Source organism: Lepeophtheirus salmonis, chromosome 7 (assembly GCF_016086655.4).
Source record: "Lepeophtheirus salmonis chromosome 7, UVic_Lsal_1.4, whole genome shotgun sequence".
Lineage (NCBI taxonomy): Eukaryota > Metazoa > Arthropoda > Copepoda > Siphonostomatoida > Caligidae > Lepeophtheirus > Lepeophtheirus salmonis.
Genome location: NC_052137.2, coordinates 29,563,800 through 29,677,085, shown reverse-complemented (window position 1 = coordinate 29,677,085; position 113,286 = coordinate 29,563,800). Strand labels below are relative to the sequence as shown.

At 33.1% G+C, this 113,286-nt stretch overlaps 6 protein-coding genes and 1 long non-coding RNA gene across 8 annotated transcripts; 2 read left to right on the top strand and 5 right to left on the bottom strand.

Moving 5' to 3' along the window:
- Positions 1–3,472: 3,472 nt before the first annotated feature.
- Positions 3,473–4,187, top strand: LOC121122011 (uncharacterized). The gene is made up of 2 exons (XM_040717020.2): positions 3,473–3,686; positions 3,757–4,187. Exons 1-2 carry the CDS (start codon positions 3,529–3,531, stop codon positions 4,091–4,093), a joined length of 495 nt encoding a protein of 164 aa, XP_040572954.1. The 5' UTR covers positions 3,473–3,528; the 3' UTR covers positions 4,094–4,187.
- Positions 4,188–11,423: 7,236 nt separating this feature from the next.
- Positions 11,424–12,117, bottom strand: LOC121121994 (uncharacterized). Its single transcript, XR_005865653.2, has 3 exons — positions 11,842–12,117; positions 11,697–11,780; positions 11,424–11,634 (listed from the first exon to the last, which is right to left on the bottom strand). It is a non-coding gene; the product is annotated as an uncharacterized lncRNA (long non-coding RNA).
- A 43,512-nt stretch (positions 12,118–55,629) lies between these two features.
- On the bottom strand, positions 55,630–57,465 carry LOC121121854 (uncharacterized). The gene is made up of 3 exons (XM_040716851.2): positions 56,874–57,465; positions 56,457–56,617; positions 55,630–56,394 (listed from the first exon to the last, which is right to left on the bottom strand). Exons 1-3 carry the CDS (start codon positions 57,223–57,225, stop codon positions 55,933–55,935), a joined length of 975 nt encoding a protein of 324 aa, XP_040572785.1. The 5' UTR covers positions 57,226–57,465; the 3' UTR covers positions 55,630–55,932.
- LOC121121853 (latrophilin-like protein 1) lies at positions 57,447–93,899 on the bottom strand. Of its 2 annotated transcripts, XM_040716850.2 has the most exons (14): positions 93,644–93,899; positions 93,353–93,585; positions 83,875–83,950; positions 82,963–83,102; positions 74,079–74,583; positions 72,935–73,129; positions 72,712–72,877; positions 71,373–71,467; positions 69,642–69,957; positions 69,420–69,580; positions 69,132–69,366; positions 68,411–69,072; positions 57,696–58,006; positions 57,447–57,581 (listed from the first exon to the last, which is right to left on the bottom strand). In XM_040716850.2, the coding sequence occupies exons 1-13, from the start codon at positions 93,884–93,886 to the stop codon at positions 57,698–57,700; spliced, it is 3,336 nt and encodes a 1,111-aa protein (XP_040572784.2). In that variant the 5' UTR covers positions 93,887–93,899; the 3' UTR covers positions 57,447–57,581; positions 57,696–57,697. The 2 variants fall into 2 exon arrangements, with proteins under 2 accessions (XP_040572784.2, XP_040572783.2); XM_040716849.2 differs by lacking the exon at positions 57,447–57,581 and having other exon boundaries at positions 57,621–58,006.
- An 8,288-nt stretch (positions 93,900–102,187) lies between these two features.
- Positions 102,188–105,902, bottom strand: Droj2 (DnaJ heat shock protein family (Hsp40) member A4-like). The gene is made up of 5 exons (XM_040716263.2): positions 105,622–105,902; positions 104,449–105,525; positions 104,110–104,383; positions 103,880–104,045; positions 102,188–102,609 (listed from the first exon to the last, which is right to left on the bottom strand). The coding sequence occupies exons 2-5, from the start codon at positions 105,043–105,045 to the stop codon at positions 102,471–102,473; spliced, it is 1,176 nt and encodes a 391-aa protein (XP_040572197.1). The 5' UTR covers positions 105,046–105,525; positions 105,622–105,902; the 3' UTR covers positions 102,188–102,470.
- A 4,060-nt stretch (positions 105,903–109,962) lies between these two features.
- On the bottom strand, positions 109,963–110,722 carry LOC121121308 (histone H2B-like). Its single transcript, XM_040716197.2, has one exon. The coding sequence runs from the start codon at positions 110,578–110,580 to the stop codon at positions 110,206–110,208; it is 375 nt and encodes a 124-aa protein (XP_040572131.1). The 5' UTR covers positions 110,581–110,722; the 3' UTR covers positions 109,963–110,205.
- Positions 110,723–111,250: 528 nt separating this feature from the next.
- LOC121121307 (histone H2B) lies at positions 111,251–113,040 on the top strand. Its single transcript, XM_040716196.2, has one exon. It carries the CDS (start codon positions 111,314–111,316, stop codon positions 111,686–111,688), a length of 375 nt encoding a protein of 124 aa, XP_040572130.1. The 5' UTR covers positions 111,251–111,313; the 3' UTR covers positions 111,689–113,040.
- Positions 113,041–113,286: the final 246 nt, after the last annotated feature.

Sequence of the window (113,286 nt, the reverse complement as noted above, 5' to 3'; positions counted from 1 at the left end):
AATTAATCTATGAACTTAACTTAGTCGATCTGTTTGTAAACTCCGATGTGAATGAGAAGGTTTCTTGAAGGTCGAGCAAAAATTTGCCAAGAATTGATCATGCCCTAGTCTCGAAGAATATTCTACAATACCACAAAAAACTATCTATAGATTCGAACCTTCTTCTAATCACAAATAGATAAACTTTGAATTTTATACCAATCCTCCTAACAAAAAATTAAGAATCCTTAATTGGGTTATTGACTCAGATGATTATAAATTAAAATTACAAAATATATTGAGGATTTCTCTTGACTCTACACTATCCTCCAATAAACTATACAGAATATTTACAAAATTCATTCGAGATACAAACCATGATCAATAAGAAGAGAAATGCAGAGATTCAGTTAAAGGAGGATGAAGACAGGTTCCTTGTTTATTCGAGGTATAACGGGGAACTTTTTAATCATTATAGGAATTTCTGCAGGAGAAATGAGGAAACAAGTTGTGTTAGAAGGAAAACCCAAAAAAAGATTGAAAAGTTTATTGAGGAATTAATAAAATAGTAACTGAAAAGGAAGTGCTAACTGAACCAAAGTCTATTCTCAAATATTTCCATGAGTTTTATCAAAATATTGTTGGGCGCTAGAAAGGGATTTCCTAGACCAAAGAAGGTAAGCAATTGCTCTGTATATACTGCTCAGGAAAATATAGTCTACTATATTAATCGCCATTTCAAAGATTCTAAAGCATCAGGCCATTATACACTTTATGCCATGAGGACACTATTTCAAAACTATTGAGATTTGAAACCGATATGGAGATAAACGGGAAGCTCCCTGCGTTTCCTAGACAAGGGCTTTTGATTCCTAAAAAAAGTGATGGGACAAGAATAAACCATTGGAGGCCATTAACAATTCTAAACGAATCATATAGAATATTGGCCGGGGTATTCGTTAAGCAAATCAAGGTTTTATTAAATTGGAAGATAGGTCAGCAACAAAAAGGATTTATAAAAATAGACACATTGTAGATATTTCCAGGAATATACAGACTGCTATTAACTCAACAAGATTGAGGAACAAGTTCGGAGCAATTATTGCGCTAAATTTCAGTAAAGTTTTTGATTTGATCAGTCATAAATGTATGCTACAGGCCGTAAAAAAAAGTTACCAAGACGTTTCTTCATTCCTATCTATGCAGTTTTGTTCAATGGTACTTCATCTTTCTTGTTGAATTGAATCCAGAGTGACCCCATAAAGTTGAACAAAACTGCTGACAAGGGTATCTGGTCCCCCTTCTCTTTTTTAACTGCAATGGAACATTTAAACTTTTACTTGAATCATAAATACAGGGGCTTGGGGTCTCGTTTTGGTCGATTTATACGCGGATGACATTACGCTTATGATTAAAGGAAATTAAAGTAAACAATTGTAAAAGAGAGTTGAAATTATATTTTCTGCTTTCCAAAAGTTCCCTAGGATTTTGGTAATGAAGGTGAATTTCATAAAAATTGGGGATGGGCCCGCTACTTCTAATTGGATAAAAGTTATCTGGGATGCCCGTAAGTGGCGTCTCCAGTGGACGAGATTTAATCTTCATTAGAGAATTGATTTTTATAACACCAAATTGATTCATCAGATTATATATATTGGTACTGCTGTCGTTTCCGTAGGTGAGGAGTTATTAATGCAGGAAGATAAATGGCTTGGTACATGTTCCGATAAACGTTACATCCCCGCCTTAAAGAGAACACGGTCTCAATTAGGAGGAGGACTTGTATTAGTAGCTAATGTTTCCCCTAGAATCTATATCAAAATTTTAAAGATATAATTTATTAGCCTCGCCAGGAATGGAGAAATTTTTTATACGCTTCTAATCCTTTTTGTTATTTAATGTTTGAACCTCACATTTCAAATAACTGCATTCTCTATATATCAAAGGAATGGGCAGCCGCGCAGAAAATCATATGGGAAAATGCTTCTTGTTTTGATTCAAATAACACGATCGACATCATTCGCCAAAACCTGAAGGCAAAAACTTTTTTTTTAAATCTTCGAGACCCCAGTGAGCTTGAAAAATCACTACGGACGAAAACGTCGTTATTCTCCATGACCTAAAACGTAACCCTATTTTGTAATACAAGTAAATTCTTCGTCCCCTTACAAAGAATGACTCTATATCATGTTCCACTAACTCCTTGGTCCCTAAAATTGGTCAACAGAACTTCTCTTTTCAAAGAGGCCAAGGAAATACTCGTTCATTTTATATCTGTTCTCAACCTTGATAAATCCTGGGAAAAGAAAATTGTACACTCTTTGAAATTAAATGACGGGAGAAAATTTAAGGTTCAATTCTTGATAACGGAAAAGCTGTTAAGTTTTCAAGTCCTTGGAAAGACTGTGGACGAATTTTTAATATTAATATTTGGTGACTGTCCAGTTCTTTGAATAATTAAACAGTTTATTGTACTTAATCATATATTTATCGAACACTGTAAAGAAGAGGCAATTTTAAGGATATGTTCTGTTTCGTGTTTCCTCTCGAATGACAAAATTTTCTAAAGAACAAAGGCAATACACGCGTCTCTTAGTAATTATAAGTCATTCAAAGCACAGAAAATTACTGTATACCGGTTGGTTAGTCTTAATGATATAAGATCTATACTTATAACTACTGCTCCAAGGTACGCTACATTTCCTGATAATATACTAACCTCCGATAGGGCTACGTGGAATTATGCACCCCACAGATATCTGTATGACATGAAAATAATCTTCTGTTAATTATTCGTCAATATAAAAAGCACATTAGTCGATGATGTTTTCATCTAGAGGCTGTTTCAGACTATTTTGTATTATTTTATGTTATTTATGTGAAGTTTGGCCGGTTTTTCTTTTTATTATTTCAAAGAGGATTTTCCTTCATTTTTGTTATGAATAATGAGGCTACATTTAAGGATATTAATTTTAAACTGTTTATGTAAGAAACCCCTTAAATGCCTTCTTCCAGTTATAAAATCTAAATACTTCCCTGGGATAGAACGATTATAATACGTTTATAGTATTCTATTGTCCTAAAACTTAAAGCAAAGGTTATCTACATGAAGCTAAAGAATTTAGAACATGCAATAACTAATGATTACATAATTTGCAAAAATATTTGATTTATCGAGAGAAAAAAAAGTGGTAAATTTGTTCGGTATTCCCGTGTTCTTATCATTTTTCTTTGAAAGAGAAAATCTGATCTAAATATTTTTCTTTGTTTTATAGCTAACCAAGTAGTTACAGCCCTTCAACAAGGTAAAAACTGCTTAAATATTAAATAATACCACGCCTGTATGTATAAGGGATTCCCCTTTTTACCATGAAGAAGAAAAAAATGCAAAACGTATGAAAAAGCGCGCATGTTTTTATGGCTTGGGATAAACCATATTTTTTTGGTTTTAATGCATGGATGATATAAAAGGAAAATGACTCTTAGACTCAAGCATCAATCACATTTGAAAGCATTCATAGTCAGACGAACTCACTTCATACTCTAAACATGATTTCTAAGATTTTAATTGTCTCCATTTTTGTGGCCTTTGGATCTGCTCAAGACATTACACTCAAAGCACCTTCCCTCGCAGTTAATTGTGGATGCCAATGCTCCAATTATATATTCAGAGATGGTAATGGAATAACACAAGGAAACTGCAACTCGTAAGTTGATATTCTTTGATTGGGTTAGAAAGATGATTTTTATCTAAGAATACCCTTTTTTAATATTCAGAGCGGATAGAACCGGAGCAAAATGGTGTTATGTTGAGCGAGGCCACACTTGTCAAGATACAAGACGATCCGGTCGGAGAGACAATTTTGGAAGACTCCGTCAAATTTCTTATGAAGCTTGTGCTACTCCAAGATGTGGAGGAGGTTTCTTAGGAGGATTCGGAAATAATAACAACGGATTTGGAAATAATAACAACGGATTCGGAAACAACAACGGATTTGGAAATAACAACAATGGATTTGGCAATAACGGATTCAGAAGACCTAATGGGGGTGGTGTCGGTATTTCCAACATCTTGAAACCAAGAAGGAATCAAAACTCCAAAGTTGTTTTTTAAACTTTTCTACTCTCTACCCATTATTAGTTTTGATTGAGCTTAATATAAATATAGGTATGTCCGTTAAAAAGGAAATAAAAACTGCCGAAAACGATATCAATTTTTTAACTCTGAATGTGTCCCAAGGTATTAAGGAGAGGGTTATATTATTATGACTAGGTACTAAATAAATGTCTTTTTCATCAAGTCACGTTACAATGATCGATCGAATATTATATTTTATATGTACTTATATTTTATAAGTAAAATTATTATAATTATGATATGGATTTTTATTACGATTTATATGTGTGCAATTTACAGTACATCGGAAATATCATTCATAATAGGAGGTATTCACAAACTTCGTATACGAATGTGATGTGACTAGATCTAATAAATAAAAATCGGAAACTAGGGACGTCTGGTTACCTAAACTTATGAGGGGAGGGGGATTCGACCTTAAACCACACTTACATCCTAGTTTGGGGGGTCAGCCTTAAACAGTGCAAACGGGAATATCGGACCATTATGGCATAAATGACGGCCACAATTAAAGAATGATCAATTATATATAATATTTGAAAGGTCTATATCGGGACTAATATAAGTCTCTTAAATTGAATTAATAATAAGTAGAAAAATGATGGATGTCACAAGGAACATGATATATTTTTTTCTATAAAAAATATCTTTAAATGAAATATGTTAAAAAGGAAATAAGTAGGCTGTTTCTTAAAGGTCAGTAGGGTCCATATTTTATTAAATTTAAATTTAACTTACGCTTTTATGGGGGAGGGATAACAAAAAAAAATCATTAAAAAAATATCGCTTAACTACTTTAGTATTAACAGGCCTAAATTATATTTCAGTTCCAAAGTAAGTATGTCAATAAGGAAAGCTTTTCTCTTCAGGAGCAATATTTTTTTATTATATTTATTTCTTTATGGCAATTGTTACTCTTCTCCCCCCCCCCACCCCACCTTGATTGATAGATAATGATGAAAATTGTTTATAGTTTTTGGTAAGTTAAAAAAAAAAAGAAACCAAAAGTCAACATGGCAACCCTGACAATTGAAAAATGTTTGGAAGAGAGAAGTTTAGCTGCCTAACGTTTCATTAGATCAGCTAAAACAGCTGTGACAAGGGAAGAGGGGAATAACAAAATAAACAAGTAAATTTTATTAGACAAGATTATTGGCAAGAGCTACTCCGATTTTGATCTTCAATTCTAATCCGAGTCCAACATGGGCCTTCAATTATATCTTCACAACAAATACTCAGGGTTTCTCTCCGTCTTTTATGAGTAAATACAAATGTTCAATCAGATTTTTAATATAATTGAATGCATAGTGGCGTCTGCAGGAATTTATCGATGGGGGGCAGTCCCTCCAACCCACCCCCTGCGTGCACCCCTTGAATGGAAGTTCACTACCCAGTAGTTGAATAAATTATAATGACTACTCCTAAGGAAAAGAAAAATCATTCTCCAAATTACCAATTTTAAACAAACCGAGTACCTAAAAAAATATACATTATTTACATCACTATTGATGGGTGTGTCTTTGGACAGCATATTCATCAACGTTTCTGCATTATAAGACGTCTTCTCTGCTGTTTGAATCTGCATGAAATTTCCACCCAACCATTGTCCAAATAGGAAATATTGTCAAGTACAAAGAGAATTTTCCCCGGAATTCAGGGGTGTATGATCACCCTAAGTTGGGAATCACTGATTCATAGAAGTTAATGATTCTTTTTCTTCATTACTTTCTCTCTCTTTCAATCTAAACTTGTTAACTTATGAAAACATCATATGAAAAAGAAAATGATAAATGAAGTGAGATGTGTAAAAAATATTTAATAATTAACAAACTTGAATATCCATAGATTCAATTAAAAAATTTTAAATATATTTTACAATATATACATATAGATGATCACTTAGAGATTATCAAATAAAAGTAAGGTTAAACCATTATATACATAATATTATATATTTCAATTAATCATTCTAACTGTATAGACAACTTAGACAGTTATCTTTTTAAATAATAAAATGCATAAATAAAAAATATTAGATATTATATGTAAATAATAATATTTTTAAAAAATCATAAATTTATGTGTAGGTTGAGTGATATTAGAAATTGTTCCGTTTATTGCATTTTACATTACAATATTATAGAATGTTTGAGTGAGGAGTATATTCGCTGTCATGACGTTTCACTTAATTAGCTGCGAGCAGCTGTTGGATGAAAGGAATAAACACAAGTCCCACTCTTTATATAGAAATTATATTGGGAGGAATTTCCAGAGATACATCAGGGGTGTCCGTAGGATTATATTTAGGAAGCAAAGCCATTCACAAAAAAATATTTTTTGGGAAAAAAATTTCAAAAATCAACAGCTGTTTACGAAAAATATAATTTTTTGGAAAAAAATTTCAAATATAAACTTTTTAGAAAAAAAATTTTAAATGTTAAATTTTTTGAAGAAAAAGTTCAAAAATCCATAGCTAATAAAGGAAAATTATTTTTTTTGAATAAAAAATATGAAATTAAAATGGATTTAAAATATTAAATTTTCTAGTAAAAAGCAAAAAATCCTTCATTTTGTAGGGACTACAGCTCATCCCTGATGAGACCCCTGTACATAATATTATCGTATGTCCCTTCGGTATGTAAAAATAAAAATAAAATTAGTATATTTACCATGACAATTTAAAAATGTTTGTTAGGAGAGCAGCTTAGCTGTTATGCTGTCTTATTAGAGTAGCTGCAAGCAGCCGTGAGTGGAATTGAAATAAACAAAAATATCACTCTGTATTTAGCAATGATATAGGCTGGAATTACACACATGTCGATCCTCAATTACACTCTGATCCAATAAGAGCTTACACTTATAACTCCCGAGCACACCTTCATTGAAGCTCTTCGTCTTTGATGAATACGCTCACTAGTTAATACTTTCTAAGTTTACAATGAGCCGTTCTATCTTCAAGAATTAAACAATGATCAGAAAACTGTTTGAAAATAAAATAGTCTGTTCAGATTAATAACTAGAAAAAGCTACTCCAGGGCATGTCCGTTGGAAAGATTCTCCATGACTCTAGGATCCAAATTTTCCCATACAGCTTTTACATGTTTGATTAACTTCTCCTTTGATATGTAAGCGGGTAGACTGTTACACTTATCCTTCAGGATTCCCCACAGATTTTGGACTGGATTCATGTCCAATCGAGTGTTCCTCCCAAAAGCCAGGTAGATGCTCAGAACGGCACTTTTGAGTAGATTTTGAAGACTGAGATGAAGCATTGTCTTGCATGAATATAGCCTCAGAAGGTAATGAAACAATTTTTCGGATTATAATTGTTCTCTTGGAGCACAAATGAGTGATGGCAGGCAGAGCAAACTTCTCAAGAATCTTGGTCTGATAGTGGACACAACAATCACAGTTTCCACTCACCTCTAGAGTTTAAATTATTATTTTGGAAGGAGCATAGCCACTAGTCATGCTAGTTCATTACTTAGTCTTGTGAATAGTCAATTTTATTGGAGTAAAGAGTCAGCTTACAGTGAGAGGTCTTTTGGATTGTTGTTCCTCGGTTACGAGTACATAAATTATGTTCAGAAACTTATAAATGTATTAGTAATCCATGGATTGTGATCCATTTCATTTGATGTCCATCTTTTTAAATATCTTATATTCCAAATAGTTTTTTGTATACCTGGTGCAAATATTTACTACATACAAATTATAAGTTATAATTTGTATTAGCTATTAGTAATAACTACCTATAGCTATAAATTAAATATATATTTATAGTCTCTTGACTCAAATGACTCAATAGAAATTATATAGGCTATAAAATATATTATTAAAAAAATGTATATTAGAGTTGGAGTCATAGTCAAGCATTATATGTGTACCTACTCATCAGCGCTGCATTTAACTTCATATGACGTTATTGTAGGTCGATGATCACCGTTTTGAGACACAACTAACGTAATCAAGAATTCATCCTCAGAAACCGTCTAGACCGAATTTTAAATGAAACCGATTTTCTTATATGAACGTTCCATAACCGAACATCCCCTTATGGACCGAATTAATTTGGTTCACTAAAAATCATAGCTATCTCTGACCCGTGTCGGTTTTTCAAATCAAACCCCAACACTAGTCAATATTTTTTGAAAAACAAAGCGATAAATGTAAAAAAATAGAATTAAAATAACATTTAAAATATGTGGGGAAATAAATCAGTTTGTTTTGACACTTTAAATTTAAGCGTTACGTCAATTCATATATTTTGCGTATATTTTGTATTAAAAAAAATTATATTAATTGGGTCATAAGAGACTTGGGCAAAGGTCATTTGTATTTATACACTACTAGCAGTGTTTTGTTTTTTTAAAGTTTAATTTATTTAAAACAAAGTAAATATAGATTACAATCAGATAAAACAATTAAACAATTTATTTTGTTTCGTCCTCGTTTTTTAAACGTCATAGAAAAAACATTGAATAATAAATTTTGTGTAGTCGAAGTTGACGAAATTAACACTGATTAGTAGTGGCTTGGTCTAAAAACAACTAAAAATTCAATATACAGTCGGGTCTTTGATAATTTTAAGAGGTATATGACCGGTCTTTATCCGTTGTTTATGGTACCTACGTCATTTCAACTATTAAAGATTATTATAACTTTAATGATATAGAGATGATATACACAACTAGCTTTTATACTCACTCTCAACCTCGACTGTCAAAAGGGAAATGGAAAAAAACAAAACAAAAAAACACTTTGTTTAACATAGTCTTCCGTATTTTTCATGTTTTCAACAGTTTATTATGATATAAAGGTTAGTTATTAATTATTATATACACTGAATTAAAAATCGTATCAATGTCGATGTATGAAATTACAAGAAATTATAATCCAAGGCCCTACATTAATATAAAAGTCCAAATACTATGTAATACCTTTTTTTGAGTTCAATCATAATACATAAAGTCAGAGCTTTAGAAAATAAAGTAATCAACTTATGAAAATGAATGAAAACAGCTGAAAAGAAAATACACTAAATATTTGTTTATTTAACGAAGACGAGCCGTTATATCTGAAGTTTAAAATAGGTGTGTGCCTTGAAAGTATAGCACAGCGTTACCTCACACATCGTTACCTTCTTTATATCACGCAACTTTTCATCCAAAAAGAAACCGGACAAAAGGCCCAAAATTACCCGGTAGTTAGCCAAATAAGTCAATCATACCAACTGCTATTTATGTCTTAATTATTCTCAGACTATCATAAGTCCTATTAATATTAAATCCTACATAGTATTTTATTCGATACTATATATAATATTGCTTCCAAGTATTTTATTAAAAGCGTAGTTATACATTTTTATTTCTATATGAAAGCCAAAATTTATTCATAGAATAATAAAATGGCCAAAATATGAATATTCAACGACGACAAAGGATCAACAAGAAATTATATTCATGTCCTTTTGGAAACAGAACATAAGTATTGCATAAATTATAATTATTACTTCGTTTAGGTATCAAAATGAATAAATTAGGAAATAGCCTTGACGTATCTAGTAAAACGAGTGAATCGACTGCTGACAACAAAATACATAGGGGTTTTTGTGTTACCGAGTTAACGCCGAGCTCACTAATAAAAATATATATATATATTGTATATTTTTTCGTGAGCTGTCGATGTTTCTGCTTCTGTTCTCTTAATCAGTATTCTGAACGTTGATTCGTTGAATTAGAATGATCTCTTTTTAGGCTGTAAACTTGAACTTAAGTTATCAATAATGATTGAATAATGATGATTCCATTGTTGGTAAGAGCTTTTTAACTACCAACTGATTTGGGATCTTTTAGTTTATTTATTTTCGGATGAAAGTTTGCCTACAACAATATATGTAGCAACGTGATAATACTCAAAAATTATACATTTCAGCTATCATTCCCCCATTTTTGGTTTTAATTGTAGCTAAGAATGTAGAAAATATAAAGATAGCTTTACTTTTGAAGTGTGTAAAAGATAGGAGACGGATTATTACTCATGAAAATTGGTTGGGACATGTTAAAATAAAAAAGTGAAGATCAAAATAAAAACCTAAACAATTTAAAGAATGTTTGGTTTACTCCGATGTCAATCTTCAACTCTACTTTAACTCCAACAAGGACTTACAATTATAACAAATCTTCAAGGTAACTCTCCGTCTTTTATGAGCACAGACGAATATTTAATCAAGTTGTTAATATAATTGAATGTAATAGGAAAATAAGTTCACTACTCAGGTGTTAAATAATAATGACAAAAGCTGAGAAAATAAAATTCAGTCTTTAGATTACCAATTCCAAGAAAACAAACCAGCTATAAAATACACACTATCTACATCAATACTGATTACTACGAATACAGTCCAAGATAAAAACTGATACAATTGAAAGGGAAGTCAACTCGAAAAATTCTCTGTTTCAACAATATCCTACATGTTTCCTAGAGAGATTTATAAATAATTAATTTAAATTCATGGAAGCCCTTGCTAAGAATGTAAAATTCTTAAATATTAAATATGCATTGATATAGCAGGAAAGAGAAGCCTTAATAGAATATATTAAAATTGAACAGATGCATCATCTGTTAAATATATGTTGGTGTAAAAGTGAAAAAGGATTAATTAATAATATTCCTCCAAGTCCTTATCATCTACAATGTCATCCACCAAAAATGAATTTGCATAGTATAATGAAATAACGACAGAAAAGTTAAAGTTATCTGATTTAAAGCATAAATAATCTCCTCAAGCTTTTTTATCCACTCAGAACCTCGACTGACAAAATGAGATTTAAAAATTTGAAGAAAATAATTGCATATGGAAATTATCCTTCTGTAATTTCCTTATTCCCCATTCTTAATTTCTATGGTCGGTTTTTATTATTTAGTAATTATCATAGATAAAGAAATATGTTTTTATCTATGTATTATATTATGCAATACATATTGAATTAAAGTCTTGATTTATATCAATTAGTATAAAAAATATAGTTATTTAATCACTTAATTACTCAAGAGTCAAACTTTTCATATGAAAATTAATCAAGACAGCCGAAAGGATAATACACGGTATCAATGAGACGCTGTTACCTTTAGCAAGGTCATATAAATATTTAAAAAACATGACGTGATTATATGAACAAGAAGCTGAGGTCACTTTAATTGACCAAAACATTCAAATTGTTGTAATAATAAATAAGCATGTAAACAAAATAGAGGGCGCTTCAAATATTATCATGCTCCATTCTCATTGTAACATATATTTGATTTTTTTTTTTTTTTTTTTTGTTTGGTTTTAATAGAAATATAGGATGATTCCGTACAAGATCTGGAGTGACTAATTTAGTATAAATAACTATATTTTCCATTGTTTTGGTGCACTAACTTTGGGCTTCAAAAATGTCCTCGCTTATACTCTGTATAAGCACCAAATGTATTTTATCTCTATGAAGTAAAACCATTAAAATTAGTCAAAACAGCTGAAAGAAAAATACACAGAACCAATGAGTTGTATCAATTGGTTAAATACCCATTTTCATACTTGCCAAATGGGGTATGGAATGGGAAGGTTCATCAATTTGTAAAAAATACAAATATTGCTGGACTCCAAATAGAGTTGATTAACCTGCAATTAAATAATGAATTGAAAAACGTGTTCAGGTCATCATTTTCTACTGAATAATTACGGTTCGGAGTGCGACCAGGATTTGAGCTTCTAAACAATTGAGTCTTTGTGTTTGTGGAATGTTCGGATCAACATGGTTGTACTAGTTTTGTTTTCTCTGTGATAAGTGTGGTGAACTCATTTATGTGCACTTAAATCAAATAATGAAAATTGTACAAACGAGTCTGGATCTAAAGTTTAAAAAGATACATCTTTTTTTACACTAAAGGTCTTGACCGCAGTGTTGTTGTTTTTTTTTGCATATCATACGGAGAATATGTATTTTGTTGTCAACTGTCGATTCCCTTGATACGTCATGGTTATTTCATAATTTATTCTTTTTCATAAATACACAAAGTAATAAGTTATTCTATAATTATGCTCCGGACATAATTATAGAACAGGAATACAATGTCTTATTGATCCCTCGTTGTTTATATAATATATATATTTTGGCCCTTTTATTATTTCTATGAAGAAATTTAGTCCATTAATTTATTGAAATAATATAATAATTAATCTTTTAATAAATATTACTAGGCAATATTATAATACAGTATCGAATACACTTCTATGTAAATTTTAATTATATATAATTTATTTTAAAATTGGTGAATAAATTATCTGACAGTGAAGGTCTGCGAGTATAAAAGATATACATAGCGGTTGGTATGATTGAATTATTTGGCTAACTACCCGTTAATTTCTTGCATCTTTTCTGGTTCTTTTCGAATGAAAAGTTGCGTAATACAATAAAGATAGGGACGTGGGGAAGTATTGTGTTAAATATATCTTCAAACTGTGTTTATGTAAAGCGTTAAGAGTTTACTACTAGTTGAGTCGTCTTCAAGTCGCTCCCAATTCGTACTTGTTTTGTCTGATTTTTAACTTCTGCTAAATAATAATTAGAAATAATTGTGAACATGTTCGAACGTGCAGTCTCCTATAGCCTTAATAATGAAACCGGGGAATGTTAATAAACGACACAAATATAGGCTTAAAACCAATAAAGTAAATGAATAAATACTCTTATCAGGAAATAATATTAAAGCTGAAGAACAAAATGAAACAACTGATTCAAGGTTAGTGTCAAATTGTATGATGTTCTGTAAACTTTTAATATTTTCTTGGGATTTTTAAGAGTGAATCTATGGGTATCATAAAATTTTAAGTGACGTCCCTGGTTTTGTCGTCTTCAAAAGTATATTAGCATTTTTATTAGTAACTTAGATTCAATTAATAAGAATATACATTTTTATCTAATGTGTGGTCATACAGACTTACAATTTAAAACTAATTATTGCCTTTCTTTAAATAAATAATTCTTTTTTAATGGGTAGATATATAATTATAGAATAAATTTCACCTATGACTTTATAAAACACTTTAGAAAATAAAATATTTGATCACTAAACAATATTTAGTGTAGGCCAAGTATTTTACATAGACATTTACTAATAAATATTTTATTTATTTAAAAACGAGATTGTAAAAAGTATCATATATTGTGTTTATAATTAAGTATTCTATTAAAACAAGAGTAATATTAAATAACCCTAAAATCTATTAAAATATGTTTTTACATGGTTATAAAATCTTATTTCCGTGCTGTAGATACAAATTAAATATTTCAATGGAAAGAATAAGATATTTTTCTCTATTTATATGTGCAATCTTCCTCGTTTTTAATCGTTACCTAAAAAAAAAAATTGTACACATCTAACCCTTTTTAGGGATTTTTAGTAGCTTTTACTTTGATATAATTCAAATATCACAGATTATAATTGGCATTAAATCGTATTCAATGTATATTTTTTTTATTATTATTCTTAAAACCATTTGATGAAGTGTCATCAAGATGTATTGGAAATTTGTATATTTTATGTAGTAAAAATATCAACTATGAGCCTCTCAGGTGGCGTCTCCTACAATTATGATGCAATTTATGATGGGAGTGAAAACGTTCTATACTTCAGTCATTCTATATTTTGAAAAATATAACCAATATTTGGTGCTTAAAGCATGTACCTTTCTTCATTTTAAAAAGTTGCACATGGATAATATGAAATTGAAAACTGGAAAATATCACGGAAGAAAGGAAAAATAAATACCGCAACCTCTCACACAAATATGACCACAATCACCATAGTAATAATATTTATTTTCGTATGTTATATAAAGTTGTTCATTCATGTTTTAAATAATCGATTCACGGGCGGTTTTCTCTCTTTTTTCAGCGTATAAAAAACATAAAAAATATTTTTTTATGTATAATAATATATAGCAATAATAAAATAAAAATAAGAACGAACCATATAGAGTAATTTTATTTGTCGAAGCAGAAGTTGATTTTTTGACAATCGTAATAATTTCATGGAAAAAAAATCGGTAATATATGAGAACATTTATGTTTAGATAAATATATACTTATTATAGACTCAAAATCCCTGGTCAGCATTTTTATTTATATAAGATGGACCATTAATGATTTGAATGTTCATGAATTGGAACTACATAACTAAATTATAATTAAAATTGTAGGCTTGTCTCGCCCATTATTTAGGACTGGGAGGCTCAGTCTAATTTAGTTCAATATGGTGTAGTCCATTTCCACTTAATAGTTCTTGAAAATAAGAAAAGTACGATCCCTTCATAACGTCATTGGGTGTTTCTTCAGGTGCCCTTTACTTTCGCCTTAATACCATTCTGCTTCAAGGATATTTCGCCTTCATATTGAAATAAATGATGTTTATATTTCGTATTGTTTATATTGGTTGAAATGGATGTTCTCATTGAATTTTTCTAAATCAAAATATACAATGTGTATCCCTATTAAACACATGAAATGCTTGTTTTCTCCTGAAAAAAGGATAACTTCATCTTGCTTCATATTATTCTTGTTTGTCAATCCATGAGTCTTTTCTAAATGACTAAAATTTTAAATATTAAACTAATTTTATTACCTATTTTGTATCTGATTCGAACTCATTGCATAGTGAGATTTCTATATTATGTATTAATATCTTTTAATTTAAAAAATTCAACGGGAAGAACAGTTTTAACCAAAAATAAGTAATACCAAACATATAACCATCATTTATTTATATATAGAGGCAAAATATCTTTGAGAGAAAATGACTTTAAGGCGAAATGGTTAAAGGCAAAATGTCCTGAGGGTAAATAGTTTAAGAAGTAAGTACCTCAGGGCGTTTCTTCCCAAAGGACCGGTCTTAGACTGTACTGGTGAAAATAAATTAGGACCGACACAACACTAATACCAGGATTAGAACGCTACGGAAAATTGGTTCTAGGCAATAATGTATCAAATATGTCCAGCCGGTATATAAAAATAAAATTAACCGTAAATATGTATAATAATCTTTATTATTTGAAGGATATTTGGGAGGAAAGTAGGCTTGCTAATATAAAGATTCATTAGAACAGCAGCAAGCAGCCGTGAGGCTAAGGTAATAAACACAAATGCCACTGCGTATTTAGCAAGGACATGTAAACTGGAATTACTCCAATGTAAATCTTCAATTCTACTCCAAGTCCAACCAAGGCGTACACTTGTAACTACCAAGGAGCAAACGCTCATTGTTACTCTCCGTCTTTTACGAGTATATACACTCCAGTGTGATATTGCTCAAAAATAACTCGATACTTTTTTTTGTGAATCCACTTTGGTTGTTAATCAAGTAATATGAAAGCTTAGATGGGGATCCCGAATCCTGTCGATGTTTCTACAAAACCAATGACTAAATGAGGGATATACATAGTTGATACAATGGAGAGGCTTGTCTATAATCCCGCCATATGAAGATAAGAGGGCCCTCTACCCATCAAATGAATTGTGTTTCATGCCTGTGGTTTGGAAGTAAAATTTGACTTATTGAATCTCTCTGAAGAAGAATCCCATCCTCATTTCAAGGTGAAACTAAGATAGAGGAAGGGACTAAGCTTTCCACTCTTCGTACGTGTAATCTTCTTCAGCATTTTTGTCTAAGAACAACAATATACGAGATTCAGAGATCCAAAAAAAAACAATTCAGTAAAATATAACTTCATAAGAACAAAACATGAAAATGTGACTGCAGTTGTCTGCTGATTTTGTTCTGTGTCTAGTCTTTTTTTTTCCAAGTAGTTTTAGTTCTAGCAAACGTCCTTGTTTATATCCTTCCTCCCTTGTCACAGCTGATTGTAGCTGATCTAATTAAATGGGATGAGGATTATTCTTCTCTCCTCCAAAACATTCGTCAAATTGTCAGGATTACCATATTGATTTTCGGGATTTTTCTTTTAACACGTTGAAAACACACTGGATTTTCATCATTATTTATAATTTTCTAACTATATCCTACTCTAAATTAAGAGTAGGTACTTATTCGGAGAAGAGTTGACCAACTTTTTTGTACCTTTCTTGTATGTATGTATTTTCTCATTATAGAGGAAAGGTTGAGAGATACAAAAGAAACTTGCCTGTCATACTTACCCTGAGGTGATTCTACCTAGGTGTAAGTTTATTTCGTAATTCAGTGAGAAGAATTAGCACTTAATTATACAAAATTAAAACTTTTTTTTTCTTTTCCTCTGAACATCATTTATTCGAAATACAATTATTAAATTAATTTTATTTTTCTTTCGAATAAAAGTTCTTTACATATTTTCTTGACGAACTAAAATGACATTCAAGTGGGTTAATGAAAAAGTCTTTCACTTTTGAGGAGTGTGATTCAATTTTGTATGTATGTCTTTACCCTTTTTCTTTTAATTACATCATTCTCAGTATTACTCCTACGTTTTCTTTGTCCGTTCATCTTTAATTAGATGTAATTTAATCAAACTTTTTATTCTTTTTTTTTTTTGCAGAATTATAATAAAAATAATATTTAACGTTTTCATTAAGAATGGTGCTGCAAGACTTTAATTGATAATTGGTCATATATATATGTATGCTGTAGGATTTATCTCCCGGGATCTTAATTTACCGGGATATTTATTATGTTTGTTAGACCAATATTACATAGTTCTATACGCTTCATATAATTTTACTCCTCCAATCAAACAGAAACAGTTATTTTCTCATTTCGATTCACAATTTTTTTTTGGAAATAAGTTGGTAGAAATGCTCACAATATACGCCATTTTGCATTGTTCGTTTGTTTTTTAGAGATAAAAAGGGTAGATTTTTTTAGTGTGTATAATGGGCACGTTAAAAATATAGAAAACAAAAAAAACATGGTTACTCTGGCAAATTTGGAGCATGTTTTGAAGGAGATAAGCTACAATCGCCTGTGACAAGGGAGGAGAATGAAATAAGGAAGGACATTGTCAAGAATCACTCCGATGTTGATCCCCAATTCTCCTTGGAGTCCAACAAGGACTTACGCTTATAACTCCTTAACAAAACTTCAAGGATACTCTCTGTCTTATGCGAGCATACAATAATGATCAATCAGATTTGGAACATAATTGAATCTATTTAGGAAAGGAAGTTCACTAAATTCATTCTCCCGATTACCAATTCCAAAAAAAAAAAAAAAACCGGGCACACTAAAAAAATATACACGATTTACATCACTCCTTATACCTCCACAATAAATCCTCAGTCTTACTCTATAGTAAAAAAAAACCTATTCAGATTGCCAACTAGACAAAAATATCGAAGGTGTTTAGGTCATATTTTATATAACTCTCAGCATAGTAGACCAAGGACTCCCAGAAAGTGTACATGAAAGTACTAAAGTAAATTGAATGTCTTCTATTTATCTGTTGCTCCTTACTTTTATTCAACTGACGCGTTGTTCTTCTAATCCTGGTTGGAGGATAAGTTTTATTTGGGTAAGGACAACTTAAAAATGGAATACTTCTTCTAAAAATATAAAATACTTAAATTTAACTGTATTTTTTATTTACTAACGGGAATCTGATATTTCCCGGAATACCGGTCAAAGACAATTTCCCGGAATACCGGTCAAAGACAATTTCCCGGAATACCGGTCAAAGACAATTTCCCAGTAAATGAGAACCCCTAGTATGTATTTATAGATAGAATAAATTTATGGGTTATTATGGTTTTTACTCAATTTATGGAGATAATTAGTTATGTCAATAAAGCTAAATGTTTAGCTTCTAACGATTTTGTCCTCCCTTGTCCTCCCTTTCTTGTCTATGTTTTTACAAACACAATGAAAAAGCAGTAAAGGGAATTCTACATTAACTCAGTTTGTTTGTACTCCATAAATAAATCACAATAATCTATTAGATCAACTTCAAAAAACAGCAATGGATAGGAGTCAATTCTTTATTTTGAACCTCTTCTTTAATCATTTCTGTATATTCTAAAATTTATATCTAAAAGTGATGATGAATATATATATATAAAGCGGAAAAGTTACCGTCCTACGAAAATTGTTTATTTCTTGAAAATCCACAGACCTACAAGGCCTAGTTCATTTAAAAGATCTTAAATAGATCTTTTAAATGGCTATGAAAGATGAGTATATAATATTAACAGATCCCAAATTCAATTGAATGCTCTGACCATAAATTAGGATCTATTCGTCTAAAAGATCATTGAGAGGGAAAACCATCACCTGCTACTAATTGAACAAGTTTGAGCTATTAATGGACTTAATTCGGCTCGGATATGGCCCCTTTCAACCATAAAATTGATCTATTTTCATTCTTTTATTTTGAAGATCTATTTTGACTACTTAAAGTACAACTTTCGAGACACCCAAAGGCTTAATAAGTATAATTTGTTGATGAAAAATTGAAAATGATTTGTGGAAGATAATAAATGTATTTCATGGTCAATCATTCAATCTTGCTTTTGTATTGACGGAGCATACATATATGTATTACTTGGAAGACTGTTTTCTTTACATATTATTCGTTCTTTATTTATCTCCATCTATAATTATGTTATGTAGAATAGTCGGGCAAACTTCCTATAAATATCCTACGTTCCTAGTATACAAAATGAAAGAGAATGGAATTAGGAGCAAATTAAGACACACAGACAAACACACATCTGTCATTATTTAACTCCCATAATAATAATCATAAATAAATGACGTTAATTGAATCGCTCTATTTGTTTTTCTTCTTCTAATTGAATCATATTTGTACTATTTATATATTATACACACATACTAGTGTTGGACTTCGGTCTGAAAATCCTAGACCGGTCCGAGAGCCTCATTCTTTTTTTTTTAGTGGACTCAACTGATTCTCAACTGTTAAAAGGGAGTTCAGTCTGGACCCGTCCCATTAAAAATTATGTTTTGACGGATTTTATAGAGTAAAAAAACGTCAGTTGTATTGCAAAATGATGAACATTGACCTACAGGGTTGATCTTATCTAGTGGAACATATTTTATTATTTTCAATTTTTCTAGGGTAAAATTTGAACGAGGGGTTGAGCGAGTACATTAATTTAACAAAAGCATCTGAAAATAACGCTCGACACAACTTTTATTCACTATGTGAGCCCTCAGCTTTAATAATTGCCTCAATAGGAGGCCTACATAGCTTCACTATGAATTCAAGCTCGAAACTTCTTGATGGAAGCCTCTAGGGAATAGACACTCCTGTGAGGAGTAACACACACCCTTTCCTCCAGACACGCCTATATAGAGTAGTCCAAGGGGGTCTTATTTGGAGAGGAGAGTGGCCACATGTTGAGGCCCCAAAAATCCGGAAAGTAGTCTGGGTCTTAGAGGTGCAATGATACGGAGCTTTGTCTTAAGTTGTCCCCGAACTTTTCTCTGGCCCAAAATAGCACTTTCTTATCCAGAAGTTATATGTAAACATCTGCATTGAGCCGCTCGTTCCTCTTCACAAAAATGGGAAGGCAGTCATGGCGGCGGTGAATAAGCCCCTTGCACAGTAAAGAGTAGTAGGGTTGAAATGGAACTCCTTGAATATTACCATGGAGGAAATACTGCGTGATAAAAGTATTTTGTAATAAGAATGATTTCTGCCTGTTCTAGATTCACAGGATTTGCTTGTTATTTGAAAGCATTCCTGGTGTAATTTTAAATTAAAGGATTTTTTTCCTGGTGTTTTTAAATACCTGTTAAATAACTACACTTTGAAATTAATAGAGGGTTTAACAATGAAATCTGGCGCTTCAGATTTCTGTATTGTATCCGGGATATGAAGAAATTGTATAATGTTTTTTTTTTTTTTTTGTGATGAAATATAAATATAAACGTTTCACTTAGTAGCCAAAACACCTCCACGGAGTCAACAACAAAAGATTTCAACCCTGTTACATTTTCAGAGACAGAGCACAAGTACAACGATCTGCATATCAGCAATGCTGTGGTCTCAAAGATGGCAGGGATCAACAGGAAAAGGGGTTTAGAGTTGAGATAAATTCTGGTGAAGACCAAGGACTCAGGACTAGCTCCAGGAGCACTATTACGATTGGGCTTCCAAGGATATTTACCCTCCTATCTCCCTCGACCTTAATCAGATGGATTATTTTGTCTGAAAATACCTTGAATCGAAGGTCAACAGAGCTCCTCACACAACCAAGAAGTCACTGATCAACTCCATTGTCCAGGAATGCAGTATCTAGGACTACTAGTTGTTCAAGATCTGAATCTATGCTGTTGTTCAGAACAATTGAGTCTAAATTGAGTGATATATATTTCCAATGACTGTATCTACGGCTCAGTTTTTTGTTTTTTGAATAAATCTTAACAAATGACCATTTAATGTTCATTTCTATAAAAGATAGATTAAAAGCGCGGAATGTCTTTGTTATGTCCTGTATAATAACTTCATTTGAAGTTTAAAATTTTAAAACGATTAAATTTCTGTCTAAGGTCTAAAATCGTGTTCTGGGATGGCTCTAAATCGGTCTAGAAAAAAATCAATTAAGCCCAAAACGAATAATATTCTGCCAAAGATGGAGTCTCGACACTATTAGGATCATATTTTCTTGTTAGATCAGTCTGAGTCTGTCACTTTTCTATAATCTACATAGGTGCGTAGGTTGGACTGGGACAGTACACTAAACCCAGGTTTTGGTATGGTATATGGTATTTGTTATTTAATCAAATTAATGTAGTTTATCAAGTTTTTTCGATATTTTATTATTTAATAACTTCTTTTCTGTACAAATAAATTATTCCTAAATATTCATAACTTTTCTAAAAAACAAAAGTTAATTTTATTGGTTCTTTGTTAATGAGGTTTAGTACTGATAGAGCGAAAGATCGGTCCCAATTACTTATAGGACCGGTCCTAAGAGGGATTGGACTAGGCGGAATAACTAAGGAATGAAATAACTCTACTTATCAGTATTCAAAGTGATATTTTTTCTTTTTACATTGATATATCTGTTTGCCTCTTTCTTTAAGAGTATCTTTTTTTTTTTTCATTTTTATCACAATCACTAATGAGTTGATTTTTTTGGATAGAGACCACAGTCCCATTTTTTAAAATTTTGTAGCACGATCCGACTCTCAAAATACTATTTAACGTTTAATTTGATTAACTATAATGATATTAAATGATAATTATACTATGAAATAATTAAAAACAGGATTTCCCCTGGTAAAAATATTTTCCCGAAATTACCCGTTTTTAAAAACCCCGTGAAAACAAAATCCAGGGGTAGATCAAAACTACTGGATACTAGGCTTTCTCATTTCCCAGGAAATTGTCATGGAGCAGTATCCAGTTCATAAATAAGGAATAGTATGAAAATTCATTTTCATCATTATCCTCAACAGTGCACAGGTTGTTTTAGAGCCTGCGGACCCCGTGTTTTGAATTCTGGAACCCAATCCTATATACTACCAACAACAACAAAAAAAGTAAACTATCAACTAGCTAATTTTTAGAAGAGATTTGCCGTTGTGTCGGTCCCTCTAGTACACAGTCTCACTAAGAGATGGCGGTAAAAAATCACAGTATTAGAAGATACAAAATTCATATAGTAATTGTTCCTAGTTTGAAAGTCCCACCTTGTTTAGTATTTAATTGGCAGCCATAATTAGATACAATTCTTAGTGAATTTGTGAAGAAAAACTGCACTAGTGGATCGTTGACTGAAAGTGCGCGAACTAGCAGACATTGTAGGCATTTCAAAAAGTGAGGTACAGAGTATATTCTCTGAAAACATAGACACGAGAAAGCTGTGTGCAAGATGTGTGCCACGTTTGCTCATACTCGACAGTGTGTCGTAAAGAAGTTTCAGATCAACAAACTGATTTTTTTAATATGGTTTATAGAGCTGAAAGTGGATTATGTGGAAAAATGAACCTTTTTTCTCCATTAGACAATTTCTTGGAAAATGAGAAATAATATAATAGTATAATATTAGAAAACTCTGAGTAAATAGTTATTGTAGTCTTTCCAAAATATATTCATTGCAATATTTTTCATTAATCCAGATTGTCAACATTGAACTAATTTGACAATTCATATGATTTATGCTTGTTCGCCTGTATAATTCCCTATTTGTTACCATGGGTCCCACATTTTTTTGAATTATGTGACTCAAAACTATTTATATAATTTGAATACCATAGAAAATTTGACAAAGACACTTAATAGATCCAAAAGACTGTGTCATGTAGAAGTTTCAATTGATTGTTTAGTGAAGCTTCACAGCAGCAATGCAATATAGGGCTGGAGAGAGATTATGCTGAAAAATAAGGATCCCAGATAGATACTTTTCTTAGGTACTATGTGCTAAAGTAATGTAAATTACATCATACTTCAAATAATGATTATTTTTTTGATTACATTTTATATAAACATTGTAAATCCATCTCCCTTAATCTAATTACGTATTTCATTGCAGATGATATGGAAGGGGAAAATGACCCTTAGGATGGAATATGTATTACGTAAGGACGTACAAACTAGGTATTGTGCCTCTGGTTATAATCAAAGGAGCATATCTATATTTGCTTGCCTCACTGCTTTCCTTTTCGGCTTTAATAATTGCATAATTCAAAATGGATCCTCTCTATTTTGATCATATAATTAGAGCTGCCAAAAGTGTGTGCTTTTTTTTACACAAAGCTGTTATCAAACGATTTTTAATTCTTTGGGAGAGAACATCTAAGCATAGATTAGGTGTGCTCATGAAAGACGGAGGTTTGTTAAGTTAAACTGTAAGTCCTTGTTGGAATCAGAGTAGAATCGAGGACAACATCGAAGCAATTCCTACCTATATATATTTTTTTTTCTTGATACAGAATGAGATTTGTGTTTATTGACATTTTTGTAAGGAAAAAAAAGAGCACAAGAAGAGAACGGGAGCGAGACATATGGTACTACTGAATTCAGACCATTCTTAATATCACCTGCTTCTTATATTCAACAAATAATCTCCAAATTTAGGAAAAATTCCAAGGACCAGTCCCAATGACTGACATTCCTAAGGAAATGTCTCAAGGACCGATAGGTCAGGTCCTAAAACTGGACTGGACCGAAGAAATAAGGACCGAGACAATATTAGCTGCAACCAATTTAACCTTGTTCTAATTTCTAAATATAGTTTTTTTCCTTACAAAAATGTCATTCTAATCGTAAGTAGCTGGTTTAGCCAATAAAATAAAACGTCATGACACCAAATCTGCTCTCTTCCAAACATTCGTCAAATTGTTAAGTCTACCATGTCATTATTCCGTTTCTTTTCTTTTTTTCAAAATGCCGGCAAGTCATGTGATTTACAACTCTAGATATAATTATCTAGAAAAGGAGTTCTCAAAGGCCTCTCAGTGGACTCTAGACCTATTCATGAGTCCTTTTTTACAAAAAAAAAAAAATCTAGAGTTTTTGAGCTTGTGTCCAAATCGAGTCATAAGTTTAATGATACCTCAGTGTTTCCTATCATTATTATTTTCTTTTTTTTAACTGTTCCTTTGATTGATCAGATGGAGTTACACTGATTAAGTATTTGTAAACCTTAAATTGCTACAATTACTCCATTTGACCCAAGAATTGTCTTTGAAGTCCATATACATTAAGTATATGGGCTTCTCCGCGGCGCAAACGTACGTAAATTGAGTTAAGGAGAATAATTTGTCCTGAGCGTGTTATGTCATTATTTTAAAGTAATCTTCCTGCTGTTCTTCTAAAGTAATTTTGGAATATTTTCAGGGGCTTGGCTCCTCGCCTAACTCTAAATATATTCATTTCACCTTTTTCATGTGTTTAATTGAGTAGAATGCTCAAATAGACTGGTCCAACGTTTATAAATTACAATTTTATTTTATTTTTTTACCATTTTTTGCACATCTAATTCTTTTAATTATGACAAACGCTACTTTAATATGCTCATGAACACCCCCTCCTTCTAACCACATATAAAAGTTAGACTTTATATATTTAAAAAAAAGTGCTGTTTCACTCATGACTAACGAAAAGTGCTTATTAATGGCTTTTCATGTAATGACGGTTTACTTCTGAATTATAATTGGTAATGAATGAATATTTCCGTATCATTTAAAGGCTCAAAAGTAGTATACTTTTGTCAAGTGTTCTCAAGTCTTTGAAGTAAGATTTTTTATAGAAAAGCCAGAAAAGATAAAGCGCTTTCTCGTAATGTCATCCGTTTGAAAATCTACCATTTTGGAAGAAAGCATATCAACCAAATTGTATACAAATATAAAGCATTGCTTGCTGTTTTTTTAAAGCCATTTATAGATAAAGTTTCCTTTCTTTAACGCTCTACAGTGAGTGCAGTGGAAATATATTCTAAAAACGACAATGCAAGTCTATGTATTTTTGAACTCTATGCTGAATTGTCCGAATTGAATCATTTTTCAGTAGTTTTGAATGCTTCCCTTCCATTCATCTCTTGTACTAGATGGGTATTGCTTTGTTTCTCAATACATAAACGTTGTCAGTCCGGGTAGTTGTCTTCTTCTTGCCTCCAGAGCCTGTTTCCGTCTTGTCGTAAATTCAGGAGAGGGAAAAACAGATTTTTTTTAGCTTAAAAAGTGATATTCGTCTGATGTTCAGTTCGATAACTAACTCTTTACTTTTACTCCTTGCTGCAATAAGATGAAAACACGAGTCTTTTCTTCAATTTTGGGATTGAGGAAAGGGCTGATAGGATGGAGTAAAAAACAGTCAAAAATTTGTGGTAACATTTTCGTTGCGTTAAAAACTATTTGTCTTTGTAAAAAAGAAAAAAAAATCACATTTATGGTGGAAGAAGGGATTTCACCTTTTTTTCTCAATAGACTACATATATTGTCTTGTATCCACTGTTAAAGAGGGCTTTTGTGTGTATTCTTCTTTTTCTTCTTGTATACCACACCCTAAGAAGAAAGAAAGAGGTGTTAGTGAGTAGTCCATAAAGAGTAAATGCCAAGATTTACTTCACAATTTGGCTCAGTAATTGTTTTCTACCCTAACATTTAATACGAACATATTGAGTGTAATTGTGACCGATGGGATGTGGCTGCCTTTTCCCCGTTTATACTAAGAACCCCATGATTATTTGATTAATAATCCGAAATCATTCGGTATTATACGTAGACAATTTCCCTCATAAAAAATGTAAATAGTAGTTAAGGAAATTAATTATGTATAGCTTTTTAGTTTCCAACCCCTTTTTATATTATATTATATTATGGATATTTATAAACACAATGAACAAAGTCTCCCCTCATCTTTTTTTTTCCTTTGGGTTCATCTGATTACGTATGCATTTATGTATGTATGTTCAATATGATGATAGCAAACACCCAAATGGGATTATATTTTATGTATTTGGATTTACTCATGTTTTCCACTAATCCATTTCATCATTTTCTCCTATCTTATCGGGTGTATTAGGTAATTAGGATGATTAACTCTAATCGCAATTATATGAATACTTTACTTATCGCAGTGGATTAATATGTCATTAGTGCCCTTGCTTTGACATCATGCTATGTCATTACAAAACCTCAGAGATTCAGTAAATAACCTAGAAACGTCATAGTTAATTAAGACCAAAGAGTCGTAGACTATATTTTCGTTTGCACGCGAATAAAAATACGCAGTTAAAGGGGTTTTTAAATTTTCTCCGAACGTTTTCCCCCAAAAGTAAAAAAAAAAAGGCCCAAAATCAGTTGGTTACTTGAATCAATTCTTACCCAAATGTTGTGTAGTACGATTAAGTTATTTTCCTTCCTCCCAATCTTTTGATTATTGAAAGCCGTTTTGTACTTTGTATTCATCTATAAATATCCTAGCAGGCGAGTAACTGTAATATAGTACGATCATGTAAATAGATCGGTATACATACGAGGGTTGTCCGAAAAGTTTCCGACCTCAACGTAGAGCTGACAACACTCGTAAATAAAAGCTAGTCACATCTATCTAGCATCTGTTGACAGTCCTTTAACAAAGTTTCAGCTATTTTGGTCGTGCAGTTGATGTGAGTGTTTATGAAAAAATGGACAAAATCGAGTTTCAATCTGTTGGCTCAGCGTCGATTAATTACTGTAGATAAAATCTGGATACACCATTATAAACCCGAAAACAAAATTACAACCCAAACAGTGGCTGCCAATATAATATGTTTGTTAAATGATGCTTGGGAGAAGTGTGTAGAGTTTCAAGGAGAATATAATAAAAAAATCAGAAAAATGTCTAGTATTTTTGCTAGGTGGGAAACTTTTCAGACCACCATGATATACAAAAGTCTTCTCCGCGCCTTTTGTCTCTTTTTTTGATTTGCTTTCATCATATGATGAATCACTCCACCTCGCCACGTCAAAACATCTTTCCACGAGAATGAGATTGGGTCAACCCACATGACTCCCTTTTTATGGCATGATTGGGGCAATTTTAATGCATGGACTTCGTCCCACTGCGCCGAAAGGGAGAAGTGATAATGTTTGAGTAGAAAATGTTTTCCCTATAACTGGGTATCATGGAGGATAAAGCTGTAAGTGAAGTGACCTGCTATGGGACTACTTTATACTATTGGATCCACTCGTGTCTGCTACCTTCTTATGCTTGTGTGGTTGGGGAAGGAAAACATGCTCCCAATCTGCTTATGGATGAAAAGATTCTGAGAGCGACTTGTGTCTTGACATCCCAGCCATCAGGCACTCCGGATCGTGGTAGTATGTTTAGTATCCGTGTATGTATGATGAGATTCCGGGAATGTGGAGGTGGTTCCTCACTTACTCCAAAGAGTCGATACTCCTGATTGAGTTGTTCTGTTTTGTATAAAAGTGCTTATATTCTGTTGTTCATTTTGTTTATTGCTTTAATCACCAGCTTAGTGTGGCTTGGTGATTGAGGGGTGTAATTGTGTATTAGGATTTAGTACTTTACCTTCCCCTCAATCTTTTTTTTAGGATAAACCGTTTGTTATATATCTATATAGTGTACTTGGTAATATTTCTTATAAATATCCTGGTAAGCGAGACACTGCCAGGCAGTATGATCATGTAAAAAAAAATCTGTAGACATATACTTAACTCTCATATACTTCTTTATCTCTCTTTAGTTTTATAATATGTTGTGTCGTTCCGCCTCGTCACGTCATACTACCAAATAGTCTTCTTTTATAGAAGGGAATAGTTCACAGATTAATAAAAGTTCATTCATACTCGAACAATTAACTTTCAGAACCAGAGTTGTTCTACTTGATTTTGTAGTTGTAATTTAATCTGGATTCGAGTAATTTTTACAGAGACTGGGAACCATATGAATTGGAATGACGGGCATTTGTCCTTTGGGCTCAGAATTGTTTGTGAAAAGTTTTCATTTAAACACTGATATTTAATGAGAAACTTAGGTTGCTCGATTCCAGTATTTCTTACGTACATAATTATTTAAAAGGTCCAACTTTGCTTCCAAAAGAAATAATGTATTGTACTGCATGTCCTCTTTTAACCAGGACTAATTAAAGAATAATAAATATTCAAAGGATAAACAGGGAAAATTCGAGAAGCTTACATATACAAAGTTTGACTTCATCAAGTTGAATAGCGAAGACATTAATAAATGGAGTTAACGGTCAAATATGAGGGGTTACAAATCTTAGAAACCCTTTGGTCTCAATTTTACAACGAAAATATTGTGGAAGATATTAATGCTGAAATAGCTCAAGCAGGAAAATGTACCAGGCCTATCATCGACTTCATCAATCACTTCAGCACGAGCGACTGATATCTTGTAATGCGCCTGAACGAGTCAGTCGACATCACCAGGAGGTATAAAAGGCCCTGAAGCGACAAGAATCATGGTTATTTGAGCCGAATCCAAAGAAACCCATTTAGAAACTTCCCAAGATATGCTTTGTGAGCACGATAGTGGTAAATAGGATTTAGACCTTACATCCTATACTCAGGGCCAGGCTCACCTTCTCACGTCCACAGCCATAGTCGAGTGCATGGAATTAAGAATTAAAGATAATCTTTTTTGCTTACTTAGGAAATTAGGATACCTATTTGGGTGTTAGCTATATTCCTATATAAGTTATTGATTTTTAATCTACTCAAAACTAGTGTATATTAGTGTTTTGAATATTGATTGGTTAAACCAACTCTTTTTCTTATTTTTCCCTTTCTTTTTGATAGAAAGGTTAGAAGATACAATATATTTCATATCGTAAAGACTCCAAGTAAGTATCTATAATTTGATTGACTTAGTTTCTGAATGAGTATTTTTTTATTACTACTTATAAATTATAAATATCCCCACATATTCACGGAAAACTTAGTGTAGGTAAACGGAAATTGTGTAAACCAATAACCCTTATATAGATCTGAGTACACGCCATTACCTTTATTTTTTCTTGGAACCTTTCTTGCAGCAAGAAACTAGAAGGAAGTCCTGAAATCAAATAGTAGACGGCAGCAAATCCCACCTATTCAAAGTTTCACAAGAGATCATTCGAATATGACGAGATAACTTTGAGAACACTTCTAATGAATAAAGAAGCCAAATAATCAAGAGCGGATAACAAAATATAATCTAAATTTTGCACAAGTGAAGATTACTTAATTACTTAGGAAAAATATTATTGTATAAAAAAGGTGAATGGATTTCCACTTTGTTACTCTTTTGTACAAAGTCATTTATAATAATTACGGCATTACCTCGGTAACACAAAAATATACAGTTCATTTTGTTGTCAGCTATCGACGTTTCTCCTTCTTTTACTCCTGATCAGTGTTCTGAACGTTGATTGGTTGAATTAGAATGAGTTATTATGAGGAATTCATTATTGTACAGATTTTAACATTTCTTAGGGATTTTCAATACATATGTATTACTTTGATTATATTCAAATACTACTTCTTTTCATTGACATCAAGTATTGTTCAATGTGGTTTTTTTTTTAAATTCTTACAATCATTTTTTGAAATTGCATGTAGATTATGAGGACGCTTGTCCATTTCATAAAGCAAAATACCCAATCAATCCATCAATTAGGATGCAATTTATGACGTCAAAACGTTCTGCTATTTGATTGGTTGAGTGTTGTTTACTTAATTACTAGACAAAGGATCTCCGCGCTCTCTTGTGGTGCTAGAATGTATTATTTGTTTGTTATTGTGACTTTATTAGGATCACCAAATGCTATTAATAGTAACCAGCACGTTGGCAATCATACCATCTGATTAGATTAATATAAATTAAGTGTATTAATTTCATTTAACAAGGATTAATTATGTCTTATTCAACTCTTATAGACAATTGGCCTCATGGGAAGAGGAGGAAGAGGAGAGATAGAAAGAAAGAAGAAGACTCTTAAATGAAATTATTGTATCATGTTATCATCATTACGTATTCATCTCACATGAGAAGCTTAAATACTCTCTCTCTCTCTCTCTTCTCCTCCTTTTCCTTTCCTTTTCTTTCTTCTTTCCTTATCCGAAATAATATTATCATTATTATATTTATATCCCTCAATAACTTTGCCTACTTTTATTTACTTTTTTCATTTAAGCTAACTTGGTAAAGGAAAATTGATTGATCCGTGAAATAATATTGATATCATTTTCTATTTGAAGAGAATCCATTTTATAAACATCATATATTTATATATACGAGTATATATTCCCATATTCTGTGGTACATATTTTTTTAAATCAAATTTAACAAAATTACATATATTTGAATAAATTCTAGTATATACGTAAACGACCTGGTCTGAAGTCAAATTTGATTGAGACTTGAGTAGGAATCAAGTTGCAAATATTCAGCTTTAAAATGGACCAAGACACTCATTTGTATGTAGGACCATCGAGAAAGAAATAATTATTTGTGTGTCATATATGTCTGTGGTTAAACGATGTGGCTTGTGACTCGAAATTGACATAATATTATGTTAAGTAAAAAAGCTCTGAGCGTTTTTCGTTAGGTGTCTTTAGTGAGCTCACAATTAACACACTTGAAATATAAATAAATAATGATAGAATTATACCCAACATTTAAATACATACATACTATTAAAATTTCACTATGTAATGAGTTCGAACCAGAAACAAAACAATTAATAAAATTAGTGTAAAAAAAAGAAAAGCAGGATAACGATTCGAATGGAAAAAGTGCTAATCACTTACTTGTTATAAATTTGCATTAGACAATATGAATTATTCATGTTAGAAAAGACTCATGGTTACATGCCTAATATGTATAAGGCAAGAGCATAATTCTAATATTATTCCAACAGAAAGAAAACCATTTAATGTGTTCTATAGTAATACACATAACATATTTTCATTAATAAATTCAAAGGCAACATCAATTTCAACCTAAAATAAATAAAAACAAAGTATAAAGCTCATTTAATTAAATTTTAAGACTAAATATCCTTCAGGGAAAATGGCTTTAAGGTTTAAGGCAAAATGTTCTGAGACAAAATACTTTAAGGCAAATGTACTGGACATCCTAAAATTCATCTCTAGATCTAATAAATTTTTTTGATAATTTGTCGATTTACTATGATTACATTTTATTTCTCTGAAATTGGTCAAAACAAAACGAAAAGGTGTTTAAAAAGCGAACAATGAATGATTAAAAGTAAATGATTGAACGAACTCAAAGTGAACGATTTAATACACTAAACAAATTTGAAAATGTGAACGATTCAAGTGAACTAAACGATTAAAAAGGTGAACGACAACAAGTATCTGTACAATATGGAAATATGTTTATATTGCAATCGAATGACACATTTGTAATACATTTCAGGGTCAGATATATTATAGGCTATCTCGGTATAAGAGGGATATATTTTTGATAGACTGTAAATTTAAAGTTCTTTTATTTGTAGATCTGATTTTGACATCAAATTCTTCACTAAGACTATGTTCTTAAAAATTAGTTTTAAAAAAAAAGGGTTTTTATTGCTACATAACTTGGTTATTTAGGCCCCCAAAATGCCGGACATCAACAATGCGTACGTCACAAAAAAACGCTCTTGATGTATGTTACTTCCCATTAAACGTGGATTAACATTCTGTTATCTCCTATTACGTAAGAAAAGGAAAATTATATAAACAAGCGTTTTGGCAGACTATATAAGAAATAAAAAAAAAGGTCCTAATTAGTAGAGGTTTTAGAAAGCAATAAACTGTATTCTTTAGTCTATTACTATGAAAACTTCATCTACGTATTTATTTGAGAGTGAAGAAGTATCTACTTACTACTACTATTAATGGCCTCATTTACTTTGGGCTAATAGGCTTTAATTAAAGAGACTCTAAGGAAAGAGGCGACAAACAAATCAATTGAAAAACGAATTAACATTTGATAAGTTTTAAATGATGGGGTGGGATTTGTGTCTAGAAAAATGAATAATTTATTCCTTACTGCTCTACAAAGTCCTATTCCTAGTTATTTGTTAATGGAGGGTCTGGTAAATGCTTTAATATAATTTAAAGATGTATTTTTGATTCATCTTTCGGTGTTGTAAGTTTTTTTTTTTTTTAATATACTAAAATGCTGTCACCGAGTCGAATAAGAGAAGAGCTCTGGACTAAGTCTTTAGAAAGAATAATGAAATGCTGAAAGGACAGGTAAAAAATACTAATAATACAATTGGTCTTTAAAAGGGCTAAATATTAGTAGAGCTGTAAAAAATATGACCTCAGTCGAGTGCGATTTTTGTTCTTTTTCTTCCTTTCATAGCTGTTTGCAGTTGATCTAATGAAAAGTAACGACAGCTAAGCTACTCACAAGTCATATTTTGACAAGTATTCTTATTTTTCGTCTATGGGAGAATCCTTAATTATTATATTAGGTACTAAATGTAATCTTTATACATTTAAATGCTGAACTCGGAATCTGTAGTTTCACACTTTCACGAACACTTTTATCCCCTTATTCTGAGGACCCTGTTATATACATATTTATTATCATATTGCGAGAACAAAAAAAAAAAAGAGAAATAGGACCGATTGTATTCGGTTTCTTATGAAGCTTTAGTCAAAGCCTTTAAAGAAAAACCAGATCTCTTCATGACGGAAATGCCCATGGACGTCAATTTCTCAAGGTCCATCGTGCAATGTGCATTAAAAAGGTCAGTGGTGTTTCTCTTCAAAGCCCAAAAAGTACTACTCCTGACTCTAGAGATTGTGAAAAAGTGAACAATTAGTTCAGTTCCATTTATATTTTTCGTGAACACTTGGGCTCCCCAATCACCAGATCTAAATCCACTGTTATAAGTAGATTCCTAAGTCTGGTGAATCCGACACCCTAATGTTGAGGGCTTAAATGAGCAGTAGGCCGCCAAGTTAGATGTAGCAAATTCCGGCAGCCCCTCAAAGCCTCTATTCCTACCATCGGTTAATTATCTTTAATATCATTATAATAACTTATATTAATAAAATTGTTTTCTACATTAAATATGTACAAAATAATACATCCTTTTTAAATGCCTTCATTTGAGTCCCTAAAATGCTGCATGGCTCAGGAAATCCCCAACGGACCCTCAGTGTTATTCTCCATGAATTATCTGTGTCAGACCTTAGTTAGGACTCAAGAATATTATCCCATCCAGTTCAGTCACGCTCAGTCCTGCATATAAGTCCTAAAACTTATAAAGTTTGGTCATTGATGGCGTCAATCAACTTGATTCTTCTTTAGTAATCAGATTTAGTTTTGATAGTCCAAAGGACCGGTCCTAAGACTGGACTTGACCGAATAAATAAGGAATGACACAACACGGACTTTTTTATACTTGGATCCTCCTTCAGAATGAAATAATAACGATCAGGGATGCCCAACCTTTTAATATAATGGGCCACATTGTCACATGAAATATTTTAATGGACCACAGAACCTATTAAATTAGATTTAATGAAAAATGACTTCTTAAAACAAAACTATTAAATACATATATTTAGGACAAACATAAGTTTTTAAAGTCTGTTCTTTGAATTTCTTGAAAAAATTAATGCATTTTGCTCTCCTGCATAATTTGAACGAATGACCTTCTTTAGAAAAGAAATCCTTACCAAAAATTCTTTTTTTCTGTTTCCTCATTAAAAAATTTTGGACCGAAGGGATAATTTTTCAAAATTCCTTTATTTAGTAATTATTTTTCAGTGTCTGTACGTATAGGCGCGTTCTACGCGTTTTAATGATATTGGTACAATTTTTCTAAAAAGTACAACTTGAAGTGAGAATGAATAGTGGTCCACACTTAAACATTAAGCAGGCCACGGGTGTGACATCCTTTCTGTAGATAATAAAAGCACTCTTCATATTAACAACTAGTAAAAATCTAGCACACGTCCAACATCATATTTTTAACTGCTATCCCCTAGTGCTATAAATGAATCTAAGTTCCTTTGTTTTTTTGTCTTAGATTGTTGATGAAATTAGAGGAAGAGGCACCTAACAAAAAGGGTCCAATTCTTTCAATACATAACAATAAAGAGAGTTGGGGAAGAGTAGTAAAGTGAGGGGGGGGGGGGGGGATAGAGCAAAGAAAAGAAAAGAAAATCTTGTTGATAATACTAATAGCTCCACTAATTTTATTAGGTTTTTCCTCCTCATTCCTCTAGCTGAAGGGATGGATGATGATCACAATAAAAAGAAGGATGGAGAATAATAGACAGATAGAAAGAGAGAAGCAGAGAACTTTTCCCCATTTCTTAAGAAAGGGGAGGAGAGGAAGAAGAAGAAAAAGGGGTTCTCTCCCCTCGTCCCTATCATTTCTGACATGGCATCATCAACATCATCAGAAATGAAGAATCTCTCGACGCACATCATTCCTCTGCAACGGAACGCGGGATCCACCCAAAAGCCCCTATTTAAACCCCTTAAAGTATGAGGAAAAAATTTGGAGTATGATTAGTTGTTTAAAATATGATTTTTTTTTTTTTTTTTTTTTTTTGCATTTGCAACTTTTGTGCTGCATATATTATCCTTTTTGTATATAGAGTCGTATACAGGGTGTGAGCATGATGGAAATGAAGGTTAATTAAACCATATTTCGATATATTAAAGCCTAAATAATTACTTACAAAACCAACCTGAGCTCTTTAGCTTACGTACAAGTCGAGAAAATGACAGTTGATCCACGAATTTCCCTTCGTGCACTCCAAGCAGTTGGGCGTTCCGGGACCATCGTCTACAGTGTCAGCAAGTCTGACACGTTGGAGAGGGAGAAGGGTTGGTCGAAAAAGGCAAAATTGACCCGGAGGAATTAAAAAAAAAAAAAAAAAAAAAAGCAGGCAGGCCAATCACCTCCAGTCCAGAAGGGTCCATACAAGAGACCTCCCTTTTTCACGCCACTGTCCAGAGAGCTATCCAAAAATTTGGTGGAAAGAGCCTTATGAGTTTGGAGAACCTAATTTTGACACCAACAATTAAATAAACCAATTTCCTCTGTTAAGATACTCTTTTGAACTCTTTTTTGACACTTCCCCCCCCCTTAAAGCCCTGATACCAACCCCCTTTTGGATGTATGTCGAAAGGAAGGCCTGCAGTGCCCTTCATCCAAAAACATAGGCCCTCAAAGCAATGGGGCGATATGACAGAGCACTACATCTGCATGGGGTGTCAGGCATTCCGCTGCCTGGAAGCTATTATTCATCCTAAGGAGAACTACATTCATGACTAAGAAAGCTTAGTCAAACATCTATTTATAGTATTAATTTTGTTGAAATTCTAATGTTTATTAATAAATTATATCTTGTTGAAGTTTAAATTTAAAAGTGTTCAGAATTAAATGGAACATTCAGTATATATGACTTAGAATGCTCGCAATACTCTTCTTTTTTTTAAGCTGCAAAATGAACATGATAAGGAAAAGCTGTTATCATGTTTATTGTGCAAATCATGGCTTGTTTGTATAGAGTTGTATAAAATATGACTTGCGATACTGTATGTAGCTGTAACTTGAATAGTATATAGAAAATCTGTTATCATTATTATTGTGCACGCGTGCACTGGGTCTACCAGTCACCTAGCTTAAGCGTATCACCCCACTTACTGACTATATCTAGAACTGTATAAAATATGACCTTAATTATTTCTATAAAATGTAATTGGCAAACCAAATAGGGTTTTCATTTTCTAAACCTGTTATCATTATTATTTCATCCTTGAAGAGAGAATATCTAAGTACAAAGTAATAAATAGATAAAGAATAACAAAGAGTAAAACTGATGATTTATTTTGGAGTTAAATGTTTAAGTTCTTGTTGGACTAACTAAAGAGTAGAAATGAGTTTCGACATCCAAATAATTCCTGCTTTTATCATTCCATGAGATTTGTCTTCATGTCCTTGGTCTCACAGCTGTATAATGCTTATCTAAAGAAGCGGCATGACAGCTAGGCTGCATTCCTCCTAAACATTCTTCCAATTGTCACGATTATCACGTTAATTTTTGGTTACAAGGAATCAGTAGGTGTCATATTTAGTATAACTCTGTGTATGGCATACAGTTTGTTTGTTGTTTTTTTTACTCAAAAGTAATATCTTATCTTTCTATCTCGAGACAGCGTAAACAGAAAGTTGAAATTCAATTATCAGTGCCTTTTAATATTACTATTGTTTTGTTTTTTTATTGATTTAACTTTATGAAGTACATTTCTGAAAGTTAATCAAATGAAAATAGTACATAATAAGATCACTTTAAAAAATATGGACCTGAGTCAGTGCGGGTTTCGGAGCAGCCGTCAAATGCAAACCTTTGGCACTTGTATGCAATAACACACCTCCGCCCAAAAAAAATCAGAATTTATATTTCTTTTGTGGTCACACTTGTAAAAACATGACTTCAATTGTGGAAAATGTTTCCAAAACTTTGTTTATAAATCGAGTAGTCCATTTCCGTGAGCAGAGAGAAAAAGTTAAAAAAAATTGCTTTTAAAATCAAAGAAAATCTCTTTAAAATCATATTAATATAACTAACAACAATGACTTTAATTTTTATATAGGAACAATATTTTTTTTTTTTTTTTTTTTTTTGTAATGCTAAATCGTAATGCGTGCAGTGTCTGTATACTTTTTATTCTTTTCTTGAATGGGAAGGAACAATTTCCGAAGGATAACATATGATATATTTAGATTATATGTAGTTCTACAAAATTTATTTTTTCAAAAATTCCATTCGACTTCATTATATTTATTAAAAAAAAATTACTTTTTAACAAAAGTAACTCATTTCACCTAGAAGTTACATACTAAAACCTTAATAAAATTTACACTTATAAATATTTTTTAATAAAACTTACAGACCAATTAGGAACAAAGCAGTACGTCACTTTTATTTTTATATAAATTTTTCAAACTGTGAGTTGTTCTTGAATTATTAGGGCTCAAACTTAGTTTTGTATCCATAAAAAAATAATGGAAAATTGTACATAAAATATCGATTTCTTCAAAAATTGCTCAATTTTAGACATTAAGGATCATTAAGCAGCAGCTTTAAAAAAATGGTAAATATTTCATGTTTGTAAGATCGGTTTGCCTCAATAGTGTAAAAATAAATCCTCACAAATGAGTCATTTGCAAAAGTATCTCCGTTTCCCCTACAAATAAAAAAATTCCCCCTTTTCATTTGTTATAAGTACTTTAATGTGTAGGTAGGCTGTTATTGTATATATATATATATGAGCAAGAAGAGAAAAGCGAAGCATTTTGATCTCTTTTGTGTCACACAAATAGTACATTTACATAACGACTATCATTCAATTCATTTTCCAGAGGGACATCATCCAAAATAAAAATAATAAATAAAAGGAAGGAAAAAAGAAAAACGATAATAAATGGCTCTCATCATCATAATTTGTACACGATAAACGTCTGTTCCTTCTCTGCGTACATAGTATTAGGACTTCGCATTTCTCGGTAGATTCTCCATAAACGGAATCCCGGGAAATGAACTTTTAAAAAGTTGGAACCCATTAGTATGTACTGTGAAATTTAACTATATTTTTTATATACAGATATTCATTTTTTATAGTGCATGGTTTTGAGGGAGTAGAAGAAATATTGGGTTCACACCTGAGACGAGATACCAAAATTTTCTTGGAAATACCAAGTATGTGAACACTTTGTATTTTAAACTTCAACAATATATATTTATTAGTTAAGAAAATAATTTCAAGTAAACACATGCTATAAACAGATGTGTGTCTAATCTCTAGTAATCATTAATGTAGATGTCCTTAGAGGCAATGATGGCTTCCAAACGACGGCAGACATCCAGGGATCCGCTTCGGATGCAGTCATCTGTCGTGGCGTACCAGTGGTGGTTAACAGTGCCTTGAGGGCCTCGGTGTTTGGACAAGGGGCACTGTAGGCCTTCCCCTTAATATGCACTAAAAATGTGTAGTCGGGGGGGGACAAAAGTGTCAAAAAAGAGTTCAACAGAACTCAAAAAACTTATTAAAAGAAGTCTTGCATAGGAGGAGGTGGGTTCCTTTCATTTCTGTTGTCAAAAGTGGCCTCTCTACCCTAACAAGGCTCTTTTCATCCACTTTTTATAGCACTATGAACAGTCTGGTATGAAACCCCCAGATCTCTTGCATTGGCTCATATGTACTTGAAGGAATTAGCCTGGGCTTTTTCTTTTACTCCTTCGGCCCAGTTTAATCTTTTAATGAAATTTAAATAAAGTTTTGGACTTTCTGAAGGTGTAGACAGAGGCCCTTGAGATGTCCAACAGCTTGGTGCCCGAATTGAAATTCGACGAGCTTATTTCAGTGGTCATTTTCTGGATTTGTATGCAAGCAAGAGAGCTCAAATTTGTTTGTTTTTGTAACTAATTGTTTATGCTTTAATATATCGAAATATTAGATAATTTTAATCTTTCTTCTTTCATTAATTATTGAATTAGTATGTGTTCAGATTTCAATGGACTACCCAGTACATACGCCTAATTACTTTCATGAGTTGGAGTAGTGAGGCATGTACGTTTATCGTGGAAAATAAATATTGGTAAAAACATGGTTTGACAGAATATTTTATAAAATTAAAGTAATTGCAATTTAGTTCATGAGTTTTTATTAGTGCGATTGATTCAAATCAGTTAATTGCTTCAATTTCTTATATACAAAAAACTAATTCTTCAAATTATGAAAATTCTTTGAGCACAAATAACTCCACACACAATAATGCCAGAGAGCTAAAATTGGGGTCATCAGATCTGGTGTAATTCTGAACATCTATATTGCTGCAATTTGTCTAAATCAAGGCAAATTTTATTTGGAAACGCAAACATTTTAAAGACCTTCGCAGAATCCCCAATAACTAATTACTTAATCAAATTAGTCATCCACAGTTATACAACAAGATATGTTGACAATTAAATTATGCCTTTTTTGCATAATAGAGGTTGCAAATATACGTCTTAAAAATCTCAATGAAAAGTAATTTAAAGAGAAATGAAAAAATTTCCAGGTTTTAAAAAACAAAAGTTCGGTTTATTCTACAGTAAGGGGAATCAACATTCTGATATGATTTTTAAAACTGAGTAAAATAAATTTTTAAATGTGAACCCTCATTATGAAACAAAAATAAAGCTCTATTACTTAATACAGGGTGACCCATCAGTCTTAAGACAGTAAATTAATATTTCTCCTAGGGTGATATATATATATTTTAAATGTATTTTTCCAAATGATGTACGCAACCTCCATCCTTGTTTGCAATTAAGCAAACTTATTTCTAAAACGTGTGCTTGAGCCTCTAACGACATTATGAACCTGAAGAACTGATTGCAAAAGTGAAAAAGAAGACTTGAGATATAAATATTTGTGTACTTTCTTGGCTGTTGAAGTTTTCTAAGACTTATGGGTCACCCTGTATATTCATATTTCTAATTTTATTAATTTATCAATCATATCCAAACCATTATTATATCATGCAACCTTTTCATCCTTTAAATCGAAGCTGAAACAAAGACCAAAAATACTTTATTAGTAGTTTGCCAAATCTTCCCAACTATGGAATATTTATGTTGGGAACTGTTCACAGCATAACAAGAGCTAATTAGAATTAAACCAATCAAAGTTCATCTGACTGATTCGTGTAAAAGAATTAGAAACATCTTCAGCTGTATATTTTTCTGTTATTGAGTTGAGACCGTGCATATGACTAAAAGTGGGCAACTTGGTCTTTACAGCCCGCAATTGCCGTTTTTTAGAATTCAGTAACCCGGTTCGAAAAATAATTAAATTTTAAGTGATGAAAAGTTCCTTTTTGCTAGACTATATATAATTGAAAAAAACTTATAATAGATAAGGAAAAAGCAATTTTGTATTTCCGCTTTATTTCAATGCCTCATAATAAGTGTTACAACCATCTGATTTAAGCCAAATATACCCCTTTTGTTCGAGAACTTGTTGCCAACGAGGATCCAACATCATAATGTCCTTCTCGCCGAAACCTTTGTCCCTATTGGCCATAAACTCGGACAACCAATTATCCCAGGCCTCTATAGAGGCCAAATTTGTTCCCCCAACCCATAGACAGGAACACGTGGTAGCCTTAGTGCCGAGTTCGAACTGAACTATAGAGTGGATGCATGAAAACTACCCATTAGAGTTCCCAGAGCTTCTGGGAGTCATCAAAGATATGTGCCGCCTAGCAGTGTCTTGATGGTGTCATGTTGTCTCCTATTCACGAATGATGTCCACTTCTGTTCGATCGCCAGCTTGAAACGGTCCCGTTATTCACAGTGGAGGGTAAGATTAACCAGAGAAAAAAGCGCTCAAAACTCGGTTGTTTAACACGAACTAAAAGAATATTGGCACAAATTTTCTTGGTCACTTTTGATACATTTTTCCCTCTCATGTAGTAAAAAATGTAAAATATGGCGAATGTCTTCCTTTGAGACCTCCATACTTGATGCACAATAATTCACGGCTGATTGATCCAAGCGCAATACTGTCCGCAAAGCGTTTGTAGTATACACTCATACTTTCACAACACTGTATCGTATGATCCGATGTGGCCAACAATAAACAAGATATACCCTTTTTTTATATCTTAAAAAAGACAGGAAATATGAAATTACTTTTTCGTCAACCTAATGTAATGAAATAACTAAATGTAGGATTTCCCGGAAATTTGTGTAACAATGTGTAACACCCCAATACATCCCGGGGAAAAAGGACCCCGGAAGGAAGAGCAAATCTACAAATATTTGTTTATAAGTCCACCCAACTCACTCTTAAATGGAAGCAAAATTAATTTTCTTTGACAAAATTCTACTTGAATATTTAAGTGACTATTATTATTAAATAGCAAAGTTATCTCTTTTATAGTATTATTGCTATTATTTCTTTGTAAATAGGGGAAATCTTTTTCTTTTTCCTTTAGTTTTGTAAGTTTGGGGCGGATTTTAATATGATATTGTATTCTTTAACAACGATATTAACATTTAAAAGAAAACTTTTTAGAAACTTTGAGTTTTTGAAATTTTATTTATTTTTTGGGAGGCAATTCTAGAATAACATTACAAACAAACAAACAAACAATTACATACATACAAAAAAGTTAAGGAAAAGAAAAGGGAAAAAAAAGAAAGCCGGCGACGTGCCGCCATATTTCCCCCTCCTTTTTTTAAAAGCAGAAATGACTTTTAACACTTTTTTTACACTATTTCTTCCTAAAGCTTTCACCTTCTAATAATATAATATGTTTTTGGAGGTGGTAAATTGTTGTATTTTGTTGCGTCAAATTGATACAATACATTTGTGTTTAAACCTTGAGATGATTTCTCCCTCACCCCCCCCCCCTCATGTTTTTTTTTGTTCTTGGTATTTGTATATGTAGTACATACTACAATACTTTTAGACTAATGAGATATTTGATGGAATTGTGTTTTTTTGTACATCAATAGAAGATTTTATATCGGAAAACCAAAATCAATTTAGACATAATAAATGACCATTGATCTGTAAAACCGTGTGTAGACTATTGGCCGAAAATATTTTTACCGAAGGACAAGTTTCTGAATGACATTTTACCTTAGGTATGTAGTTGTTTCATGTACAAATATGACTCTGAATCGAAATGATACTCTCAAAGCGTGATTTAAAACAAAAAAAAGGCTTCAAAGGCCAAACTTAGAGCAATTCAAAATTTTGAACATCATTTTCGTATTCTATGGCTTAAATAACAATAATAAATGTGCTTTTTTAGCCGGTGGGCATTCCAAGACCTGAATTTTGATGCATAATGTTATTTAAGATACATATTTATAAATTGGAAAGTGACATTAAACAAAAAATGTCAATAAACACGGTACTTTGAAATAAGTGCCCAAAGAATCCGTTATATCAGAAAAGTAACCTAAAAATCTAAGCAATAAATAATCCGGAAAAATCAGCACATCACTTTAAAATATATAAATTCATGAACTTACACACAGGTTGGGGATTTTAAATCCGGAAAACCGAAGGGTAATATATAATTTATTTTTTGAGCATGAATTCACAAATTTTTTTGCTCTTACATCCATTGTGAAGTGAATCACTCAAACCAACCATCTCCAGCTTCAACAACAGCCTCCAACCTTGTTTTGAACCTGGAACAAGCATTGATGAGGAACTTCTTCTCAATTTTAGCGCTTCCTCTAAGACGCCCAACACAAAGTTGTCCAAAGGGTTCAGATCCAGCGGTATAGGAGGTCAAATTTCATTGACCTTAAGCGTAGAGACTTTAAAAATGTTGGTTTTCCGAAATAAACAGAGTTCCAATTACCTGATTTGATCAAACTGCACCAATTTAAAGTTCTAGCATAACATAAGATCTGTCAACATCAATCTAAGCTCTCTTGTACCATTATCTATGAAGAATATCTCAAGTATTTTGTATTTTTCTAATACAATATTGTCAGTTGAATCTGATGAGTACACTTTGATAAACATAGATATAAGGGATGCTAGAATAGTAAACTTGTTCCAGATTCAAAATCCCAATCCTCAATAAATAAAGTCAGAGATAATATTATCTTGAACTCAATCTATGTAAGTTCGCACCCAAACAATACTAGAGAAGGAAATATACTTTATGTACACATATGTATGGACTTCAAAAACAATTCCTAACGGAGTAATTGTAATAATGTATAACGTATACTTATACTTAATAAATAAAAACTCCATCTGACAAATTAAAGGGAACATACCAAAAAGAAAAAAGAAAAACTTTGACAATAGGTTTTAAAATATTGATATATTTTACACTACTTGTTAAATTTGTAGAGTATGAAAACTTTCCAATCCCAAAGGTAATTGTATGTGTGAGGGGGAGGGGGGGATTTTGAGTGGTTTTTGCATACAAATGACATGACTTTACAAACCCGACGTTACTTCTTTTATTTTCGTCAAATCATCCTCCCTTCCCCATTATGAAATGATGATGAGTATAATGGCTTTCAAAAGAGATCCTTAAAACCCCAAAAACCCATAAATTTCCAACAATAAAACCCTGGTTGCATCATTTATATATGTATTCATATATTATATCAACAGCCAAGGCAATGATGATGGAGTAGTGGCAGTAGTAGCTGGGTTGGGGCACCCCCCACTGTGATGAAATATATATATATATATCTATTTCAAATGATAATACAATAATTTGAAGAGAATTAGAGCTCATGACAAGAGAGAAAGGCGGCAGATGGGGGGTTTCATGGAAAATAGCTCACTTTTTGTTCCTACTTCATGGAGTAATAAAAAGGATTCTTATCATCTCTCCAGAACCATAAATCATAGCCCAAAAAAATAAAAAAATTGGTCAATTTTATCTGACTGTAAGTGGAGGACTTCACGCCCATTTGTAAGAGAGAGAGAGAGAGAAAACGAGAATCACGCCTCTCTTCTTTTCGTGTGTGTGTGTGTGTCTTTCTAGGAAAACCAAAAAACAAACCATCTGTGAATGGAGGTTCTCTGCTCCTTTAAATAGAATAGGGTGTTTAATGTACTGCTATTACTTGAGAGTCTTTTATTGTGGTTTATAATTATCAAATAAATAAAAAGAACATACTTTGATAACCATATAAACATCCTAAACTCCGTAGAGATCAAACCTCTGCCTATGGTCATTTTTCCTATATTGAACTTTTTGTTCTATAGAGCACCATTATAAGCCCTATATAAAAACACCGATTTGAGCTCAATATGTACTCAAGTTAAAGTGGATTATGTAACTTTTTGATCAAAATTGATTTGTACCTTTTGATGTCATCCTACTGCCAAACAAACCTCGATTACTGAGATACAAAGTACTAACTTAACACTATATGGACAAAATTTAGATATATTTCCGTAAAATATCCTACTTGATTATCCACGGTTTATCAGAACTGTTGTGTATGTCCCTATTCACATATTTGGTTGGTCCCAGTCTTAGGACTTTTCCTAAACTAGCTTGTTGTTTAAGCTAGTTAGTTGAGAAAGTGGCGCATGCTGAAAATAATTTTCTCAGCGTCCTCATTGTGAGTAACATATTAAATTATATTGTCATACAGAGAGTTGTATTATTTTGCTGCAAGACTCTTAGTCTCTTTGTTTTCAAACAAATATATGTACACAACGTTCATGCCTTATTGTCTTACATGTAAATCCGTTGTATTTTTTAGCTGTCCCGTTAATTTGAAATTTTCCTTAGCAGTTGTCGTTATTATTCAATTCCTGAGTAGTGAACATCCTTTCCCCAATAGATTCAATTATATTCAAAACCTAATTGACCATTGATGTGTGCATTAAAAGACGCAGGGTAACCCTGAGGATTTGTTGCACAGATATAATTGTAAGTCCTTGTTGGACTCAAAGAAGAATTGGGGATGGACATCGGAGTAATTCTAATCAATATCTTTGTTGAGTTCCTTTCTTGTAACAGATGATTGTAGCTGACATAATCAAACGCTATTAGTATTATTCTGGATTTTCTGGATATTACACTGGATTTTCACCTTTGCTTATTGTGTTGGTATTAGTGTGGAAAATCGAAAAAACAGTATCGTCTAGGTGGGTAAAGTCTGAAAATATTGGGCACGTGGACTTCGCTTCTCCGCCTGATTTATAGCTGTACATATCCGGGCATATCCTTTTTACTTTTTAGATGTTGCAACTAATTGTGTTGTTCTGTCGGTACTTATTGATCCATTCCAGTCTTGGGACACCAGGGCGTCCGCAGGGGGGGGGGTCTTTTTTAGCAAGGATTTTTTTTTTTTTTTTTTTTTTTTTTTTTTTTTTTTTTTTTTAAATTCAAAAATCAAGCCCTCATAAAATATATATACATATATAATTTTTTAGGCACCACAGGGTTATATGGTTCCTTAAGCCTTTTGGTTCTTCAAACTGGTCTTTATAATTATCGGTCCTTGGATTTCTTCAAAAAAATGTCGTTGTTTTAATAAGGCTACTAAGAGATATTCGATATCTATTTAAAGCATTGCACATATCTTGCTAAAAATACCCCTGTTTTCATTCAAATGTAATATAATACGAATATATACTATTTTTAGTTAGTTATATAATTTATCCTATTATATGATAATGAAATAATTAAAAATAGAAAAAACACCCTCAATAACGTCACGAAGGAACGATTTTACCTACTTTAAGGAAACGAAAAGTTGGTCCTAAAATTGTTATTTTATTTATAAAGTGCTACATTTGTTAGAACATCTGATCAAAAGGAACCCATTATTTTCTAATTTGGAATGTATTTTTCATGGAATATACAATTTATTTGTTTATTAGGTTGATACACATATTTGCATTAATAGTTTGTTTTTGAAAGATTTGACAGAGTTTCTACTATTATTGAAAAAAATGCCAATAATAAATCAATATAAGGGAAAATTCTCATATGACCTTGGAAATATTGTGTATTCTTCAAAATTTAGCTTTTTATCAAAAATAACTATTTTAGAAGAAAATAAAATCATTGAAAAATTTTAAATGAATTTTGATCCTAAATTGATTCATTCTTTACAAATATATATATATATGTATACCAAGTAAAGAAATCAGGCAGCATACCAAAAGACGTTTAGAATCTTTGTATTTGTCAAAAACAAACTAATCAAATGAAAATTAATTTTGGAATTAAAAAATAACGGCTTCTTTTTGATCAGACCTCGTATATGTAAAAGGGTCTAATCGATTTGAATATTAATTACGGATCATTCCGTAAATAATATATGTTATTATGCTTTACTTTTCTTAGAACACTCGAATTTATTATACATATGTAAATAAATTGTTAAATTGTCTCCATTTTGAAACTTTGACCAATGAGCAACCTTGTCCCCCTTTTCTTTTCTTCTCTTATTTTTCTCCCCTTAAAAAAAAGATATGACGTATGTAATTTAATTTCCCAAATTTTTAAATCCTTTTTTTCTTCTTTCCTCATCTTTTAAATCCTTTGTAGGACTCCTGATTCCTCCTGCCAAATACTCGTTCTCTACGTCGCTCATATCATAGTAGATGGTGTAGTTTACCATCTGTGATAGAATGTCTATACTATAAATATATTTACACCATCATGAATGTCTCTGATGGGGATCTTCCCTTCTTTTTTTTTTTTTTTCTTTTTTGTTGACAGAAAATATCATATAAATAATCATAAGTAGCTGTAATTCTAATAACTTTTCCGGCAGATTAATTCTTCATGGTGAATTTAATCTTAAGTAAAAGGCTCATCATAGTAAAACAAGCTTTCAAAATTCATTTTCACTGATTAATAAGTTCTCCTCCTTTTGTTCATTCTCTCTATAGCATAATATTATTGCTTTAGTGATGGTAAGGGTTTAGTGTGGAGTCAAATCTGTTATGAGAGCTATTGTTCCTTTCATGGTCTGAGTGGATGGTTATGTTAATTCAATCCATTTATTATTATTTGACAAATAAACTTAATCAAATATATTCAATGGTAACAACGTCCTTCAGCCTAGAATTGTTTTTTTGATGAGTTGGGTTCTATAAATAATGATGAACTTAACGCGTGACACATTTTTTTTAGTTGGTAATCTCTAAAGTATTGTTGTGTCTTTTTTTTTTCTCAACCTGTATTCATTATTCTTTCATTATCCAAGAGAGAACATCTACCGGATGCCCCATTGAAATTCGAACAATTAATAATTCTATAATTAATTAAGGCTGAGTGATTGACAAAATCAAACAAACCTGAGCCTACGTGTACAAGTCGAGAAATGATTTCCATTCGCGCACTCCTAGCAGTTGGACGTCTCCAGGACCGTCAGCAAGTCTGAAACGATGGAGAGTAAGAAGGGCTATGTTAAAAATGTCAAACTGGATCCGGATGTGTTAAAGAAAACAGGCCAGGCCAATCCCCTCCTGTGCGTGATAGTCCATGTAATAGATATTGGGAAATGAATTGAAATGAATACCTTTTTAGTTTATTAAAGCATAAACAATTAGTTACAAAACAAAACTTACCTGAGAACTGACAGAATGACAGGTTGTACTTAAGCTTTGAAGACATTGCTGAATCAATGAGGATACTTTCTACTACAAAAACACCCTACCTCCGCCATGGCATTGTGGCCTCTGACGGCGAGGCAGTCACTATAGTGTGTTTCCCAGTCGGATACAGGCTCATGGGGTCCGACTATGTGACTGCCTTTGGGAGATAACCTTTTCCATGGGTACAGACAAACTATTCTGATGGAAATATAGTATTTCAGCAGGATGGCAATGGGACTCCATGACAGAGGACTACATCTGCGGCGGGTGTCAGGCCTTCTGCCACCGCCTGGAATCCATCATTGCCACTAAGGGTTCCTACATTAATTATCAAGAGAGCTCAGACACACATCTATATATAGAATTAACATTGTAGAAATTCTATTGTTAATTATTTAATCTTTTTAATAATAAAAATGTCAAATTTTTATGGAACACCCGGTAAATAAATCTAAAATAACCCAGGCTGTGTGTGCTCATGAATGACGAAGATAAGTTACTAAAATAATTACAAATCCCACCTTGTATCTAGCAAGGACTGATGACTAAGATGTCGATTCTCAATTCTAAAAAGAGTCCAACTTGGACTTATAACCAGAGCTCAACGGTTGCACAAATTTGCCCCTAACCAACAATTGTCTTGCCCATAATACCACAAATATTTGATCTTTTTTAGACTAGTACAGGATTAGTAAAGAGGTTCTTTCTTTTTATTAAAAGGTAATTCTGGGGCTTTGTAATTTATCAAGAATTTATCCATATCAAACTATTTAAAAACTTCAAAGCAAGAGCGTTTTAAAACTACATTTTCTAGTTGTTATATATACTGAGATATTTGATTAGCTTAGATTCGAAGGGAAACCCTTATAATATAATTGTTTTGTCAGATCATAAACAAGGAAACCAAGCATTTTACGGAATATTTAAATCAGATCGATTGGTTTTGGTATGGAAATTTACGGAGTGTTCCATGTTTACCAATATCAGCTTTCTAAAAAAAAAAACATTTCCCAACTAAACAGGAACAGAAATATTGCAAAATTTGTCCTCAAAATCTTTCATAATACTCGTTTTTAATGTATATTCGACGGTTGAGGCGTTGAGACAAGGGAATACTTATGATTTGAGCCCGAAATTGCCTGTGTATATGCGGTATTTAAGGTACGGCATTATTTAGCCAAATAAGATAAATACAGGCCACCTTGCACTAGTCTGTCGAGACTAGCTTATGAATCCCAAAAATTATTAGTCTTTTGTCTCCGTTATTCGTAAGCTCGGTTTCTTTTTTTTTTTTTTTAGTATAGAGAACAAATTATATTTTCTACAAATCTACTTATAAGTGTAAGTCCATGTTGGACCAAAAATCGAATTACGGATCGATATTTGAGTCATTCGTGTCTATCTCCCTTCCTAGATACAGCGTCGGATTTGGGGTTATTTCAATATTCGACAGCTAATCTAATAAAACGTCATGACGGCTAAGCTGTTTTTCTAGCAAACATTTTGTATGTTGTCAGAAACATTTTTTTTGCGTGTTCATTTAAGTGGTCAGATAAAGTTGCACTGGTTTAGTATATAAGTAAACATTATACTATTCATAAAAAAATTGTGTATAACATATATAACCCGCCCCTATTCGTCATAGTCATGAACCAATGATGTCATTAGTAATTAATTTCGAACATTTTTATATGGATTTACCTTACTAATACAAAATGTACGCTGTATTTTGCTGTTGGCTGTCGATTTTTCTAATTCTACTTTCCGTTATCCGTGTTCTGAATGTTCATTGGTTGAATGAGCTCTTGTTAATATTAATCCCCATCAATTATTCAATAATTGATGGATATTTCTCAAGAATAGAATAGAATCTCAAACTGATCAAAAACTGGAAAAAAAGAGTTTGTGGAACTTATATGAAGCTTTAATCTTTTTCAGTTGAGTGTGGCATTACTATACTTAAGTCCATAAGTCCATTAAATTGATAAATTCAAACGTTACGGATTTATCAATTCTGGATAAATCCCTATTTGTATAATTTATGGTTAATTAAGGGACTTATAACTCGTTCAACAGTAGTACAATAGCCATAAGTAAACTTTTTAATATGACAATGTGACCATAAAGTTCAAACATTTTATTGATCAATATTTTATCTGCTTCAGATCGGGCATTTCCAGCCAGATCCCTAATAGAATCATTTATTTATTTATATAAATTGAAACTCTTCTCAGAGTATTGAATGTGCCTTGTGTTCACCTTTATGGCCAATAGACCCTGTCATTTTATCCATTAATCCTTTATAATCTGAAAAAAACGTATTTTGCACCATTTACATTTATATGTAGATATTAAGTCAGTTAGAAGTGCTAAGACACCATTGACACGTTTTTCTGTAATCTAAAGAGGTTGTTACATACTCTTCTGTGTACATATCATAGGTACTTATTATGTGTATATAATTGCCCAATAATTCCAGAGAGCAAAGTCCCATTTGTGTCAACCAATGCACACTAAAATGACTGATCCAGCACTGGTACAATATTGGTTAAGAGCGAACATTGTTACATCACATTTTCCTTATGAGCCCACAGTTAATTTCTTTAAGATAATTTAGTTTGCTGATTTTGCTGATTATGATTAATGATTTCTTAGTAAATAGCTGACGTATATATAATCAAATCTGTTCAAACAGCCACCGGTTTTAAGCGTGTCACAACCCTACACAGCCACACACAGTTTTCAAATATAGAATTGTTACGAAATAGAAAAGCTGGATTAAGAGGTTATCTGAACTAAGCGCTCGGAAACAAATATCAACAAAATGTATATTTTTGAAACAAAGGAAAACAAAAGTGTACAATGTTAAAGGTACTATTGAAGAAAATATGAGGTTTTATATTCAAAGTGCACTCAAAAGAACATTGAAAAGTATTTCAAATTTACCTCACAGCAAATACAATGTTATACCTCTTGGAAACTAATTAATCAATGTATATTTATTTGATATTAATTATTATTAAATTAGAAATTGTGAATAAATGACGGGCAATTTGCGGAACTGACAATTTTCCTTCAGTACATACACTCTTCTCCATGGAAATTTTTATAGAACCTAATTTACCCTTCTTTCAAATATTATGTGTGAGGTCATAATATGACTAAACAATGTAATCAAATCTATAAGTAGAATGCCCCATTTTTGTGTAGGAGAAGTTTCTTTATTTGTTTTTAATGACTGTCCCAATACAATCATACAGAACTGATTCATAAAAGATTTGTATTTTACCTTCAAAGAGAATTCAAATAAATAGAATTTTTTCTACATAATAATATTATCTTGAACATATTTAAGGGCAATCAAAGAACTTGACTAACTCAATCGGACTCATTTTAAAAGGAAACATGGGAAGGTACATATACATTTGTATATTGAATTTTCATTAGGGTGTGTCGTTTTGAGGGAGTTTGATTAACCTTTTCAAAAAGCTGTGCTTTTTGTACAAATAGTCTGTGTAAAATATGAACTCGAGGGAGTTGATTTCAGAGGTTCTTCAATGCATGTACCTACACCTCATCACTAACTCAATTCACTCCATCTTAAAAATTAGATCACCCTACTTACTTTTATAAGGAGTTACAATTGATTAAGTCTCGATAATTATTCATTACATAAGCTAAAGAAGTTGTGGTTTGGCTTCTGTTTGTTTCTTTGTTAGTCACGAGGATTACAGCAAGAGCTTTGATTGTTTTTATGTAACTTGGTACGAAGATTCTGTACGAGACCATTAAATTTTGAGAGACCAAAGTTAAAGGTCAAAGGAGGACCATACTTTTAAAAAATACAAAATGGAATATAACTTTGGAACACATTGAGAGCTCCAATTGCTGTCCTTATGAAGTTGGTGAAATATAGATATTTCATAAATTGAAAACTTCAATTCAGGAAAAATGACCATAGGGGGAGGTTTAGACTCTATCGAGTGTCCATTCTAGTTATTATTATTGTGGTAGAAAAAATTGAAATATTGTTGTTTCAATCTTTTGATGGATAAAGATGAATATACGACAATATTTTATAGAAAAAACAAAATTTGATTTGTGGAACCTATGATTATTTTTAATAAAAACTAAACCTGAGCCATTTGATTACACTGTGCAATAGCTGAAAGGGTATAATAAAAGCTTATGCTCGACTTGGTAGACTGTTTGCCCCCCCCCAGCCCTTCTGCCAACCCCCTTGACTACTCCTTTTGGGTTCATATCGAGGCAAAGGTTATCCAAACACCGAGATCCTTAAAGCCACTGTCAGCCAGCACCGGGACACCATGACATTGGAATACGTCCACAGCGGGTCCCAGGATGTCCACCACTGTCTGGAAGCCATCATTTCCTCTAAGGACATCTAGATTAGTAATTAGGAGACCTAAGACACAAATCTATTTATAGTATTTATTTTATTGAAACTCTATTGTTCGGTAATCAATTGTATCTTGTTGAAGTTTAAAATTCAAAGAGTTCAGATTTTAACGGACCACTTCGTACCAAGTTACAGAGACAAAAACATAACCTCCGTTCACCTTCGTTGCAGAGGTAGGTAATAATATTTTAACTGAATTGGGGAAGATCCAAAATATAATAGTCAATCATCCTGAATTTAAATTATACATTTATTACAAATTTTCCAATAGCCCTCATCATTGATTTCTTTAACTCTGATTTTTGACCCACTCTAATGTTGTTACAAAAATATGTGAGTACATTTGAAATGTTGTTGTTTTTAAAGATGAAATTGACGTTTACAAGGCAATCATTCCAGGAGGAGTAGAGCCTGGGAATCTCTCACCTTTCAAGTATGGACATTGACCACATGATAATGTTTCCTATCATATGACAATGACTCTTCAAAGAGAAAGAAATAAAAGTTATTTAAACACTTGGAAATTGAGTTGTTGTTGTTGACTCAAGAACACGCCAAGAAAAAAGGAATCCACAGATATGTATATGGATACAATTCATAAGAAAATCCAGGGGAAAGGAGAAACATGCTGTTCATGGACATTTTTAAGTTCATCAAGTCGTTACCTTTATTATATCAGTCAACCTTTCCTTCGGAAAGAAAGAGAAAATAGGCCCAAAATCAGTTAGTACTTATTTTTATTTGTTTTTTGTTCCAATCAGTAAGTGAAAAAATTTTATACACTCATTCGGACAAATATTTTAGACCAAATCGCGATTTTAGACCATAATACGAAAATTTATGGTTTTCAAATGGGCCACTGGCTTTTTTTGGTCTCCATCCATGTACAGATTTTCTTCCACATTCTTACCAGGTGATGGTTTCTTGAATTCTGAACAGTTATAAATTCAATAATTATCAATGTTGAGGAAATGAAATTAATTCATATTTCGATATATTAAACCATAAACAATTAGTTAGACAACAAAACAAACATGGGCTCTCTAGCTTACGTACAAGTCGAGAAAATGACACTTGAACGTGATCCACGAATTACCCTTCACGCACTCCATGTAGTTAGGCGCTCCTTGACCAGCGTCTATGACGTCAGCAAGTCCGAAACGTTGGAGAGGAAGAAGGGATCTGTCAAAAAGCCCAAACATTACCCGGAGGAGTTAAAGAAAACACCCCAGGTCAATCCCTTCAAGTCTATTAAGGTCCGTGCTAGAGATCGGGGTTTCACACCAGGCTGTCTAGAGAGCTATTCAAAATTAAATAACCCCCTCTTTTCCGCCTGCAAGACTCTTTTGAATAAGTGTTTTGAGTTCTTTAGAACTCTTTTATGAAACTTTTGCCCCTCCCCCCTTCAGCATAATGGGAATAAAATGACATCATTTCCCATTACTCATTCTGCCCATTTAAAAGAAACATATGACAATATGGAAATACTTCTAAAAGCAATTGAATATGTCAGTTATCAATGGAAAATCTGTGGATATCTCAAAGTTATAGGTATTCTTATGGGTGTGTAATCAGGATTAACCAAATTTTGTTGTTTCCTATGTCTCTGGGACAGTCTTACCACTATGGAACATTACACCAGAAGGGATTTGCATCATAGGTCTACAAATGTCCCAGGGACAAGCAGCCTTAACTGTTGACTGGATATTCAATGTAAGAAAGTGAGTTAGATTGTTTTCCTTACATTAAAAATTATGAATGTGTAAAAATTGAAAAATTTATCAACTTGTGAGTTTAACCTGAAAATGGCATTATACTAGGCTAATGGAGGACGGGTTTTACGTCGATCGAGCCTGGGGCAAATATACATGTTCCTTTTTTTGGCTTGTTAACTTTTTATCAAATGATTTTCTTTTGGGAAACATAGTATTTTTTATGACCATTTTTGAAATTAGTTTATAAAATCTACCCTATGCGAGAACCTTATCTTTTACAATCAAGCCCAGAATCGGAACAATGCCATCCTCAAAAAAGGTCCCTGTATACATATTTCCATTTTTAAATGGACCAAAAAGTATTTCTCAGGAAAATAACTTTTGAGTGATTTAAAAAAAGAAACAATAAACAAAGATTTTGTGTGAAATTTTGGACATTTTACGGATTTTTGTCTAATCAACCCGGATTCTAAAAAATGTACAAATGTAATAGGGAGGAATAAGGAAAACCCTTAGTCACTAACGTTTTTTGTTTTTTTCATTTTATGTTCTAAATATAAGAAAAATATGAACGTTGATTGGTTGAATAAGAATTACCTCTTGTAAAGCTGCGAAGAATTCTCAATAGCCTCTGAATTATTGGAAGAAGATACAAAGAAAGAAAAGAGTTTTGTAAAGAGAAGACAGTCAAAGTATTTAATCATCCCACACGTGCTTACCTTTATTGGAACACGCAACCTTTCATCCAAAAGAAATAGTAAAAAGACCCAAAATCAGTTGGCCAATTACTTCCCAAATATGTTATTATTATTCAATGTTTGTTGGGAGTTATTCATAGCTTCAAAGGAGATGATTATCATTCAACCAATCAACGTTTATCACACTGATTAAGAAGATCGAAGGAGAAACATCGACTCCTGACAGCAAAACACATTGTACATTTTTGTGTTACTAAGACAACTTTTTGCCAAATAGAGAGTTATTTTTGGTCTTCCTTTTGGGATGTTACTTTGGGCAATCATTTAATAAAAAAAGTATTAATGATATTGGGTAGTGGTAAATAGTCCAAAATTCTGTTTAAAGCAATTGAATTGTTCTACCCAAGATTTATATTCAAAAAGTCATCTACCTCACAATCCCAAACTGCTTTCAAAAATAACTTGTCGCCTTTATACATTTATGCTTCTATGCTTAGAACTTATCTTAGAAATCAAATCAGTTCTCATTAAAAATATGGAATTTTAATGACCATTTGAGGTATGAAAAAATTGTGAGCAATCTAGTGTATAGTGGCCATGAACATCAAATTTAAGTCTTAGCCTTAGTCCATTCTTATAAATGTGCAGATATGGACAGACATAAATGTATGTAACATTGACCATTTGTTGTTATTCTAAAGATGATTTTTTTTTTTTGTTTTTTGCCCACAAATATTATGATTAAATGTATTATTTTATTTTCCATCCCTTATGTCAATATTTTTGTTTGAGGAAAAAGAAAAGAAATTTTTTTTAAACGTTATGAGCTGCTGATTATTCTTTCTCTTTCTTTTTGTTGTCTTAAGGAATCTTTTTTATAATGTACATTGTGAATACATAGAGGGTGATTCAGAATTAATTTCCCATCAAAAGAACAAGAAAAATGACTCCCTCCTCACTGACTTGAAGAATGTACGTTAGGGCGGTTTAAAAAAAAAAAAACACCAGAAAAATACATTTTTAGTTACTTTGTATCAAATAATTTTGATAGACATTTTTTTAAGCTATAAAAAGTGTTTACCAAGGTTTTTTTCTATGAAACAAAAAAAAAGTTGGGAAAGTTTAATTGATGAACAATTTTGCAACAAGATTTTAGTCAGAGGCATGAAGAAAGAAGCCCTCACCCCAATTGACTGAAATATTACAGTCAAATTTGTCGGAGAGGCAGTGCTTTTGTCAAAAAATGAAAGTATGAACTCTTAAAATTTGTCTTTTTAAAAAGTGATCATTTTTCATCATAAAAGCACCGAAACAGGGGCTCCTTCCTGCGAAAAAGAGATGGGAACTCATGGAAACGTAATATTTCAGAAATCTCTAAATGATGTAGAACAACATAGCTCAATGGACAACGCACTACGGAGAAATTATTTCTTGAGCTCAATGTGTGTAGGTTTGTGCCCTGGTCGTTCCTAGATGTATGTATGTACTTCAAAGAAGATTTCTAGGTTTCTAGGATGGAATAAATGTAGTACTATAATGCTTACTTAAACTTCATCAGGGCAACAGCAACTCATTTTTTTTTTTAATGAGTTATTGGAACATTAATTCTGGCCCACCCTGTAAATATACTTCTCAGACATTCTCATTTGTATGCACTCTATGATCAGATCCTTTTGAGTATGTACTTAATTAAAGTGTTGAGCTCTCACAGACTCTAAATTAAATATTTCAAGTGCAGTGTAAATGATTTGTTTATTTAAAGTGTCTATTAAATACCGTCCCCCCCCCCCACTCTCCCCTCAACTGTCATCATGATATGGGAGCAGATTCTCTCCACAGAAAACCATGACGACAACAACAACAACAACACTGACGACAGACAAATTGATTCTTTATCTCATTAACCAAAGGGGTTGTTGTCATATGTAGATTGACCAGATGTGATTTTCCATTGTCATAAAAATCCCTTTTTCTATATAAAAAAAAAGACATCGGAAATGAGTTTGGATCGATGGAAATCAATTAAAAATTAGGGGAAATGCCAGGTGGAAATAAAATATGCATTAAAAAGAGTATACTAATAATATGATATATGTATTCAAATGAGGAGATATTAATTGTATGTATAATTACGGTAAAATGATACAAAGGCTAATTATATGGTAATTATTAGGGCTGGTTTTAGCGTGAGCTGGGCCTTGGGCAACGATAAATATGCAGGTCCTCTTCTGTCCATTTTTTATAAATAATATTTTCTTTGGCGGTCTTTTTTCCTAATAGTTTTGATTATTTTATCCAATATATATTTAAAAAGTCCTGCACGGGCCCTTCAATCCTAAAACCAGCCATTGCGACGACATATGAATGTAGGTGGATGATCAAGCCACAAAGGGCCGATAGAGTTGCTGACTGCTCCGATCCCCTCCCATTTTGGAGAGAGGTGGAAGAAGCGTTTCAGAGCCGGAGGAAAGGATTCCTCCTGGAGAGGACGACGTGGAAGAACTCATAAAAGGAGGCAAAGAAGGTAAACTAACGTGAGGTGAGGATACAAGGCCATCAATGCTGGGCCTTGAAAGGAGTAGAGGATGTTGTTGTCCGTGAAGGTGATGGCCATCATCTGAGGAGCAGCCCACATCAATTTCTTCACTATAGCTACCCCGAGACTCATCCTCTTCAATGTCTTCTTCTTCTCCATAGTCCCCATCGTCATCTAACTCCTCTTGGAGAAGAAGAGGCTCTGACTTGGAGGAGGATGAAGACTTATGAGCAGCCTTGGAATCTGCTTGGGCCTTCTTTGTTCTTTTCCATTTCATACGTCGGTTTTGAAACCAAATTTTGACCTGCTCGAAATAAAATAACATTGAAGGACGACTCCCCAGAGAGTAAAAATAGACTCATTTACCTGTGTTTCCGTTAAACATAGCCCTGTGGCCACTTCAAATCTCTTGGGACGAGATAAATATTTATTCTCCTTGAATTGTCGTTCCAGTTCTAGGAGCTGTTGACTAGTAAAGGCAGTTCGGGGTCTACGTGTCTTTCCAAGGAGTGTATGTTGAGGTCCACCTGAAAAAATAAATCGTCGTTCCCTATCAACATATGTATGGAAATGATTTATTGACTAATTGGATTTGATAATCATTGTTGGCTCACTCTGTGTGTGTGTGAGGCTAATCGGATTTAGAGATGAATTAAATGAACCCATAAACACACACATACATAACTCAACACCCCCAGGGCTTAAATTAATGGCTCGTGACACTGTTCCACTGGGGGATTAGCAATAAACATAACTGTGTAAAAGGAAGGGACATTATCTTACCTGCCAGTTCTGGGAAGCGATGATACAACATCCCTGTTCTTGCTAACCATTCCAATTGCATTGTTTGCACAGAGGCCATTCCTCCTCCAGCCTTAATAGCAGCCTCAATGGTAGATGTAGAGGGATAAGGGGGGACAACCCCACCCAATGGAGGTGGATATCCCGGACTTTCTCCTCCTCTTCCAAGAACAATCTCAGAAGAAGTCATTTTGGGCATGAAGTTCTTTTTAGGAGATGAGGCTCGAAACTCTCCAGGACCAGAGTCCTCATTATTTCTTCGTAAAAGAGAGTCGATGCAAAAGGATCGACGGTGAATGTCATATTTGGACTCTGATGTTTGACTCTCTGACATTCCACGGATATCTTATTGCTTACTACTTTGACTACTGAGAATTACGGAAAGACTTGCTCACTACTCTTTCTTCCTTTTCTTTTCCTTTCTTTCTCTCTCTCTCTCTCTCTTATTCAACGAACTGAGAATGACTGAAAACCTCTTGGAAGAAGGAGTAGCCAGCGCAAGAGAGAGAGAGAGAAAGAAATAGAAACTCAGTCCTCCCTAGCTAGTATGAATATAATCTCTTGTCTCTCTTTCAGCGCCGACTCTGGGGTTCACATCAAAAAGGCGGGGATATTTAGCGCGGAAACGGAGAGCGAGGAGAGTGACGGCGCTCCTCCTTCTGGTGAAAGTTGCGCACTTGACATGTGTAGCTATCAAAACATGATGATAAATTAAAATAAAATAAAAACTTGTGTAAAAGAAGGTTTATTCCCTTTATACAAAAAAAAAAGAAAAAGGAACAAAAATACATGTTAATAATCAACTTTTAATGGCGGTAATGATGATGCCTTCTTTTGTTTGAGGGCACCAAAGAAGTGCTCCTCCTCGAAGAGGCTCGCAGACTAGTCCAATCCACAATTTTCTTCACGACCTCCATGACACGGATACTATTTAAAAAAATGACAAATCCAGTCATAGAGCTACAAATGATGAAAATGAACTCAAAGGCCTCATGGATTTGGCTAAAGAATCCAAGGATCCAAGGGACTCCAAGTATATAGGAGAGCGTCAATCCACTACGAGCCAAGGAGCTGAATTGCTGTCCAAAAGTCACATCCTTTTGTTTTCGACAATACTGTAAATAATATGTATAGTGAGATGAATGAAAGGAACTTAAATCGTATGAGTAACTATCAATGACTGTCTCTCTATTTGAACATTCTTAACTCTTTATCTCTAGGGCCATAAAAATTGTACAAAGCAATTGAATATGTGAGCAAAAAAAAAATGTTAATTTACTCACAAGTAAAATTTCTTATCAAAAAATAATCATAAAAAAAGGATAAGAAGTGCAATTTATGAAGGGCTGCGTGAGGGGTGTAGGGCTTTTCATCCTACATAATATACATGCATTAGTGTTGAGACTCGGTCCAAGTCCGATTTTTTTTGTGTTTGGTGCGGTCTGTACTGATTTTTCCCGGACACACGGCTACCTTTATATCTATTTTCCTCCGAAAAGAAATAGAAAACAGCCCCAAAATCTGTTGGTGACTGTATGGAATTTTCTAATAGCTTAAATGGAACACATTCTAATTCAACCAATCAATATTCAGAACACTGATTTGCTTAAAATAAGCAGCTAACAACTAAATACACTCTATATTTTTGTGATAACAAAGTAACGCCCTTATCAAAAAGATCGTTTTTAATATGGTAACAGAATGCATTATAAGAAACGGAAAGTGACGTCATGATGGCGTAGTTATTGAAATGACTACATTGCTTTTATTCGCGAGTCTCGATTCTACTGTTTATTACTCCCTTATTCTTGTTTCAGAGCATTGATTGGTGGAATTCGAATTACCTCTTGCTCTGCGAAGGGAAGAAATAGTTGTATAAGGGGAAATAATCGATGACGTTATCTGTACTGGCCAATAAAAAGCCAGATCTTGTGAGGAGAAAAAAATATCACACCAACCATGTATCTTCTCAAGCTTACCATTATTATATGACGGAAACTTTCATTCGAAAAGAAACATTATCACGAATTTCAAACCTTCTAGTTCAGAACATGGATTAGAGTAAAAGAAGCAGAAACATCGACAGCTGAGCTCAAAATACATTGTATATTTTTTTGTTAGCGAAGTAAACGCGTGTATACCCATATGCACCTATATTTCGTTCCAAACCGTTGTTTGAAACCCTAGATCCAAATTTCATTTAATAAAATGAAGAGTGGTTCAGTCTTACAAAAATTAAAAATTCAATACATGACAAATATATAACTAATAAGACTCTTGGAAAAGAAATGGCGCCTTCAATTCTTATAAGTTAAAAAATTGACAAAGTGTGCATTCTCCTTGCACTCTACAAAAGTCCCATCCCTATACACAGCTATCTTATTCAAATAAACAAAGACACAATATCCTTTCAGCTATTTTCATGAGTTGAGTCATATGATTTAAAGCAGCTGAACTCGAAAAGAATATTACATAGGATTTGGATTTTTATATTAATTTATATAAATCAAGGGATTTCCTTTAGAAATCGTGTTATTTCATACTTTTCAACCATAGGTTCTTATAGTCATAAAGTGTTTAATTATAAGTATTTAAAAATTGAATCTCTAAATAATATAATTAATGGTTGGCAACCAGAAAAAGACAGAGAGCATATGTTGTTGCCTTTTCAAATGATGTCCTTCCCTTTTGACAGTCGAGATTGCGTGTGGATACACACGCTCCACAGGATTAATCATTGTTATTCTATTTTCTAAATCGAGATTGTGTGAATGAGTGAACATAATTTTGGTTTTATTATTATTTCAACCCTCTTGTTACCTTTTTTCGTAGAGTGTTTTTAGTTGATACAAGCCACTACTTTTTAAAAGGTAGAAAGACTCCCATCAAGATTGTATGATTCCTATTGTATAACAATTAACCATTGTATCTTAAATTAAACATTTATTATTATACTAGCTATTAATTAATTCAAAGTGTATAATTGAAAACTCATCTTCTCCTTGGTAGGATATTAAAAAAAAGGAAAATTAAAGAATAAGATAATTTATCCTTTCCCCAGAGTAATTTTATTATATCCCAGTCTATATCATGTCTTTACTCTTATTCTATCATGCAACCTTTCGCCCGAAAAGAAACCCAAAAAAAGGCTGAAAATCATATGGTAGTTAGCCAAATAAGTCAAGCATACCAACTGCTAATATATATCTTATTATTTTTAAAATGAATTACCTATATATATTTCGTAATATTAAAATCTACATAGTATTTTATTCTATACTGTAATATAATATTGCTTATTAATATTCGATTAAAAGCGTAGCTATAAATTTGTATTTCTATGTGATAGCCGAAATGTATTCATAGAAATAATAAAATGGCCAATATTTTTATATATATTCTAAACGACGAGGTATCATCAAAAAATTGTTTTCCTGTTCTTTTGGAAACGGAGCATATTTATAGAATAACTTATATCTTTGTGTATTTATAAAAAAGGATACATTATGAAATAGCCATGACGTATCAAGTAAGATGAGTGAATCGACGTCTGACAACAAAATATATAGTGAATTTTTGTGTTAATGAGGTAACGTCCTGACGTCAATAAGAAAAATGACTGAGTAACGTCATACGAAAAGCGACATCTTGTGAAAAAATTTGAAAACGCGGCATATTTGTATATTCTCAAGCTGAAGGCCACGTTTTCTTACTTTATTTTAATGTTTTAGGTCAAAATTAGGTTTGTTGTTTTTTTATAGGGGAACAGTAATAGATGGGAATGAATTAAAACATCGTGTAAGGAATGTCTTAGGGAATTTAATTAATTCCTTACGCAATTCAATTATCTCCTTCATTTAATAACTATCCTACTAAACGAACAGTCAAAAAAAAAAAGGAAAGGAGGAAAATGTTGCAATGAAAAGCTACAAACCAACTGACCAAACAAAGAGCACATGATAAATATATATGTAACTACGTATTGTTCTACGTAACATTTCATACAAAAACACACTGTTAAAAGGCACAAAATCTCTTAGAAATTAGCCAATTCTTCCCACCTATGGAATCATCTCAAAGTCTTTAAAAAGGGATTCAACTTAAGAGTCATCCAGCGAGTAAAAAATATTACTGTATGTTTATATCATTTTTGATCAAAGAAAAAAACAATCTACTGGTATTAATGAACTTTTCCAGGGCGTTTTGAATCTAGCATTCAGAGTGCGCTTCATATTCAAATCGAAAAAATAAGGAATTTGACTTTATATCCGATTTATTAACGAGCATTTTTATTGCCAAAGCTCAGCCAGCTAATGTTCTAAAGACTAAAGTACTCCATAGCTCATCACATTATAAATACAAAATATTCTGACGCTATTTTTTATTCTTGATTAGAGAACATATACGTGTTGCGTAGCTACATGTGAGTCTACTCATGAAAAACGAAAAGTAGCACTGATGATGTCTTGGGGAGTTATCTTTTATATTATTAAAGAAAAGTGTGTGTGTGTGTGTGTGTTTGAGGACGCCTAACGATGACTGGTCCTCTCACTTATATGTAATTCAGTTATTCTACAATTGTATGGAATTGTTCACAGCACCTTAGCAAAAGCTAATTATAATTCAATCAATCAGCGTTCAGAAGACTGAAAGTAAAAGGGGAAGTAACATTAATAGTTGATAACAAAATACACTGTAGTTCTTTGTGTTGGTGAAGTAACACCCTGCTACAGACGCGTTTCCCTACTTTGTTTCAAAGCTTTATTTTCATTTAAAGAGTATTTCTTGAACAAGCAAATAAGTATTTATTTATATTTCGCACCCGTTTTAAGAGTTTGGTAAGCTGATTAAAAAGGGGAGAAAGGGGGGAAAGGAAAAGAGAAGAGAAGAGAAGAAAAGAAAAAAATGTAGGAAAGAGGAAGAAAACTCTGAATCCTCATAATTTATAAACACTTCCTTCTCATTGATATTCAAGGAAGAAAATTGGCTTCAAACAATGAGCTATTGTAATCAAACTACTACTCTGTTTGTGTATGTAACGTAGTCATGCACCAAATGACAATTTCTCTCCATCCATAAATCAATAGGGAGGACAATAATAAAAGTAACACCAAAAAATATACATAAATATAAGAACCCATGTTTTGGGGGGATTTGAGTCCTTGTAGTTCTAATACTGACTCTTTATGAAAACGTAGTCGCCCATGATATGAGGAGCATGAGCTAATATATTCAGAGGAAATCCTTTCATTCACTTATGTATTCCATAAGAGTTAATGGTCCATAGAAAAATGAATTTTCATGCATCCGAGTGTACAATATAGGTAGGAAGGTAAAGGCCAAACTGAATCAAAAAGGATATTTTACAAAAAAAAAAGAAGTGAAAACAATCTGACTGTTAACTCTCTATACCTTCCATGGGGTGTTTACTAGTGTAGAGTTGGGCCTGTCAAGTCAAGTCTTGGGAAAGGGCCTTGAAATTTTTTCATACAAATATCGATGATATATTAAGCCAAATTAGATATATATTAAAACATGGCACATATCTTGAAAAAATATTAATTTTTTCTGTATAAATGAATAAAAAAACGAACATGTTGTATTTTTACTTATAATTAAATACATGGTGGTCTATTGAAATCTGAACACTTGCTAATTCAATAATTAAATAAGGTCGAGTGAGCGAAATTCAATCGTATTTCGATTAATTAAAGCCAAGCTGGACCCGGAGGAGTTAAATAAAAACCCAGGTCAATCCCTTCAAGTCCATGAGGGCAGATGCAAGAGATCTCGGGGTTTAACACTAAACTGTCTAAAGAGCTGGGGAAACAAAGCAAAAAAGTGGGTGGAAAGATCCCTGTGAGGGTGGTGAGCCCACTTTTGACACCAGCAATGAAAAAAACCCATCTCCTCCGTTACAAGACTCTTTTAAATGAGTTTTGAATGAGTAATTTGAGTTTTTTTTTTTTTTTTTTTTAACTTTGCCCCCCTATAGCCATCATGCTAACCCCCTATACTACACTTTTAGGTGCATATCGAAGGAAAGGCCTGCAGTGTCTGTCATCTAAACACATAGGCCACTGTTAGCCAGTACTGGGAGGCCATGGCAGAGAACTACGTCCGTAGAGGGTGCCATGACTTTCACCACCGCGTGGTAGCCATCATTGCCGCTAAGAGCGGCTACGTTAATGATTAAGAGAGCTCAGACGCACATCTATTTCTAGTATTCATTTTGTCGTAATTCTATCATTTAATTAATAAATTATATCTTGTTGAAGTTTAAAATTCAAAATTTTCAGAGTTTAATGGACCACTCGATAATTCATTCTTTATATTATATAACGGAATAATTAAAAATAGGAAAAACAACCTGAATGTCATGACCATAAATCGATTTTACCTTATAAAATGAATGGAAATTGGACTGGACTGAATTAGATGGGACCAGAATAGACCGGACCGCAGTCTAAATAAGGACCAACTCACCACTAGCGTTAGTCTATGGTCTCAAAATCCTAGACTGCTCAGACAGCATTATGATTTTGAGTGGACCAAACTCATTCGGTTCTTTAAAGAAGTTTAGTCTTGACTGGTCTTAAATGCAACTTCGGTCTTCCTTGTTGGACTCGGAGTAATTATAAAAGGGCCATTGTTCAAATTAATTTATTGATGGAAAACGTTTAAGAATATAAATGTATCCCACGTTCAATTTTTATAAAACCCCTTCTATCTTGCTTTTGTGTTGACAAAGCACATTTAATGTAATCCTTATTTTTTGTACTTAATTCTCAATTAGCATGTAAATTGTGGGCATAAGAGATTTGATTAATTAAATAGTCGTAAATAAATGATGAAATCAAATGGCAAATGGCTTAAAATAAAAATGATTAATTAATTATTTGTTGACAAATCCTTATCGCTAGGCAAATAGTTAAGTGTTTCGACGAGTCAAAGACATGCAGGTGATATTTACATATAATATAAAATGGAATCATAATTGTAGACATTAAGTACATGAAAATAAGGATTGATTCATTATTACCGTCGCTACCTTTATTGTATCACGCAATCTCTTTTTCAAAAAGGAATCGAAAAAAGGCAATCCGTTGGTGATTGTTAGACAATTGAGTATGAGCAAACTATAAAAATATTGGGGCCCTATGAGTTGGAAAAAATGAATAGTATCCTCTATGAGTGGTATAAAAGGATGATAAAAACTGTACCGTGCAGTTAAATGTTTTCACAGATTTCATTAAATATTTTAGGATCTGCAAGGACTGTGGAAATCTATATAATAACAAACTTTATGCATCTGTAAGCTGCCCCGCCATCTCTATCCTTAAACATTTTGTATCCATCAACCTGATACGTACAGAAATCTTTTTGAAATTTCAAAGAAGAGGATTGGAGCTTTGCAATAACATGGGCCCTGGACATTGCAATTCTTAAATGTAAAGCCCTCATAGCCAGCAGATTTACTATCCATCAGCCTATTCGGGAAAACGAATTGAGATGTATCCTCTTGATAGCTTCTGCCCGCAACGTCTCACTCGCAATGGAAATTCCTAAATCTGGATGTGAGGCATTGCATTTTGCAAGAGAAGAAATCCGGTATCTCTGTTCGACTTCACACAATCATAGAAATAATTTAAAAAGGGGTTTCAGAAATTTTAACAAATATTTATTTATTTTGTTTGTTTACTGTTTTCTTTATTTATTTTTAGACAGATTTTTAGAGTATGAGTTGTAATAAAGAATATTAAGATATGTATGATCGGCAAGGTGGTGGTATACTAGTCTGTAGCTTTACATTTATGACGTCAGGAAAAGTACAATTTTGACCCCCCTTTTTCCTCTGTGAGTATTTTTGAGAAAATTGATACCCACTCCCCGTATTGGACGTCCTAAATTGTTAGCCCTCTCCTTCCCCAATCAGTACTCAATGTAGTAGACAATCTCCCTACCCTTCTCACATCCTTCCCAAAATTTATGGAATTATTATGGCATAAATGTAAAAAAAAAAAACTGCATCAAATGGATTTATGAATAAAAAAAATACTTCACATATATTTGAAACATTGAATATTACTTAATGTCAATGATAAACAGTGATATTTGAATTAAATGTGTACTAAATATGGGTTAGATTTGTACAATGTTTGTTTTATTGACCCATTAGGGACGAGAAAATTAGGATAATTACTAAAAAATAACTTATTATTTCCATTGACATAGAGAATGTATGTCTACCACACGGAAATAAGATTATATAACAATGTGCCTGTTCCCATTTTGTCATCCAAAAACTAACTACTTTCCTCAATATCATGGGCGTCCCCAAGGGGTGGGCTTTTTAACAGACTTTTGTTTTGGTACGGATGAAAAAATTTCACGCAAAAAAAGGCTCAAAAATTAAGGTCATTCCCTCCAAATTATGCACAGAGCAAAAAATATATATTATTTGATTAGGCTCAGTTTTTCAGAGTCCATTTTTCAAACTTAGTACAAAGAATTATATGGCACGGAGATCCTGTCATTGTTTCTAACTCATAGAAAATCCTAGGGATTTAGATATATAAGCAAAAAATGTTATTATAATTACTGTTCATGACCTGAACCCCACGCCAAACTCCCTGTTAAATAATGGAAAGTACCGGGGTTCCCTTACAAAATCTGCAAGAATTTAGTTGAAACTGCCAGAGCCTAGGGATAAAATAATAGAGAATTATTATTTGTGTAAAGTTGCCAAAGTAAAAAAAATGACGTCTCAATTCCAAATTTCAAAAGACTGGATTGTTTATTACGATCCCTGTACAGATTGTGCAAAGTATTTTGAATGATACTTTGCATGCTTTTATCAAGTGCCCTTATGTTTCCTTTTTAATTGAATTTGTTACTCTAAATGGGGAGAGGGAAAACAATAATACCTTAAAAGCAACAATTTTGTTCGGCTTGCCTACAAAGCAAGGACGAAAAAGCTCTCAAAATCGGGCAATACATTTCGCTCTTTTGAGCGCCAAAGCTCTTATTGGCAATAAATTGATATGTGGAGAACCAATTCTTAGAAAAAACAAAAAGCAATAATAATGTTATCCTCTGCAGCAAGATGTGATGCTTTTTCTTATAAAATACCAGGGATGGGTGGTGATTTCTGGGTCTATGCTATTGACATTGTCAAATATAAAACGTCAGATTCAACTAAATATATATATTACTAATCTAAAAACAATTGTTCGGAGTGATGAATGCTTTCATTGAGGGAGACCAATGGAATTATTTTTATGTTTTGGATTTTTTTAGTTTGTGATTCTTTTTTATGATTATTGGAACTTTTTTAGGTGTAGATCTTGGCTAGGAGGTCTAATTTTAAGCTTAAATGCATATTGATGTTCAACCAATGGAATTTCTCCTAGCAATTTCATATTACATTATTTATGATTTTTATATATGCAGGACTTATATGACGAGACAAGTTTAGATACCTTTTATATACTATTATAAGAACTTTGAAATACACTCAGATCGGAGAGCTCAATTCCTCGGTTCGAGTAGCCTATTCCCTACCTCTTATCACACTGATTAAAACAGGATTCTCGAGATATTTCAGGGGACTTTGAAGACTTCCCTAACTTCAACAATGAACCAGGAAGGTGAATCTTTGTTAGATGTTCTTCCATTCCTGTAGTTGGGCCTTTTTTCTGCCATTCCATCTATTCTAGAAGCAACATTTTCTCCCGTGCACTTGGGTTCAGCTCCAAAGCTACGGCTATTGTTAACTGAGCGTACTGGTAATCCCAAAGATAAAGTCCTGTTTAAGTGCATCAATGGTATGAAACATGCTCCACCAAGAGTTATCCCGGAGTCTCCTGCGAGAATTAGAGCTGTGTTGGAAGAAATCGATTTATTTTTTTGTCAGAAATAAGCCGATTAAACCATCCCCAGCTCCGACATATTTGGGCCCTTTTAAAGTCTTGTCTAAGTAGGACAGAACTTTTAGTCTGGACATGGTACATCGGATCGACTTCGTGTCTATCGACTGCTTAAACCTGGCTTTCGGAGTTGAGGATATTCTTCCTTCATACAAGGACGACTCTCCGTGAATGTCTAAGAATCTGCATCTAATAATGATATACTTTTGTTTATTCAATCTATATTCCGTTTTACCTTATTTAATTTATTTGCATGTCACTCATTTAACTTTAATTTAAATAGAAATTAATGGGTCGTAATCGACACAGACTCTTGGGAGAGTATGTATTGTTGGACTTATTAGGGGAGACAGTTTTAGATCCTTTTTATATATTATTATAAGAACTTTGTAATCCATTCAGTTTAGATTAGCAAGTCTACGTGGCGTGTTCCTTCATATGAATAAAGATATATAGAAAAGTCATATAGACCAGCAAGGTATTAGGCCTAATTGGGTATAATACTTAGCTGGTGCTTTGTTGAGTACTAGAAGTAAACGAATTCTACGTAAAGTGTACGTAGTTGAAGTAGTTCTCTCCTACAGAGGTAGGCCACATAACTATATTTTTTTTAATGTGGCGATGGCTGAAGAAGCAGGAAGGTGGGCTGGATTTTATTTTATAGGTGAGATACTAAAGTTTTCATGAAAATACAGTCAGTCGCTAACATGTGTTGGAGTAGTGAAGAACTACTTTCGCTGTCGAAATTAAATATTGCCAAAAATTGGTTTGACAGAATAATTTATACAATTAAACTAAATGCAATTTAGGAAAATCACTTGAATAAATAATATGACGTTTTCTCAAATAGGGTAAATGGAACCAAATCTATGCCGGAATCCCCAACATTTTTAAGACCTTTGCGGAATCGCCAATAACTAATTATCTAATCGATTAGTCATCTATAATTATAAAATAAATGTGGATTATCATTATAAAACAAAAATACAACTTTTATGATTTATAAAACTTGTGTTATTGTCTTTTCGAGGAAGGAAGATATGTTGCCGAACCATGTAGATAAGTACTTCTTAAAGTTTTATATCCTAAGGCGAATTAATTTTGGGGCATGATAGCTAGTAAATAAGAGAAACATATATTTCGTGACACACGAGTGTATTTTTCGGAGCACACAGTTTGTGAAACACTGAGATAATTTATACAAAAAGACATGAATAACATCAGAGTTCTCGGTTTTACATGATATATCAATTGTAGTTCAATGGGTAAAGAGTTTATCATATCGAATTTGAAAGTGTTTTCAACAGACTTTTTTTAGAGGTTTTGTACACCATTAGTGTCTTTGATTCAGAGAATAGTGAATAAATATCTGAGTCTACTATAGTTAATAGGGATGTGCATTATACTTTCAGAGACTCTAAAATTTAAACCATATAAATATGAATCTAATGTGTAAATTCAATCATGAGGAGAAAATGTTTAGCAATAAAATCTTTATCATGACACTTCTATAGAAACATTAGTTTTATCCAAGTGTTGACAAAGCTTTCGAACATGAATGTTGTTATGTAATATAAAAATCATACTTACGTCATAAGTAACTATCGTTCCTTTGATCAAAACATAGGTATTCCATGCTAGTACTATAGCCAAGGGTACCATAAATCCCAGGATGTACTTCCCTTCCAACCAACAGACATCTTGTTGGACGAAATTATCATCATCCTGGAAATGCACTCCAGCAATTATAGTAAAAGTAACGACCAATAACGGGAATCCATATCCAATGGCGTACAATAAATAGATGTTTGATTGATGTGCGTTGATAACAACGATAAGAACCCGATAGAGGAGTCGTCCTTCGAGTCCAAACCATGTGAATGCAGCCGTCCAAATGTATTGAGACCAAAGAGCAATTACTTTGCAAGTAAGTCTGGATACTTTGTGATGGAGATCTTGTATCAACATTGTTGTTAATTGGCCCAGAAGTAGACAATAATTACGATTCAACTCCACCGAGAATTTGGAAGCTCGCCCCCTCTGTTTTGAAAAGTTGACGTGAAGAAATATTTGGGTAAAGATAAGAGCCACAGTGGAAATACTCCCGAGTGTTAGAGTAAGACCTTGCTTAAAGGGATCATTTGGATTCTTGGAACCGAAAAGGACACTAAAGCTAGTTAAATGATTGCAAATACAGGTGACTTGCGGCCCATGTACATTAATTATACTACAGCCATCATTACTCCATTTATCTTGAGAAATAAAAGTGAAAAATTACTGCCGAATATTATATATGTATATATTCATTCACTTGTGATTGTATCCCAATAGATGCAACCCTCTAAGCGGTTTAAATTAGTGTTATCAAAAGTTAGACGAACGGGTCCATTTATAGGATGTGACGGCATTACCATAAAACTAAGAATTGTATTACCTAATTCTACATTTTCTTCCTCTGAAGGATCAATAATATCGTTCTTTTTCAACTTTTTGATAGATCCTACTGTAATGAGGCATTCCTCTCTGGATGTCTGATTTTCAAAGGCCTATGAAGAACAAAATTATGAAGATATTTTAATCTAATTGTAAACCCCCTTACACTCCATGGTATAAAAATCTCAGCATCCCTTCTCGCAAAATTCAGACCGAACAAGGATTCCTCCCAAATTTCAGTGGATGCCATTTCAATCAACAGTTTGGAGGAATGGGATGCATACCTCTCAGAGAAACGACAATCCTTATTTGTTTTAGTAACATAGTCTATCGAAAAAAATATATTATAGAAAAATATTGAATTATGAACGGTTTCTTTTCCTTTTACCCAGTAATGATATTCCAATCTCCTCTACATATCCAAGTAACTTAAAGGTAAACAAATGATGTTCCGTCTTATTATGGAATTCTTCCCATGCCAAGTCTTGATGATGAAATATATTGTCCATCATTTCCAAAATGTTTTTTGTGAATCCTCTATTTTCCTCAAGAGATCGATTCCACTTTTGTATAATTTGTTTATCAAGAATTGTATTTAATAATTTAGGGGTTTTGAGTAGCGTACCTCCAAACATGGGTGAACTCTCTAGTTTTTCTTTGATTTCTTGAGTCATTTCTACTGCATCTAAATCCGTTGGAAAAATCTGATAATGGAAATAATAATTAAGTATTAGTTGTATGTTCAATGAAGATAAAAAAATAAAAAAACGGAACTCTAAATAAAAATTGAATATCTCTCAACCTATTTCATATTTTCCCTTTATAGACCATAAAACTACGTATCATTTACTAAATCACTAGAAATTTTGTTCTGGAGTAGAAAATATAATAATCTAGTAGCTAATCTAATGAAACGTCATAAGCTGCTCTCCTCTCAAACATTTTTCAAATTGTCAGGGTTACAATATTCATTTCCAGTTTCTTTTTTCTACAATTTACAACCCTATTCATATATGAACCTACCGAGGCCATACCTTGAACTACGCCACTTCCGCTCCCTATCAAATTCAGGTTATACAGTGGAAGAAATATGTATTTGATTTATTTACTGATTTTTGTAATCTATGGGATTGAGATTCGGAGACTGGCTAAGCCACTCCATGAGCTTAATGTGCTTCTTCTTCAGTCACTCCGTTCTTGCTTTGGACATTTATGTTTTGGGACATTGTCGTATTGGAGGACACATTATACAAACCATTTTTAGTACCCCGGACTGAAGGAAGGAAGTTGTCGCCCAAGATTGATAGGTTAGATAGACCAGTCCATCTTCCCTTCGATGCAGGGAAGTCGTCCTTTACCCTTAGCAAACAAACACATCCAAAACAAAAACAAAACTATGTTTCTGTTTTGTTTTATATTGGTCTCTTTATGTATATCATTCAGTATATGTTTAGATGTGAGTTAAATATAAATGCTGATATTTTGATATGAATATTGTTTTTTTATTAGTGATTAATGATGGACAAAGAATACTAAAGTACTCATCAATTATCCCAACGTACTGAGAAAAAAAATATCAAACTCTAATTATTATTCCTTCATTCTTGAGGACAGAGCAAATATGATTTGATATAAGTATTGAGTAGTTACGTCAGAGCGTGTTCATGAAAAACGGGCAGTAACAACAAGGATTTCTTTGGGGAGTAACCTTCTATATTATTAAAGATGACTTTTTGTCTTTTATCCGACGCCTTATTACTTTGTGCAATGCTAGGTACAACCGCTGGTGAATACATAAATTAGAAAACCGAAAAATGTTCAAAGACGAGAGGGAGTCTGGGATGAATCAATTAATAACCAATTAATTTTTTGAATTCGTGATGTATAGTTAAACATTTTATCCTTAAAAATTGGAGTAGCATGATTGAAAATCATTTCAAAGTGTTGCGTCATGAATGATCAACAAATATATTGATCATTTTTTCAGCAAAGTGTCTTTTCTTTAGAAAGGCCAGTTATTAATAGTATTTAAAATCTACCCTATAGGAGGCTTCTATTATAATTAAGTGCGGGTCTGAGGCAAATGACTTAGAGTTTTATATGAATTATTTTGATTTACCTGATCTAAATAGTCATTAATCCACGGATCAAAACAATTTGTTCGATCTGGTTCCTTTGTAATAAATTTACCACCTTCGCCACAAGTCCAATATGCTAAAATTACATAATATGTTAATACTTTATTAAACCATGGGTAGATCTGTCAAAAAAGAGAAATTATATGTAAACTCGATCACTCACAAATATTGTCAGCTGGTAGTTTACAGCATATTTATATTTATTATAAACAAAACAAACTACCGATTGCCTCCTGTATATAATAGATTCAAAGGCCATCAGTCAACGTGATATTTTTTTATAATAACCCTATTATTTTTTAAACAATCAAGAGGGATGTAATCTCTTCTTTTTCACAACTCTAACCATGATGTCATGTGCTTAAATATTTCATGGGACATGAAAATTGATGGAATATCGAGCAGTGTAAAAAATTAACTAAGGATAATGTAATAAAAATATGAAACTCTGTCAGACGACATATACAGGGTAGTTCATATCCACGTTGACAAAATTCAGGGTTGGTGTCATAATCATGCATACTTGATTTTTGGCGCCAAAATTAACCGGGTAAGGTTTCCTATAAGTTAAATCAATTATAAATCAGTCCAGATGGAGGCTCAAAGAGGGATAACTATTGAGCTCCATAACAAACGAAGAAATTCCCAGAAATTAGGAACTCCCTGGGACACATTTACCCGTCAATTCATCCACAAAGCCAACAAACGAGATGAGGAGAATAGGAGGAACAAAGATCGTATCAACTGACTGCAAGGGCCATTAAAGTGTTCCCATCTTTCTGAGCCAAGATTTATTTTAGTCAAGGAATCAAACTTCTCTTGTTTCGTTGAACCAGGAACACTCTATATTCAAAGTTTTGGAGCCTGTTGTCCTTCCCGCTATAAACCCCGGAAGGACATGAGGAATAACCCTATTGTTCAGCTCCCCCACATACTGGAAACCAAACTCAAGAGTGGTTGGAATTGAATAAATTAATATTATTTTTTTAAATCTATAACACAAATTATAAATAAACTTCTTTATTTTTTCTCAAATTCCTAATTTGTGGGCTATTGGTAATAACTTTTGTCAACGTGGATCTAAACTATCCAGTCCAGCAGTCTTAAGCCGGTCCTTAAGACTGTCAGTTACTGAATAAAAGAAGAGTGACGTCTTCAATGACTTTATTTAATAGTTTTTTAGGACTGACCTGGACTGGACCTTGATTGAACAGGACGGGACTGCCGTCTTAAAAGTACAAATATTTTTTAGATCTCCTGCATCTTTTTTAAAGTTATGCTCGCCAGGATTCTAACAACTTTCACATCTCCATAACAAACCTTCATTCAAATTACGACCCATTCCTTCAAAGCATGACTTTACACCAGTTTCTTTATACTTCACGATCCATGTAATATTCCTACCATCTATGTCAGTACATAGGAAATTATAGGCTGCCCTGATACATTTCAATTGACTTGGATCAAATGATTCATCCTTCTGGCACTAAGTGAAAAAAGTCTTAGATCTCGTCATTATGTCTCTCTTAGATGACAAACTTACAACAACTTTTTTCCACTTATACATGAAATAATCTTCACTTTCACACACAAAATATACATTTGGGAATTGAACAGGATTTAATTGTCTATAGTATGGGGGATCACAGTGGTTGGAACTGTTCATCAGGAGTGAATGATCACAATCCTTTCCACGACAAAAAATGGTATAGACCGTGGAATGAGTGGTGCAAGGACTCTGTAAGTAAATGGAAAGAGAGAGAAAATGAGTTCAAGTACCTAAGGGGTGTTTGAAAAATCTTGAAATAAATGAAAATTCAAGAGATTTCGTAGATTTTTTTTTCTCTAGGGATCCGAATCGAAATTTTTTGCAATGACAGTTTTAGATGTGAGGTCAGCTCTTTAGGTCAGATTGAATATTCTTAAGTGGAAAATGGAAGCGAAAAGAAAGAAGATGTCCGTTCTATTGCGGTTAGACCAACATGATGAATATGCTCTCAGTTCGCAACCAGACGGCCTAGACGGTCAGGAAACTGATTTCTCTGTCTGGGTCCCGTTTTACCAAGATTTATCAAGGGTTTTATATCCATAATTTGGCCTGTTAGGATTAGCAGTCAAGTTTTGTTCTATCAATAAAAAAAAAGACCCTGTTTCCATGATTTTTAAGATAATTCAGGATACATTTACAGTGCTGGACACTAGGGTTTTTTTGTTTTGTTTTTAGACTAGACTAAGTAAAGGTCGTTTCTAAAGCCTTACCGACTTACCACCACCAATTTTTACGGCTCTTGACAATGGCTTTTTTTTAGTCTAGCTCAGGCATTTTCATTCTTGGATTGGCTTTAAAAACCTCTTCAGCAGCTTCTGGAGTTAGTTTGGTTGATAGACCAATGTGAGGTTTTTCTTCAATGTTGTTTTCATCTTCAAGTAGTTTCCTGACCTTCCAAACCGCCTGGTTGCAGACTAAGAGCATGTTGGTGTGTCCGGAGCAGACTAGAACGGCAATCTCGTTTCTTTCAGCTTCCATTTTTCACTTAATACTATTTAATCTGACCTAAACCGCTGATCTCACTTTTAAAACTATCCTGCCAAAAATTTCAATCCAGAAGCGCATACGAAACCTTTTAAATTTTTATTTTAAAATCCTTCAAACACCCAGAATAAATAAAAACTACATATATATTTACATATGTATCCAGACATATACCCTGGAGGCAAAGTCTGGAGATATCCTCTCGTCTTGCCTTGAAGAATTTGAGGTATATACATCTACATTTAAATGTTTTAACACTATTATCAAAGACGATGAGAGCCAAGACGGAGACTTTCTTTCCAAATACTTCCCCACAAATCTCCAAACACAAAGTGGTTGATTCTAAGCCTTCCTGATAAATAGTTAATTCTTTGGCGTCCTCGTATATTTGCTCATATACTTTCGAACTCTGTAAATTAAGGCATTGCCAAAATCGAAATCCAAAATTTTTGGAATCGACAAATTTATAGACGGAGTCAGTGGTATTGGATCCACATCTCATTGTTGGAAAGTCAGAGCAAATATTGAATAGATCCTCTATTCCAGTTACCATAGGTAACGCGGATATTTTTTCACTTGTTGAACAATGACAAGAGTTTAAGCTAACAAAAGCATACTGAAACTTGTTGGATGAACAATGCTTGACACACGCAAAAGAGCTATAAATAATTATTTATAATTTATTAGCTATATGTAGTCTTGGATCAGTTCAAGGACTGTATTCCTAATCTTTCTTTTTTTTCTTGGTCTTTCAGTCTTTTTTCTAATCGGTCAGGTCTTTTCCCCGTTCATTAGTCATAAGGTCCAATTAGTATGTCCTATAATCCTAGCTATGTTTTTATTTTCTTCACTCCTAGCTTATATTCACGAATATGAGAACAAAAAAAATAATAATAAGGATAGCTAGAACGTATAATAAGACGTTGTAATCACACATCTCCTACGTTTGACTTTAGGTATCTCGTCTCTTTGAAAGAAATGATTAATTAAGCTGAAACTTTAGTGACTGAATTGAAGTAGTTAATAGTAACTAACTCATTTCAACTGTTGTAATTTGAATAAAAGACTAATAAGGACTGGACCTTTGACTGACAAATTGGATTAGTAGCGGACTAATCGGTTTTTATTTTTTTGTTGTAAACAAATTACTTTATTGTGAATTAACCATAAGTACTAAGGACAAGATTCCTTTTTATCTGAATAAAAGTAACATAATTCAATATTTTATAAAGTAATAAACGAGATAAAAATAATGAAAAACAGCACACATTATTTATAATCATTGAATATGTGTTTCCTCATAGAAATCCGTAATAAAAAGTAATGATATAAATAAATAAATCTTATCCCTCCCCCTTCAAAGAGGATCACAAACAAGTTATTAAGCATTCCCAGAGATAGAGAAGAAGACGGAACAAATCACGCTCCTTGGATCGATGCTATTTGTTAACAGTGTGATTTAAAAAAATATATTATGATTCGAGTATAATGATATGATATTCTTTAAGAAGGACACGCAGCTTCGGATTCCGAGGGGAATATTTCCATTTGTATGCTTCACCTCGTAGCTCATGCTGAACCTTAGAAACATCTTGAACCTTAGAAACAATGTGCAACGATAAGCCAATCCATCTGGGTGAGTCTCACTCCGTAGTGGCACCATACCATGTCTTCCACCACCCACAACATGGGTGAAACCATTTGGCAAAATGTAGAAAATATGAGATGATGTCACCATCTTACAGAGGGACTCCGGACTTGCTCTGGATTTATTGGTAAAAAGTAAGGATGTTGTACTCTTTTTAGCCACTTCTGGTGAGAATCGGTGAAGGTTTTTTTTTTTCCTTTTTAATTATTATTATTATCCTTCCACATGTACAAAATTCCCAGTAAAGATCAATAATTTAAATTGATCTTAAATTTAAAGAAATTAAATTTCTTTAGAAAAACAAATCTATGAAAAACAGAGTTTTCATAAGTTATTTAAAAAAAAACATCAAAGATTCCAAAGTAGTTAAATGAATGGGGTAACAATCCCTTTTATAAACTAAAAAATTTAATTTGTACGGTTTAAAAGTCCATTGTTTCAGTATATCTTGCAATTGTGTGGGTTTTTTGTTTTTTTAGACCACCAGGAAGATGAACCTTTTTTGTTCTACATGCGTAGATAATCAAGAGTGTCTTGGAAACTATTGCTTCAACTTTAAAATTATTCTATCTTCTCAATTTAAGAGCAATGCCCAGTCTGACGCCTTTAGAGTTAAGTTAAACCTATCGGTAATTATATTCTCTACACTCAACACTACAGGTCTCACTCGATCACACAAATAAAATAGGTGGAACCAAGATTCTACCGCTTCTTTACAGAAAAGAGATCCACGTTCCGTTTTATTTGACTTGCTGGAGTATATAGAGGATGTCGCCAGCCTGTACCGAAACCACTTCTGTGACCATGTTGTAAAGGGGTTTGAGTGTATTATTCTTGCATTGATAGCTTCTTCTTCTATATTTAGTTCCTTCCAGGTTTTTGCCACCAACAAGCTTGGTTGTGATTTTATTTTTATTTCGGTCATGATTTTTTTTGTTTTTTTCCTATCCACTGAACAAATTCCTATAAAGAAGGGGATTGGCGGGCCATGTTGTAGGAAATTAGCAGCACGAGTCGTGGAAGTGACCCTTGCGTGAAGAATCCATTTGCAGTATTTCCTGAAAATCTTTTCATCTCGCCTGTTGAAGTAAGGACATGTTCTTTATAGTACTGATCGACAGTTCTAAGGCGTGGGTTAATGTTGAGTGGTTCATAAGGACCTAAAGCAAGGAGAATACCAACAACTGAGCTTTCCTAAGAAACTACCATTCTATACCAGTAATTACCCAAAGTCTTTATTATTTGAAAAACTTTGTTCGGTGCCGAAAATATTCTCTCTGAGAATTCATAAAAAGTTTATCTTTAGAATGCGTATTTGATTCTTTTTGCCCAAACACCTTCGCTTTTCATAAGTCTTTTTAGCCAACTAAGGGTTAGAATTTTCCAAAATACTTCTGTGTCGACTGAACCCAGTCCCCAGCTATTGAGTGAGATAATAAGGCGGTCGTTGGAGATAAACTGTAGTTTTTCTCCCCAAAGGAGGTATTTCTTGCAACATGTTTTACATATTTATTTGGAAAAAGGGTGTGCATCTCAAGAGATCGACAATTTTGGGAACGACCAATTTGTCCCAGATTCAGAGTTTTTCTAATTTTGTAATATTCAACGAACTATATCTGAAGACTTCCTTTGTCACTATCTTCCCAATTTTTTCGTAATTCTCTTTATTGGTGTGTTCTTGGGATACAACGAGACCACAACGCCAAGGAGAGTACTTGAGGATGCGTTTATATTACATATATATATACATGTATTACAGCTGGTAGGATAATATTAAAGGAATCACCCTAAAATGTACTATTTCAGGTACAAACGATCAAATTTTGAAGTATATAGCTCCAAACGTTTTTATGTACCATTCATTTTAATGACAGACGGTATTTTTTACACACGTCAACAAAATTAGGGAGTAGGCGTAATATTTTTATTTTTTTTAATTTTCCGGTACATGAAATAGTATAAATTAGGTATCAATTGAAAGCTTATAAAATTTTCAATAAAATGATATGTAAATTAACCCTGTAGTCCTTTCTTATCAGTAGATATGGCTACCCAAAGCCAAGAATTTATCAAAAAGTGTGAATTTTCGAATCCGTTTGTCACTTGATACATATTTTTCTAAACGGCCATTGCACAAAAGTTATGGAACAAACAACTAATTCAACAGTTTTTTTAAAGTCCTAGCCACTATTTATCATTTGAACATAAATAATGGTTACTTAAATGTACATTGTAGATACTATAGATCAACAAAATTGGGATTTCAAAAATTTTGTTAGGCAAAAACTGTCATTTTTCGGGAAATTTGTTCACGTATTCCAATTTCTTGGCTAAAAGATACAAAATTCAAGATTAAAACTTAAAAAAGCATAATCTACAGACATTTTGACACCATAAAAGACTTATTAAACAATTCTGAATGTTTATTTTCTATTATAACTATTTTTTTTACACTTTTGGCAGTGAAAACGGGGTCGAATCTGAAACCATGTCATATGTCGATTTTGGTACAGTTCATCTGGAGATTTTTTTATAAAGTCCATCCAAAAATTTGAATTTATATAGTTGCCCGCCCAACTACGAATTTATGGAAGACAGTATCAAATGCTTTCTCAAAGTGAAACATAAATGCTACAAAGTCTTTATTTTCTGAGCATTCAATGGCATCTTGAATTCAGAGAGGAATATCTTCTAGGAGCCTTGATTTAAAGACACGTTTTTGGGCTTGAGAGATCAATTGCATGAGGAATTTGATCACTCTATTATTTAAAACACCCATAAGGATTTTGTAGGAAGTATTTAGAAAAGATATAGGCCTGTAATTTTTTTTTTTATTTCTTCCCTCGAACAATTGTTCTTTAGTATCCTTGCCAGAGATTCGGTGCTCATGAAATCTGGAACGAATCTCCTTTTAAATATATCTTCATAGACCGTGTGAAGAACGGGGATAAACTGGGTATTAAAGTTTTATATTTAATACTCAAAGGGAAAAACCTAGGGGCCTGAAGACTTTTATTTTTTAATGTAGTTCGTGATAAAGTGAGTAATCTCAATTTGTGTAATTGGGTCGTCATAAAAAATTATTTTTTTGCTCTCCTGCAAGAATTTTCTGGAATGACGGAAAAAAAAAATCTAGTAAAAAGGAAAAATTCCTTAATTGGGGTGGGGGGCAGCCCCTACAATCCATGCTCTGCGGATACCCCTCAATCAATTTGACTTCTATGGTGTCCGGACAAATTATTGTCGTAAAAAGATTGCAAACAATATTGTTGAGTGGTAAAATGGCGCAGCAAATTATCATTGAGACAAAATTATGGTGGGAAATATCATCGTATAATAATAATATAATATAATCGTCATTAATTTTATTGTAAGACAAAGTAATACCTTGTTCAATTTCATTGCAATTATATTATGTTCAGGTAATCAAAATTATTGAATAATAAAAACAAATAAAAAAATACAGCCGCCTTTCAGGTTTGTGCAGGTGAAGTGCTGGTCCTCAAAGAAGTTTAAACTCCATCGTAAGTATAAAGAACCCCTTCTAATATGTTATAATAGACCCCGGCTCACAGGCTGTGCAAGTGAACTGCTGAGCTCCGAAGCAGCTTAAATTTATCTCCTGCCGCTTCCCTGAGCATTAAAAAAGCGTCAGAGTGTTTTTGGGATATTACAAAGGGTCCGTCCTTGATTCACAAGAAAACGGCGGCTATTTTAACGTAACGTGTTTGTTTTTTTATAAATACCAAAATAAGATCTTTTTTTCTTTTGTGAAACAAAAAACCTTTTTGAAAAATTTTAGCATTAAATTTTAAAAAATTTAGACAAATATTTGAGATATAAACATTTTTTTACTTTCATAATTTGGAGGGTCTTAGCCCCAAAAATTATCAACACCGAAATATAAATAGCTTTATTATATATATATATATATATACGATTGTTTAAAGTTGGTGTGGGGTTTGATTTTTGCAAACGTGGGGGTCCAAAGGCCCCTATGATCCAGTAGTCACCAGAGGTGGGAATTGTCGACAGGTTAGATGTCTTGTCACCTTGTGCAAGGGTGAGTCATTCACTACATCTATGTTTGGGATGTTCAGAACACATTTGTTTTTGGAATCATTGATATTTAGTTCTTTTAATTTGAATTCCGCAATACCATGTAATTGTTCTGTGGATACGTAGACTCTTTAAATCCCTTCTGGTCCAGATTGCCGATATCACCAATCAGCTGGTGAATAATATTTTGATTGAAATTTAAAATCTTACTAGATACCTGTAATCGAAGGCTCAAATGCGCCAGCCGCAAATGTAGTAGAAACATACAATGACATAATATAAGCATTTGTGAACCCTTTGTCATATTTAGACTATTCATTAGATTTAAATGTATACTTATACCTAAAAAAAAACCATTGAAAGGCTTGATATTGGAGTTAAAACCTTCATAAAAATTTTATCTTATGAATTTCACAGCCATAATTTGTCTATAGATCTATATGCATATTTGACTATTGAAATCTGATAAAAATATGACAAATAGTAAACAAATGGCCTTTTGAACTTATGTTTAGTGATAGGATTTTTGAAAGAGGGCGATGAGAAGGCGGGAGCAAGACATATAGTACTTCTGAATTAAGAGATTTGTTATATGATTTTGGGGGTAGAAAATGAATTACTGTTATAAGGAGGAGAACTTTCTTCCTTTAAAATAGCATTAGCGCAGGGAAAATATTAAAACTATATTTAAGTTCATATATATATTTATTTTATTATGCATTTTTTAAAATAATTTACAGCAAAGAAAGGCAAAAATTTTCCTTTTCAAATCCCTAAACTTAGTTTTTTCTTCACACAGATCCCTTCTTTACTTATGTTATATCATTACAAGGTTAATAGAAATACAAGGTTAGACCATCATGTAATCGGGCTTGCTAGAATTTTCATTTTGATGTATCATACAGACCACTGGGCAAGAGAGACAGATTTTAACCAAACACGCAACCACTCATAGTCTATGACGTCACTATTGCTAGAATTTTTATTCACTATGATGTATCATGCCAACTGCTGGACAAGAAAAACAGATTTTGACAACACACGCAACCACTCATTCACTTTGACGTCAATATTAAAAGGCGTGGTTAAAAGTCAAACATCATTCGTACACGCGTTATGGTATAACCAAGTATTTCTATTAACCTTATATTATTGTAGTAATGTATCAGTTCTCCTACCACATTTATAGTAGACGCCTTGAGCCTTCGCTTACAGATTTCTAGTATTATATATAAATAGTGTGTATAATGGAGATATTAAAAAATGAAACCGAAAATCAACATGTTAGCCCTTGAAAAAATCATTTGAAGAATGTTTGGGTGGCAGCTGCAAGCAGCTGTCACAAGAGAGGATAGGGAGAAGGAAATAAACGAGGAGATTGGTAAGAATTACTCCAATGTCGATTCCAAATTCTACTCCTTGTCGAATAAGGACTTACAATTATAAAGTTTCAACAAATCCACAGGGTTACTCTCCATCTTTATGAGCATTCACTTATGTTCGATAAGGTTTTGAATATAGTTGAATGCAGCAGAAAATGAAGTTACCAACTCAGGAGTGAGATAATAATAAAAACAGCTGAGGAAAAGAAAATTCATTCTTCAGAATACATTTTTCAGATATTTCAATTCCTTTAGACACTCATTACACAATTGTTTTCATTCAATCCCCTCTTAAATTTCATAACTATTAGACGATGCTCAGTAGTTTTACCTCAAACTATTTTGGTTTAGCACATTTCTAATGATAATTTGTAACGGTGAAGTGATTAGCACTTCTTCTATTCGAATGTTTGTTTATTTATATATATTTTACTAATTTTATTACCTATTTTGTCTCTGGTTCGTATTCATGTTATAATGAGATTTTGTTAGTTTGTATGCATTGAAATTTTGAAGAATGATTCCATCATTAATTTATGTTTGGTTAAAAAATTCCAAGGGAACATAAATTTTACCAAAAAAAAAACAGTCACAACTTTTAACTTCATTTATTTATTTATTAAGGCGAAATGTCTATGAGGCAAAATTACCTAACGCCCTATTCTACTGCGCGTTTTCCTTACAATGAATTACTTGGTATATGGATGTCCTGATATTGACTGACTCAAAGACAACTTCATACCCAATGAATCATTGATTTTTCGACGAACAAAATGACATAACGTGGGCCTGGAGAAAAAGTGTTGCAAGTGAGATTTTGTTTTAATGTATGAACGAGTGTTTTTGTACAGGGTTGATCTTATCAAGTGGTACACATTATATTATTTTCAACTTTACAAGAGTAAAATTTAAATGAGAGGTTTTGTGAGAACATTTGTTTGACAAAATTATCTGAAAATGGCGCTAAGCACAACTTTTATTCAATATGTGAACCCTCAGCTCTTATAATTACCTCAATAAGAGACATAAATCCCTTGTGGGTCTTGACTATGTAGTTAGACTCAAGCTTGGACCACTCCTTCTTTATGGAAGCCTCTAAAGACTGCACACTCTTGTGAGGAGTAGCACACAACATCCCCTCCATACGCGCCTTGATAGAGTAGTCCAAGGGGTTCACATCTGGAGAGGAGAGTGGTCACAAGTCGAGATTCCAAAAGTCCAGAAAACTGTCTATCAAGAAGGCTGGGGTCTTAGTATTGCGATGACACGGAGATCCATCTTGAGTGAAAATAAAGTTGTCCCCGAAGTTTCTCCAGCATAAGGTAGCACTTTTTTATCCAAAAGCTCGATGAAAGCATCTGCATTCAGCCGCTCCTTCCTCTCCACAAAAATAGTAGGGCACACTTGGCCTCCACTGGTCACAGCGCTCAAGACCATGGTGGCGGTAAATACGTCCCTGGTACGATAAACAATGGTACGGCTGCATCCGAGCTTCTTGGATATAGCCATGGGGGAATTTTTGAAGGAAGCTTTAAAATTTCACTCATTTGTTGCGCCATTTTACTCGTTTTTAATTGAGTCGAAACTTTACATAATTATTCTTGAGTCACAAAACCTATATTTCACCGAGTTTAAAGGGAATAGACGAATAAATTTCAGATTTATTAAAATGTAAATTAAGCGAACCACGGGATAAGTTCAACACTTATATCATATTTGACACACTTCTAACATTTTTTTAAATATCAACCTTCCAAACTTTTCATTTCCGAAACCAATATGTTATAATTATGCGATATATAAAGAAACTTTTTAATCTATTAAAACAAAAAAGTACAAAATGTCACTTATAACACATTTGTTCCAGGCCCGAGATATAATGGTTTACTGCATTGATTGATTACTTGATGACCCAGTCTATTTTTTTAAACTTTATTAAAGGCAATTACTTGGCATATTGGGGGAAGGTATCTAGATAATTGACCATTGCTAAGTCCCTTCTAACAAACTTTGACCTTCTGTAGTAAAGGTGGACATACTCGTGAACATCACTATTGAAGGAATTATTTGACCAACTTAAGCTACAGCCCTGAAAGATAGATAAAAAAAGATAAAATGAAGCATTTTGACTTAATCTGTTCATATAAGATGTATTCTAATGGGATTTAGAAGGAGGGTTGTACCGTGAGAGGAGTGAGCATAGGGTAGATAAAAATATCCTGAGTCTTGTCCTTCCTTTTTAAAATTTAAATTTTGAAGTATTTTCTTTTATTTTTGAAAACTTTTTTAGCATGAAATAAATATATTACTTCTAGTAAATTCATTCACTCTAAACTTCATCTCCATTGTTTATGTTCCTGAACTAATTAATAGTTTTTGTGTATTGAAAGAAACGATTTTTTAAATTGATTTACATAATTTGAAATTTGCACAATTATTTGAATGGAAATAACTCAATGGAGAATGATGTTCCAGAGATGAAACTGTTACCATCTAAAATTTCTAGTACCTTTCCAAAATCCCCACCACTTTGATTCTTATTAATTAATCAACAATCATCCACATTTATCAAATAAGATATATTGCTAATTACACTTTGCACTTTTTATATATAATTTGATTATCCCTCTAAATAACATTTCAATGAAAAGTTATTTAGAAAAGAGACAAAACTATTGTTAATTAACAAATGTCTGTCCAAAATGGCTGAAACTTTGGTGAATAACTCTCACTAGATGCTAGATAGATGTGACTAGCTTTTATTTACGAGTGCTGCCCTGTTCACGTTGAGTTTGGAAACTTTTCAGATCACCCTTGTATGTATATTTTTTGGTTGAAGTTATGGCTATGGGGATACGTACTTGATTATTAATAGCATATAGACCCTTTGAGTTTGGAGAATATCCGATGGGAGAGCTGGATAGTTTGTAGTACCATCTGAAAATGGACAAGGAAAAGAAATATGAACAAAATATAATGGATAAATACGAGTAAATAGGTGCAGTGTTGGTTTACGATCGGACACTGCACTGTGCTTAAAATGTAAAAATAAGGGGCTCTGCTCTTTATAAATACAGGGATTCCTCGCGTATTGTGTTGTATGGAACAAGAAACATTCGCGGAATATGAAATCCGTGTTGTACAGGGACTTTATTAGTACAAAAAACCATAAAATGAGAAAAATATTTTCTCCACTTTTTATTATTTTCTCCTTGGTTTTTGGCTATGGTTAACACAATAAAAACATAAAATTCAACGTAAATTATTAAAAATAATATATCCTAGATAAGATAATTGTAAAATTATATCTTAATCGGGTATTTATTTGATTTTTAATCCGGTCATTTCAATACTGTAAAATTAAAATAATTGGAGCATAACCAGTATTTATTCAGCAACCTTTTTAGTTGCAAGCTTCTATCATACAAGTAATAACCAAAAGTTTTAAGTGTAGGTATCAAATTAAATACTTAAAGACATTTCCCCCCATGTAAAATTATACAATTATATATATATGAATAAATAAGCATCAGGGCCTATACTGGGATTATATTTAGGGGGAGGGGGCTTGGTTTTTGGAATTGTTTGAAAAATTTCCATGATTTAAATTTTTTATCCACCCCGGAATTTGAGCGAATAATTACCTTTTCTTAGAATAGAAATTCTACAAAAAAAAAACTCCTGTTTTTCATGAACAATTTTTTTCTTAATTAACCAAGATAAAAATTCCTTAATTTCCAAGAGCCCTTGCAGACACCTCAGGGCAATTTATGAATGAACTCCATCAACACAACTACCTCAAAGTTTAGCTTTTTATAATTTACCATCATAATTGACAAAAAGAACAGGATACCAGGGGAATATACTGAATTATATGGGATGTCAGAATAATTCCAAACACCGTGGTATGCGAAATCTGCGGTGTTTGAAAACGTGTTGTGCAGGGACCTCCTGTATGTATTAAGAACAGATCCCGATTTAAGCGGATTTCTTATCAAATAACTATGGTGAATCTATCAAAAGTATTAATGTGGATAACCCCAAAAATCAACAGAATTGTTCGGAAATTATTATGTTATTTATTTACTTAATTATCAAGTATCCTTAATTTCTCTAAATAAAGATGCTCTAACCAACTGCTTTGGTATATCTTCTTCTCTTGAGGTCTTTATTTCCAATACCCGACAAAACAGATATATGTAACTTGAACGCCTTGTTATGTAACAGGTTCCGAACTGGTTTGAAGCTTTCGAACTACAGGCCTCTGTCATCTCAATATCACAGTTAAAATCAAATTTACAAATACTATTAAAAGCAATTAAAAATAACCAAATCAATAATAAACAAACAAACAAAAAATATCAAACACCAAAAATAACATATAATGGTACAAAGTCCTTGAAACAACCAGGCAATCAGAGCTTTCAGAGGTGTTATTTGGGCTCCTCTGCCCAATCTTGTCCACTTCTTTGGCTATTTGGACTAAAGGTGATGACTCAACCATTTTTCTCACGTTGTAAATGTGCCTTGGTACACCGTTCACTTTTACGTTTATTTTTATTATCACCCCTATATTTCATTTAGTTTAACATCGAGTCCCTGGAGAATTAACCCATTGCTCGTCACATTTCGAATATATGTTATAGGATGCTCTTTCACCGGTGTCGCTACTATTTTCCTCCAAGTATGTGTTCATCTTAAATAGGGGTTCCCTGGCGTGTTTCCGCTCTTACTCACCGGTATCATTTTGTAACAAATCATACACTCTTCAATGGTTGCCCTTGTCCTCACCATTATTGTTTTCACAGATCGATGGTGCCTCTCAATATTTATATTACTAGACGAGCAATTAGCGCAGCGGAAGATAACTTTCACTGACCATTTTGGATATAAGTTTCTAAGTATTGCCGACCTGAAACTGCAGCCGTTGTCCAGAAGGATCTCGTTAGGTAGGCTTAATTCACTAAATATCTGGTTTATCATTATCGTTATCTCCTCCTCACTTTCTCTCACTACTTCTCTCAACACGGCAAAGAGACTCGGTCCACAATCAATAATAGTGAGAAACTTTTCCCCTTCCCATTGAGTAATGTCCATAGCCATACGTTTCCAGTCCTGTTAACACCAAGAGACCCTCTGACTGTTGTAATTGGGTATGGATCTATGCTTTCACTTGCTGCTTCGTGACTTTCCTTGCAAAATACAGATTTACCTCTGCTCCCCGGTGATGCTTCTCCTGGATTTTCTTAAGTATTTCTTTACCAACAGGCGTATCATACGCTTTGCCAGATCGAACAAGCCACTCCTTCGGCAACACGTCTGCTCAGTTCTTGGTTGTAGAGACGAGTTGCACTTCCCAAGACATGTGGCAGGAATTGAATGTATCCATTAAAATAACAAGCCACCTTTTGACAAGCATCTCTGACAGACTGGGTAGTTTCTTCTTCTTGTCCCTTTTCAGGGACAAGGATAACCAGGAAAATACTGTAGCTGAATCCGTGAAACCTTTGATTGCCTTACATTCTAGTTCAACCATCGACATCACAATTGTGAATCAATATGCCTTCAACAAGTTCGAGATAACAAGGCTATCAACAGGGCATTAGATATTGGGCGTCCCAAAAGGAAAACTATCAGAGCAAAATCAATTCCCTAGAGTACCAAACATCTTGCCAGCTTAACGTATAAACTCAGCAAACTCGAACCAAAGCGTCATCATAGTTCCCACAGAGATGAATTTCTTTATTGCAAAGAATACTTATCTTTCAGCTCTTAGAAAAGAGCAGAGAGAATCATGGATGAGTTCCTGCAGCAAAGCGGAAGGTCCAAAAGATATTGATCAACTTATAAGATTTCAATAAACGACGTACAACTCTATGGGTATTCTTAAAACTGATCAAGGCTACTCACAATATCCTTCTGAATCACTAAAAATACTCATGGAAACTCATTTCCCACAATGTAGACTCAGTACGTCTTCTGGAACATCCATACAAGTAAATTATTTTAACATAGACTTCTTGGATAGCAACAAGGTGAGGAAATCCTCTAACTCCTTTGGCTTATACAAAAGCTCGGAACCTAATGAACTGAAACCAGTTGTACTACAACAACTTGGAGATAGCATCATCGCCTATATCTCATAACTTTATAAAGTCATCCTCATCACTGGTTATACAGCAAGATGCTGGAGAGAAATAAAAGTAACTTTTCTGCAAAAACCAGGTAAAAAAGATTACAGCCTGGCCAAATCTTTCAGACCAATAACTCTTACCGACTTTATGCTTAATGGACTTGAGCAGATTTTATGCCGGGAAGTAAAAGAAGGCATTCCGACACTCCACTCACAACATGCCTATACAAAGGGCTTATCAACTGAGACGGCCCTTTCACAAGAGACAAATACCATAGAAAAATCCACCTATCAACAACAATGCACACTTGTTGTCAGTTTTGATTGCACAGGTGCATTTGATTATATATAATTTCATTCAGCTGATGCAGCAATGGAAAAATTTGGTAATCCAGAGTGTATCAGATCCTGGAATAAAAATTTACTAAGTATCCGTACGGTCACAGCCAAGCTTAAGGGCAAATTAAGTTTTTTTGTCAATCCAAGCCGTCAGAGTCCACAAGAGGGCGTTCTATATACGGTCGTTTGGAATATGATTATGGATAACTTCCTTAATCTATTTAAAAAAGGAGCAATAAAGGTCGTTGCCTATACAGACGACATCCTCCTTTAATCAGTGGAAAACATCCCCACACCCTTGTCAATGCAATGCAAAGGGCAATCAATACTGTCATTGAATGGGGAAAAGAAAATGGTCTTCCCTTTAACCCATCAAAATCAAGTGCTACAGTCCTTTCGAAAGCGTATAAACATAGATCAAAAAATACTTTACACAATTAGAAATGCATGGCAAAGTGATGGAATATGCCACACATATGAAATACCTAGGTGTGTCTTTTCATCAAGGACTCTCCTGGACAGAGCATTTGAAAAATAAAGACTCCAAGTGTTCTCGGATATGGAATATAGCAAAGGCAATCATAGGACAAAAATGGGGTTTGACCTCAGACAAGGTTCTCTGGTTGTATGAAGCTATGATCAGACCTGTTATCTCCTATGGTTGTCTAGTATGGGGACATGCAATCACTACAAAGAAAAGTGCAAAGAAAATATGAAACACTATGCAAAAAAAAAGCACTCTTGGGAATTACTCAAACATTTCGATCGACACCAACCGCAGGAATGGAGGTAGTTTTGGGTATTGCTCCTCTGGACATATACATTAAGGAACAGGGAACGAAATCAAGATGGAGAACGAAGCATTTCTTACGTGAGACCTGGGATGGAATAGGTAATCTTGCAAAACGTCGTGGGCATCGGTTCCATAGTGATAAAATACTTATACAAGTCGGAATGGATCAACCAAGTAACTACATAAAAAGTAATTGTATTTGGATAAATAATAGTCAAATTAAGAATCCTAACGCAATTATCTAAGGACGAAGACGGAAACACTGAGACTGGATGGGCCATCAACAAAGGTGATGCATCAATTTTTCATTCAATGGCTTCATTGAATAAAGAGGCCGTTTGAAGCAGAGATGATTTGCCATAACAAGCTCTTCTCAAGTACAAAAAAATACTAAACAATGCAATAATCAGATCAGACACCCAATCAGTAATTCATGTAATCTTTAATCCACTTACTACTAGTAAAGAAGTTTTAAAATGTAAAGAAACCATCATCAAAGGAATGAGTGAGAACAATATACATCTAGAATGGTGTAAAGGACATTCCGATATTATGGGAAATGAATTTGCAGGCCATTTTGCAAGGAGGGGTACTGAGAGCCAAAACAAATTTACTATTGGGACGCCTCCAAGCTTCAGAAAGAAGGTACTTCATGACTACTTCTTTCAATATTAGTGTGACCGATATAACAAAGATCAAGGTATGAAACATACACATACTATGCTTGATAAAGTGTATGAAGCTCGGAAGAGAAACATAAGACTATTGTACAAGCCTACACTAATGGCCCTTTTAAGCCGCCTAAACAAGTGGAAGGACACAAGCTCAACGGTAATGTAGAGAAAATTGCAAAATGCAGACATCAATAGATGTTCCAAGCTATCTACGAGAAACTGTAATGAATGAAGAAAACGAAGACATTTTTTAAAAAAATAAAAATATTATTGAACAAAATTTTAATGTAAACAGGTTTTAGAATCTGGAAGGACAAAACCCCGTTGTGTGGTCTCTTATATTTGTACAATTTTATTTTATGTATGTATGGCAAGCAGTAATAAATATTTAACTGTCTACATCCCATTTAAGTGCAATGTTCACACCTTTCAACACTACTGTGAGCTCTGCAATGGTGATGATATAACCATCTTCTTTATTTCAAAGCCATGCTCCTTCTTCAATAGTACTCCCATCCTTCGTCAAAACCACTCCGTATGCTTTCGAACTTGCGTCACACATCAACTAGAACTCTCCTTTGCGAGCCAAAGTCCACTAACCTTTGACCGGGATCATCTTTATTAACATAATTAAGAACCTCCTCAAATAGCCTCACTGATGGGGACCCTGAATCATCTTCCTAAGCTTCTACTTAACAACACCTCTTCATGAAACTTGCAGCAATCCTCAACCGCCCAGCAAGGGGATAATGGTCAACTAAACTACCACATATTGAAAATAGTTCGCGTTTCACTAGCCTGTTGGATCTAATGGTGAACTCATTTCCTTTAGTTCATCTCCAGTTAAGTCAATTTCTTTCCTTATCGATTTTGAGTCGAGTACCGTGGCATTCTCCAACCGTACTGAATATTTACACTCCATGCCTTTACTTGAGAGTACATATCTTACGTTACCCACAGCCACTTTCCCCGTATCGACAATAATGTCATGAAAGTAATGGTCAGTTGCACTGTTTATAACTTCGTCGCCCTGTAGCACCTTACAGTCTCCATAATTTCTGGAGCACAATTTAATTCGAAACTAAGGCTAGTAAGTTCATGCTGCTATTCCTTTACCCAAACTACGAGATATTTTCCGCACGAAGGATCAGCTCTTATCTGCATGTAAACCTCCTTTAGGTCTAACAATGCACATGATCGGGACCACGCATTCTCCACAATCTTAATTTTACGCATCAGCATCGGCTCCACCACATTCTACATATTCATTCAATTCTCTAAAATCAAGGACGGTTCTATGAAACCGCTAACAGCTCCTTAACACCCTTATTTATTTTGTATTCTGCAAGTGTGTTCTTCTGTCCAATCCCACTTGACCATCCATTCTTTACTATCGAATTTTTCAGAAAAATTTATTCCCATAATATTCAAGCTTACTTTTTCACATGTAGCTGACACTACACTCAAGTTTACTACTCCTCTGCTTATTACTACTCGGTGTTCCATAAGTATATCCATCCCAATTATAACATCTACTCTTAGAATTATCTTTGAGCATTCTAAACACTCTATCTTCGTCTCGACGCGGTTCAACTCATTGGGGACTTGAGCTGCTCTATTACAAACAATTATTTCCCCTATTGAAGGACTTCACTGGGTACCTTTCTCCGTTTTAAATGTTTGAAAAAGAGGGTCCGACAATGGTTTGGGTGCACCATGTCTCGAGGAGCCCCCACGCCTTCCTCCCATTATTTAAAAATTTTATTGTGGGTATTGATGCGCCTGATCCTCAAATTGGGACAAAGCTTGCTCTGAAAGCGCCTCTCTTCTGTTTCCCTAGTCTTGACAATAACGTAATATGTGCTCCTCTCTCCCACAGTTATAACATATTGTCCCCCTCCAAGACTTAAGGGGATTTTTTCGATTTCATTTTCCTTGACGACGCTTCGCTCCTCCCACAATGAGCCTATAATTATTACACTCGTCGTTCACGTTCGTTCTTGCATTTGTGAGAAGACCCCTAGCAACACCAACCACTAGGTCGTCTTTGTTCTTGTCATAATTATGTCCACCAAGGTCTTAATTTGGTTTAGGTAGATGCTTAACAACGTCCTGGCCTCCCACATATTCTTCCGTATCTCCAAGTAAGCCACAAAACCGAGTTATGCAGGATTAATTTGTTAGTGCTTTCCCTATCGAGATATGTCATTCTTATATCAACCTGATAAGGGGTCGTACACCCCGAAGGTGTCGCCCTCTAGGATAAGAGGGAATATTTTCAATATGTCCTTAAGCCCAGTGGATCCTTCGCTGGGGACGTCTGCTTTAACAAGGCTGACGTCTCCTACGGCATTAAATTTGGAGATTACATCTCCGATTTTCAAGTTATCCATCACAAAACATAGAGGCTCATTGACATGTATCGCTCTAAATGAATATGCTTATAACAACTGTTTTAGGATATCTTCTTCTTGTGAGTTCTTTATTTCCAACACCCGCCGAAACAGAGATATGTAAATTGAACACCTCGTTATATCACGGGTTCGAAGCTCTCGAGATACAGAACTCTTTATACTTTTTATAGAATGTTCCTTGCATTGACTTAAATGCAATCCTGAATGTTAAGACAAAATCTCCAGAATATAAAGTCCCTCGAATAACATTGAATTTTAAAAACATGCTATAGTCTTATATTAGAAATATATTTTTTTAATTAATGCATATATTTTAAAGCTTGATGTTAAAAAATTTTAAAACCATTTTTAAAATGTCTCTAACTTGAGATATGATTATTTAAAAGTTTTACTTCCATATTACGAAAACCTTTGGGCAGAACTCACAGAGATAATCAAGGGCTCCCGAACAAATATACATAGTTCAACTGATAGTTTTTCCTCGAGGAGCTTTTATCGCATGACATTTTCGCCGCCCTTTTGTAGGTAATTTTAAAAGATATTTATTTGCATAATTGGAATGCCGAACAGAAAAGGATAGGAAACTTTATACAGACTACACCGAATACTCATATCTCCAATTCAAGAGTTTAGAAAGATCAAAATAATTTAATTTTGTCTTGAATATTTATTTTTAAAAATAAATTATTTATGCTATAATTACTAGAGTTGTGTAAAATATAAACTAGTACGCGTGCAATACATTTTTTAGTCGCAACTTGAAAAATATTTTATTTTCCAAAGCTGTTATCATTATTCTTTCATTTCTATAACTTCCAAGTATAAAGTAATCACTTGTGCGAGTAACAATAAGGATTTGCTCCAGTGGTTATAAGTCTAAGCTGGTCTATTGATCTAAACTTATGTTTTTATTAACCTGGATCCATGGTAAAGAGTAGAGATTCAAATAAAATTAAATTCCGGTATGTTTAAAAAAAACAAAAATTAATGTGGTCACTTTGACTGTTTGAAGAAATTTTTGGGAGGAGAGCAGCTTAGCTGTCATGACTTTTTATTCGATTAGCTGAAAGTAAATGACTCTGAGCAAAGAGTGGACACTACAGGCAAGGAAGGTAGGATTTAGTAGTTCTCAATTCTGATTAGCTTAAAATTAGAAGGTGCTACATGTTCTTCCAGGCACGCAGCCAGTTTGAACAGGCTCTCTTCCTCCTTCTCTGAGAAAAGAGAAGAATAAGGGCAACTACGTCACAATGATAACACTATATCATAGGTCGGTGTTAGGAACATAGTATTTCTTGTTATTAGATTGAATTGTTTATTTTACCCTTAACCGCTATTTTCCTAGAGTCATTTAGCTGAAAGCAACTATGAGATGACGTATATAAACACAAACCCCAATACGTTTTTAGCAAATGATATTAGCAGGAATTACAAGTACATTGATCCTCAATTCTACACCAAGTCCAACAAGGACTTACACTTATAATTCCACAAAAAATCCTCAGGAACTCCTTGTTCCATCTTCCAGAATAAAAAAATAATAATTACATCATTTGTACATAAAATTATGTATTCATTCCAAAAACCCTACGATCTTTAAATGGCATATTATTTTAACGCCTGATAAAGAGACTCCTTTTAAGGAGTTTTAAGCTTAGAGTATGTTTAACTTATTGTTTTCAAGGAGCCTATATTAAAAGTTACCCCTAGTTAAATATTTTCTTTGAATTTTAGGATCTTAAATTTGTGTGATTTTTTCTGTTAATATTTTTTAAAGTATATATTCCCCCAAAAACGAATAATCACTTTAATAAGTATGAAACTTATTCAGTTTGATAGCCTATCATATGGGGACTGTTTATGTATTTGAGTGAATATTTTATAATTTTCGAAAGTGGAGATTTATGAACCGAAAACTTAAATACATCCATTTGCCCCACGCTACATGAACATAGTATTATGTATTCATATTTGGGCCATTCTCACCTTTCATAACATTCCCCACTCAAATCCCATACATTAATATTTGTATTGGTATCTGTCCTCCATTCCATTCTCGATTCCTCAGCCCATGCCAGAGCTGATCCAAGAGATGGTGATTTTTCATCTGTCAAGTAAGTTTGCATATTATGAATGCACTCACAAAATTGATTATATATAGTTCCAGTCTCGTTGTCTACAATTCCTTTATTAGATTCATATCGTAAAGAGATGAGAGGCTGAAAATGAATATATTTAATAACTTATTGTTCTAAATTTTGAACCTTAAGAGCTTACATAGTCTGTAAACATTTCTGTAAAAAAGGAGTTCCTCTTAACTTTCGATGCATTGCACACATGAGCTCTTGGAGAAATTGAAAGATTCAGATAGTCACGTGATGCAGGCTTAGTGTAAGCACAATATGTTGAACAATCATCGAGCCTGCAATTCATATCCTCCTTGATAAATTTTAAATCCCTATGGGCTGCATAGCAATTATCCAAAAGGTAGAGAACTAATAGACCTAGTCTCCAATCCATTTTTTATTGAACTAATTCTTAGTATTATCATTATCATATAATGATAAGTGAATCCCATTTCTAGGATATATAAAGAAGGATATACAATATAGGTGCGCGTGCAAGTTTTTTTTATTCATTGGATAGAAGAATTTTATGTAATTAATACTTTGTATGTTGTAAACTTGCAGCTTTAAAAGCCTTTTTAATTAATCAACATTTTTAATAAAAGGATAGACGTCAATAATCTCTCTTAGTTTTATAAAATATTTATATTTAAAAAAAGTTGTTATGTTCGTACTAATTAAATAATACGTCGAAAAGTAATAAGTCCATATTCAGTTATAATCATGAAATAGCCAGACAAGACACTATCAAACCAAGATTATACTAATTTTATTTATCACTTATTACCCCCGTCAACGTTTGTCTATTGGTCATCAATATTACGACAAAAGTTATTGCTCAATTTTGATCTAACTTTGTACGAAGATTATATATAGTCACAGTAAGAGGTCAATAAATTTTGAGAAGTCAAGGTAGCACAAAACGTTAAATATACATAATTGACCCTAATTTTGAAACATAATTAGGTACAGAGCTCAAATTGGTGTCATTATGTAGGTTTAATAAAAATGCTCCAACCCCAAGATCAAGATTATTCACACAAAAGATCCAATACGCATAATCGACCATCACTTTTGAACAAATTGAGATATAGAGCTGAAATCATCCCTTTGCGGCACACAAGACATACCTATAATTATTTAACTCATTAGATTGGGAATCCAATAGATACTAAATTTCATAAAATTCAACTTGTTCAGCATCGCACATTTTTAAGTCTAACATAGAGATGAAATAAAATTTCATTTAGAAAAAAGGACCATAGTTTTGGGTACTACAGAGTGTCTGTCTATTCTAGTTTTAAATGCAATCCCAAGCTACAGATTAATTTCATTGTTCAACAATCATAATTTGATGTGATACTTTCAGTAAGCCTTTCAAACCTTCTAATATCAGATATACAACTTTTTAAATAAACATTAAAGTCTTTGAATGATCCAACTATAGCAAATTATTGGATTAGTTTTTTTAGATGATTTTTTTGCCAAACTGAGCAAAAAAAAAAGATTACTAAATTTTTGAAAAATGAGCACCCAAAATATCAAAATTGAGCCATTTGTGTTTAAAGAAAAATAGTGTTTTACAAGAATAGTTTAAAGTAAATGGTGTTGTTTTATACTTAAAATAATTTATACATAAATTTTCCTATATTATACAGACAAATCAAGATTTTATAAAGATTTTCTTCCGTTATTTTTTGCCGTCGATCCGTATTGATAGTTTTAAACCTGCTAAAAGACGTCCACATTAATAGTAGTTGAAGGTGATTTGAAATTGGCGAGATCTTCAGGAGTCTTGTTAGATGGAGGCGTCTCATTATAACAACCACTGATATTACGTCCAGCCTTTTGCATAAATGGAAGATCAGGATTTGGCAGTTAGGGGCAAAAGTATTTTTCATTTGTAGCAAGATTTAATGGGGATTATTCAATGGATTGTTGTCGGAATCTGGCTCTCTCATATTTCCGATCTTTTCATCGTAACCCTGATTTCATTATGTACATATTTTACCTCCAAAAAAAGAACATAATGAAAGAGGTAGATTTTACCTCGAAAAAAATCATAAAATAATTATCAAAAGCTGTTAAGTAATTTAACTAGAACCCAAACCTTCTATATTTATTTCATACCATTTTAGAAAAATGGATTATTTTGATACAAAAAGGATAAAATGAGCAATTTAAAAATAAAAAAAAGAGGTCAAAGTAAGCAATTTTTGAAGGATTGAGCAGTCTCTCAAAAATAATAAGTCTACAAATTGTATATTATTATGGATACTCTTCAAGGCACTTTTATTCAAGAATATCCTCAATTTCGTGCAGTGTTAGCAGTTTGCAATATAGATTAATACAAAAAAATATGGGATTTTCGATTCACTTGTGATTCCAATATTTATATTTGTAGTTTTTTAATTAAAACCATTGCACATAAAAATTATTAGAGAGTTTTTACAAGCTTTTTTAGCAAAAAGATAGAATATTTACTACATTAGACGGATGATGTAAGGTATATACTTTTTTTTTTTTTTCATAATTATTTCTATCCAGCAAAAATCATACTCTTTTTGTTATCTATTATCCCTTTTTATTATATCCCAGCCCTATCAAAATATACAAATAATGATTATTCTCATTATCTGCTTTCTAATTAAGACTAATACTATGTGACTCATAAGGAAGGTGAATCAAATACTACTAATCCATAAAATCTATATATATAGAAAAATAAAAGAGATGTCTAGAAATTATAAATTTTCCCCAACATCTTTTATTGTACAATTATTTTTAAATATCGAATGAGTAAATCATTGAATGGAAAATACTTCTCATTCAACAGAAACATAAAAATAATTTTGCCTCGGGGGAGTTTGCCGCATGACATATTCGCCGTCTTTTTGTTTTATATTCTCGGTTCGAACTTTACTATTGTATCTTGCTCAGATGAATTAATTATAACTTCATTTCGGATGAGAAATACAACATAGTCAATGAACTTTGAACAATTTAAAACTTAAATATTTGTCATAGTTGTAATTATATATCAACATCACGTGGTATTTTAAGCAACTCTTCCATTTTGGCAGAATATTTGAAATCCCATAAATAACGGATCGACTGAATGTATGTTACAACTCAAAACCAAAGAAGAACAGGACTGACTATAAAATTCATTGATGAATGGTTGATAAGTGATGTGCCAATCATATCGAAAATATTTTTTTTTTTTCAACATTCTTTATTTGGTTTATATGTATATTATATAGAACATACACATATAATGCGTAAAAAGTACATGAATAAACATTAATGTTTATACTTAATGCTCCAGGGTAGAATTTCCACTAATATTCTAAAAATCAATCTTTAAAAAAACAACAGTAAACATGCAAATTAACAAGTATGATAAATATTTGTTAAAATTAACACCCTTTTTAAAACACTTTGATGATTCTGTGAAGTCGATGGTAAATACCGGATTTATTTTCCTGCAAAATTCCATGACTCACATCCTGATTTAGGAATTTTCATTGTGAGAGAGACATAGCGGGCGGAAGCTGCCAAGATGATACCTCTCAACTCATCCTCTCGAATAGGATGATAGTTATACGGCTGGCGATGAGGGCTTTACAATTAAGAATTGCAAAGTCCAGAGCCCTTGTTACCTCAGAAGTTCCACCCTTCTTCTTTGAAATTCCAAAAAGAACAAGACTTTAAACATTTATTTTTTCCCCATACGTCAGCCCTTTTAGATTTATGGATACAAAATATATAAGGATATAGATGGCAGGGCATGAAGTGTGTTATTATATAGTTTTCCACAGTCCTTGCAGAGTCTAGTATATTTGATACAATTTGTGGAGATTTGTAACTGCACGGTAAACTTTTTATCATCATTTATTCCCCTCAGAGCAGACATTATTTTTCTTTTCCAATCCATGGGGAGGCCCAAACGCTTACTACGCAGCTCCCAGAGTAAATTCACAACTGCATCAAAGTGATGGGTACCATCTTAACGTGCCACGGGCATGGCATTGAATAATATTTGAAGAATTAACAAGGTGAAATCTTATTCCACTATCATTGATCAATTCTTCATAATTTAAATTATGAAATGTTAAAATATCTCGTGTGATATTCGTGTTCTTGTAAAATTGAGGGGTCCTTTAAATTTCTAAAAAAGAACTTTTTATTTATATTTTGTCGAATTATATGAATGCTTTAGACATTTTTAAATGCAGGCGTGATCATCCAAACTATTTTCTGAGTAGATCCCCACATTGGAGAGATTAATGATGTAATTTTGTTGGTCAGATTAGTTCCCATCATAAACCAAATGTACAGGTATCGGTTCGTTATACTTCTTCTCCATTCTATAGCTGAATTTCTTTAAATATCCGCAAAAAAAATGGAGTAAATTTTTGGAACAATACGGGATAGTTGAGCTACTCCACCACCTACATGGGACTTAGGTCTTTTCATGGCTTCGATATAATTCTTATAGAATAAACTATTAAACCATTTGTCTTCTAAGTGCTACAGCTAGTTGTGGACTTGCTGTAGCCTTATAAAAAATTGTTATAAAAGTCAACTCTTTTTTGAAGGTTGAATCTTTTCCAAAAAGAAATTCTTTCGTTGACGGAGGTCCGATTTTCGCTCCAGTTACCTTCATGAATACCATTGTGTTTCCATTGTATGCCCAAAATTTCTACCATTCTTCCAACTTTACAATTTCCGACTTTAATATCGTCTTCAAGCTTCCAGGAGCCTAAAGGTAAAATAGAGGTCCTATTTTTATTCACAGCCAATCCGGTTTTTTCTTTAAACTTCCGAAAATAATTCAGTAAGACTTTTATTTTGGCACTAAGCTGAGACTCCGAATTCGCATACCCCCCCAACATCATATCTATACAAATCAATGATATGCTGAGATCCCTCAAAGCTAATCCCAAAGCCTCTGTACCTCTTTATAAAATTTCAAACGAGTTATTCGATTGCAGCTATGAAAAGAAGTGGAGCCGAGGGGCATCCCCGACGACAGAACTTTTTTAAGATGGTTGGCTGGCTTTCTAGTCCATCCAATGAGATCGTCGAAGTGCCGTTATATAGCAAGGCACGTACAGGATTAAAAAAACGTTTCGGAAGAAACTTTTTTACAGATCTAAGAATTTGCCTATGGGAAATAGAGTCGAATGCTTTGTAGAAGACTATAGAAATTATTGCTCCAAACTTCTTCGTACTTTGCAATGTGTAAATTGCAAAGCTTGAATATTGCATGAAACATAGGAAATTTTCCTATTCTTTAAAAATCCTTTTTGTTCAACCCCTTTTTTTTGTTGTTGAGAGTTGGTTGCATCTGTTTAGCCAGTACTCCAAATAGAATCCTATATGATTCATTGAGAACAGTAATTGGTATACAATGCCTACCTATAGTTTGCTCCATCTCCTTTTTTCGGAATCAATGCATTTTTTCCTTTTGTCTGTGATTTGAGTAATCGTCCAAATTTTTCCAAATAACGTCCAATTTTTAAAAGATACGGAACGACTTCATCGCTAAAGTTCGAATATGCTTTACCCGAGACCCCACCTGGACCACAGGCTTTATCATCCTTATAATACTTTCCTATAAAGTTAGAAATAATATCCTTGGAGAAGATATAATTCCCTTCAACAGAGGAAATTACCTCTTTTTCGTCGGAAAGTGGCCTCTTTTTGTGGCAACAATGTTTTAAAAATGGGAATGAAAGTAGTCTAATACATATACAGATTTAGTTATAACTTTTCCTTCATGAACAATTTTTTTAACACTGGGGCCAGAAAATATGTCTTTCTTAAAAAAAAATCACGCAGATCCTTCTAACTCAACTTTTTCTTTCATTTCGGCCTCAGCAATTTCTGCAGTTCTAAAAAAATTCAGAGAATCTGCAAAATACGTGCGTGCAAATATTGATCCATTATTGAGAACATTATCCACTTGACTAGCATATGACATTGTTTCCTTCCTATTTTCCAAAAGAAACTGTGAAGTCGTTGAATGAATAATTTTTATGAGCATTTGCGTCGCTTGATTGGATGAAAAAGATTCATTAAAATCTACTAGCAATTTTTTTATAATTTTGTTTTTTATTTATCGAATTCTAGCAACCATTTTGGTATCCTTAATTGGGAAGTTTCATAAGGTCTGTGTAATTCCAAGCAAATCAATTTATGATCAAAGGAAGGTTAGGAGAAATCAAGGCCAAGTCAATTCTGGAAGACTGATTCCAAAGAATATTTTTCTTCCGGATTGATTTTTTTTTTTTTTTTTTTTGTGAAGTCAACGAGATTGAACTTAAAAACTATATATTGTAGAGTAGTATGGTTGGGATAGAGTGAATCAAATTTATGGAGATCAACATTTAAATCCCCAATTAGCAGGAACGGAGTTGAATCCTTTATTTGGTTATTAAAAATTGCTAGAAAAAAGGAAGTAGACGTTTCATTCGGCACATAGGCTTTTATAAGACTGAAACTCATCCCATTTAAAGAAATTCGAATTTTATGCCAATCGCTTTTTGTAGGAGAACTCTTTAACACAGGAAACATTTTTGATTTTCTTTGAAATAAGAGTCAAGACTCCTCTATTAGATCCATTTCCACTAAAGAAACAATGAAATCTTTTAGGTAAGCAAATGGGACAGTTATTATAGCAAGAAGATCTCTGATCTAATAGCCTGAGGACAAACGATGTCAGGACCCATTGACATCAAGTGATTCATTACTACATGTCTCGATTTTCTATCTTTACCCCCTCTTGTATTTAAAGAAATTATTCTATTGATGCCCATATTCAATTTTTGTTCCTTGGAAATTTTATTAGGAAAGAAGTCCCCTTTTTGGGTCAGTATTTTTTTTGTTTGATAGCTGTTTTTTCTCTCTTACAGTGAAAGATCTGTATCCGCTTTACTTCTTTTTCATACAGAGGAAGCACGAGTACAACTTTACAAGATTATATGGACGTCCAAATGAGGCTTGGATTGTTTTTTTGGCTTTCTACTTTCTCATCATTCGTTTTATCATTTTCTAAAAGAGAATATTAGTTTCCCTTATCCGAATAATCTGTATGTACTTCTTCTACATCATCATTTGCCAGATCATTGTTTACTTCGGAAGACTTCTCTTCATCTTTTTCTTCTACAAGTTTGGGTCTCACTAACGTCTTCAATTTGTTTTTCGGATAGAAGATCTGTATCAATTCTGGAAGACTTATCTTCCTTTTTGTCTTCTACCAATTGGGCCTTGTTATTCTCTTCAGTTTGTACTTCTGATGGAAGACGTTCTTGCATGGCCTTTTTGAGAGCCCTTTCATATTCAAAAGTTTTAAGTCGTTTTTCGAAACAATAATGCTTCATATGTCCAAAATTAAAGCATCATTGACACTTAAGTTTCACTCCAGAGAACTTAATTAAATTTCCTTGCACTGGTAAAATTTGAGGTATAACCGAAGGATCAGCTACAATTTCCACGATGTCTCCCTATAACTTTAATATTTTCCCTCCGCTTTGTCATCAATTAGGTTTTTCTGGGATATTGATTTATAATTTCCCCAAATTGCTTCATCCATTCAACCGCATTTACCTCATTTACTCTTTTGAAAGTATTGATAAGCGTTACAACCAATTTCTTCTTTTTATCAATATTAACCTTGTCAATTCCTTTAATTTTAAAAGTGACATCCTCGATTGAACCGTCCATATTTTTTATTTTCATCACATTTTGTTTTTTTAAGTCATCGATTCGACCCCCTAACGTCTATAGGGAATCTAGTATAAAGACAATCCTGACCCAGACTAAATTTAGGATTAGCTCCCGCAATTTCTTGCTCATTAAAACCATATTTCATTGCTATATTCGTAAATATTAATGTGTTTAACATTGCATCCTCTAAAGCATATACCTTCTATATTTTCCAATGTGAGCACCAAAATCTCCCATTTAAATTTAATATCCAGATTCACACGAACCGCTGCATATCCATTAATACTTTAATTTTCCTTTAAGACATTTGAGTAACCTCTTCCATCAATTCCAGATTATAATCAGGAGGTTTAGTGGGCATATGTTTTAAAAAGTTCCAACTATTTCTTTATAACTAAATAAAGAAGGTTATATAATATGAAAATAAAATATTAACACTCTCCCAAAGAGAAGAAAAATTAAAAACAATGACTTGCTTTATTCTAGGGATCTCAGGAGACAATCTTCGACTCTCAGAAACTTACGTCCAATACTCTGTATTATAAAAATAACGATAGAAAAAGGGAATTCTAGTACTTATAATGCACATATAAAAAGACCAAAATACGTCTTGACTCACTAAATCCGAATTTAACTTACACAACACAAAAAAGACGTCTCAATAAAATACATAACACACCCTTCCATCTATACTAGTTTCCTTTTTCCTTCTTCCGCTAGCTATATAATTCATCTGATCGAGATACAAAAGTAAAGTTTGAACTGATAATATAAAAGCATAAAAAGGCGGCAAAATCTCCTTAAAGCAAAATTAATTTGCGACGAAAAATGTTCCCGGCAAAATTACCTTGAACCGTAAAAGTATTATTCCTGTAAGAAGTTTTAACAAATTCATTTCAAGAAGCCCAATAGTTGACGATAATAGTATGTAGAATCCAAATACTTTTCAGAAAATGACTTATTTAAGTATATAAAGCTTTTTATTATTGATTTCTCTTACATTAAAGCCAACCACGAGTCTATAAAATTTTTAACAATTATAAGAAAAATTATTATTCATGAAATATGTAAATACTAATTAGGTCGACCCGAAATCAAAAGAAAAAGAAAGAATACCAGAAATTAACGTTTTTTTAAAATTTTATCATTTAGAAATACATGGTTTCATTGAAAATTGGAACGTCTAAATATAAGTGTATATATTTATTTATAAAACATGATTCATGTCGTGGGCTATTGAAGTCTTATTGAGTTGCACACGTCATGGGCTGCCTATCGTCATCTTCATCATGCATTTGTTGCTGAGCTTGACGTCTTTCATGTGATGGATCGTATTCATTGAGTTCAACTTCTTCATGCTCTTCTGGGATCGTTAGAGGCTCTCTGAAAATTAAAAAAAAAAGGCATAAGAGAAAAAGATTGAGACTCAATTTAAAACAAAGAAATTGAAACTCTTTGACAAAAAATAATTATGAGGTTAGATTTATTTTTAAATGTTAACCCATTAACGCTAATGGGGATCATATCAATATGGAAATTCTCGATACACTTTAATCAATGGAAAATTAAATTATTCTTCTTAATTTGACAGTATGATGTACTACCGTATTATATATCTTAAAGAGGAATAAACTACCAGAATATAATAATATTAGTCTATACTGTAGTTAATATCAATTTTTTTCTACTCAATCTTTTTTTTTTCCCCCGAAAATATCGGATTCCTTAATCTAGACCAGTGATCAGCTGCTCACAGCTATTTTATCCTGATGCTGCGACTCTGGAGTGGGGTTCAGCAAACTTTAAAATTTTAGAACAGTGAATTATTGTTTTTAAATGGAGGTCAATGCTCCGATTACGTCTCAAAACGCACAAAGGATGATTTCTTTGATGAAGATGACAGCTAGAAGCTTCTTTTTTTTGCTACATCTATAAATAGAATTTAGGTGCAACTTTTTAATTATTTGAAACATAATTTTAACTTAGTGTTTTTTATTAGTTCTTTTTGAGTTTTAAGAGTAAATCGAAAAGTTCAAAACAAAAAATAAAAACAAAATAAAGTGTTAGGCTTTATTTTCGATCCCAAAAAGTATTTATGACTCTCAGTGTTTCCTTTTCCGTGATAAACGTGTAAAAGGTTGCCGATCCCTTTTCTAGACTGTATGAAAAATTATTAACAAATCTTTACCAAATTAACTGGAATGAATTTGTTATACTTATATGTTGTAGTACTTTAATATTTTGTTCCTAAGGCTGAATAATTTATATTGAGTAATCCAAGATTATTGAAAATATGTTTAAAATGTATTCAGGCTTTTTCTTGGGCAAAATACGTCCTTTTTCGAGAGAAAATATTAGTATCTCTGATCTATATCCATATTAGCTAAATTGAAAAATTGCATTCAAAAATCTTTAAAAAATACTTATTGACGTCAATTGGGTTAAAATAGACAAAATATTCACAATTATTTAATATAAATAATCAAAGCTATGACAACTTGGCATAAATCAATCTAAGTTATAACACAAGCAAAGGTGGTGGTAAGGTACTTCACTTGAAAACCTTGATTACATATTCAAGATATTTTAATATAATGAATGAATGGAAGAAAGAAAGAAGAGAATAATATATGAATAACATGATGATCCGTACCTTTGAGGGAGTAATTTTTCGAGTTGAGGTATATTTTGAGTAGGATACGTTTTTGGTAATGTAACAATAAACTGTATGATCAGATTTCCTTTTGTAAATGGATCCTTATAGGTTGGCATACCTTCACCATAGACGCACTTAATATCCTCGTTATCTATAACTTCACCTAAAGGATCGTTTATACATGTAAAAATAAATGAATTACAGTGTTTTTCTTCAAAAGTATTTACCTGGAGTTATTTGAATGACAAGTACACGATCATCTAGAGTTGTCACAGTTCTTTTAAGTCCGCAAAGTGCCTCTGTAATATTGATTTTCATTTTCATAATTAAGTTAATTCCATCTCTTGCAAAAACGGGATGCTCAGACTCTTGTAGAACAATGATGATATCTCCTGCCTCTAGATCCGGGTCTTGATCTCCTTCACCGCTAAAAACAATTTTTTGTGCATCCTTCATTCCCTTGTCCACTTGTACTTCGATGAACTTTCTTTCTCTGTTAACCTAGTGATGAAAATAAGAAATGAGATTGGATTGGACTGGACTAGGCTGGACTAGGATCGACTTACTCGTCTCCCGTTGCAGGTCTTGCATTTGAGTTTTTGATCAATGATCCTTCCTCTGCCCTGACATGATGGACAAGCCACTTGTATTTGCTGCATCATTCCAGGGCCGAGTTGCTGGACGCGAACCTGTGTCCCAGTTTCGTGACAGTCGTAGCAGGACTTGATGGCGCCCTCTTTTCCACCGATCCCGTTGCAGACACTGCAGATGACATTTTTCTGAATGGCGAGTTTGCGAGTGGTTCCATTGTACATTTCCTGGAGCGTGACTGCGATTTGGTGCACCATGCTCTTCCCTCTCCTCTCCGTCGGCATCCGAGAAGCACCGAAAAAGAGATCGAACACGTCTCGTGCAGAGTGGAATCCCTCTCCGCCGCCTCCTTCCTTGATGCCCTTCTCTCCAGCCTTGTCGTAGAGATTACGCTTCTCCTGGTTGGACAACACTTCGTAGGCCATAGAAATCTCCTTGAATTTATCGCCAGCGCTAGGATTCCGGTCGGGGTGGTATTTGAGGGCCAGTTTGCGGTACGCCTTCTTCAAATCATTTTGGTTCGCTGTTGGACTTACTCCTAAAATATCGTAGAAACGCGTCTCTTTCACCATTTTTATCCTATGAGAATCACACGCTTGGAATCAAGGAGATTCGAACTTAAATCGATGCAAGCTAAGTGACCTAACTTAACTAAGAACTAGTAACAAAAGAAAGAGAAAGAAGGAGACACACAAACAGACACACAAAGAAACACGCAACGTAAAAGAAGGAGTAGGGCCGAACCTTCTCAAAAAAAAATATACTGTCTTTCTTAATCAGCTGTTCATGTTTCTCCTTTTTTGTCCCTATTATATCTTTTAAACGTGCTTGATTCGTTGAATTCCAATGACCACTTGTTCAGCTGTGAACGATTCTCAACAATAATTGAATCATCCTTCCAGAGTTGGGAAGAATGGGCTAACGACTACCAACTCATGTTGGGGCCTTTTTCTGTTTCTTTGGAGATGAAAGGTTGCGTGGTACAATAAAGGTAACGAAGTGTCAGTACAAGTCTGAAGCCCACCACACAGTAGTAGCAAGAGAAGTACCTACTGCCGAAAGAGAAAAGAGGAAAAATCAATAGCAGTTGACTTTTAATAAATAGCCAATCAAATTTCTTTTTTGGACACTCAGGCACCAATCCTTACCTTGCCTTCAATATTACGTAATACGAATCTCCGGCCATTTATAATGGAATGAGTAATATTATCCTCATTCTCCCATAAATGAAAAGAAATATATATATTTTACAAATACTAGGTAAAATTCAGCTGTCGCCTGAGGGCCATTTTTACGTGACGTCCGGATTTTTGATGTCAGCCATTTTGGAGCCCTAAACATCCAAGTTGTATGACAATGAAATCCCTTTTTTATTTATAGGTATTAAAGAAAATAGCGTACTACTTCTGTCTTTTAGTTGCCAAAATTGGACCATCAAATAAAAGGAGTTTGACCTTACTGTCTATCTTTTCTCGGCTCTGATGGATCAAAGAAGTCGTCATAATTGTACAAATTTAGACATTTTATAGGGATTCAAGTATTCAATATCTTTTTTTATTGATAATGCCATTTGATGGAGTTTCACCAATATTTCTTCGAAATTTGTACATTTTATGTAGTAAACATATCAATAAGGGGCCCCAAGATAGCATCACCTTCAATCATGATGCAAGTCATCACATCAGTGAAAATGCATGAAATTAAAAAGAAAAGTATTTCTTAGACGACATATATGCTGAAAGAGATCACTGTATAAAAACTATAGTGTTCCAATGGATCATTCGATAATTATAATTAATAAGAGTACTAATATCTAGAAGGTTATCCATTAATATACATTTTTTTAAATGTATGCTCAGGAGATTTTCTTCAAATTTCATATCTCTAGTCATGACTCATCATATTGCAAAAATATAATTATATAATTCAATGAAAATACATAAGTTTGAATCTGAAATATTTATTTCATTGTTGGTATTTTTCTGCGAATTTCTTTAAAAAAATAGCCAACGAGTACTCTGTAGCTTTAGAAGGGAAATTGATTTTTCTTCTACTTTGTGCTCAAATTATTTTTTCACTATATATACATATATATATATGCGCATTATTAAGTTACTTTTACTAGAAATTCATCTTTATTTCCGTCATATAACACCAAAATCTACGCACAACTTTTAAGTTACTATACTGATAATTTTATTGGTATTAAAACTAGATTCAAAAGTCCAATTATATTTTTGATATGAATTCATTATTCTTTAAATATGAACTTTCTCCTATATTAATATCAGATCTACGTAATAGAAAAATGCCTAAATGACGTCAATAATTATACAATATTTTCTTCTATATAAGTTATAGTAAATGGTTTATTGTAGGATTATCTCACTGTTTCCGGGTCTTGTAATATGCATTCAAAGAAAAATATTTTCGACGTAACATATTTTATTCAATGCTTGATGTCACTTTTTAAATGACAAATTTGGCAATATTTTCCTGTACCTTATTAAGTATACTATTATACATCATTCAAAAGAACATAATTCAAGCTTTCAGAAAATTGTAATTTAGGTTATTTGTATATGAAGGATACTGGTAATATTGCACATAAAACAATTATAACTAAAATGGTAAGTCGGTAGAGCCAAAAACATTCGTCTAAAATCCAAAATTGAATTATATATCTCGATTTGTTCTTAAGTTATGGCCAATTTTTTATATTTTGTGTTATCTTGACTTTTTAATGTGTTCATACATAATCTTCGTATTAAGTTTGATCTGTAACTTTTGCCGTCATCCTGGTGACTAAAAAAACGGGGACAAAAACATTAACTTGGTTGAGGGAAGGAATAATTACATTAAATACAAGGATCATTATTCATCAATTCACCCAATCAAATAAACCTTAAAAGATCAGCATCATTAGAAATAAATAACAAATGTTATCTTCAACTAATTTTAATCAAATTTAAGTCGCTAAAGGGGATCTACATAATGATAAAAGTTACATCTATTAATTTGTGATAAACTAGATGTGTTGAATTGGTCAATGTCAAGTCATGGGCCCTCTTGCAAACACTACAATTCTAATTGAATAAAATAAGAGATTTTATGTCCCATGTGTAAATATAATTAAGTAAAATATGTTAGCTTTGCATTATAAGAACATGATTATGATAAATAAGGTATTATCTTAAAATTTAAATATAACACACAAAAACATTTGAGCAAATGGAAAGACAAATTATAAATTTAGATAAGATTTTCATTCGGTCAGACCGATCTTCGTTTATTAAACAATTCATTATTATCTAAGAATTAGGACAAAAGAAGAGATCCGAGATGCTATATTCTCAGCAAAAGATACTCGAATTCCGATATCTATGGGGATGATGATAAGTTGAAAATTTATCCGAAGAAGAAAACCAATCCAAGCTAAACCTCATAAGATAGTAGAATCGACTCCTTCATTTGGTGGTAATCTATACATCTATATATATCAATGAATATATTCAGGAGTTAAAATGATTCAGATAAAAGTATGTATATGGGTGATAAATATAAAATAAAGATTTCTTAATTAGGTACTACTATAATGTGAAGTTATAACCATTTAACTTTAATTAAAACATTTGAGACTATTAAATTTGAAATTAAAATGTGCTTTTAATTTGAAAATTTCTAAGGGCCAAGATAATTCTTCTTTCATTAAGACTGGAAGAAGGGAACTTCTATGCTCTCCAAGAGTTAGGGCCAAAGGAAGATACTTATAACTTGATTATGTCAAAAAACGTTTGATAACATAGTTCCGTATTTCACGAGGGACGACAAAATGAAAATCCATCCGAGGAAAACTACCAGGCCTCATAACAGAGTCCTTCCTTGAGAAGGAAATTCTAGGACTGATACTATGAAGAGATCTATTTACGGTGAATAGGCATTTTAAATATTTCAAGTATAATTGATCCTTCTTTTATTTGAATTTGTGTAAATTCTTTATTTCCTTTAGTTAGAAGTGTTTGTGATCTCAGTTCTGAAATTTTTCTCGTAGTAGTATTGGTCGGATTTTAAAAGCACCCTTGTGTCTGTACCTATGAATCCGGAGATAACCCAATGGCTTGAATCGTTGCTTGGTCAAAATTCAGGATTACAGTGTCAGGTTCTGGTATCAAATAAAGCTCCTGACAATGACTCAAGATTGCATTAAAAAGTTATTCGTAAATAATGAAGAAACTGATGTCCTTAAAAGAGGCACCAGGATAACATACACTTTTAAGAAACCTGGGGGTGTCATTGCAAAATTTTCATCCATCATGCAGGTGTCTGTCTTACACATATACTCGGCTAGAATGTGTAGCAAAAACGAGGAGTCGGGTTGTTACAAATGGACCATTATCAAAAAAGAAAAGAAATGGATCCTCTCTCGATGATAACGTCCATTCACTTTCTACGTGTAGCCCCAAAAGGGAAGACGGTATAGGTGGAAAAAGTTGGTCTCTTTGATCTTGGAGAGTCTTTTTGATGGAATCCTGGCCCTGAAGTTTCACTTTGGCAGAGTTATCCAAAATTTGGACTAACTCGACGAAATTAGCCCTGAGTTTCGGACGTTTTTCTCTTCATAGCATTAATAGCTTATATTACACAAATCGAATCATCGGGACTGTGATTATTCTTGGGTTCAATCATTTTGGAGGTTTGTAGGCTTCGTTCCCCTGCAAGAAGATGTCTGACGGGCACATCTTCACCTGATCTTGGAGCTCATAACTATTTTTTTATGTTTGGTATAGAGAAATCCTTCAAAGCAGAGCTTAAGTGCTCCCTTGTTAGTCTTAATTATCTCAAGCTCCATGATGACGTATTAAAACCTGGGAAATTGTAGAAAAACTTGTCTATAAACTAATAATTTTAAATTTAATAAAGGTAGCACAGAATTAAAATAAGGTATTATCCAGTTCATCAGTTTGCTGTCACTCTTTGTCAATAATGTTTAGAACGAAAAAAAAACTCATTAAATGACACCAAGGGTATACTTAAAACCTTAAAAACTTGATGAATTTGAAGACAAAACAATTACATTCAAGGACCAAAAAGCCTCATCTGTGAATGGTCTAACAGTATTTAGTTTAGACGGAAGGGCTTGTCTTTTAATCTTTATTAAGAGGAATTGTGGAAGCTATTCAATTTAAAAGTTTTCTAATTAGTTTTACTCAACTTGATCCTTCAAAGTTTATTTTTTATTAGATAAAAAAACGTATTTTTTCAGGAAAATTTTTCATTATAAAAATATATAAGTATCAGTTTTATAATAATTCTCAATTATTGAATATTGTTACCAAGAAATTTTTTGGTTCATGATTTGAATTTCAAGAAATTCCTTAATTTTACAAACTATTTTCTTAATAAAATACTTAACTAACATTTTAAATTATCTATTTCATCCAGAGTCTCTGCCTGTCGAATTGGAATTAGTCCCTTTACGCAGCACCATGTGTGATGTATTGTTTTATTATTGCATTCATTAAATATTATGGAAGTGCCAATAAATGCACTAACTGTTGAGGCAGACTTACGAACTACATCAATTCGATATATAAATATTTATAGTAATATAACATGGACTGTACATATTTAATTAAGCTTAGAGACAAATTCTTAATTAGAAGATTGATGGTCCTAAAAAGGACCTGGTATATCATATGTACTTTGGTTATGGATCCCCAAGAACGATGAAATTACTTGGAGGAAGTGTATTTGGTCACAGCCTTCGTTCCTTCAGAAACAGCGTGCTTGGCCAACTCTCCGGGGAGGAGAAGGCGGACTGCAGTTTGGATTTCTCTGGAGGTGATGGTGGACCTCTTGTTGTAGTGAGCGAGACGAGAAGACTCGGCAGCGATTCTCTCAAAGATATCGTTCACGAAGGAGTTCATGATGCTCATGGCCTTGGAAGAGACGCCAGTGTCAGGGTGGACCTGCTTCAAGACCTTATAAATGTAAATAGCATAGGATTCTTTCCTCTTGTGGGATCGCCTCTTTCCGGTAGTTTTGGTGATATCCTTTTGGGCTTTTCCTGCCTTCTTAGCGGCCTTTCCTGTAGACTTGGGTGGCATGATTGCTATTAGATTGGCGTATATAGATAAACTAGCTAAGCTTCTTCTTAACAGGATGGTATTTGTATGAAAAAGGAAGGGATTGAGGAGTTGAATCTCCTGAGCCCGCGCTCTCTGAACGAAAATGCGCGGGAAAATATTTTAATAGTTGGTGCAATTTATAAAAAACTTCATTGGCAATCTTCAATTTTAGACACTAACTGCATGATAATGTTTAATTGCAATGAAACTATAACAGTGTTATTTCACTAATAAATTAGATAAAAAGAAACTTCTCTCACACTGTAAAAAAGAGAGCCTCTTTTTATAAAGACTGCGATAATTGAATTTCAATCTTCTGCCTACGTTGTCGCCCATTTCAAGAGAGAAAGAGAAAATTATCTTATGCAGCCAAACATGTAAACCCTACCCTGAATGATTTTTTATTTATTTAATTATAGTGGACGATTTAATTTCTGGTGGAAATTTTCAGTTGTCTAATATGTGAATTACTATCAATAAGTATTCAATAATATGTTGACTCCAGACCCAAATCTAACAAGGGAAATTAAATTAGCTTGACTTGCACTGGGAGTATTTCATTTGTTGAAATTTCGTTTCTCCCCCGCTAAGAGATAACTATTCTGTTCTACACACTCTCAATCCCTTTTTTTCATATAAATATCTTCATACACTTGAGTTAAATATTCATATATTTACAGAAGCTCTTCAAGGTAACATCTAGAAAATCAGCATGCCTCCTAAGTCAACTGGTAAAGCCGCCAAGAAGGCAGGAAAAGTTCAAAAAGATGCTCCCAAGACGGCGGGGAAGAAAAGATCACACAAGAGGAAAGAATCTTATGCTATTTACATCTATAAGGTCTTGAAGCAGGTCCACCCTGACACTGGGGTATCTTCCAAGGCCATGAGCATCATGAACTCATTTGTCAATGATCTTTTCGAGAGAATCGCCGCTGAGTCTTCTCGTCTCGCTCACTACAACAAGAGGTCCACCATCACCTCCAGAGAAATCCAAACTGCAGTCCGTCTTCTTCTCCCCGGAGAATTGGCCAAGCACGCTGTCTCTGAAGGAACGAAGGCCGTGACCAAATACACTTCCTCCAAGTAATTTCATCGTTCTTGGGGAACCAAACCAAAGTACAAAAAACTAAAATAGGTCCTTTTTAGGACCACAAATTTCTTTATATAATTGTGCTTTACGGTGTAAAGGTTTATAATAGTGTGATTAATTATTCAAGTTTATCAGACACATCTTCTTAGTACCTAGAGAGTATATCTAGGTTTAAATCGAGACACACTAGTGTTCATATAAATAATCCTGTTATGTTTGTTGATCATACATAGAGACTTAATATATAGTAATGTTTATTCTTAAGTAGTATGTATATATCAAGTTCGACAGCTACGCTGGACCTAAGGCTACGGCATGACTCACATTTATTCCCTCTTCATGAAGCATTTCGTAACTTAAACATCGTGATACCCATACAACTTTACACCTAAATAATCGTTAGTTATATTATTATCTATTTTGGAAAGGGATAGTTAATGAGTCACTACTGTCTGGAGGAGCACAAGCTTCTATCACGGAACTTGTTGTGAAAGACGATATTTTTGATAATAAATTCCTGTCTGTACACTAATATGAACTTGGTACGTACTATAATATTTATCCTAGGAATAATATATAAAACATCAAACTGAACTAATTATTTAATATGAAGAACTGCTCCCTCAAAAACAAATTGTCAACTTAATCAGTTTTGTAGAAGATTGTCTTGGAAGTTTAATAAAATAATAGGAGATGTTATACTATACTCTCATCGATAATAGAATAATTCTTCAGCAAGGCTTTTGATTCAATTCTACATAGTCATGTCGTCATGAAAGCTGTTCAAAAAAATCCCTCCCAATAAATACTAAAATCCAGTCATCTCTTCAATGGAATATTAGTTATCTCTATGGGTGATAGGAAAAGTGACCCTATAGCTTTGAAAAAGTTATCGGCAAGGCCTTCAGCTCCCTTACTTCTCATTGCTGAGCTAAACGATCCTGAGGGTGTAATTGTAAAGAAGTTCACGTGTTTTGGAATAGATTTTGGGAACTTACGTATGCTGATGACGTCAAAGAAGCCAATACTGAAAGACAATTAACTAAACGGATTGAAATTGTATTGAGCTACTTCAAAAAATTATGAAAGGAGATCCGGTTTAAGAATCATAAAAAAACCAGTAAATTGTATTCTGATCAAGATTCTCAAATTGCAGATTGTGCTGTGAGGGGACCAATTGAAAAAATTCTTGGGATCGGATGAGACAGAAACGGTACTTCTTTTACGAACTGGATGTTTCTGGATAAATATGTGAATTCAGCAATCTCCTCTTTGGGGAAATCTAACCTTCAGAAGAGAATCGATCTGTATAACTTCTTAATAATTCCTAATACAATTTGCAAACCATCCTTGATGATAATCTATTAATGTTAGTTGCCGAAGAGAAAGGGATAGAAAACGTCATACAGATTGTATCAATTACATGAGTTTATAAGGATAAAATAATCTAATCTTAAGTAGTTACATATGATTAAGCCGGGAGTTGGTGAAATGACATGTATTTAAGCGCGGAGTTTAATGGAATTAGAAAAAGTTTTATTCATATATGAAATATTAGCCCATTAATAATGTAATTAAATCATTAGGATGAACAG

What these genes read in the sequence shown, in the direction of transcription:
- LOC121121308 (XM_040716197.2), bottom strand. Translation starts at nt 110,580, where the DNA reads ATGCCACCCAAGTCTACAGGAAAGGCCGCTAAGAAGGCAGGAAAAGCC.
- LOC121121854 (XM_040716851.2), bottom strand. Translation starts at nt 57,225, where the DNA reads ATGTCAGAGAGTCAAACATCAGAGTCCAAATATGACATTCACCGTCGA. An exon ending in TCGCTTCCCAGAACTGGCAG is followed by an intron (nt 56,618 to 56,873) that starts GTAAGATAATGT and finishes TTATTTTTTCAG; the next exon opens with GTGGACCTCAACATACACTC. An exon ending in TATGTTTAACGGAAACACAG is followed by an intron (nt 56,395 to 56,456) that starts GTAAATGAGTCT and finishes TATTTCGAGCAG; the next exon opens with GTCAAAATTTGGTTTCAAAA.
- LOC121122011 (XM_040717020.2), top strand. Translation starts at nt 3,529, where the DNA reads ATGATTTCTAAGATTTTAATTGTCTCCATTTTTGTGGCCTTTGGATCT. An exon ending in ACACAAGGAAACTGCAACTC is followed by an intron (nt 3,687 to 3,756) that starts GTAAGTTGATAT and finishes TTTAATATTCAG; the next exon opens with AGCGGATAGAACCGGAGCAA.
- LOC121121307 (XM_040716196.2), top strand. Translation starts at nt 111,314, where the DNA reads ATGCCTCCTAAGTCAACTGGTAAAGCCGCCAAGAAGGCAGGAAAAGTT.
- Droj2 (XM_040716263.2), bottom strand. Translation starts at nt 105,045, where the DNA reads ATGGTGAAAGAGACGCGTTTCTACGATATTTTAGGAGTAAGTCCAACA. An exon ending in AGACCTGCAACGGGAGACGA is followed by an intron (nt 104,384 to 104,448) that starts GTAAGTCGATCC and finishes TTTCATCACTAG; the next exon opens with GTTAACAGAGAAAGAAAGTT. An exon ending in TGTCATTCAAATAACTCCAG is followed by an intron (nt 104,046 to 104,109) that starts GTAAATACTTTT and finishes ACGATCCTTTAG; the next exon opens with GTGAAGTTATAGATAACGAG.
- LOC121121853 (XM_040716850.2), bottom strand. Translation starts at nt 93,886, where the DNA reads ATGGATTGGAGACTAGGTCTATTAGTTCTCTACCTTTTGGATAATTGC. An exon ending in AGTGGGGAATGTTATGAAAG is followed by an intron (nt 83,951 to 93,352) that starts GTGAGAATGGCC and finishes GTCCATTTTCAG; the next exon opens with ATGGTACTACAAACTATCCA. An exon ending in TATATGCTATTAATAATCAA is followed by an intron (nt 83,103 to 83,874) that starts GTACGTATCCCC and finishes TCTATCTTTCAG; the next exon opens with GGCTGTAGCTTAAGTTGGTC.